At 37.5% G+C, this 125,697-nt stretch overlaps 1 protein-coding gene across 1 annotated transcript; it reads right to left on the reverse strand.

Moving 5' to 3' along the window:
* Positions 1–238: 238 nt before the first annotated feature.
* RERG (RAS like estrogen regulated growth inhibitor) lies at positions 239–94,299 on the reverse strand. The gene is made up of 5 exons (XM_019744796.3): positions 94,052–94,299; positions 90,476–90,639; positions 11,997–12,053; positions 3,526–3,599; positions 239–1,950 (listed from the first exon to the last, which is right to left on the reverse strand). Exons 2-5 carry the CDS (start codon positions 90,534–90,536, stop codon positions 1,543–1,545), a joined length of 600 nt encoding a protein of 199 aa, XP_019600355.1. The 5' UTR covers positions 90,537–90,639; positions 94,052–94,299; the 3' UTR covers positions 239–1,542.
* Between the last annotated feature and the right edge of the window lie 31,398 nt (positions 94,300–125,697).

Genomic DNA, 125,697 nt, shown 5'->3' on the forward strand with positions numbered 1-125,697 from the left:
ATAATACCATCTCTTGCATAAGGTTATTGTGAGGATTAGATGAGATAATACATCAAGTGCCTAAAACAGCACCTAAGCACTCCAAAATAGTAGCTGTTATTATAAAAGGGAGCTTATTTTTTTTTTATATCATGTTCACTGATTCATCAACTCTGCATTCCAATTGTCCCGTCAAGTCTCTCCTAAAATTACAAACATTTCATGTTATCACAAGAAAGACCACCCTAATGTCAGAGAATGTGAAAATTATGCTTTTTTATTATAGTCACATAAAATAGTTACACCAAGTTGTCCAAATGCATTGGTGAATTAAAGCCTCCAACTCTTACAAATTTTTATACATATATTTATGTATTTATAAATACACACATATGTAAAAGATATATATTTTCTTCTAAAATAAAGTGCCTAAGTCTTGATATATGGGGGATAATAAAGAAAAAAGAATCATAAAGTTTTATTAGTTATAGACTATATTTTCACAATATAAGAATCTATTTTATACACATTTATTCAGGTATAGTGAACTTTAATCACCTATTCTTTTCTGAATTCTAAGTGATTTCCAAAATATTAGAAGAAGTCATGTAACCAATTTAATGAATCAGAGGTTAATTTTTCTTACTGTGTCTGGCATAGAGCCTTGGCTCCCCAACAGAAGGATAGTTAAGCTTCATCCTAATTTTCCTTTCTTTTGGTCTGTCGTCTTTCTGCTAAGATGATAAGCAGAGAGAGAAATGAATCAGACATCTCTAACGATATACTCTGTTAGCATTCAATAAAGTCAGGGTTTGGTGAAAAGATTCCTAAGGTCTTTACATCACTCTGGGCTTGGTGAGAAAGAGGCTAGCAAGAACTGAATTGAAGGGCACTGCTGCCCCGATTATAATTAAATCTTGTTGGAGCTATGGAAGAAGAATTAGGGTGCTATGATCAATTGATCATTGAGAGAACCAATTGAAATGGAACTCTCTTACAGAATGGAAAACCTTGTGAAAACATGTTTAAGAACTAAATAAAGGTTAAAGAAAAACTAGATAATTTAAGATAGCTCAGAAAAAATCCTTGCTTCAAATAGAAACTAGGACTCCAATATTTCAGTTATTTTTTTCTGTGTTTTTACTGTATTTTCTATTATTTTAGACTTTTAAGGCAATCATTTGTAGTCTTTCACAAGAAATAGAATTTTAAAATGCCTTTGAAAAAAGCGTCAACCTACTGAAGCAAGGTGAAGATGCTTAAAAATAGCTTAATATGAACCCAGACATTTCAGAATCTCTGGTGATTACATGTTCAAACTGCAATAAAGTGTATCTTATTGAAGCAGGAAAAGGAGTAATTGTCAGCACTGAAATTGCATAAAACACTCTGTAACTTGTCAACATACAGGCGGCTGGGAACAAGAGGAAGCCCAGACATTTCCCAGAGTCAGAACAAAGAATGGAGTATTTTATTTTGGAGGATATAAAAGGGAAAAAGGGCAAGAAAGTGTTTCCAATTACCCGACCCACCTCAGCAGGGCCTTCACAAGAATGGAGCTGCCTAACTACTGATTTTGGTGAGCATCTTGTTAATGGCTTGCTTGACGTGTGTGGTGGAGCTGCGTCGCCTCGTCTTGCCCTGGACCATCCTCCGGCGACGAACCTCTCGACAAAGCTCATAGAATATTTCGGTGATGTTCCCTTCTCCGGTGCAGGCAGAACACTCATAAAAAGCACATGCCATCTCTGTGGCCAGCTTCTCCCCTTCTTCGGTACTAACCTGTCTGGAGTGGTCCAAGTCAGCTTTGTTTCCCACCAAGATGAGAGTCACATTCTTGGGCTTTTTGATCTCATCCAGGATGGTCTTCAGTGGCAGCACTTCCTCAAAACTTCCGCGGTCAGTAATGTCATAGACCAGCACGAAGCCTTCCCCCCACCGCACATGTCCTTCCCTCTGAATGGTGTCTTCCTGTTGGCAAGAAAACAAGGGCAGTCGGGAGACTTGGCAGTAGTCACAATATATAGATGCTGCTAATGCTGATAGTGGTCCCTTAATTACCATTCCTTATATTCAGTGTCATTCAAACTTCTCCATAATCTGCTTGTACAGCTTATCGCCTCAATCACCATGGAATGGAAGCGTTACTTACTCAGCGCAAGCTATTTCAGGGAACTAAACATTTTCTAACTGCATAGACCTTGACTTTCAGCTTTTAACTTTTTCTTGCCACACCCTGAGATCTTGAATCACAGGGACTGTAAAGAAATGATCATCTTCGTTGAGTACATTGCCTCTGAGTCTTTGCCTCACAATGAAATAATTAGCAAACAGGTAACAGACAAGTAGACCTTACTGCACCTTTTAGAGATCAGAATTACAGGCACAGTTTAGTGAAATGGTTTTGATTTTTTGGTTTTGTTTTCTTTTAATCTCCTCTCTTTTCAGATTATAGACCATCAGCCACTAGGAGCAGAAAAACAGTAGAAAATTATATAGAGAATCAAAATAAAAACCAGGGCCTTTTGGTTTTTCCCCTCTATCTCGATATTCCAAAACTATGGTACAGTACCAATAATGACAGGAACTCATTTGAAGTAATTTTCAAAGGGAGCAGTTATGCCTTCCTAGGAAGGTAGCATTTGTGATTAGAAAATGCATTGCTTTATGGGCTCAAATGACTTCTGTAGGCATGTATGTGTTTCTCTGATTCTCTGTAGAATCGGTTCTGGGTAGAAGGTGAGAGCATATATAGGAAAGAGGTGGTGATGAGAAAGAAAAGTGTATAATTAGTTATGAGAACATTTCTTGGATTAAATACTCGAATTCAAGTCTTCTTGGGGTCATAGGTCACTGAAAAGCACCATGGAATCCTTCAGTTTCCTAATTCTCATTCCTAGTGGCCATTCCTATCCTTGGGAACTAAACCTATCTATGAAGATGTTTGTAATCTCAGGACTGATTGAACTTAAAACAAATTTATATTAGTTTCCTTTTAATAAATTGTTATTGTTCAATGATATCGCTCCAAATTTCAATAGGCTGTGGTAAGGTCTGGAAAGAATATTACAGGAGAGATTCCTAAAATAAAATATTCTGAAAAAAGATACTGAGGTCCTATAAGTTTGGAATATAATATATACTAAACCCCGTAAGGATTAACCTTATACATAAGCATGTTAAAGGCTCTGAGAACTTTCCCAGTAAAGATACCTGCTCAGTTTTATCAGAGCATTTCAAAACATTTTTAAACATGAAAATCTACGAATATCTTGCAATCTCCAAAAATACAGGTGGGCAATTGTAATCTAGATGATATCATGTGAATGTTATGGTATTTTCACAACTTTCTTGAAGTACTGGGTAATTCACATAAAGATGCACATATGAGATGTTGCAAATATGTTAACGTATCAATACTTAGATGATTAAAGAGAAAAGTCTTTAGGCATCATGATTAATTGTAGGAAAGTGTCTTTTGTTCACATTATGCATGTCTCATTTTTATTTGATTCAGAAAATATTCTAGCTGCACTTCTTATTCACCTGACCAGCAGTGTCTAGTATCTCCATGGTGACAACTTCGTCATCGATAGATGCTTGGTGTCGGTAAGTTGATTCTGAGGGAATGAGCAAAAAAAAAAAAGATAAAAAGATAAATAAGTGCATGGTTTGATTTGATCCTTAGAGTTACAAATTAGTCACAGGAGTATGCCTGACTTTGTAGCATAAGGGAATGTGCACAGTAGGAAGGAAAGGATAGATTTGTAAAAATGTGCCATCTTTGTATTCTTAGAGCTCCTGGAAGGAACAGGTTCTAATATGAGAGCTGTAGACTTTCAGGGTATAGAATGGGATAGTCTCTTTGCTCATTTTATTCGCCTATGAATCCAGCTTCTTGGTGGGCTCTTCCTTCTAAAATGAGACTTCCACATCCCAAAATAAGAAAATAATTCCCACCGAATTCATTCTACCGTCATATTCCTAAAAAACCCATTTCTGGAAATCACTGTTAATTCCCGTTCTTGAGAAGATGACACATAAGCAGGAGTTGCTAATTTCTTTCCAGACCGCAACCCTGGAAATGTAACACACATTGGAAGGAGGTGGATGGCTATCCATGTAAAAAACTGACCATGTAAAGCTACAAGAAACACTCGTGGCAGTAGAAAGTGGTTGGACCCCAGTGCTTGGGTTTGGTGAGAAAAGTAGAGGAGGGCTGGACGGCATGGAGGAGAGATGGAACAAAGCAGAGTTCTTTTGCCCATGTTGCCTCTTCAAGGTAGAAAAATGATGATAGCTCAGTACCATCTGGAGACTGGCAGATAAATATCAGAATGGCCCCCAAGCTCTTCTGGGGTGAGAAGTTAGCAGATGCAACATGATTGGATGGCTCTGAGTGTGCCCCTCACCACAACAAATAGAAACCAGAGGTTAAAATAAAGACCAACTGGTGCTGTTCTACGTGAAAACTAGAGCAGGTGAAATAAAAAACACAACAATTGATTGACCGAGTTGATGAAGGTCAGGTTGAGGAACTCTCCCAGAAGGTATCAGTAAATAACAAGAAGGAAAATGTAAAAGTAAAATATAAGAGATATAGATAAAAGAAGTAGACATATTATCTCTTATGAAATGAGTCTCATAGAGAGAATAAGATAAAGGAGTGAAAACATTTGAAATTGTAATAACAGAATTTCCCAGGATAAGAGGCACTGAAAAATTTCAGATCAAAAGGACTAACAGGACAGGACACATGACGGTAAAAGTCCCGTATCTCAACCCATTACAGCAAAATGTAAGGATATCAATGGCAAAAGAGGAAAATTTAAGAGGATCTAGAGGGAAAAAACACCTCACCTTAAACAAAAGGACATGACTCAGATTAACACTGGACTTCTCACCAGCAAAACTGAACTGAAGATCCCAAAGGAGAGAAGCAAAGCAATAAAACTGTATCGAAAGTAATCCATAATTACAATTCTAGATAATACCAATACATCATGGAGGAACTGGGGGAAGAGACCAGAGGCAGGTTTTAATGTACTTACCTTATTCCGGAAGATGACATGATAGAAAGAATAGAATAAAGAGAGCTAATCATTCAACCCAACAAATTAGAAGAGGAAAACAGAATACATCCAAGCAGGTATGAGGACAGAAGTAAAGGAGAAACAAAGCAGAAAAATTAGATAGGGTTAACAAAACCAATACATGGTGCTTGAAAAGATTAAACTAAAGGTGGGGAAGAGGTAAAAATCTGGCAATACGAACTAGCAAATTAAGAGAAAAGGTGCGGTCAAACAAAATTTAGCACAAAAAGAGGAAATAATTACATATTCTGATGAAATAAAAATAAAATATTATGAACTATATACCAACAAATTTCAAGCTCTCATAAATTCTAGGAGAAAAAATGCACAGATTGGAGCAATAAGAAATAGAACACTTAACTAGATCATAGCCAGTAAATAAATTTAAACACTAATTGTAGATCTCTCATAATCATAAAAAGCAACTACATCCAATTGACTTTATAGGAGATCTCTAGTAAACATTAAACAAGTTCTAGAAAATAGAAAAAGGATAGCTACCTAATTCCTTTTATGGGACATTATGCTGACTCAAGAAGTATACAACAGTAATAAGAGAAAAAAAAAAAAGAAAGTTGTAGGCTTGTTTCATTCTTAAATATAGATTCAAAAATTCTAAATAAAATATTATCCAGTTGAATCCTAGAGCTATTATAAGAAAAGTATATCATGATCAAGTAGAGTTTATTTCAGGAATGCAAAGAGTGTTTAAAGTCTATCAATGCAATTTAACACATTAAAAGACTAAAGGGGAAAAAAATCACATGATTACCTCTACTGGTAGATCTACAGCAAGATAAAATTTATATAAATTTAAAATATATGCATATACAAAAAACCACTTTTCAAAAATATATGCTCGTATATTAGCTAGCACATGCTGCTTACCATTTGAACAAGATTGTTCTAAATGTTACTCATATTAACTCATTTTATTCTCACAAATATCTCATGAAGTACGTATTACCATTAGCTCCATTTTACATGAGGAAACTGAGGCACAATAGCATTAAATAACTTGCTGAAAGTCACACACTGGTAAGTGGTAGAGTTGAGATTGGAACCCAGAAAGACTGACTTTAGGAATTTTGGCTTTTAATGATTATGGTAAGTATCAAACACATTACATTATATGCCTATGGGAAAGAGGGCTATGGTATCAGAATAGGGGATGTGGGGAAAAGAAAATGAAATTAATGCTTCACATACACATGACATGGTACCAGGAACAGAGCAGCATGATTAACTTAAGCATTAACTCAATTATTTGCACCTAAACTACCCAAATCAGTAAGAAATTTCTCTCCCATCAAGGTAGCCACTAAGCCAGTGCTTATTTTATTTTTTCCTACCTAGCTCATGTTTCTGACTTTCATTTCTTTATCTCATCAGCTATTTTACCATTCTTTTCTGACCACAGTTTCATGTACTTTGCCGTAAATATAATCTACTCAAAATACTAATTGCAGAAAGGAGGCTTAACTAAGTAGCATGACCTAGCCTTCTACCCGTCATCAGCACTGTATAATGGTCATTGCTACAGGCATGACACATTGCTGAAGCATTTTATGAAAATGAAAATTAAAAAATGAGATTCTGTTCAATATATTTTAATAAGTGTAATTTACATTATTGTCTTTCTCCTAAATTATGTAATCCATACATGGTGTGTCCAATGTTTCTCAATTCTAGAACAGTCTATCTCTATGTTAAATGGGAGATTATTGTTGTGAGTGATTTAATGCTCTAAAATACCATTTACAGCAACGACTCATCTACAAGTATTCTCTCATCATTTATTTTCTTTTTCATCTTCAGAGTTCCAGCTTGAGGAGGAGAGGCCCAGAAGGCAGCACACATGCTGGAATCCATGCCCTTTTCGTTTCTCACTCCACTGTTCTACAATGACCTTTGTGCTGCCTTCCCTTTTAAAAGGACTGGCATCAGCTCTGGAGCCTGGAAAACAGAGTTCTGGGCTCTATTCCATCTCTTTGCACCAAACGTCTGACAGACAGGGACATTTCTCTCTATTGCTTCCATGATAAATAGGATATGTATTTCAACCACAGAAGACCGCAGTGGGGGAAATAGAATACAATGGAAATTGTATGAAGTTGTGTGATTCTTTGGCTATTTGTTAACTGAAACGAAAACGATGAAATGCAGGAAATGAGAGAATGTCTGCCACAGACATAGCCGCGGGTGGCAGCAGTAATTTCATCCAAGCTAAGTCCTGGTTTCATGCCATTTTGAGCATTTTTTTCTTTGAGTTTCTTCTCTCCCTCCTTAGGAACCCCTGACTACATATAAAAAAGTGGAAGTGTTACCTACAGAGGTAAAATGTTGTACATTCATATGCTATCTTTTCTAAAGATAATTCTAAAAATTGTAGTAAGTACCTCTTGGAACTAAACTCTGCTATTAATTTTAAAACATTAGAGAAAACATGCATGTGTTGGGAGGGTAGAAACACTTTTCATTTTGCTTGTCCTAACAGAAAATAGTCATTTTGAGTCTTTTTTTAATGAAGGGTAGGGGTATGATTATTTAAGAGGTACTTCTAAGTGAACCAAAATATTATATATTGTAAGACCAATATTAGCGTCAAGTTGGCATTAGGCATGTTGAAAATTATACCTGAATTTCACTGTATATGAGAACAACATAATTTTAAATCCACATTCAATAACATTTTTATAAACAGAAGTATATTTTGAATATTCTAAGAGAAGTTGATGCTCAAAGGGATGTTGTTTATGGTTAATCCTCTCACCAGTTTAGCTTTTTTTTCTTCCAAATTTTAACATATTAATATGGACATTTGGTCAATACAGTAACAACAGCAGTTAGTAATGTTGATTTGTGCTAGAGTGGAAATTGTACTGACTTGAGTTCTATTGCTGGTTTAACCACAAACTCGCCACATAATCATGGATAAACTTACTTTATTGGACTTGTTTTCATATTTGTCAAATAACGATCTCAAAGTTCTTTGCTGTGCCAACATTAAATAATTCTTTGAGTCGGTTAAACACTTTTGCTTCAGTATCTGGTTGAGAGAGTTTTTTCTGGGTGTGTCCCTTCCTTTGTCTGAGCCTTTCCAAGCAGAGGGAACTGTATACAATGCAGGTGGGAAGAACCAATCACAAAATAAAATCATCTTTGGGTCCAGTATGTCTCCCAGCTCCTACCCTCACTCTTGTCTGAGTCCTCACTAACAGACACCATGATCCATTTAAACACAGAGTAGGGTGCCTGCTATGTGGCAGGTGCTGAAATGTAGTCTCTTTCTTTCTGAATGCCCCCAACACACACACACACACACACACACACACACACACACACACACACACAATTGAATAAGATCTAAGTTTTTGTCTGTATTCTCGACCATGATCAGTATTTTCAGAGGGTAAATACGACTCTCAGAGAGATTCATTTCTCTTTTGGGATCTAATCAGAACATGGAACTTGTTCTGCAACCAGAACATTGCTGCCACCACCATTAAGAGGTTTGCCTGTTTACATGGTCTAAGTCCCAAATCTTACAGGCTGCATTGGTGATTTTCAAATGCCATTCATAGACCAGCTCTGGCCTCTGACAAAGATTTCACTGACAACGATTTCACAGTGAAATGAAACAACTTTAAGGAAAACTAAAATTGTTCAATGTAAATGATTGAACATTTTTCTTAGATGATATCCTTCAAAACTCTTGAATGTTAAAAACATTTCAATCTCTTAGGAAATACAAGTGCCTGTAGAGTGAATACATTTAGTTCTTCTTACCCTCTGCCCCTTGCTTAAATCCCTAATTGTAATCCTGTGATATTACCTCTCCATAAAACACACACACACACACACACACACACACACACACACACACACATGCGTGCGCACGCACAAATACCAAAACAGAAGCAAAAAAAAAATTTTAAAAATTGGGTCCTGAAATCTACAAGTTTGGGAATCACTTGCTGCTATAGTAGCAAACATTTCCTTCATAGAATTATTTCAAGCAGTAAATATTCCAATTTTGTTACTATGCTAAATGGTATTTATGGCCTTCAGGTTTTCATGGACCAATAATTCTGTTGCAGGTTAAAAAAACTGCCCCATGTTTCTAATGAAGGCACTGAATTCAGAATTCAAGACTACTTTTTGCAAATATTCAACTTTGTTTTTTAATATAGGTTTCCCTTTTGGTGGTGGATTTGAAACTCTATGGTAGTATGAAGTCCAGGAAATTCTGACTACTCTTGGATTAAATAGGTTGGGAACTGCTGTAGGCTAGAACATCAGTGATTTCTAGCATACGCGAGCATACACACAAACACACATGAATCCAGTTTTTATCGTGAGTTAATGAAACCCTCACCTGGGAGTGAGTCATATATCTGATATTTCTGAAGTCTGATCAACACTCTTGTTGCTTAGCAGCTGAAATCCTTTTTGAGCGGTACAGTACAAGGTCACACAGTAAAGTTTCATTATTCTTAGTGAAGGAAGCCTGCATTACAGATAACTGATGCAGGCAGAGTCTTATTAATAGCAGTTGCTTTTTTACAATGAATAAAACAAAATGGAAAATGGTTCACCTAAGACACTGTATACATTAGTTATTGGAACATATTTAGAGAGAGTTCAAAATTTTTATGAAATCATTTTTTATAAGCTTCATCTTTCATTGAAATGTACTGGTATAACAAAAATAAAATTAGTATTTTTCCACTGAACTCCCATAAATCATTAAGAGTCTCAGGAACTTTGTAAAGCTTTTATAAATAATAGAAAATATAAGAGGAGAGTAAGTATTTACTTAGGTGGAATAAACAATAGATAATGAATTTTTTTAAACCAAATATATTTTTACATCTAAATATATCATTTAAGATTAGAGTGTGGCTATATTAAAAACATATTCAAAATTATTGATGTTGAAAAACAATTTACTTAGAAGCAAAAACAGAGAAGTAAAGATTAATAGGTGTAGAGACACGCTGTTCTCTTAGATTAAAAGATTGGGTATCATAAAGATGTGAATCTTCTCAAAGTAATTTATAGTTCTAAAGCAATTCTAATAAAAATTATGTCATGTTATGATAGAGTTTTCAAAATTGACCTGGAAGAATAAACTGGAGATAGTAGCCAAGATGATTTTGTAAAAAGGTAAAGGAGGAAGGCTTTCTCTACTGGGTATCCATGTATTCTGAAGAGCATACTATGAGTATTATTAAAAGAGTATGGTACTGGTGTAGGATATGAAAAGGAAATCTAGAACTGCATCCTAGTGTAAACGAGCCAGTGTATAGTCGGCCCTTTGTACCTGCAGTTTCTGCATCCACAGACTCAATCAACTGCAGATCAAATATACGTGAAAAAAATGTTAACGTTGGTGCCGACATGTACTATGAAGTATAGTAGTATGAGTCTGTGCTACTGTACATGCACAGATTTTTTTCTTGTCATTATTCCCTAAACAATACATTATGACAACTATTTACATAGCATTTACATTGTGTTAGGTATTAGAAGTAATGTAGAGATGATTTAAAGTATAGGGGAGGGCGTGCGTAAGTTATATGCAAGTACTGTGTCATTTTATAAAAGAGAACCAATCCTCGTGGAAACCTAGGGAGGACTGTAGAAAAGGCAGTATTGGAAATAGTGGGGGCTATGTAATAAATAATAGGAGGATAATTGGTCAACTGTTTGGAAAAAATGTTGGGTCTTCACTTTATACTTCTTGCTAAAATAAGTTCCAGATAGATTAAAAAGTTAAGAATCAAACAAATAATAAAATCACGCTGTTTCCGTCTCTGTTCAGTTTTCCTTCAGAGTACTTATCACTATTTGACATATATTTATTGTTTATTGACTCTTCCATCTTTACTAGATTGTAAGCTCAAAAAAAAAAAAGCTATGGCTTTCTCTTTCTGCCTATAGATTTATCCTGAGCACCTAGAAGAATCTGACACATAGGAGTCATTTAACAAATATCTGTTGAATGAATAAGTAAAAGCAATGAAAGGAGGAACAAGGGAAAATAAAAAGTTCCCTTTAAACTAAACATAAGTAAAAAAACAAACAAACAAACAAGAAAAAAAAAAACCATCCAGGAATAATCTTTGCCAATTTCACCATTCTAAGTGAGGCCAGATGGGGGACACCGTGCCTCATAGTGAAATGATGTGTCTTTCTCTCTTCCTCTGGATTTCAAAGTAATTGCCCTTTATGAAACCAACTGGGTCCTGAAGCATAAACAAATACTCAAAGGCTTCATGCAGAGTAAAATCTGAAGCTTAATTTAGATTTTTAGTGTTATTTTGAAGATGATAACTAAATATATATCTAATACATGCTCTGTTTTGGACTATGAACAATACATGTAATAAACACTTCATACATCAACCTTATTGCTACTTTCAAGATGCACAGATATCTATTTTCTGCTTCTTCTTTTGTATTTTTAAACAGGCTTAAATCAGATTCACCAGAGAGAAGAGGGGAAGAAACACAGTTTATATATACATTTTCCCAAAATCATTATTTACAAGTTTAATTTTAATGATATACTCTCCTCAGCATGCTATTCTATCCCACATCAAACTAGTCATGCCCACTGTATCCTCGTTCTCCCATTAGAGTGATACTACATTTCCTAACAGAAGAGCATTAGGTGGTACCCACTTTCTTCTTGTCTCTGGTTGGACCTGATTTCTTCATCTCCACATTAAAATCCTTCCAGGTTCTGAGCACAGACATCATGCAACATGTCTAGCTTCCCAGAGAAATACTTTGCACGATTCAACAAAGCACTTTCAAAACATCTGCAAGGTGCTTAAAAATGTTGCAACAGAAAATGTCATTCTTTCTTATGGGGCATAAACTTTGGAAAGGAGGAGAAAACAAAATTTGACTTACCGAGGGTGGGATCATATTCCCAGATGAAACGTTTCGTCAGAAATCTCACTACAAGAGCTGTGGAAAAAAAGAGAAACATTTAAAACAAACTTGTTAATTTTCTCATAGTCCTTATACCTATAAGGAAAGACAAATTGCCCATAAAACTATATGTGTGTTATATTTCTTTTGCATATAAACCCAAAACATTTATTTATGATTATAAAAATACCTTTTCAATTTTATATTGTGGCCTAAAAAGTGGGGTAGGTTTATTGTGCATTGATCAACAGTTTAGACCTCTTTCTTTAGTCACATGGTTAAAAACAAATTTTAAAAAATCACAGTGTGAAAATACTCACATATAAAATTTTTAGCAAAACAATGAATTCAGACATGAAACATCACAAAATAGGTGTCTAAGTTTGAATTTTGATAATGATTGATAAAGTTGACTTACAAATGTGGTAATTTTTGCTGTAATGAAAAGACCACTAGATGGTTATTCATACTACAAAAAACACTCCACATTAAGGATTTTATTAGTAACTCATTAAAACTCATCAAAAGTAGTGCTGATAAAATACTTAAAGTCAGGTTCAGGATCTGGAACTGTGCTAAGGACTTTACATGATCTCAGCCCTCACTTCATCTCTAAGTGGCAGGTACAAGGATTGGTTCCATTTTTCAGATAAGGAAATTGAGGCTCTGAGGGGTTATATTATTTAACTGAGCTCACCTGGCTAGTTAGTGGCTGAATCAGGATTTGAACCCAAGCAGTCTGTTTCCAAAGCCTGTAATTTATCCATTACCCTAAACCAAATTCAAGGCCTAGGCCATCTGGATAACATTTAACTAGAAGATGGGTCGGAGAAAGAGAAGTGCTGAGATTTGTGGACTCTATTGTCCTTAAAAATGGATTGGAAACATGATGAACATTTTTTTATACTGTGTTATGGTTGAAAAACAGTGGTTTTAATATTAAAAACATTTTTTTTGGAGGGGAGTATCATAGATACTTTAAAAATGGAATGAAAGCTTTGGATCCTTTCCCTGGAACAATAGATGTACACAGAGTGGCATATAACTTCAGCAGGCTCATGAGCCCTCTGAAGACCTGGGATGGCCTTCCTGGGATCTCATCGACCCTAACCAAAGACTCAATGTCTGTTATATTTTATAGCTTACAAAATATTTATCATTAGGGTATTTTTAGTTTTACAGAAATACCTTGTATACAGAAGTCTAAAGATACTCCTTGAAGAAATAAGACTAGTTAGTTGAAAGTTACTGTCAGTCTCTCCCTGTGTTAGAATCAACTGGAGGTCTATACCCCCTACCACAGTGTCTTATATGAGAGATCACAGTGCAAATTGCAACCAGAACCTCATAAAACAGACCACAAGTATATGTGGCTTGGCTGGAGACTAAAAGTAGAGATGTTCTTTCTAATTACAGAGTGTAAGGCTGGATTTGAGCCAAAGTTTTTGCAGTGCCTAAAGTAGCAGGCCACTGACCTTACAATACTTCCCACAGTGAGCGAGCACACTGTGTTTTTATCTTCAATTTTCAGTCTGTCACTGTTCACTCTCTAGAGACTGAGTCTTTTTTTTTTTTTTGCATGTAAGAAATAGTAAGCACCAGACAGCAGTAAACTTAACTGCAATATTGAAAGAGTTTCATCTTTTCTCAGAATAGGAGTTTTAACTCTACAGATTGCAACCTTCATTTATCTGGCATCTTCAAGCAATGCACTATTAAAATTAACAACATTTTTTACATAACTATAGTTGGAAGTACCCCGATTGCAAGACCATTTAAACTTTAATCATTTCTCAAAGAAATCTTTCTAAGATGCACTAGACACTCCATCGTCATTCACAACTGAGCATATACCGAACATAATTCAAATCATTTTTAAGTGTCTAGATCCTAGTTTAAGAACCTTGATCAATGCCCCGTGCAGTTATGTGGCAGTACTTTTAGAAGTTGTAGTGTGGTTAAGGCAAAACAACTCTAGAGTGTTAGGGCTTTTAAGTATTTTCAGTTTTTGAATGTGTATATTAATATATTTTTCATGTACACACAAATAAAATACCTCTCTCAAATATCATGGCTTTCTCTTTTTTGCCACAGTCACTGAGATGTTCTCTAATAATCTATCTGTACATCTACTTCGGTACTTTTATTATTCTGAAGACTGATAAGCCATGTTAATAATGCTACCATGTTTGATTTTTGTCTAATACTGGAGTAAATTAGCTCTAGGGTTTGGTTCTAAGGAACTTGCTCGTTAATATAAGCATGATTCTGGTACACCTTTGAGACATAATGTTCGTTGTTGATAAGTGTTCTCTGCTGACTTGTGGGTTACTGGCTCCGTTTTAGAAAGCCTCCTTCCAGTGGGGTAGTGGTGCTGGCTTAATCCATGAAATTTGTATAAACATTTTCGATGTTCTTTTTTAAGAGACACACATCATTATTTGGTGGTTGTTTTAACAACTGAATCCCACATTTGTTTAAAAATTCAATCTACTTCAAATGCAATAAAAAACATCAAAAACCATTTTGAAAAACTGACATGTGATATGTTCATTCTTTGAAACTGTTGTTTTCATCTCTCTCTGTCAGATTATCCATGGAAAAGACAAATGCATTTTCTATTTTTAAGTTTCCAATCATATTTTAATGTAAATTATTAGTCTAAGGAATGAAAGTAATTTTCATTGTGTGGAAAGTAATTTTCATCTGTGGACGTGATAATCTGTTAAAGGCTCTATTGTTATTTAAATCGTGTATGAGATGCTTAGGTGACATTCACCATTTACTGAGGCAATTATAGAACTTCAATATTATTTAGCACCCAATTTTATTATAATTTCATTATGGCATACAGTTTTCATCACTACCACTCTCATCCCATGCTTTTACTTGTTAATGATAGTACAATCGCTTCCTCAGTGGTGTCCCTTCAACTGCACCCCGAAACCCTTTAAACCCCTCTCTTCTCAGCTGCCAATGACTTTGTTAAAACTTAAACTAACTCATGGTACATCCTCCCTGCTCTCTTCTCATTGGATAAATATTTATTGAGCACCTACTCTGTGCTAGTTCTGTTCTAGGTGTTTCGACTAATCCAGTAAACAATTCATATTAAGATCCCTGACCTTACAGATTTTATATTCAATAGAAGGAGACAGATAAAAAATAAAAATAATAAATTACATAGTAGACTGGAAGTGATGAGTGCTATGGCATAAAAGAAGTAGAGCAGGGAAAGGGGGATTCAGCATTGGGGGGATGAAGACCTTGAATTGTTATTTAAGAGGGTGACCAGGGTAATCCTTACTGAGAAGGCAATAAATGAAAGAGATGAGGGAAACTATCTGGGGAAATAGTGTTCCAACAAAAGGGAACAGCTATTGCAAAGGCCGTAAGGCAGGAATACATGTTTGATACGCTTCAGGAACATCAAGCTGGCCAGTGTGGCTAAAGCAGAATGAGTAATAGCAGTGTAGTATGAGATGAGATCATTTTGCTGCCAGGTTCCCAGTCAGGCCTTCCATAAATATACGATTACTACTACCACCACCACCACTAGTAATAATAATAATAATAATAAAAACAACTGAAACGCCTATATATTATCATTACGATTATTATTATAATTATTTTACTCGATTCCTTTTTTAGAATGTATATTCCATGAGGACATGAAATTTCTTTCATTCATCACTGTTTTCTAGTGTCTAGAAGAGTAGCTATTGGCACAGGGTAGGTTGAGTGCTGTGTGGGTGGAGCCATGTTGGGGGTAGGTGGTGAGGTTCTTCAGAGCCTAGACTCTGAAGGAGCTTATATACCACACTGAGGATGTGCATTTTATGCTGAAGTCTATGGGCACACAGGGGTTCTGAGTAAGGGGATGGCTCCATTTGATCTGTTTACCTATAAAAATTGTTTATTGGTTAGATGTAGAGAGTGAGGGAGAGGGATTAGTCAATATGGAATAAAGGTCTGGGTGTAGTACTATTCTCACAGGCAGAATATAGTGGGGAAATGAGTCAAAAACAAGTGAGGCTGGACTTGAACCTGTCGAACATCAGATATTAATGAAAATGTCCAGGTATAGAAATACTATCCATCTATCCATTCATCCATCCATCCATCCTCTATCTTTTCATTCATCTACCCATCTATCATACATTCAATATATATTTATTGAATATCTATCATGTCCCAGGCACTGCTTGAACTGTCCCATTGGCAGCTGATATAACAACTTGAAGACGAAGGAAGTGATCATTGCTCAAGTGACACTTTCTAGTGATTGGTAAGTGCACTGTGCATGGTTAAGATGTCCCTTGTGGATAGTTCACAGTAAGAGCAAAGGACTTGGCTTAGAACTCTATTTTCATACTCATGATGATCTCTATTGCTTTCTAAGTCCTCCTCCACCTCAACTCCTCCAACTTTCTAGCTGAACTAAGAAAATTAACAGATCAGCCATGGGAGAAGATTTGTTCATATAGCCGCAGTTTCTGAAGTAGACCCATCCCCCACCCTCAACCTCAACTGTACCCTTGTATTCTTGTGACAGTCAAAATAAATTGGTATAAAAAACCCTCAAGCCCCATAAAACAGAAATTTAGCAATTTAATGGAAATGTAAAATTAATGCAATGTAAAAGTGAACATTTTATAATGCCAGAAGTTAAAATAAGAAGTAAATTAGTTCCAGATGGGGGTCTAGGGATTGCTTTTAAATTATTGTGTTTGTTTAAGCCAGAAAATATTGACTTATCCTGTATTCTGACAAAAATATCACCTTGAGAAAGAGTTACAGAATAAATGTCACTGTTCTGTACAAAAAATTTTCTAAAGATAAATGGTATAATTTCCAATAATTATTAGGAAAGCATTCATGTCTCTGAAAAGTTAACCTGGTAGTCTAGCTTCAGTGCATTTCCAGTCCTGAAAATTGACTTATTTTGTTATGGAATGGTAAGGTAAGAGTTAATCTGATAGTGGCAACTGTGTTTTATAATGACAGATGAGAATGCAAAAAATAGCAGGACCATAATTTAAAATCCATAACATGTTTGATAGGGAGTAGAGTTATGGGAATGCTTATAAAGAATGTAAAATGAAGAAAAAAATTATTTTAAATTAAAAAGTTAACTTGTATGGTTGAATAACAGTAAGTCTTCTGGAGTTAAACTGAAAGTAGAGACAAGAAGAATTAAGTTTAGAATATGGTAATCAACACATTTGGTTTTGTCTTTTCATTTGTATCTTGAAGGTTAATAAATCAAAAGCTATGGATTCTGTGTCCAAGAATTCAAACCAGTTTTATATAAGTGGAAAACTATTCATTTTAATTATGAGTGATGCTTAAGAAATAAATTACTAACTTTGTCAAACTAGAAGTTTAAATTTAATAATTTACAATTTTTTATTTTTTATTAAAAATAATATTTTTTAACAAGGCATCATATTTAAATATAATTATTTCTATTAAGTATTTTTCTAAACTTTCAAGGGATTTGGATACTAAATTTGGATTTTTAACTTTTTTCTGGAAGAGAAAACACATGTGTTAATGTCTGAATTTTTTTCCCTATGCTTTTATTACTATAGCACTTAAGAAATTGGCAACTGAAAATATTTGGATTTTTGGGGGGCATAAAAGTGAGTCAGACAAAGATGCCAAAAAACATACAATGGAGAAAAGACAGCCTCTTCAACAAATGGTGCTGGGAGAATTGGAAAGCCACATGAAAAAGAGTGAAACTAGACTGCTGTCTGTCACATGTACCAAAATTAAGTCAAAATGGATCAAAGACCTAAACATAAGATCTGAAACAATAGAATGCATAGAAGAAAACATAGGTACTAAACTTATGGACATTGGATTCAAAGAGCATTTTATGAATTTGACTTCAAAGGCAAAGGAAGTAACAGCTGAGATAAATGAATGGGACTATATCAAACTAAAAAGCTTCTGTACAGCAAAAGAAACCATCAGCAAAATAAAGAGGCAAACAACTGAATGGGAGAAGAATTTTACAAACAACCCCTCCGATAAGGGGCTAATATCCAAAATATATAAGGAACTCATACAACTCAACAACAACAAAACAACAAACAATCCAATTAAAAAATGGGCAGAAGGCCTGAATAGGCATTTCACCAAAGAAGACATACAAATGGTCAATAGAAATATGAAGAAATGTTCAACATCACTAATCATCAGAGAAATGCAAATAAAAACCACAATGAGATATCACCTCACACAAGTTAGAATAGCTATCATCAACAAAACAAATAATAAGTGTTGGAGAGGCTGTGGAGAAAAAGGAACCCTCATACACTATTGGTAGGAATATAGATTGGTGAAGCCACTATGGAAGGCAATGTGGAGGTTCCTCAAAAAATTGGGAATAGAATTACCATATGACCCAGCAAACCCTCTCCTGGGTATCTACCCAAAAATCTGAAAACATTTATACATAATGACAAGTGTGCTCCAATGTTCATTGCAGTTTTATTTACAGTGGCCAAGACATGGAAACAACCAAAGTGTCCTTCAATAGATGATTGGATAAAGAAGTTGTGGTATATAAACACAATGGAATACTATTCTGCCATAAGAAACGATGAAATAGTGCCATTTGTAACAACATGGATGGATCTTGAGATTATTATGCTGAGTGAAATAAGTCAGACAGAAAAAGTCGAGAACCATATGATTTCACTGATATGTGGTATATAAAACTGAAAACAACAAAAGAACAAGACAAACAAATGAAGAAAAAACTCATAGACACAGACAATAGTTTAGTGGTTACCAGAGAGTAAGGGGCTGGTGGTGGTAGTAGATGAGGGTAAAGGGGATCCAATATATGGTGATGGAAAGAGAACTGATTCTGGGTGGTAAGCGCACAATTTGACATATAGATGATGTATTACAGAATTGTACATCTAAAATCTATATAACTTTATTAACAATTGTCACCCCAATAAACTTTAATTAAAAAATAAAAAAAGTGAGTCAAAGTGACTAAGTACCCCAGAGAAGCAGAGGAATATCTTATATAGCCCTACTACATGCCTTCTTTACTAAAGAACCAAGGATCTTACAAGTTACTCTGCTTACACATACCCTCTGCTCCAGACTCATTTTGCTTCCTACCTATATGGGCACATATAGGCTTAATAGGCTATGCCTATGACTCTAGTCTGGGGGGTGTAAGGGGTTACCCATAACAATATGATATCTCCATTTGTAGCCCCATAACTGTCCCTACTGCTATCTTCATAATCCTATTAAACCAAAAACAACAAAAAAACCCATAGAGACTTGAAAAGTCATTGTGTGTATGGAGAACCAGAGCCTAACAAAATAAGGATGTAAGTGAGAGGAACTGTGGGAGATTGGGTTGGAAAAGTTATGAAGAGCTTATAAACCAAGCTAAGGAATTTATAATTAGGCTTAAAATAATGAGAAGCCATTAGAGTATTATAAACACAAAGATGACATGATCATCTTTTTGCTTTATAAAGTTCACTGCTATATCAATGCCAAGATGAACTGGAGGATTACAGGTAAGGCTGAAGGCAGTACGAGCTATTAAGGAGCTATTCCAAAACTACAGAAAGCAAAAAAAAAAAAAGGAAGACAGAATGGTTCCTCCTTCACTTTTATCCATTAGTAAATGTGTCGAGTCACAATTTGAATTATGCAGTATGTGGTCTATTCAGTCTGACTTCTGTCACTTAGCATGTGCATTTAAGTTTCTTCCATGTCGTATTCTGGCTTGAGAGCTTATTTCTATTTATTACTGAATATTCCAATGTATGGGGATATGACAGTTTGTTTATCTAGTCACCAATTAAAGAACATCATTACTCCCCATTTTTGGCAATTATGTTTTGGCTATAAACATTCACCGGAAGGTATTTATGCAGACATAAGTTATCAGACTGGCTGGGTAAATATTTAGAAGCACAATTGCTGGATTATGGTCAGATTATGTTTAGCTTTATAAGAAACTGCCAAACTGTTTCCCAAAGTGCCTGTACCATTTTTCATTCCCACCAGAAATGAGTGAATTTTTGTTGTTTCACATCCTTGTCAGCAATTTCACAGTGTCAGTTTGTTTTGATTTTGGGGGGGTGGATTTTTGCCATTCTAATAGCTGCATATTGTTATGTTGTTGTTTTCTTGCAATTCTCTAATGACAAATGATGTTGGGAATATTTTCATATGATTATTTGCCATCCATATGTCTTCTTTGGAGAGCTGTCTATTCAGATCTTTAAAACATAGACTTCATTTTTTTAGAGTAGTTTTAAGTACACAGCAAAATGGAGCAGAAAGTACAGGGAATTCCCATATACCCCCTACTCCAACACTGCACCGCCGCCTTAGCTATACCAAAGTGGTACGTTTGTGATAATTGATGAACCTATATTAACACATCATTGTTACCCAAATTCCATGTTTACATTAGGTTCACTTTTGGGGTTGTACATTTTATGGGTTTTGCAAGTGAATAGTGACATATAATCACCATTATGTTATCATACAGAGTAGCTTCACCACTTTAAAATCTTGTCCTATTCATCCCTCTGTCCCTCACAACTCCTGGCAACCAATAATATTGTCTCCATAGTTTTTCCTTTTTCTAGAATGTCATACAGTTGGAATCATATAGTATGTAGCCTTTCCAGTTGGCATTATCCACTTAGTAATATGCATTTAAAGTTCCTCCATGTCTTTTCATGGCTTGATAGATCATTTCTTTTTAGTGCTGAATAATATTCCATTGTTTGGATATGACAGTTTATTCATCCATTCACCTACAACTTCTTAGTTGCTTCCAAGTTTTGTCAATTATGAATAAAGCTGCTATAAACATTCATATTCAGGTTTATGTGTGGATATACATATATATATATATATATATATATATATATATATATATATATATATATATATATATATATATGCAACTCCTTTGGGTAAATATCAAGGTATCAAGGAGCACAACTGCTGGGTTGTATGGTAAGAGTATATTTAGTTTTGAAAGAAACTGTCAAACTGTTTCCAAAGTGGCTGTACAGTTTTGCGTTCCCACCAGCAATGAATGAGAATTCACATCTTCACCAACATTTAGTGTCAGTGTTTTGATTTTGGCGGTTCTAATAGGTGTGTAGTGGTATCTCACTCTTTTTGTTTTCAATCCTGTGATGTGGAGCATCTTTTTATGTAGTTATTTGGCATCTGTATATCTTCTCTGGTGAGGTGTCTGATCAGATCTTTTGCCCATTTTTAATCAGATTGTTTGTTTTCTTCAGTTTGTGTTTTAAGGTTCTTTGCATATTCTAGATGACAGTCCTTTATTAAAATGTCTTTTGCAAATATTTTCTCCTAGTCTGTCACTTGTCTTCTCACTGTGGCGTGACAGTGTCGTTAACAAAGAAAACTTTAATTTTAAAGAGGTTCAGTTGTTAATTATTTCTTTCATGGATCATGCCTTTGGTGTTGTACTAAAAAGCCATTGTCATCCCCAAGATCTCCTAGATGTTCTCCTTTGTTATCCTCTAGGAGTTTTATAGTTTTGCATTTTACATTTAAGTCTATGATTCATTTTGAGTTAATTTTTGTGAAGCGTATAAGCTCGGTATCTAGATTCTTTTCTTTTTTCTTTGCTTGTAGATGTCCAGTTGTTTCAGCACCATTTGTCGAAAAGAATGTTTGCTCCATTGTATTGCCTTTACTCCTTTGTTAAAGATAGTTGACATTATTCATGTGGATCTATTTTTGGGTTTTCTACTCCATTCCATTGACCTATTTATCTATTCTTTCACAAATACTGCACTTTCTTGATTACTGTGGCTTATAGTAAATCTTGAAGTCAGGTAGTGTCAGTCCTCCAACTTAGTTTTTCTCTTTCAATATTGTGTTAGCCACTCTGGGTCTTTTGTTTCTTCATATAGGCTTTAGAATCAGTTTGTCTATATCCACAAAGTAACCTGCTTGGATTTTGATTGCAATTTCATTAAAGCTAGAGATTAAGTTGGAAAGAGTGTCATCTTGACACTACTGAGAATTCCTATCCATGAACGTGGAATTTATTTAGTTCTCTTTGATTTATTTTTATCAGAGTTTTGTAGTTTTCCTCATATACATCTTATGCCTATTTTGTTAGATTTGTACCTTAGTATTTCTTTTTGGGGCACTAATGAAAATGACACAGTGTTTTTAGTTTAATTGTTCATTGTTGGTATATAGAAAAGTGATTGACTTTTGTATACTAATCTTGTATCCTGTAACCTTGCTATAATCACTTATTCAATCCAGGAGCTTTCTTTAGTCTATTCTTTCAGATTCTTACAAATGTTTTCACCCTAATTGACACAAGCATATTTGCTTACTTGCAGTTTCTCTAAGGGTAAATTATCAGACAAAACCAAAATCTAACAGACAGAATTTTATGTTTCCATGCAGCTCACTGGAATATTTTATTAAAAAATTTAACTTTATACTTCATCTGTTTTATTCCCTTTGTTCTGAAATAAATTAATTTTAAAAGCTAACCTAACCATTGTCATGTTCATTTATTTCCTATATACATGATCCCAATACGGATGTATGATTGATAAGGCCAATGTGGTGTGATTTAAATGTCAATGATAGATTATTGGTGGTGATTTATTAATTAGTTTCTTTTTCTATTTTACTTTTCTGGCATTTTCTCTGGATAATAATATTTTAGGTCTTAAGGGGAGAAAAGAGGAGAAATAAAAAATGTAATACCAGTCTCTCTCATTAGATAAAATTGAACCTTCTAAAAAATCACAGGCATATCTTTGTACACATTTTCTGAAACTCTATCATCTGTTATGTTCTCTTTTTGAAATAAGTGGCACAGATTTTGATGCATGTATTGGCAAAAGCACACAACTTAACCAGCTCTCTTCTAGCTATTCCAAACTCATTCATTCTTCACAGTGTGGGGTATAAAAGCAATCTGCACCATAGCGGGGAGTACATTTGGATACAGAAAGAGTAGAGTGACCTCACAAAACCCTTAGTTCAAAAACAAGGGATATGGCTCTATGATCTTCTTTGGCACATGCTCTTCTGGTGGAGGGGGGCAGGGTGGAGGATGGATGGTATATTAAAGTGGTAGGTCATGTTGGTAGCTACTAACCAAATTCATTTACCCTGTATATATACTGGGCTTGTGCTTAAGCCCACTAAAAAAGAATTCAACAGTAATTAATGATTTCTTTCATAGACTATCTGAGAACAACCACAGAAAAGATAAATTAATTATATAAATATACATTATATATATGTATATATACGTATACATACATACATACATATATATATATATATATATATATATATATATATATATATATATATATATATAGTGAGTTTTAGAGTTTGAGACAAATGCTCATAGGTTTAACCCATTTCATTCATTCATGCAACAAGTCTTTACTAACAATTATAATGTGCATAACACTGAGCTGGTTGCTGAGTAACAGTACTACCCCTGAGTTTTCATTCATTCATTCATTCATTCATTCATTCAATATTTATTGAGCAACTATAAAGCACCAAGTTCTCTTAGAGAGGTAAACAAACAGACCAAAGTTTCATCCCTGAAGCTTTATGGTCTTTAGATTCCTATACAGGAAGAAAAATGTCAAATCAAAAACAAGTAAATAAATAATGTGTTATATGGTGATAAGTGCAATGGAGAAACATGAAGCAGAGAAAAGAAAGAGGAATGGAAGGATTGGAATGGTACACTATTTTAAGAACAGTGATCAAGGAAGTCTTCACTTGTAAGATATCATCTTGGTCGAGACCCATAGTGGGTAATGGAGTGAGCCATCTAAATATCAGGGGAAAGAACGTTCCAGGCAGAAGGAAGAGCAAATGCAAAAGCCCTGAGGCAGAAAGACACTTGCCATGTTTAAATAAAAGGAGGCAGCCATTGTGGCTGGAGTAGAGAGAACAAAGGAAAGAGTGGAGTGAGGTGAAGGGTGGGGAGGAGGTCATGCAGAGCCACAGAGATGAGTGTAAGGATGGTGACTGGAGGCAGAGCAACACCAGACCATCATGAGGAAAGAAGTGAGACAATCTGATTGCTGTGTGGAAATAGACTATGGGGGTAGCACAAGGGAAGAAGTAGGGAGGACAATTAGGAGGTTATTGTGATAACTGAGATCATGGCAGTCCAAGCAACAGTGGAGGTGGTGGGAAGTAGAGTGGCTTCTGGACTGGCTATGTAGTGTGAGAAGAAAAGAGTGAAGAATGACTCCAAGGTTTATGGCCTAAGAAATTCGATGACGTGCAATTTCCTGGGATGAGGAAAGATTGGGTAGAGAAGATTTTAGAAGAAAGATCAGGAGTCAATGTTGAACAAGATAAGTTTGTGATATCTTTTAGACATGTCAGGAAGATGCCAAGAGGCAGTGCGGTATAAGAGTCTGGAACTGAGGGCAGAGATCCAGGCTAGAGACATAAATTTATAAATGTCAGTATACAGATGGTATTTAAAGACCCAAGACCGAATGAGGTAACCTGGAGATGTATGAACCTAGGAACATCCTGAATTCTGGGGCACCTCTCACTTTTAGCAGTTGGGTTGATGAGATAAAAATCAGGGAAGGTGACTGGGAAAATGAAGTAGGAGAAAAGCTAGGAGCATTTAGAATTCCAGAAGCTATGAAAAAATTGGTTTTCGGGAAGAAAGGATTGATCAACTGCTTCAAATGTTGCAAATAATTAAGAGGAGGACTGAGAATTGAATTTAGCTGTGTGAAATCATTGACAGTGGACTAGTGTAGATGACAGCGTAATTAGAGTGGGCTCAAGGATTGTGGGGAAGAGGAAATGGAGAAGTATGTCTAAGCTTTTAAGCGATCATCAGAAGGTTCTAAATCACATAACAATGCATGGTGATGTACCCACCTTAAATATGTACTAGTCATCATTTTGTTTGAAGACACTATTGTGAATCACGCACATTTAGTGATACGGATATTCAGCAACTATTTAGTAGTGTAACAAATACAATTTAAATGTGCAATGTTATAGAAACAAGACTAAAACAAAATGACAGAAAGCTATAAAATGAGAGTGGAGGATAATGTGGTAAAGCATTTACTGAAGTGACTTTTTTTTTTAAGTAGGAAATTTTTTGGATTTTTCTGCCATTTTCTTTTACCTTTAAATCAGACCTTGACCTCCACTCCCCCCAAAGGAAGGTAAACCAGAGCACAAATACAAAGAGAAACCAGATATTTATTCCTGGATTTTAGCATCCCAAAGGCCAAGATCTTGGCATTAACAATGAGATTATAACCAGAACCATCTCCCTACTCCCAACCCCTAAACACCCCAATCCTCAGATGTCAGATAAATACTCTTTCTGGACTAGGAAGAGAGAGAAGAGAGAAAAGCAAGTGAGAGAAATTTTGATGTGGACCTATATGCCCTCCCTCCTAGGGTGAGGCAGTGATGTGGGTTTGGAGAAGAAGAAAGGGGCAAAGGAATCCCTACTTAGCTTTTGGACATTTAGAACACAGGGGACCCTCTCCCTACACAGCTTGTCTTGCCCTGAGATCCCCCACAGAATCCCCCATGGCTAAGGAGGAACAGCTAATGGTATGACCAGGCAGATAAATCTCAAATAGGGCCACAGAGCCCCTGGCCAAATAGGACCCAGGGCACATCCAAATACTGGCTCTATGACTCAGAAAGTGCCACAGATGTGCCTTCAAGAGCCAGCGGGCTTGAGCATATCCTACAGTCTGACGGGATTTCAACAGCAGATGCACTCAAGTTCATCAGCCGATGGAAGCACAGGGGAAAGGCCACCTGAATATCAATGTTAGCAGACACCTGCAGAGACAAGCGATGAAGAACTTCCAGTGCTTGGTGTAAGCCCATGTATGTTATACCTCACACCAGAGGGTAAAGAGATGGCAGCAAACCCCTGAAGTGGCTGAACTGACCATTATTAGTCCCCTAAGAAACACCTCAAGTTTCAGACTGAACTTACATCATCACATGGACTATTTTAAGTTTCATGTCAAAGCACAGAATAAGACTGAGATCAAAACTAGGTGTTTCAGAGAAATTTACGAGCCACATGAGACCACAATTGCATAGAAAATGTGTTTACAAGCGCTTTGGGGGAAACTGGGAAATTTATAGGGAAATATAAATAATACAATGTATTTGAAATGATAAAGGACTGGATTTGGATCCCAGCTATGTTACTTTCCCTCACATTTCAAGTAGGGTAATTATGCTTTCTAATCTCTAGTGTCCTTACTTATAAGAGCAAGACAAGTAAATATACCTTACAAGACTGTTGTGATTATCAAATGCCGTAATATATGTAAAAGTGTTTTGTAAACTCTAAATATTCCAAAATAAAAGGTAAAGGAACTGACACCAGGTACTACAATGTACCAGCCTCCTTGCATGATGGTAAATTTATGTGTATTTTATATATTAATAATATTTTTATATTTAATGTATACTATATAGTAACTATAATGTTATATATTATATTATATTACATTATATTATATTTATTATATTATAAAACCCAGGAATATAACTAATAAATATAATATATAACATAACATCATAACATAACATAATATAATATACTGCTATTATCTTGGGATAATTTTTAATGCACTTTTCATTCTCAAGAGAATTGTGTTTTGGATGATAAATTACATGGTCACCCTCTATATATTTTCTATACAATATCCTTGCAAGGTAAAGTAGGTATTTTTATTTTATTTTCCTAGGTGAGGTACCTAAAGCTTAAATGACTTCAGTAATTCACTGATGCTCTCTCACAGCTAGGTACGCTGCTTTATCAGAAATCAAATCTAGGTCCACTACCACGAAAGGTTTATCTGTTCTGTCGACTGTACCACAATAGAAAGTACAATATTACTCTTTTGATTAGCATTAGAATTATGTGTGTATAAAATGAAGCACTTTCTCTGAAGCGCAGAGCATGGGGCCCATTTAGACTGACAGCAACGAATCAAGAGCAGAGTGAAGGCTAATCCTCGCATTCCTGAGCAGGCGGCCTCCCAAATCCTGTTTACCTTCCATGACTTGGCATTTGCATTGGATTGGCAAGCAGGACAAAAGCATGCAGATGAGCTTTAAGCAAATCAACTTAGAAATGTTAAATTAATAATCCCTCTCTTCAGTTTTATTTTTATTTGTGTTTTATTCAAATATTCTTAAAAGAAAAATCCATATCTCCTTAAAATCTGCCTTTTTCTTGGCATTCTAAAGCTTTTAATTGTGTCCAGTTTATAAATCTAATTTAGTGAAATCTGAAAAAACAAAACAGAAAGAAAGGCTATGTTTGCTTCGGTTAAGCCTGGGGATCTCATTTTAACTAAATGAATTCACTATCCCCTGGTAAACACTGGATGAAAGTTATAATTATACTGGTGACCAGAAAGACTTTCTGGCTTTGGTTTACAGAATTACATGACCTTAAGTTAATCTTATATATCAAAAAGATTAAAACTTTGGTCTGAAAATGAACATTATTCCTATTGTAAAATTTTGCTTTAAGCAAAAAAAGCATTTCACAACATTCTTTAAGTAAAACTGGGTTTTTTACAAGCCAAATGAGATATATATTTGAGGGAATGGTCTTTAGTTAATTCAGGCTGAACTAAGCTGAATAAAGATGGAAGAAAAGTGGAATCACAACTGTAATTATGTAGAAATATTTATTATATATAGTGAAGGTGTAAGTTAGCTTCCTCTGATACTGATAAAAGATGTGGAAACTGAAACTTTGTTTTAAAATATATGTACACATAGACCCTTTATCTGAAATGATGCCCCCTGACCCAAAACACCTCTATTAAAATGTGATGAACTACTTAGGAACATTCAACTAAATAAGCATTACCCTAGAATGATTAAATGAAGACAAGCGTTGAATACATTAGAAGGTAGATTGTGAGCAATGTATGCACTGAGATGCTGAACAAGAAAGGAGAAACCACTGAACTGTTTTCTGCTTGGGAAAATGTATGTTTATAAAACTGGGGCTAATCCTTCTACAACTTCTATAGGATCAAACATGTGTCTCAGGGATCGAACAGCATGACTACGAGTCTTGATGTAGAATAGTAATAAAACATGTGAAATATAATATGTAAAGTACATCTGATTCCCTAAGAACAACATGGAGGAGTGTCCGGATCTGGGATCTGCGCTCACGGAGAGAGCGGTTAGGTAGATCCAAGACAACACTGTAGAAGTTGAAAGCAGACAGACATACAGCCCAGGAAGTGAGCCCAGTATATTCTTAGATAAAATGAACTGAGAGAAAAGAAGCCAGTGGGAGAAGTTTCTTTTGAAGACAAGTTCATAGGTACATTGAAAACAAATTATAAGTGAATTGTAGGTAATAAAGTTAAAGGATACCGAGAAGTCTAGGCAGACTGGCCTTCATGGGGACTTTGGGAATTTCCAAAAGGACCACTGCAAACGCTAACTGGAATAAAACAAGAGGGGATAAATAAAGAATGCAGAGCTGGGGAGGAGGTGTAAAAAAGTGACCTAAAAAACAAACAGCAAATGGAAGAAATGAGTGCTGAGTGCTGCAAGAATCAAACTTAAAGGCACTGCAAAAATATTTCCATTCATCGCAGCACAAGACACTTTGTTTGTAAGGAATAGTCTACATGTATCAATTACTAGGAATAAGTTTTAGGTGAGATGACGATAAATCAGCCACCAATGCCAAGGGTAGAGGCACTGAGGGGACATGAAGGGAATTAGAGGAGGTCACTTTTATTAAACCACTTATTCCATAAGCATTTAGAAATTTTAAAAAGTACTCAGATATTCCATCTCCAATATCAACATGTCTATTTAGCACTGAAATTTTGGTCTCTACATGAACATCAATCCTTTGGACATGGATCCCATTGAATTCATTAGCAGTCCTTTAACTGTCAATGTTGTCTCATAGTGACTGAGAAAAACAGGGCTGTTTTTTTGTCTTTTCTTAAAATCAAGAAAAATTTCACCTGTTTTTTTTTTTCTATTACTTCATCTCTGTCTTCCCTTATGTAAGCTGAATTCTGATGAATTCGTAGCATTTAAAAAATATATTAAAATGTGTCATTATACTTAAAGCAAAGAATACGTATCCATATCTACTATGTAAAAGGGAAACACCATGCATGGCCCTGTTGGCCAGGAAGGGGGATGAACTACAGAAGCAGAAGCCAGAACTCATCCTCTGTCTTCGCAGTTCCAATGGGAAGGCGGACGTTCACAAACAACAATAGAACACGGCATGATATGACCAGTGTTATACATTCAAGGGGCAGAGCATTACTCATTAGTAGAATACGGGAGATTTAACTCTAATGGAGGGAATTCCAACTTTAGTAATTTATCCCCAAATATCTACCGGACAAATGCAGAAAGGTACACATACCCGATGATTCCTATGTCAGTATTTAGGTTATCTGTACTGAACAATTAACCATCTGCTTGATTGTGCCAACCTGCCAATCACTCTGATACTGGATTTGGAGGAAATAGAAAATAAAATATTTAGAAGAAATATGTATAAATGATATCTGGGGCCAGCCTGCAGACTCTCGCTATGGCATTAGAATCGTTCCTTCCTGATACACTGTTCCTAAGAGCTGCTACTGACTGAGGCCACTGCGAGGAGTGCCTTTCATCACCAGGACGCAGGCACTCCTCCTTCTCACACCATGGCCTTGGTTCTGTGAAAGGGCTCCGCACCTGCTAGGAACAAAAAGGAAGGTAGGGTGGGTGGAGATCTGAGGTTTCTCACTTTTGCTTCTTTCACAACAGCACCTCTAGTTATCATTTTGCACTTCAGAGTAAGATTTCTTTGGGGCAATGGATTTGCTTCTAAGAAGTTAAAAACTGCTAAGACTTTCTAATGTGGGCCCTTTCTGTCTTTCTATAATCTCCCTAATTGATAAGGACAAGATCCCCAATCTTAAACAGCTTATCCTGTGTATATACACACAGGTCATGGGTGACTATAAAATAATGACTATATAATACACTTCCAAGCAAACAGCAAGCAAACTACTCTATTCATGAACCACTTCATCAGAAATACCACATCCTTAGTTTTGATTTTATCCATTTAAATTTAAATTTCATGATATTTCATTCATAGTATAGTATTTATGTTTTAAATGAATCATTTCTACTGTGTACGTAAATTTAAACTCAAGTGCTTTGCAGGAGCAAATAATTATTAACTGATTTTTATTTTTAAAATCCAAAAATTATTCAGATCAAACTATGCCTTTTGTTCTAATGTGTTCTAAAAATAAAAAGTGACCTGTAATTCTCTTATATAGGTTAAAAGTTAACTCTCTGCAGAGTATAAACTGATACAACCATTTTGGGAAATTACATGGCAAAATCTACTAAAGCTAAAAATATGCTTTCCCTGTGACCCAGAAATTCTGTTTTTATATTTAGCCAATGGAAGGGCATGATATACACATATTCACCAAAAGTCACATACAAACATTATCATAGCAGCGATATTTATAATAGTCCCAAACTGGAAATCTCACAAATGTCCAAGAGTAGAATGGATACATAGTGATATGCCAATTAGTAGAATACTATATACGAAGATTGGACAATTAAGTTTGCGAACTCATCCTAGAAAAAGTGCTACATACCTCATTGCTGAATATCACTATGGTCACCTTCAAAGTACTCCCCTTGGGAAGCTATGCATGAATGCCAGCGCCTAGTCCACCCTTCGAAGCAATTTTGGAACTTTTTTTCCAGAATGGCTACCAGAGCTGTCATCATATTACCCTTGATGTCCTGAATGTCATCAAAATGTCTTCCTTTCAATATTTCTTTATCTTCATGTAAAGAAAGAAATAATTGGGGGCCAGATCAGGTGAGTAGGGAGGGTGTTCCAATACAGTTATTTGTTTACTGGCTAAAAAGTCCCTCATAAACAGTGCCGTGTGAGCTGGTGCATTGCCGTGATGCAAAAGCCATGAATTATTGGCGAAAAGTTCAGGTCGTCTAACTTTTTCACACAGCCTTTTCACCACTTCCAAATAGTAAACGTGGTTAATTGTTTGCCCAGTTGGTACAAATTCATAATGAATAATCCCTCTGATATCAAAAAAGTTTAGCAACATTGTTGCAACAAGTTCGCAAACTTAATTGTCACACCTCGTAGTAACAAAAATGAACAACTTGGATAAATCTTACAAATATAAAATCTAGTGAAAGAACTTAGACACTGAAAAAGGTAATACTGTATACATCCATGTCTGTGGAGTTCAAAACCAGGCAAACCAATGTATGCATTGAGAGTGAACTCAGTGGTTACCGTTGGCGGCATTAGCAGCTGGATGCAGGCATGAGGGGACTTTTGAGGATCTGGACAGTCACAGTGATGATTTCTCACGTGCTTTTCTTATGTGGAAATTTGCACAGCTTCAAACTTATGATGTGTGCATTTTTCTGTATATATCTTATGCTTCAATAAAAATGAAATAAAGAAACAAACTAATAGTTAACCCTCCACATTGAAAAGGAGATGGTGAATTTGAGCTTTATAGCCCGTCCAAAATGAGCCAGGATTTACATGCTAAGGGGTAACTTGCCATGTGACTTGCACAAGTCACTGAGGCTCACTGTTTAATTTTCCTTATTTGAAACAGGGACAAAAATATCTAACTCATAGGATTTTATGAGGGTTAAATGCCATAATGGAGATGAAGAACTAGTATAATGTCTAATATGTCATCATAATATATTAATAATAACAGCTAACATTTACAGAGTGCGCCTCATGTTCCCAGCTCTGTTCTAGGGACTTAATTTTCTCCTTAAAACGCTGTGGGGCAGGGCCTTTATTTGACAAAGGAGGACACTGTAGCACAGACTTTAAATTACTCATCCAAGATCACACAGCGATTGGGGGAAGAGTCAGAATTCAAATACAATCAGGCTACATACTTAACCACTGTATTATCTTATGTAATAAGGACCTAATGAATGGTAGTTATTACTATTACAAGAACAAATGCTGGAAGAGACATGGGAGGTTATAGGGAAGAATTGAGTGTGGGCTAAATTGCTTTTCTGCAGGAGGTAAATGGCAACTCAAGGGATAGGCTTTGAAATTCTGTGCTGAATAAATGGCTGCTATTATTATTATTATTATTATGCAATTGCTGTGCCTAATTTGAGACAGAAAATGGAAGTACATAAATGCAATATTATCATCACACTTTATAAATAGAGAAAACAGTTGCGTGGAAGGTAAGTGACTTGCTCACTCTCAGTCCAATTAGAGCCTGCTCCCTTAAAATATTTTCCAGGAAAGGAGTCTACCTTGTGAGACTATATTTAAAATCAGTCTTGGCTTTGGGGGAACTATGGGTGATTTTTTCCCCCCTCTGTATTTCCAACATTTTCTATAATGAACATGTTTTATTTCACAGTGGAAAACCAACTTTAAAAATAAAATCAAGTGAAAACAAAAATCAATCTCTGTAAGGCAATAAGAACCATATGTCTTTTAAATGGAAAACACGCTTATTTCTCCTTTGTTTCTTGGAAGCAGCTTGTCAGACACACAATCCACAGCTTTGAACCATTTACATAAACACACCCCAGCCAAGCCTTTGCACGCAACAGTTAAATTGCGCCCAAACTGGCAAATGAATGACTTTGAAGAGTAATGGTAAAAACTGATATTCACTTCAGTTGCATTTACCTTAGATATTTAAACCACAAACAAGTGAGTTCGGTTTTAGACTGTAGCGTCCCAAGCCACTTTGAAGGCAAACCTTACTAATTCTGAGATGGGGGAAAATACTAAGTGGTAGCAAAAGATACATATACATATCTCTCAGGTGAAACGGAATGTCCAGGAATTGAGAGGTGCAAGAAAATTGCTACTAGCCACCAGAGGGCGCTACCAGTATATACAAAACTCAGGGAAAGTTGAACACCCCCTTTACCCGCCATTTCTAAGCGAGAAAGCTAATGTGATGAAGTCAAGAGAATTCCACTTTCACTGTGCTTGCTTTTTTTAAGTCAGGTAAGTTTTTCCTCGTTATGAAGGGATCCATATGTTACACTTACTGTTGTGACTGCCTTAAATTGGTTTAACCATTTGATTATAAAAATGTTATTTTACAATACATGTTGAGTGTTTCCCATGTGCTAAGTACTGAGCTTGTCACCACGATGGTATAAATTAATGACAAGACCACCTTCTTGCCTGTATGTTGGATATAAATAAAAGGCTCTGACCTAACTACAAGGCACATGAAATTACCTGGGAACTATAAGACATAGAAGGTTGATGCTATTTTGTTTTGCACTGATAGCTACTATTGGTCAGTGATGAGAATATTGGCCACAGTCATTGTGGAAAGCCACTGTGGAAGTCCCAGAAGGATGTGCCACTAGAATAGGCAGAAAGGAAAGCAGAAACCAGCATTAGCAAAGTCACAGAAGTAAAAATTTCATTACTAAGGAAAACAATGCCTCTCATTTAATATTTCTGGCTGTCCTATACCGATTTGGAAAACTTCTAAATATACCCATTCACCTGCTTGAGAGACCGAGTAATATTTCTGTCACGTCTACGGTAATAGGTAGGTTTTACATATTTTCTGCAGCTGTTGTCGTTAGTGGTGTTTTTTTTCTCTAACAGAATAGACCCAGAAGCAAGGGACTGTGTCTCCACCTCTGACAAGGTGAGACAGAGGTCCTCACCTTGTCCTGCCTGATCCTTGGTGTATGAGTGGTATGGGTTTGCTCTAAGACAGAGAACACATGGCACCGTCCCATTTGTATCACTCCTAGTTGCCCTAGGAGTGAAGCGGACAACTTGAACTGAGGAAACTGATCCAGCTGGAAGGTCTCCCTGTGGTTTTCCATGGACTAGGGATAGAAATTTGCTATGAACAAATAAATTTTTTAAAGTTAATTTTCGCGTAGTATTTGAAATTTAATAGAACTTTTTTGATTGGAACCAGATCTAGCACACATGTTCTTAGGTATTAAAGCCTAATATAATTACATTATTATTTGGGGGAAAAGATTATTTTGTCATAATAAGTTTCCTTCAAAAATAATACTGCTTTTTTACTTATGTTGAACGCTCTACTATTTTTAATGTGATGCTACTCAGGAAAATGTTGTTTTCTTGTTAAATTAATATGTGCAGACAAGCAGTTACTCACTACACAGCAACAGGACCTCCTCATAAGTCATCCCTCCTAATATTTATGGTCTAAGAATGAGCTAGTTTGGGTGAGTCACATATTTACACTTAGCCCAAAGATTAAGAAAAGAATTAACACCACAATTTCCCTTAAGTAATGGAAAAAATGTACTTGTTACACATTTGTTTTCTGGGTCAGTGTTTTTCCAGCCATTCCACAGAGCCCTACTGTCACCCAAGGTTTCTTTAGCATTTCTCGAAAGAAAGAATGGAGGAAGTTGTGACAGGTGTTTATTTTAAACTTGATAACAATTGTCTGCCACTTTAAGAGAACACAGCTAACCACTGTGAAGGTTACTGTTCTGGAAAGTGAAAAATATGAACCAGTGGTATAGACTTTGAATGTCTGAAACAAATGAAACTGAATTAAATTTCCCAAATAACAGAGCCCCAGACAAGCACTTTCCTTACAAAAGAAATCCTTTACCTCAATCTTTAGATATGTGCTTATCCAGCATAAAAGGGAAAGGGTCTAGTGTTTATAAATGAAGGAGAAGCAATGAAATTCAGAAAAATGCTAATAAGGTCTATGAGGAAATAATAGAGAACCATGGTCCCTGGAAAATGTAGGAACGGTTGAAAAGCATTTATAATTCACAGAAAAAGAATATTCATGGTACATTATTTTTGGCATCGTATCATCTAAATAAGACACATAGAATAAATAAATTCACTGAAGGCAAATTATGTGATTTACATAAATTTCACCAATAGTTACAAATCATCCTCTCTGGTGATTTTTCAAGATAGATATGGTAATGGATTAAATTGATACTGATATTGAAGTGTTAACCCTCAGTAACTATGACTGTGGCCTTATTTGGAAAGAGGGTCTTTGCAGATGAGCAAGTTAAGGTGAGGTCATTAGGATGGTTCCTAATCTAATATGACTACGTCCTTATAAAAAGGGGAAATTCGGACACAGAGACGGGCATGTACAGACAAAAGATGATGTGAAGACACAGGCAGAACACGTCATCAAGCCAAGAAATTCTTGACACTCCCAGAAGCTAGGAGAGAGCCTGGAATAGATTCTCCCTCTCTGCCCTCAGAGGAAACCAATGTGCTGCTGACACCTTGACTTCAGACTTCCAGCCTCCAGAGCTGTCAGACAATAAACGTCTGTTGTTTGAGGCATCCCATTTTGTGGCATTTTGTTATGGCAGCTGCAGAAAACAAAGACAGATATGTATTCCTGATACCTGTCTTTTGCCTCCCATTTAGCCACTAAGTGTCCCTGGCAATCAATGGAGCACAGAAGTTGTGTCCAGATTGCTCTCAGGTTCGACCTCCTGATCTGGTTCTGGACCACCTCACATTGTCATCCACATTAAGCACGTTCCTTTTAAAATCTGCCAGACCAACACAGTCAGGAGGGCAAATCTGTTCTAAACACTCACATATTGCATTGTGAAGCCAAACAAAGTCAAGCTTGGTTATTGCTCCTCACGAAAGAAGAAGTGGCCCCATTCGTCAGAAAGAACCAAGGGTTGATTGCAGTTCGTTTCCTTCCAGGTATATTTGGCCAAGTAGCTAGAGTAGGTTGATTAATGAGAATTTGCAAAATGTAAACATCACTGGAATTACAAGAAGTGACCATGGACATCCACTGATGGCCAAAGAACATAGCAAGTCTTCTGGTGCTTTCATTATGTGACAGCTCATTGGACCCCTGCCCAACAGAACAATCAATGTAGGCTAAAACTTGCTTCAGTCACTCTCAGCAATCATGTTTATAAACATTACCTCTGTGTATTATTTAGGTAAGATAAAGACTTAAAAACTATCATGCAAACAGAATTTTTAAAATTATAATTTTTAAAATATGTTAAACTTCAGAATGGACCTATCCTGATATTTAATGAAGGAGCTTTAGAGAAGTTAATTTAAATGGGATTATAGTACCACACGTTCTCATTTTTTGAAATGTAAGTTACACACGCTTAGGCATTTAAACACTGATACCACACGGTGTTGATCCTTGCTCCACAAGGAGACTTGGAAAAGAAATCTAATAGTAAAAGGTGTGATCAACAAATATGTTGAATGTTTAAATTAAAAAAAAATTTATTACAGTAAAAGACACATTACCATTAATCCCCCTTGAAATATTCCCCCTCACTTTGAACACACTTATCCCATCCTTCTTGCCACTTTCTGAAGCAGCTCTGGAAGTCCTCTTTTGTGAGTGTCTTTAGTTGTGCTGTCACAGCTGCCTCAATGTCCTCAATCAATTCAAAATGTTTACCTTTCAAGGTCATTTTGACTTTGGGGAAGAGCCAGTGCCATATCTAGTGAATAAGGTGGATGAGGAAAAACCATAATGTGTTTTTATTTGACAGAAATTGCCGCGCCGGAAGGGATGTGGGACACAGAGCCTTTCCATTGTGATCAAAAGATACAGTGAATGCTGCTGCCAAGTACCATGCAACAGAAAGGTGGGGAATCTTCTATATGGGAAGCGGCACGTCGAACCTTAGTAACAGTCTGTGACAAGTTTCAACTTGTTAGGTGCAGTCGGGTATGAGCTACGGTTGACAGAAGGTGTGTTTGAAAGTGTGACATACACCATCCTCCATCATGACAAGGCTCTGTGTCACACATCATTTCTGGTACGGCAATTTATGTCAAATAAAAACGTTACAGTGTGTCCTCATCCACCTTATTCACCGGATCTGGTACCACGTGATTTCTGGCTCTTCCCCAAAGTCAAAAAGATTCAGGATATTTAGGCAGCCACCCCAGCACAACTAAAGACACGCACAAAAGAGGACTTCCAGAATTGCTTCAGAAAGTAGCAAGAATGAAGGGATAAGTGTATTTGAAATACACTTTTAAATACTTCAAATAGGGGAAGTATTTTGAGGGGGATTAATGGCAATGTGTCTTTTACTGTAATACATTTTTTAAATTTAAACATTCACTGTATTGTTTGATCATGCCTCATATATGTATAAAATGATTGGCTATCATGAGAATCTCAGCTCAGAGATATTCAGACTGGGGGAAAAAAAAAAAAGACCCAACAAGAAAACCTAGATGAAGTATACAAAGCAAGCAATTAAAAATAAAGGGGAAAGGGCAGGCATAGTGTTAGAATATATAAAGTAATCTAACACCACTAAGTTTTTTCATCTTTCATTTTTCAGTAAGGATCTGTGATGCATTGTGACTATCAGAAAAATATGCACACACCTGGTGCCACCTGTGTAGGTGTGACCAGAATCTGCCTGTTGGAAAATAAAGGATTAAAAAAAAAGAAATCAGAGAAAATGACACATAAAAGGACAACTTAAGTTTCCAGCAAAGCAAATATATAGCTAAGTTGATCAACCCTCCAGCAAAGTCCTCCTGGGCTGTGTTTTCACAAGAAAATGAGGGTGGAGAGAATCACAAAAGTCTTGGCTGCAGTCCACCCCTGTGGCCTGCTAACACAGGCCCAACTCCCCAGAGCACTGGGGTCGCACTGGAGTTGCTGCCAGAGAGCTGCTTTCATTAAAATTGAGTGGGGAGGAGAACAGGCAGTGGGGTTGGGCAGAGTAACTGCCCAACCTTCTGGGACCTGGAAGAGGTTGGGGCTGGAGGGGGAGGGTAGCTTCCCTCTTCTGACTGAAAAGTGCTAGGTTGGAAGCCCTAGCAGTACCTAATAGTTATCTCATTCTAGCAGTTAGAGCCTTTCTCCATTCCTGGGGTCAATGCAACACCCCCACGGGACACTGAAAGCAGCCAGTTGTTAAACTAGGGTATTTCCTACTAGGCTGTGATGGGTTCATGCTACAGAGCAGAATTCTTAACCATTTTTGTGCCATATAGCGTTTTGGCATAACCTGTAAACCAATGACCTCAGAATAATATTTGAAAACATATAACATGAGAAACATATAATTACACATAAAACTAGCTAAGTTGAAATAGCACTGTTAAAATATTTAAAAATGCTGGTATACTGTTACAAAAGTTTGTTAAAAACCAAATTTGTGACATAGCAATTGCATGATTCTTTCTTACCATGTTAAATAAGATCTAGTCACAAGTTTAATAATTACCTAAAAGTTATAATTTCAAATTAATTATGAGCATAAATGACATTTTGAAATGCCGGCAACAACTGATATGATTGAAAAATCTGTGATTTCTATTGGTGAGAATGTCCTCGGTGTGACTTTCAATACTGTGATTTGTACTACATTCATCATGGGAGGCAGTGCTAAATTTCATTTACATAAAATGTAAAGGCTAGTGAAAGAGAAGATGAAATGTGTTCCCATCCAAGTTCACAGCCCCCTGAAATCTGTCTAAAGATTCCTTGGTGAGTCTGGACTGCATGTTAAGAACTCTCCCGTAGAGGTTCACCTGTCCTGAAACAGCAGTTTGCCACAAATACCACATCAGTTTTTAGCCATTGTGTTATAATTACCAACTTCAAAAGAGTTAATGTTTATCTTTCGATGATTCAGAAGTCAATTCAAAAGCTGTCAGTATGCCAAGAGGTAACACTGTACCAAATACTATTGTAGGTTGGACGAGGCTTGTTAATGAAATTTCTGGGTTCAGAAAACCTGTAATAATTGTTGGTATTTTCTTTCTAAACCAGAATATGCAACAAATTATGCGCGAGTGTGGAATCGCATCACCACTGCACCATGAGTCCTCAGGAGAAAGAAATAAGAGTGAGGTGATCGATATAGTTAATAAAACAGGATAAAGTTTCATGAGACTCTGATGTCAGGCAAAATTTTGTTCAAATTTCAACCCTGCCACTCACATTTGGCAAGTCAAGTCACTTTACTTCTCTAAACTTTAGTTCTATGATCTGTCAGATGGGGATAAAAATAGTGCCCATCTCAGAAATACTAAGGGAATAAAAGATAATGCATAATAAAATGCTAACCCTTTGCCTGTCATAAAGTATCCGTTGTCTATTGTGAAATAAGAAAATGAGGACAGGATACAGATCTGTCAGTCATCTCTCAGCCTGTCTTCTCTTTCAGCTTCTTTTCCTCAATCTTCTCTAGATTCTTCCCTTTAGTGGATACGCTCTGTTTTTCATTCTGGACTCTAGGTGTCTTCAGTACAAGAAGGCAGGAAAAGAATAGGAAAGGCTGCTTAGATTGCATGGAAGGCAGATACTCAATCATAGCAGAATAGCTGAAAACTATTTGTAGTCAGCAGATAAGAGTGTAGGTCTGGTATCAGCTCTAAAATATTTTGTAATTTGGGGAAATATTTTACAATCTAGCCACCCCCAGTTTTGCTTTGCCAAAATGTCATGAGGGACGTGCAAGAAGCTTGAGAACTAGCGAGTAATTTGTCAGATGAATTCCCACCAGTTGGAGCTGACTTGAAGGATGTAATTTATGGTCATTCTTGGGAAACAGCCATATTCCTGTTTCATGAAAATATTGTGCTAAAGCTGATCAACTGCTTCCTGTCCCTACATGGTACGGCTAAACTTACCATTTCTCCTCTTTTTTTTTGTTTTTTTGTTCTCACCTTATACTTAAAAATGCAAAAAACAAAAGCAAAACAAAACCAAAAAATTAAAACAGAACTCTAGCTCCAAAACACACAAAGGCACAAAGACAACGGATGACTAGGAAGTGAAAGCTTTGGCTGCTTATTTCGGGAAGCTGAGCTTTTCTTTCTTATCCTAGTGAAATGCAAATTATTGGGGAAATTTTGCTTTCCAGTATTTTTTTGGTCACTTTTTTGGAATGTAGTGTCAAACAGAAAAAACTATGAAAATAGAATAAAGAACTCTCATACGCTCTTTATCCAGATGCACCCATTATTAACATTTTGTCCCATTTGTTTTATCATTCTCTTTCTGTAGATTATTTTTTTTACATTTATATAGATATATATTTTTCTCACATTTTTCTGTAATATTAGAGAGTAAGTTGGAGACATTGTGCATCCTTACCTCTAAATATTTCAATATGTATTTTTAATAGTAAAAATATTTTGTAATATAATAACAGTACAATGATCAATATCAGAAAATTTGACATCTTTAGGGAATAATGTTTCTTACAAGCTGAGGCATGCTTGAATATTCAGGTCTATCCAGTATAAAGCAATTACCACACAGCAAAACCTCCATGTGTGGACTGTATCCCAAGGGAAACCTCAGAGTTGATGAAAGTGTATTCTTTGGAGCCCGTTCATTTTCTCTTTAAGTACTCTCCTATCTCCGGGGTGAAGTAGTTGCTGAAAGTCCTGCCACAGAGCACAGACCTTCTCTCCATATGCTCTGAATTTCCCTTCCACTTTCTTCCTATGTATATTTTGCCGGTTCAGGAGCTACCCAGACTCCCTTCACTTAGTGTGAATGACCTATGCACTCAGTTGCTTCTTCTAGAAGTACATGCATTTTAGGCCGAGATTATAGAGATTCATTCCTTCCTTCTTTCATTCACTCAATAGATATTTATGTAGCACCCATTCTGTATCAGGCCTTGTATTAGGAATTTGGACTCCAACCATGCCTAAGAGACACAGTCTCTATTTGCATGTAGTTAGAGTCTGTGACAGAGACAAATAAGTAAACAATCAATAATGTTAATGACAATCAATAATAATAACAAACAATATTGTTGAGCGCTTACTAATTTCCAGGCACTGTTCTAAGTGTTTTACATTAAAAAAAAAAAAACCCTCAAAAAATTCTTATTATTTCTATTTCACAAGTTTGAAAATTAAGTCTTGTGATGCTTAAGTAACTTTCACACAGTTACTATGTGGCAGGGGCAGAATTTAAACCCAGTCTGGTTCTGGTATCTATTCTCTGAGATGAAAAGTAGAGGAAATTGTAGAAACATACTCTAATCCATACTTGGGGTAGAAATAAAAAGCTTTCCTAAGAAAGTGCTGTCTAAGCCGAGACTTGAAAAATGAGAAACCGCCTTAATCAAAATGAGTCTCCTATGAATATGTCAGTTTTCTTACACAAGACAAAGGTAGGAGAATGGGAAGAGAAATGTTTGAGGGCAGAAGAACCCAAATCTCATTGTTGAAAACGCTGCCTTCTTTGGTTATGTGCAAAGTAGACCGAAGTCCATACAGGGCACTGCCACCAGGAGAAAGCATGGGATGAATCAATAAGAATAAAGAAAAAAAATCAGATCAAGTCTTCCAATGTATCAAATTCATACTCCAGATCAGAGAGGTGGGAGAGCTTGGGGATATTAATATTAACCACATAAATGAAAATCAAAAACCTCATGAGTCTTTTCTCCCATTCTTAGAGCCAAGTGCTAGAGCACTGCTTCTAGAGCAAAGGGATAATGAGGCATCTGGTTAATACTGGGGTGGGAGAAGCGAGGAGAGAAGGTTTTTCTTTCTCTGCTCATGAAGATTTCTTTTATTCTCAAGGAAGGAAAATAAAGCATGAAGAATAAAAATAATCATGACCAAATGTACTGCACAGTTATAACATTATATTTCTGGGCTCTTAGAGATTATATAGTCCAACTCTTTTCTTTTGCACATTGTGAAAATGGACCCAGAAAAAAGAAAGTCTTGCTTCTGGTCACACAGGTAATGACTGGCATAGTGAGGAATGGAACCCTGGCCTCCTTACAACATAACATCTGCCCTTGGAAGCCTATACTATATGTTTGTATTGTGAACAGTTTAAATTACTACTATTTGCAATAGCTTTACAGCGAGTTAGTCACATGAAGCCTAAGTTTTTGCTAAGACTTTTGACGCTTTGCTGAAGCGATGCAAGTATTATTTGCTCTTGAGTCCTTGGCTGTGTTAGTGAGGATCCCTGGCTTCGTGATGACATGGCATTCTGCCTTTTGTTGAAGTATGACAGATGCAGGTGGAAATCACGTGCACTTTTCTCTTGCTGTGAGCCAACAATTCCGGATGCAGTACGCAAACCTGAGCAGACACACTCTCTGCCAGGTGGCCTGACAAAATGAGAAAGGAATAACATACAAGGAAAAGTGGATGACTCAGTCTGGAGGGAAGAAGAAGGGATAAAAATTAACATTTATAATTTAATTTTGTGGCCCATAGAGCCATTTTTCCTAGATTATATCTCAAACAGTATCAGTTAATTTTAAGATGAAAATACAGATTTGAGACAAAAGGGACAATGATTCAAAAGAACTAAAATTCAACATGGATGTGAAGAATTGGGCTAGAAAGGGGAAATGTTTCTAGTAGACAATAGGTCATAAATCTGGAATAGAGGCAAGGAAGTAATTTAATAGTCAGATGGTCTCTGACACAATTCCAGATCTGTTCAGTGGGAGTGTATCATAGGGTCCAGGCAGGAAATCAGAAACCACTCTAGGTCTTTCAAGCAGAGGACTTTTAATAGAAGAAAAGTGGGAGAACTGAGAAGCTAGTTAGGAGATGGGGAGGCAACCGCAGAAAGCTGTAATCACAACTAGCACTGAAGGGACAAAAGGAGGAAGTTGGTAACCAAAGAATCTGGAACCTCCCAGAAGGAGCTGAGGTCAGTGGAGACTGCCTTGTGGGAGATGGAATCACTGAAGGAGAGGACTTTCTGAGGTAATTAGAACTCTAGAAGAGATGCAGTTGCTGCAGGAGACACCACAGGAAACAGAGAGAGAAAGAGGGAGAAATACTGTGGTTCCGCCTCCTACCCATCCTTCCATCTTCTGACACACGTTGGCCAAACATACTAGGAAGGCAAAGGCCAAGGGGGCCAAGGAAGTGTAGTTACCTTTGAAACAGAGAAGAGCAGAGAAAGGTTGGGAATGAACCAAAAATCACTCAGGTAGTTGACCAGCACACATCACCGATAATGAGGCCGGACCCCAGGAGATCCTGCTCCACTGATCTCTGAGCCAACCCTGACTGAAGCAAGCTTCACATCAGCACTTGCATTCCCAGGGAGCCTAGATTGGTTCATCCTCCTCCCTTGTGCTTCTGAAGTCAGCTCCAAACTTTATTTGCCAAACATTAGCGTTTCCCTAAACAACCAAAGTGTTTGGGCCAACATAAAGTTAACCTCCAGCTCACTACAAAAGCCTACTCTGAACCTGCTGGACTTTTCTAAGACCCTGACAGCCTCAGTAGTTCTTATTCATTCTTTCTTCTAAAGGATATGAGCAAGGCCTGAACCTTCAACTTTGGATCAGGCTGCTGATCCAAAATGGATTAATCATCTGGCGCCTCAGTACAGCCATCTATGAGATGTCCTTAATTACTACCAGTGAGTGTCCCCACTCACCAGATTGGACCTCCTTGATGTGGTCAACAGGAATTTCCCATGAGGCACCATGTCTTCATCTGTAGACTATCAGTTTGGGGAAACAGAACCACGAGTTATTTCCTTGCACTGGGATCACCCCTGGGACACTAAGCAACCACGTTGAGTTTTCCTCTTTAATTTCCCTCACTAATTTGCTGCCTATGAGATATGTGAATGAGCAGAAAATAGTGAGAGGTATATGAAAATAAGATAGAAATACAACCAAATTTCCTTTGGAAACTGGACTTTTGCCCCCGGAGAGAATCCAAAAAAGGGTGTTAATTGAAAGTTTTCCAGTGAAGTGCTCTCTTCACCAAAATGGGAGAGCAAATTGTACATAATCCTGTTGGCACTGAGGATTATGCTCTCTCTTCAAGGCTTCAAACCGCTTCTCTAGAGCAGATCGCAAGCTAAATGAAGAGGGGGCATGAAGTGTACCAAAACCCAAATGGCTTCTGTGGACACAGATGCTCGGCCATTTTTCCTTCTCCGTCCTCTTGCTGAGTCCTGGCAGCATTAGTCATAGCAGGGCGGCAGCCACTGGAAGACTGCAAATTACGGACTTCTGCCTCTGCATGTAAACTGTCACATTACAACTAAGGAGACGAGATCCGAACCCCATATACCAACCACTTCTTCTAGCCAACAATCTTTTAACTTCTGCCAAGACTTTTTTCATGAAAATAAAGTTGCTTGGGCTCCAAAAATAACATCTGTTGCTCAGAGTAACATTTTCAAACAACATAATAAACTGTACTTCCTGAAAATATACAGTCTTTGCTTCCCTAAGGGACCTCACGGAATGGATGATGTGGGATTCTTGGCTTCCTTCCTTCATGCCTGCCCTTGGGCAAATTATCTTGTTGTCATAGGTGATGGTAAGAATTACTAGAGGTACAAGATACCTCCACTTACAGGACGCAGTGACTGGAGTGGCTTTAAATTACAGCCCTCCCCAGATGTGCTGGGCAGGCTTTCATGAGCAGAATGCATTTGTAAAACTGGGGTCATGAGGCCCTGGAGTTGGTACTAGGGAGATCTAAGAAGGTTAAAAAATAATACTAGCAATAACCATAAGATTTCCAGCATGGTACATTTTTAGGGTCCCCTGAAACTCTGCTCAGGGATCACTTAACCCCTCACTCCAAACCCCCAGGATTACTCTGCAATTTGCTCATTTTAGAACCTTACCCTCTCCACCCTCGGTCTCAATCTTTTAGATAGAAGGATAAAGAAAGGAGGTGCTTGCACAACAGTCTGCTCCATGACTGCAATGAGCTCCCCCAATCATCTCCTAAGGGTAGGTCAGTAGTTATAAGAGAAGTGGAAAAGGACGCATAGGTGGTGTGGTGTCATTACCACTACTGGAGACCCGTCAATACACTCATTTCAGTATGTACAGGGTGAAGGAGGACTTAGCTCCATGAGAACCCATCATTTCTAATTTGGGCAAGAATTCCAAAAACAATTCTGTTGTTATCAACCTCTTAAAAGCATGAGACATTGCTCTGCTGTCATCCTGGGCAGGGATGTGTGGTGGAGGCAGTGAAGGAGAGTGGCTGCCAAGGGCAGAGGAGCAAGAGAACGTAGCTAGTGATCCCAAGGATGCTTATGGTCCAAAAGATATTGAAAGGAATATCCACTCTCATGGGCTTGCAAGGAGAATCATATTCATGCAATTCATCCAATTTAATCTAATTCCTTGATTCTATGGAGGTGTGACGCAAAGAGGATGGGAGAAATACGAATTTCAGCCTTGACTTTTCCATTTAACTTTGGAATTCTGGTAAAGTCATAGCCTCTCTGGGCTTCATCTTCCATATCATCATGACGATGATGATGATACTCACATTCCTTAATAAAGAGGTTACTTGAAAATCAAGTGAACACACAAAATTATAAAAGATATAGCACTTCACAGGTATTATTATTATTAATATTACTATTACTCAGAATGCTTTAATCAACCACGATACTGCCTGACAAAGGACTGGACCAGGTGGCTTTTAAGTACTCTCCTGACCCTAAGATTCTATTATCCTAAATGTCATGCTCTCTCTCATCACTTAAGGTCAAAACACCAATGAGAATATAATGTTTCACAAGCAAGACAAGTCTTATTAAGAGGACAATGCATAAACAAGCCTTGGATATCCCGTCTGCTAAGTGCGTGCCAAGAGGATGATTTTCTTACCTAGTAAAGGGCATGTGTAAAGATTCCAGAGGTATAGTCTGACTTTACTTTTCCAACTGGGCCCAGCTGGAGGCCCAAGCACACCAGAATTTTCCAGAGACAAGACCCAGCCTGGGTTGAATGTGACTCTCTGTCTACTTGCAGTGGGATGAGCCCAGCTTCTAGACTGGCTCTCCCTGTTTGTTCTATAGTGAAATCAGAAGGGAATTTAGGATCTGTGTTGGAAGAACCCCATCGCACACCTAGCTCAATGTCTGACTCGTTTAGAGCAGTGATTTTCAAAGTTCAGAATCACCTCGAGGGCTTGTAATGCACAGATTGCTGAACCCCAGCTTCAGAGTTTCTGACTAGGTAGGGTTGGTATGGGGCCTGAGAACTTGCATTTCCAAGATGCTGCTGCTGCTGGGGGTCTGAAGACCACATGTTGAGAATCATTGTTCTGGAGGAGACATCACATATGCTGGTATTTAAAATAATCCTGTAATCCTGTAAATGTGCCTCAAAAACGGTCTTGTGAGTTGGTTCTGATGGAATCTGCATAGAAACAGGTGCTTTTAAAAGAAGGTTGACGGGTATAAACTTTAAAAATAGATAACCTAGTTATATACGTTACATTTAAGCAAATATTCTTTTTTCATAGAAGATCCTACTTTTAAAATTTTTATAAAGGCACAAATCATTTGATATTTTGTTTGTTTGTTTTATCTTTTCCCCCTCTCTAGCTATAAAAGTAAAGTTTTAATTGATTCTTTTCCCAAATCAAGGCAAAAGGCTTTCAGATTGGCAACATGGATTCCAATTTGTCCTTTGAAACTTGAATAATAATTAGAAATTATGCCCCGCAAGAAGGTAGGGTCAATTTTAGACCTCAGTTTTCCCCTACATTATACTTGCAAGTCTGGTTTATGATTGCTTCTCATCTAATTAACCAATTAAACTCTTAGGCTTTTTGTTGTCACACTCAGAGCTCCAAGGCTCCACTTTAATAGAACATTCCATCATAATAAAATCTGTACAATTCCCTACTTTCCTAATAAGATTACATGTCACGAGATTTATGTGCTGTCTTCAGGTTTAATATTAATGACATGGAGGCATCTTCTGTAGCTTCAATCATCCACCACAAACCAGGAGTGAGGTGTAATCACGATCCAGCCACTGCCCTCACACACTCTGCTTGACTTGTTAGCAACAGAGCAACCCAGCAAGTGAGGGCATCCTATTCTGAGTCTGCAGACTCAGCCTCCATTCAACTTTAATGCTCATGATTCCAGAACCTCCAGGAAGCCCTTGACTTTTTCAATAGTAAAATGGAGCCAACAATCTGTGCCTGGACTACTTCAGAAGGTTGTATTGATGTTCAAAATAAGGAAGAAAGATTGGTGAGAGGTCTTTGGAAACTTGAGTGTTAAGAATGGCAAGTCTCCTTCTTTTGGTATCGTGTTATGGGCATAGCATATTCTCGCTGATGGACTGTTAGTTCACCCTGGTCTGTGCTCACAGGCTGTGCTTCTGCTTCCAGTGAGTGGTGTCTCAAACGTGTGCTACTGGTTCCTACTTGGAGACCGATGAGAGATGATGGCTCCACACCCACTCACCACCACATAACATTTTTCTGCTGCGGTATAGGTAATAAAGGTGCTTCCAAATACATGATCTCTCTCAAGCTTTAAATACCTGTACACTTAATACTATTTTCCCCAATTTATAGGTGAGAAAACAAAGATACAGATTCTTATTGTCTTCCCAAGTTCATAGTAAGGAGCAGAACCCAGCCCTGCCAAAAAGTCCATGGTCTTTCTATCCCTAAGATGCTTCTCTTTTGGGAAACTAAATTTAAATAAACAGACAATTAGGTAGGTAGATAGGCAGGTAGGTAGATAGATGATGGATGGATGGACAGACAGACAGCCAAACAAAAGATGTGTTCTGCTGATACACTAAAGGTGTCTTTTTTATATGAGAATATTATTTTTAATGACTTTTGAGGAGGAAAGTTCTGATTTACAAATCAAAGGCAGGGAAATAAAACAAGATAATGGGCATTCTCTCGTTTGCCAGTGAAATGAGCCATAAACCCAAACAAACCTACAGGGTTTGAAGTGGTGAGGTTTAAATGGTTTCAGCTCATAACAGGTTCTGCAAGAGGCAATGCATAAAGATAGATCTGTAGCGTTCCTTGTAGCTATAAAGGGTTCCCTCTCAAATGTGTAGAGTAATTTAGTTTTATATATTCTTAGCCAGGCATTCACATGACATCAATCCCTGGCCCTTTCACTGATTAACCCACACTTTATAGAGAGCAGGAGGTGGGAACATTAACAGAAGCCAGACACCACATAAGCAATGAAAGGGGGGGCACATATCTACACATCATCCACTTAAAAGTGTGTGTGTGTGTGTGTGTGTGTGTGTGTGTGTGTGTGTGTAATCTACAATGCAGGAATTCTGGGGAGATCAGAAGATAAGACCCAGCTTGCAAAGTGTTTTATATTTTTAATTGTTGTAAACCCCACCAAATTTAAAGTAAGTTAGAAATACATATATAGAAATGGCACTCATAACTGAATTCAACTACTCATATGGCTTAGGATCACTTTACTATACAGATAAAATTTTATTTAAATAAAATTAATGCTCTAAATTATTTACAAATAGATATTAAAAGAGTGAACCCTAATGTAAACTATAGACTCGGATGACAATGATGTGTCACTGTAGGTTGACTGATAGCAAAAAAAATGTACCACTCTGGTGTGGGAAGTTGATAGTGAGGGAAGAGGCAGAGGGCAGGAATTTACATGAGAACTCTCTGTACTTTCCACTCACTTTATCTCTGAACCTAAAACTGTTCTAAAAATAAAATATTCATATTTTTTTAATGGCACACTTTTTGGAACTGTAGTTTTCAGAATCATTGCTATCAAGTGCATTTTATAAACAAGCAGGGATCAATCGCTTCCAATCTCTGAAACAATATGTTGGTTTGGAGGCTAGACTCTAGTTTAATTTATGGTCACTGACCTTTGTTCTAGACGAACATGTTTTTTAGAACATATGATGGACAGCCACCTTATTAGGAAGTCTGAGGAATTCTGCAGTTTAAGGCACTTTGGGTCAAAATCTCAGCTACATGTATTAATAATTATTCTCTTTGATTTGTTTTTGGGGAAGTATCTTAATTTCTCCCTCTTTTTTGCTGGATATTGAGTTCTCACTTGACAATCTTTTTCTTTCACCACTTTGGATATGTCTTCCCATTACCTTCTGGTCTCTAAGATTTCTGAGAATTCAGTTGTTACTCATAATGAGGCTTCACTGCATATGACGGATAATTTTTCTTTTGCTCCTTTCTAGATTCTCTGTCTTTTGAAGGTGTTACTGTGATAAATATAGGTGTGGATCTCCTTGAGTTTATCCTAATGAAATTATTTTTTATCTTCCTGGATATTTAGATTAATGGGTGGTTTTTTTTTTTTTTTAAATCAAATTTGGGGAGTTTTTGGCCATTGTTTTGTAAAATAATCTTTCTGATTATTTCTTCTACTTTGAGATCCCCATTATACATATGTTGGAATTCTTAATGGTATCCCACAGTTCTCTAAGGTTCTGTTTTTCTTCCTTATTTTCATACTGGATAATCTCAATTGACTTATATTCAAGTTCACTGATTGTTTCTTCTGCCAGCCAGCTAAAATGTGCTGTTGGGCCTTGCTTGTGAATTTTTCATTTTAGTTCTCATAACTTTGAAACCAGAATTTCTATTTGGTTCTTTATTTATATTCCTGTCTCTTTTTTGATATATTCTATTTGGTAACTTTCATTGTCATACTTCCTTTTACTTGTTTTGACAGAATTTCCTTTAGTTCTTTGAACAAATTTAATAAGCTGATTTAAAGTCTTTGTCTAGTAAGTCCAAGATCTGGGATTCCTTCAGGGACAGTTTCTATTGACTGCTTGTTTTCCTGTGTATGGATGATACATTATTATTCTTTTGTGTGTCTCATAATTTTTTGTTGAAATTGAACATTTTAAATAATATAACATGGAAACTTTGGAAATTAGATCACACCCTCCCAACTGAGGTTTTGTGGTTGCTGTATTATTTTCTTGTTGTTGCAGCTGCTGTCTGTTTGTTTTGTAGCTTTCCTAGACCAATCCTGTAAAGTTTGTGTTCTTTTTAGTATGTAACTGCTCAAGTGTCTGTTCAGTTAACTTATTAATCAGCTAATGATTAGTCAAAGATTTCTTTAAATATCTTGAAAAAATACGTGCTCCACCTTTTACTTAATTTAATTTAATTTCCAAAATTTCATACATTATAAGTGAGTCGTCATCATTAGTTTCACCTACTTTATTTCAGTGATTACATATTTTAGTTCAAAATTTATGAATGTATGACATGTGGCAGAAACCTAAATTTTTCTACTTCTTTTCAGCCCCTTCTTCATATCACATAGTTCCTCATATTACATAGAAGATTCAGCTTCCTAAGTGACCCTCCTTTCTATTTCCCTTATTTCGGTTATGCCTTTCTTATCATTGGTACCCAGAACAGAACACAATATTCCTATGCAATCAGACCTTTGCAGAACATAGCAGGGCTTTTTCATTTTCCTTGTTATAGGTTTTATGCTTATATTGTCATTGTTCAATATGCACATCTGCTTGAGTATGTGAACCTAATATCAGCTTGAAGTAGGACACTGGATAAAATTGTAAAACAGATGCTGAATAGGTTAGTTTTTCGCTCTTAGAGATAAGGTACTTGGTTACATTGGAATTTGAAAATGGGTAGAATGCTAGTCTGATGAAACACATCTTAACAACTGCCTGCTATGATGCCTGTAAGTTCTTTATAAAATAATGCAAAGAAAAAAAAATCCATCCATCTTTCATGATTTTAAGGATCTAATTTAAAATACCAGAGTACACAAAATTTTAGTTGGTATTTTATTTTCTTATTCCTTAAATATATTTTAATATTTTTTTTAACTAGAATGATGTAAGATTTCTTGTTCCATTTGGAAATGCATTACCTTATAGCACCTTTCTAATATTTGCTCGTTCAATAAAAGAACTCACTCCCATTAATTAGCCGTATACACACACACACACACACACACACACACACACACACACACACCTTAAAAAAAACAAGAATTAAGAAGGGTAAACAAATTTACTTGGCCACAAAACCTGTCTGATATTTTATTAAAATGTTATCATAATGTGCGAAAACCATTGACCTCATTGAAAATTTCCCCACTCAATTTTTCTATATCTAAATGATATACAAGTGTGCAAATCCTTTGTTTACTTCCAAATAAATTTAAGAATATATTTTGGCATGATAGTTTCTAATTTCTTAAAAACTTTAAAACTCATACAGAAAAATTCTCACTCTATAATTTACCTGACTAACTTATGAGTTTCTTCTGAAATTCATACCATTGCTTAGTACTAGAACAACTCAAGGTATATTTCTTTCTGATAAGTTCGACGGCTCCATGTTTGAACAGGAAAAGCAGTAAAAATAATCACAGTATAATTTGAAAATCGAAGACACTTAATCTGTCAGCTTAAAGGGAAACATTTGTTATCAACCTCTATTTTATAAACACCTAGGCTACATCTAAAACACTACAGCAAAGACAAAAAACGTTTTTTGAATGATAGAGCCTGTGAAGGACATGAGGAATTAAAAATTTAGACCAAAATGAGAGACTGAAATTGTCACCTCTCTGACCCCATCTCTTTCTTTTTCATCTTGCATCACCTATTAAATGACTTTTGCTCCTTATAACCATGACATTACACTTACTATTTGTGGTACTAACCAGAAGCACAGAGCACATGGAACAAAGGGAGTTGAAAGCCTAAATTTAGACATTTAAATGCTACAATCTCCAAATAGCTCCTTCTTAGCTTTTTCCCCAAAAAGGTTGAAACCCTTCCCTAGATGGCTGAAGGAACACATTTCATATTATTATTGCTGAAATGCAGCAGGAAAGGGGAAAGATAATTGCTGTAAAGGAGGAACACTCTGCAATTCTCTCATTTTGACCATGTATAAAGAAGAACGTGATTCTATAATGAAATAAGTTTAAGAGTAGCTCTAAGCTCTCTAGAACGGGCTAACTATATTCTTCTTATTCATTTCAACCATTCTTCTGACTGAAATGTGCTACCTTTCCACCCCACTAAGAATGATATCATTATGTTTTCTGCAACGTTTACTATTATATATTTCTTCGAGTCTCTAGCAAAAATATGAATACTGGGACCTTGGCACTACTGAATGGACTTCATCTATGCTCTGCAAAATTAAAGTCTCAGAAATGATCGATATACTGTCAAAGAAGGCACCTAAGAGAATATCCGTTTTTTTCTTTTCATTAATTTTATAGACCATTGTTTTATTTGGGGAGAGAATACCCTTTGAATTCATGGAGTCCTAGATTTGAATTCCAGGTTCTTCTCTTACTGACTATGTGACCTTATGCAAGTTACTTATTATGTTTGAGCCTCAATGTCTTCATCTGCAAAAGGTGGATAATGAAACCTGTTGTGAGAGCCACATCATCAACATAAATTAAATGACTGTATTGAAAGGAAAGTTTGACTTCTACAAACCTCCAAGACATTCATCTAGGACACGTGCACAGCATTAGTCTCCAAGTTCCCCGGTTTACATGGAGATTCTGTGAAGGGATCATCCCGTTAGAAATGTAGGGTGGGCGGGGGTGGGAGAATCTGCTTCCCTAGAGAGTTTCCTTCTATCAGCACAAACCTGTTTTCTGGAGTTAAAGCTGTGTTAAAAATCAGCTATAAATCAGCTATAACTATTTTATCTCAGTTCCATGAAGGGAGTAACTACAGTAGGAGTTTTAATTAATTACTAAGAGTTCGTGTTGAAATTATAACTTACTATTTTCTGTGGCTGATGTGTTGCCTAAAACAATTGCTTCCCCTAGTTAAACAAAGATTTTGGACTTCAGAAATGTAGAAGTTAAAGAAAGAAAGGAAAGGAAGTGGTGGAACAAGAGAAAATGTGTGTTTAAGTAGGGGTGGGGAAGAGCGGGGGTAGGAATGTGTATGTATGTGTGTGGGGGGGTCAGGAGTGAGGGTGTCTATGCTTCTTAGCTATCCTGGGACCAAGTTAAAGCCCTCTATTGTCCTTTAGTTAATACAATTGCTTCTAGAGACAGCAGCGATTTTCTTCTTACGTGATTGGTCATAACTTTTTGCAATCTCAAAGGCAGTTTGCAACAAAAGGTCTCAAAAGCCAATGCAGTTTGGAGAAAGTCTGAAAGCTGGGGCTCTGCACTGCTTTTATGTGTCTAAATTGAACTGTAGAACCGCATTAAGATCTCTGCCATCAGTCACTGTTCAAGGCCAGGATGAGCGTTCCATACCTGCTCGAAAGCAATCTCCTGCCCCACAGTGCTGCAATGAAATGTGCAGATTTTCTGAATTTCCACCAAAAAATTTTTGAAATATCTGGCTTATTCCCCTGAATGTATTAGCTTCCATATTTAGGTTGCATCTTTCTCCAAAAAATTGTTAGGAAACATTTGCTTGCTGCTATGTAACATCCAAAAATATCAAGGCATTAAGAGACGTGTGAGAAAATGCCTACGGGTTTTCTTATTCCAATTGCCATCCCTGAAAGCCACAACAGAGTGATTCACGGCTTTTCCCCGAGAAAATTACCAATGAAAAGAGAAAGCAACATGAGACACTGCAGGCTATAGTGTGGGCAGCTCCAGTTATAGTCCTGCTTGAGTGCAGCTTATTCCCTAGCACAGCGGGAGCTTCCAAACATCATGTCTGGACGGTGCATGAAGTGCATGGAATAGTACTTCACAAGCTTGACCACAGATCACCAGGGACAGTGGCCAGGCCAAAGTTGTAATAAAAAGCAGGTGGGTTGAGCTTAGTAGTTTTCAGAAGAAGGAGGAAGAAGAGACGTGAAATTCACATATGTGAATCTGTCTGAGGAGGTTTCCAGGGAAGGAAAATGAAAGAAAAAAAAGATAGGATAACAGTATTCCTTACCTAGGACTTGACCTTTTTCCTAAACTGGAAAGTCAAGAAATAGAATGTAATGCCGTCCTTTCAAACTGAGAGAAATATTACTCTACAAGCCATTGAGACCTTGGAATTCTTCTGCAGAGGGCTGACAAGGAAGTGTACAACATTTTGAATTATAAAGTAAAATAAAAAGTAAAGATGTAGCCCTATTTCCAATGTGAGATGAACCCACACGGGACATCTACTGTGGGCCCCGGGAGCCCCTGCCCTGGGCCATTCTGTTGCCCAGAAGCCTTCTTCAAACCGGTCCTTATCCTGGAGGGAGCGGAGGGAGATCTGGGGGCTTTGTGCTTGAGCTACCGCCTATGGCTCTGGCATAAGGGGAGCCCTGTCTCTCTGCACAGGCCCGGCAGCCAAGCTTCCTGCAAGCAGTAGCTCCGAAGACTGTGGCCAAGAATGTTCAAATGCAAAACCCCACACCCTTCAGGCAAATCCCATTAATCATCCACAGCACCCTCTAACCGGAGGCGCAGGCTTTGAGACTGAAGTCACACGGGCTGAAGTCAGTAGGGATGATGTGGAGCCTCGTGTCTGCTAAGCACTAGGTGATGCTGACCCTCCATCCATCCATCCTTTGCACTGCTGACAAAGAAATCTCTGAGGTGGATCTGTCAGCCTCACTCCTAGGACAGAAACCTCTCACTCTACTCCATGGGGATGTATCTTCCCATTCTGATGTGGTAAGGGGTGAGAGGAGGGGCTCCCAGCTCTATGAGTGGAAAGCAGAATTTTCCAGTATTCTTCATCGAAACTGGGGAATAGGACCACACAGCTAGGTTGCTTCTGGTTGTTAGGCAGACCATGATATATAAAGATATTTCATATGTTCTCAGTCTCAATTCTTCTAACATGTATAAATGATTAATAGTGACAATTTTATTGCATCCAGACATTCGCTTTTTCCACTGATTTCCTTTTTCTTGGGAAACATCTTTTAGCCAGGAAGAAACCAAACATAAACATCAATAGCTTTTAAAATCTGGTTTTGGTTCACCTTCTGCATATGAGACTCTGGTTTCATTTAGAAGACATTATAGCAGTTCAAATAAAGCCTCCACCCTCCCAGGACAGAGGAGGCCCTGAACGAGTCCCATAATGACTGAGTCATGTGGATTTAACCCAGGAACCCAACAGCCAACAAGCTAGTCATCTTCCTTCTGAAAAATCTTAATAATCCAAACAATATGTGAAATATTGAGCTAGAACACTTTTATGAAATTCCACATCCAATTCAAAAGCTGGCAGGGAATTGTTTCCTTGTTTGTGTTCACAGACACCCCATTCATCAAGATTGCTAATAGCGGGGCTTTGCAGACTTAGAGAGTGAGCAGTGAGTTATTGTCAGGAGACAGTATAGGGTATTGGCAGCCAGGGCTGTGAGGTTTCAAACGCTGGCTGTGCCACTTACTTAACCTCTTCTCTTCAAGTTCCCCCACTGTAAGCAGGAATAATGTTAGCTATTGCATAGGGTTAACAAATTAATTCATATATGTACAATGTTTAGAACAATTGCTGGCGTATCAGAAGATTTTATTATTTTGTTATTATGTCTGGGTGAACCTTCTCTCCATCCCACATTGGAAGAAAGGAAATGATGAAAGTCTGCTGCAGTGGCCCTCTACGTTTATGTCAGTGAAGAGAGAGTGGAGAAAAGGTCATAGGTGATGTCACACATACAGGCAGGTGGAAAATGCCCTGTGTGGCCAAATGGCTTTGCTATTCACAGGGTAAACTCTGGAAGAATGTCATTATGGCCACTTACAGAGCCATCTGGAAATCCAGTTATTTTCTCTTTCATACTTTGAAGAATTAAATTACAGTTCACGACACAATTTTATCTCAGAAGAAGAAAACAACTGACAGGTTAAGCTTGGAAAGGGTCTCCTGGCTTCTTGCTAAAAGAATTATCCATCCACATCAGGTAATTCTTCCCGGGTCTTAAACATAACAGGACTGAAGGATAACTTATGGGCTAATAAGAGTTTCAGGGTTTAAAAATAATCAAATATTGACTCATAGATATAAGATCACATCATAAAGTACATGTCTTCTTTTCTCCTCATCTGAAGTCTTTAAAAACATATATATAATTCTAGGAGAGACAAGCCAATTGCTAAATTGCAAACTATATTCTTACTACATATACATGTTGATTCCAAAATGACATCAACAAATTATTGATATAACAATTCATGTTCACATTCTGACTTAACAATAATGATGTTTCACTTCCTGATGACCTCAAATTATTTTACAGACATTATCTCATTAAGAAAGAATTAATGGGAGATTCCTGTCCAAACATTATGAAAAAGCAGGATGGAAGATGTGTGGAATAGAAGACCTAAATTGCGATGAATGTAAAAATAATAACTTGATATATAATAATAATACAATATTATGTAATAATACATAACATAACAATAACTCATTGTCTATCATTTAATGGTTTAGAAAATGTCCGTTCAGTCACAATAGCCTTTAAATTTTAACATAAACCTATGAGACAGACAGAACATATAATTATGATCAAGAAAGTACTAGAGTATTAAAATTGAGTAATCAACGTGGTTTAGAATTTTGAAAAGTAAATGCCAAATAAAAATAATTTTGTCTATAAATGTAAATGTGTAATGGCATACTCATTCTACACCATTTTGAAACTCAAAACTTTGTGTCTTCTTCCTAAAAGATATACTGATAAAGACTTTTTTTGGTCAGCCAAAAAATAGAGGAATCTATAGATTTTTAGGGAGAGGAAAAAAATCAGTGAAGGCATGAAATAATGGTATTTGATCCAAATGTCTAGTTCAGGTGCATAATTTCTAACTCAGGAAGAATGTTTTCCCTGATGCTATGTAAAGTTTTATGCCTACAGCATGTTTATTTTACAATCTGTCATTCTGAGATGTCAAAGAATTAGAAAGCTATTCGAATATTTTCTTCTCTTTAAATAACTGGCCTTCATGCACTGTTTTAGGAAAAATATTTTATTGTCGTTTATCCTAAATTCATAAAAAAGCATTGCTCTTACATAGGCCCAGGAATAGTGTGGAAAGCAAAGGCTTATGCTGATTAAGCCTAAACTAACACATTTCAGGGTTAGCCTGACATGAATCCAGCTGGGAACAATGCCCCATTTTATCAAAACTATGGTTCTCTTCATCTTCTATGAAGAGTATAATGAGGAGACTGTAAGCAAACACTTAGTATGTCTGACTGCCTATCAAATTTCTGTAGGAAGCCTAGGAGCTTCTAAAAGTAAAATCTGTGATGTGAATTTATGGAACCCACTCTACATCGCTGTCACTCTGCGGCTCCTGCAACCAACAGACACACATGTCAAACCCAGTGCCACTGATGTGTGAGAACGCAAGGGTGAGCACAAATAGGAGAAGGGAAGAAATGGGGGGCTCACTTACCACCTTTCAGTCTGTTCCTCATCCCTATCAGTTGTCTCCAAAGGGGGTTAGGAAGCAAACAAACTTCTGTTTCTATTAATGTGAATCTCAAATTAAAAAAAATTCTACATTGTATAGTTTTTTAATAATGTGAATAATATATTAGTACAGTAGTGACAGGTAGTTAATCCAAATGGGCCTAGTCCAAACAAAAGGAAAAGATGTCCCTTTGTATATAGGACTCATTGTACAGGGAAGAAGGTCTTATTTATCCTCAAATAGATGTCATTGGCTTTTTGAAACTTCTGGCTTCCTTCTAAAAAAAAAGGAAAGAAAGAAAAGGAAAGAAAGAAAAAAGAAAGAAAGAAAGAAAGAAAGAAAGAAAGAAAGAAAGAAAGAAAGAAAGAAAGAAAGGTGACCTACAAACATTTTTTCCTCAAGAAGATACAATAAACCAGAATGTCTGAAATTTTTTAATCCAGTAAACCTTCTTCCCCATGCATGCTACGTGATCATATGGACCTAATTTATCAGGAATGCACCAAGATTCAAATCGTTATTACAAGCTGTAAACCTGGGAACAGAGTGTGTTTGAACTGATGAATTTAATAGCATCTAACGACAGCAAATCATAATGACAGAGGGTGTGTCACAAAAGCAGTCAGAGGCGAATTGTGAAAAATGCATAGCACCAAGTCACTTTGGGGGCGACTATGTGATTTTCCTGTACTTCTTACTGCTTAAGAGGCCCAACCTTCAGGAGTTCTTTCAGAATGTGAACTGAGGTACTTACAAAGTCCCTCTTAGATGGAATGATTTGAAATACCACAAAAAAAAAAAAAGTGTGGGGGCAGGAACAAAGAAAGACATTCTGTTTTAGATGTAATTTCATTTTCCCTCAACCTAATATAACACCTGATGGAAAGTGACAGAAAAGCAGCTCCAGCAATTTGTCAAACACAAACTAAGCACTGCACAAATAGCCTCCATGTGATTTCCCCAACATTTACTTCATTCCTAAGCAGACAAGGTCCCACCCTTTTTCTGATGGCTATCTTTATATAATATTCAGTTCCCCCAAATAGTTAGATCTCATGTTGATTGCCATAATTGCCAGAATATACATAAGCTGAACCCAAATTCTGTAATGTTTCAACAACTGGACTATAGAACACAAAATATTTAGTTTCTTTGCTCCTGAAATATGGTCCCTCTTCCTAAAATAGTGTTCTTGAGCAACCAAAACCTCAAACGCATTCCCTAAAAAGGAACAGTATGAGCTGGGATGAAATTCTTTGACCTGCAGCTTGATATTCTAAGACCTTCATTATCTCTCCGTATTCAAAAAGTGTCTCTTCCATCTTTTTTGTAGGGAGGGAAAAAGCTTATGGTAATGAAGTTACCTCTATTTGCCTGATTATGTTTCCCTCTATATAATCTGGCCCTGGAGGATTCAACTGGAGGCTGACCCCACATATAGGAATTCATGCTTGCAAGAGAAAATAGTTAGAAAGCACTGTTTCCAGAGAAGCTGCTAAAATTTCAGAAATGGAGTTAAAGGAAGAAGGATTTAATCTTGGTGACTTGATCTTGGGCTTAAAGGACACAAACATACTAAAATAATCTCTGCTGATAACTTTTTAATGGAAACTAAGATTCATTGAACAATTTACAGAAACTTTCAAATACATGTGTAATTTTATATTTACAGCTCTATAGAGTAGATGTCCGTTATTCCCATTTTACTGGAAATAAAACTGAGTCTCAATGTTTAACTAGCTAGTCAAAGGCCATGGAACTATATAATCCCAGAGCACAATAATCCCAGTACATTTTCTTTTACTCCACACAATACCACTTTTACAAATTTAGTTCTTTTAAATTAACAACTTTAGTGAAATGCCTGCTTAGAATATTGTGGTGAATACAGACTCTAGGGTCTCAGCAACCAGTCACAACTTTGTGTACACCTCCCCTCACACCCCTTTTTGAGTGTGGAATCTGTGACTGGCTTCTAACCAACAGAACATGGCAAAGGTGATGGGGTATCACTCTCCAAATTATGTTATCTAATACAAGACTGGAAATGAGAAAGATTCCCTTGATGGCTTTGAAGAAGTAAGCTGCCATGTTGTGAGAAGGCCACATGGCAATGAACAGTAGGCACCTCTAGAGCTGAGAGACGTCCCTGGCTGACAGTCAGCAAGAAAATGGGGACGTCAGGCATACAAGTGTAAAGAAAGAAATTCTGTCAAAATCCTAAATGAGCTTGGAAGCAGATTTTTCCCTAGTCAAGCCTCTGGATGAGAAATGTACTCCAGCCAACACTTAGACTGAGACACTTTGCAAGGAACCTACGTAAGATGCTCCTGGACTCCAGCCCATGAAAACTGTGAGATAATAAGTGGGTGTTTTGTTAAGTCACTAAATGTGTGGTAATATGTTATGCAGCAATAGAAAACAAATGCAAAATACCAGCTATCTTTATAATAGATGAGTCTTAGGCACATGGGGTACAAGGTACTACATTAAACATCTGTGAAGATTAAAGAGTTAAACTGTTTCTTCTATGGCCATGCTCTTCTGAACAATTAGAAGTCAATCTGCTTAATGACACACATCTGTGCCAATCTATAAGCAACATCCTTTCCACCCCCTCAAGGAATGCTGATGAAAGATGAGCTTTTAAAAGTTTCTCTCTATGGCATGCCAGTGTTCCAGAAACAATCAGCAGCGTATTGGCATTGCACGTTTCAACATGAATCCATAGGCTCTAAAGCAGGGATGTCCAAACTTTTTTCAACGTTTTTCACCAAGGGCCATATGCAGTAAAATACACAAATAGCCGGGCTACTCACTCGAGGTGAAGTACGTATTGCCTCACCTGGTTTATTTAAGTAAACTAAATATATTTTTGGAATTTGCTGCGGGCCAATTAACAATGGATCATGGGCCGCAGTTGGCCCGCGGGCCGCAGTTTGGACACCCCTGCTCTAAAGCTTGGTTGGAAATTACATTTTTTTTTTTTTTACTTCCAAGATGGTAAGGCCAGTCAGAGTTAAAAATGGTCTTTCTCCTCATCTCCTCTATTCTTTCACCCATTGTCCCCAAATATGCAATAAACATTCTCTCACTTCTTGGAGTGCAGGGTGTCTTGATCCTCATGGATTCTTCCCTTTCCCATATGATGCTGTGCAATTCTGCACTGACATCAACAGTTGAGTTCAGAGCAACAGTGTGGGGGAATGCCTAGCAGTCTTTGTGTGCTGAACGGACCAATGTCTGCAGGGGAGAATCATTTGCTTGCTTTGATGATAAGATACCTGAATGGACCATTGGCAGCAAAAGGCCTCAGCACTCTAGTTCCCTCCCTGGAACAGCATTTCCTGCCACAATAGTTTCAGACTTGTCTTACCGCTCTAAGAACATAATATATTAGTTTGACAGCAAAAATGAGCATACCGTGAAAACCCAGTAATAACAAAGACTCATTCCCTGAAGCTACAAATTAGTTGCTCCTGGCTGTTTTAAAGACTTGTGCTGATTAAAATTCAGTATTTGGAAAAAACATTGCTATTTGCTTTCATTCTCAGCTAAGATGAGGGAGTCAGGCAATGAGTGAAAGTTTCGGTTACGCAATTAGAAAACAGATTTTTAAGACTCTATTGTGGGCAAGGAACTAAACCAGGTTCTGGGCTGGGCAAAGGCTCTCAATCTTGGCTTCTCACTGAAATCACTAGGGAAACTTTAAAAAATGTCGATGCCTGGTCTAGGATATTGCCTATAATTGTTTAAAAGCTTCCAGGTAATTCCAATATGCAACCACAGGCTGAGAGTCAGTGGACACAGGAAACAATATGGATATGGAAGATCCTCAGGAAGTTTGCAATTGAATTCAATTGAATGAATTAAATTTGAACTCTCAATAAGCAACCAAAACACTGTTCTTTGAGAGGCTAATGGCATCTGACCATCCTCTTTCCATCTTCCAAGTTTCTTTTCTCTGACTACCAGCTCATCTCTACCATTGGAGGACTAGCTCTCAGTGTCTTCCTCTCCTTTCTGACTCCTGATAGTGTTCTGGGCAAACTCCAAACTTTCTGTGAAGGAGCTATTAAAAGAACTCATTTGTTCAGTCATTCAAAAAAGTGTTTATTGAGCACCTACTCTGTTCTCGGTATTGTGCTAGGCACTGGGATACAAAACAAAAGGATTTAGTTCCTGACCTAACAACTGGAATCTAACGGGAAAAATAGCTGGGACTTCAAACTATTAGCATGATTTTTACCCTTACAAGGTAGGTACAAAGTTCAGAAGGAAAGTTACCTAAGGAGTACTAGGTCTGGTTAAGTAAGTTGAAGAACGCTTCACAGGTAGAAGCTGAGCTAAGCCTTGAAGGATAAACATTACTTGGACAAGTAAACTGTCAAAAGGGATAGCTTCTTGTGGTTAGAATGAAAAACATGTACAAAACAATTGATTCATGAAAGAGAATTGTTAGTGATGGACCATATACTGTGGAAGAGAAATGAGGTGTGGAGAAGCATCATGCTAAACACCTTAATGAGACCACAGGTCATCCATATCGGGTTCTTAGGCAGTGCCCACCTTATCGGCATACTTCATTAGTGTTTTCCTATTGAAACTTCATGGCAAACATACAGACTAGGTGTAATTATTCCCATTTACAAATAAGAGAACTGAGGCTCCGTGAGGTCAACAGTGTTCCTCCAGCTTTGGAGGCAGGGGGGCCAGTTCTTACCGAGGGCTGACTCCAGAGCCCAAGGATTGCCTGTTCCACTACACTGCTTCCCTTGAAGGAGAAAATGAAATACCAAGGCAGGTGCCAAATTTATAACTGTGTAAAAACCTGGCCTCAAGAGGAACTGTTTAGCCACTTCTCATTGTTTTCTTCTTCGGAGTTACTGAATTAACGCTCTCTCTCCATCAAGATCCCCTCTCACATATTGTTCTTGGGGGTGACCTACACATCAGGATTTTCAAATCTTCCCCACCTAATTCTAATGTGCACCCAAAGGCTAAGAATCAATGGACAGGAGATGCAAAAATGGGTAGGGAAGCTCCTTGGGGACCTTGTAATTCAATTCCGTGACCATCTGCCCCTAGAACTCCTCACTCCCCCAGATCTCCTGGGATCACAGTACCATCCCCTAGGGGACAATGCCTCATTTAGTGGTAAGAAATCTCTCTAACATGTGAAAGCAATGGTATCATTTGTAAACAATAATAGGATATCTTAAAGGAAAATGCTGAGGGCTGACTCTTGGAGAAACATGATGATTTTAAAATACCTTTCTGTATTATCAGGGTGTGGTAATTATGTAATTCCTTGACAACATCAAGAAGTGAAATTGCTTTTTCTTTTTCTTGTTCAGCTTTTATAGTAACCCATATTGTCTGGATGTTTGCTGGACCATTCGCTCAAGCCAAAGATTTACATTTATGGGAAAAAAAATTTTTAAAGTGATGCTCATTTGCCTTTCGGCCAAGACCACCATCTTCCAGTAATTCGTTAAAATGACCAACACAAAGGGAAAGAGGAAAGGCACCTGCTGTATATGCTCTAGGTCTTTTAGAAAACATGGAGTTGTTCCTTTGGCCACATACATGCAGATCTACAAGAAAGGTGATATTGTACACATCAAAGGAATGGGCCCTGTACAAAAAGGAATGCCCCGCAAATGCCACTATGGAAGGGGCTATAATGTTACCCACAATGCAATGGGCATTATTGTAAACAAACAAGTTAAGGGAGAGATTCTTGCCAAGAGAACTAACTTACGTATTGAGCATATTAAGCACACTAAAAGCCAAGATAGCTTCCTGAAACGGGTGAAAGAAAATGATCAAAAAACGAAGGAAGTCAAAGAGAAAGGTACCTGGGTTTGTAGCCTGCCTCACCCAGAGAAGACACTTGTGAGAACCAATGAAAAGGAGCCTGAGCTCCCTATGAATTCTTGGCATGAAAAGTGTAAAACAAAACCAAAAAAAAACCCCAAAAAACAAAAAAAAGCCACCTTTGTACTGCAAAAAGTATTTCTCTTAATTGAGTAGAAGTGTGGTGTCCTCTCCCCCAAAGAAATATTTAAAGAAAAAAATAAAATAAAATAAAAGCAATGCACATTTAATTCTTAAATTTTAAATCTTCAAGAGGAAGAGGTTAAAATGAATATAAAATAAATGATTCATCTGATATGGTTATTTAGAGAATCTGGCTTTGAGTCAGAGAGATGGGGAAGAAGAAAGGGAGCAGAAGTAGGAGCAAAGGAGAGGGGAAGGAAGAAGAGAAGGAGGATGAGGGGGAAACTGCTTGATTCAGAAGGAGAAGAACAAGAAATAAAAAGGAGGAAAGGTTAGAAAGCTGCTTCTTCACAGCCATATGGCATAAGTGCCAAAGAACAGGCCCTGCTATTACTGAAAACAAGCAGCCAAAGTAGAGGACCATGCAGAAAACAACAAAGTATTTAATTATATAGTGATAGTTGCAGTGCTGGGGATTTCCCCGAGATTAATGGAGCAGCTGGGAATAGTCGATGGCCCTGGGGACAGCCCAAATGATCCCAGTCAATGAATAATCCTCAGGAAAAGCCTCTTGCTAACTTTGCTATTAAGCAGAAAATGGAAGAGGACATGGGTGCTTGTTTTGTTTTCTTCTTTTTCTTCCTATTAAAAAAAAATTAACAGAGGGGGTAGATTGGTTTCAAGTAAGATTCCCACAGAGATAATTAGATGTCTAGCTCATCTCTCACTATTCAAATCTCTTAACTGGATAAATCTCTTCCCTTACCCTAAGATAAACTGGGAGTTATGACTAAGATAATTTTGAAGGAGGTGGGAATGGAAGAAGAATAGACTTTATAAAAATTGACCTTTCTAGAGGTAATATAACCAGCATTCAAGTCAACAAGTAGGATTAAGGCGCAATGATGAAATCTAAGTAAAAGACACTACTTTTTTTGAAGAGCAAAGCTTACAATGTACCTGAGAATAAATGCAGTATTTAGCACAACCAAATGCTAAATATTAACATATTAATACAAAATTTAAATGTGATTTGACTGGCAGCCAGAAAGTTCTTTAGCACTATTATTAATTTGCTCATATTTCAGTGACCAGCCATAACTGTTAGCCCTTAAGTTTAAGAACAAATGTGAATTAAGGCCATACATATTTACCCCTTCTTGGTCATTTGGCTGTTTTTAATTGCAAAGCTATATACGTTAAGATCTTTTTTTTTTAAATTGTACTAGGAGAATTACATTGAAGTAAGACTTTACTATAATATCATGTGGCTACATATTGTTTTCCTCTGCATTACTAGGGAATAATCCAATATTGGAGGTGCAAAGAAACAAATACCAAAGGACCTAGAAAATTTCTTCCCATGAGAGCAAATAAGAGAGAACACCTTGCTGGGTTATAGAGAATACCCAGAGCAAGAATGGTCTCTTAAACAGGCAGCAGTCTTATTTTAAGGATGTAGAACAGATATCCGGAGAGATGGATTACTTACTTGCCACAGGTCATAAGGCTAATTAGTGGCAAAGTCAAGCCCATAACTTCTGTCCCTTACCCCCACCCAATTCAATGTTCATGTATTCCCACCAGTGTGTTCTTTTTTCTCACATGGCCAGCTTTAATGCCTCCTTGATGAAAAGATGTTTATCTTTCATGCTGTAATAGAATATGCTTTGACAAAGGGTAAGAAAGCACACTCTGCTCAAAGTTCCAAGCTTGGTTAACCACTATTACATGGAGAATGTCACAGTGTCCCTACAGATACATTCAAGTTACACAAACACATATCCAAAGATTTCTAATCTATTAACATTCTTCTTTGATCATCATGCATGAAGAAATGCCCAGAAAAGCGGCAGTGTAACTTTTGTCAATGAAAAGGGGATGGTCTTTGGAATCCAGTTTTGCTCCAACACTAGCTCCTATCCTGAGCATGTCATTTATCTTTTCTCAACTTTGGCTTCACCAATAAATTGACATATATTTTACACACTCAGTGTAAAGATAAAAATGAGATAACACTTAAATTGTATTTAGCACATAATGGGTGGACGCAATTTGTGCTAATGCTAATATCACATTAAAATTGTAATAAGATTTTATATGCTCTTCTTTAAAAGGGCTTTTCCAGCCAAAATCAAAAGTTTTAGAGAAAAATAAATGTTCTACTTGAGAGGAGGAGGAATCCATTATTGCTTCCACAGCTTTTCATTCTCCATTGGCAGGAGTTAAGAGAACACCCCAACCCCGCACCCCCACCCCATGCCCTCTAAAGAGAGAGATCCCTTGATCTCTTGACATCAGTCAGCAAAGGAAGCCATGGGATCCCACATTGTACTTCCTCCCAACATGTCAAATAGAAATTTCTGTGATGATAGAAATATTTCATATTTGCACCGTCCTAGCTGGATTACTGAAATAGCCTCATAACTTGTCTCTCTGTTCCTATCCTTGTTTTCAATCCCTCCTCCTCAAACACAAACCATATTCCACTCTTAGCATAGAAATTAGAGTAGTACTATTAAAACATAAGCCATATCATGTCATTCTTTTGCTTAAAATATTCCAATAGCTTTCATTCTAGTAAAAGTCAAAGTCTTACAGTGATCCATAAGAACCTATATGGTTTCACCACCCCCAAGAATGCCTCTGACCTCTTTCCCTTACTCCATTCCACTCCAGTCTATTCCTCTTCTCTTCAATTACACTGGACTTCTTCCTTGGTGTCCTTGCATATATAGGATTTTTGCACTTGCTGGTCCCTTTGCTTGGAACACCCTTTATTCAGATAACCACATGATGCACTCCCTCACTTTCTTCCGATGTTTACTTAAATGCAATCTTCTCATTGAAATCTTCTCTGACCTCTGTTTAAAATAGCAGCCCTCAATACTGGTTCTATTCCCATTTTTTCCCCTATTATAGCTATCATCATTTGACATAATATACATTGTAGATATTTGTTTTCTTATTATAACTCTTCCCTTTAGAATGCAAATTCTATTGTTTTTAACTATTTTGTTCATTACTATATTCCTAGAGCGTTGGATTGAAGCTAGCATATTGTAGGTGGTAAACAAACATTGGTTGAATAAATACTTCTATAGCTAGAGAATTATAAAGAAAGAGCTTCTAGGAAAGGAACTTGCATGACCTTCACTAAAAGTGAGGGCTCAGAAGTAGAGAGCATGGTGAACCCCATCCTCAAAACTTCCCAGAAAAGTCAGAAAGCCACAGCCTCCTAATTAGCACATATTTCAGCAAGAATACAAAATATCAAGAAACTGTGTGATTTTTTAGACTATGAACATCCCAAATATGCTATTTTCATAATCATCGATCTATTTCCTAGTAGCATTCTAAAATGTTACTTTTCTTAGTAAAACAGGGAGGAGTTGAGGATACACTATATAGAGTCCATTTTAGGGATGAGATTAGGGGGGCTTCAAAGAACTGTAAGAATTAAAGCAGATGGTGATAGCTTAAATAAAGCCTGAAAGCACCTTATGTCCACCAGACCCACTGTAAGGGACTCAGAACACAGGAAGCCTGCTTGGGTCTACAGTAGGTCCTCAGGGCTTAAACAGTAGGAAGACCTTTGGGCGCTCCAACACCTTAAAGCAAATGTCATTGGTAATGGGTTATGGCCACATCATAGTTCTATGTTTGTCCAAAGATGGTAAGATATTCCTTAATTTGTAAGTTAACCCAGTTCTGGTACTAGAGCCAAAGAGAGTTTTTAATACTTGTAATATCCAAGTTGAACAGCTGAAAACTTAAGGATAGATAAAAGCAAGAAGAAAGATCCCTGGTTTAAGACCCTAATAATGGACAGAGCTAAAGACAGGAAATTCAAAAGAGGGAATGAAGGCATCTGGAACAAGTGTATTCATTTTCTGTGGTTGCATAACACATCGCGACACTTTACTGGCTCAAAACACCCTTATTATCTCATAGTTTCTTGGGTCTGAAGTCTAACTACGCTGCTCAGGGTCTCACTGAAGTCAAGTTGTCAGTTGAGACTGTGGTCTCATCAGAAGCTTGATTTGGGAAAGGTCAACTTTCAAGCCTCTTCAGGTCGTAGGTAGAATTCAGCTCCTTATAGATGTAGAAGTAAGGTTCTTTTCTTTTTCTTTTTGGCTGGCTGCTTTTTGGCTGGTTGTTTTCTCAGCTCCTAGAAGTTACCCATAATTCCTTGCCATGTAGCCCTCTTACAACATGGCACCTTATTTCTTCAAAGTCAGCAAGGGGGTCTCTCTCACTCCAGCCTGCTAAGAAAGACCTTCATATAATGTAACTTAATCACAGAAGTGACATCCCATCATTCTTGACATTTTCTATTGGTTAGAAGCAAGTTACAGTTTCTGCCTGAACTCAAGGGGCAGGGACATGACTCATCACGGGTCCTGTTAGTGTGTGCCTGTCTCACCCACGTAAGCATCATCACAGATCTCAAAATAATCATATTGAGTCACAGTCCATTGCCATACATGATAGTATGGATCTATGTGCAGACTAAGAAATGACTTACAGATTCTAGATGTGGAAATGAATATTCTAAACAGTATATCTTCCCTCTCCTTCACCACCCTCATACAATCAAAGCAGTAACTTCTATTGATTATACCTTCTTAAAACCTCTTAAATCCGTCCATTTTCTCTTTAAAGCACTCACCATTGTGTCAAGGCCATTGCCATCCCTTGCTGGGGACTCCTGCAATTAGTCTGCTAATTGGTCTTTCTACCCCTCTGCTTCTGCCCCACCCCCCTGTATAAACTATTCCTCACACAGAAGCCAGGGAAATTTTTTAAAAATATAAATCTGATAACATCACTCCATGATTAGAGCTCTTTACTAGCAACCCCTCAAGTTTAGGCAAAGTTATAAACTTCTTAACATGACTTTATTTCTGCTCACCTTTCTAGCTCTCCTTGACCTCCGTGATCCAGCCAAGCTAACTGTTTATTGGATTTTCAAAAGTTCTATGTTTTCTCCTGCCTCCACTCTTGCTATGCTGTTTCTTCTGCCTGAAACACATCACGATTGCCCCACCGTCCACCCCGCACCCACTCTCCCCCAGCCAATCCGGACTTGGCTAATTCATATTCATCTTCAGCTTTGTGATCTCTGATGCCCCCAACCTAAGTTAAGTGTTGCTTCTGTGTTTTCCCATAGAACCGTACACTACCTTTATTCTGGCCCTTACTGCTTTGGTAGGATTTGTGTGCCTTGTTAGCTGCTAAATCCCTGAGACAGTGATTCAATCTAGTGGCTGCTGAGTATTTATTGAATGAATAAATGCCAAGTTTTATTATAAGCCGCTATCTTGCCACTGTCCCAGACACCTTACACACCGTTCATTTTCCAGAATTGCAAAGTGTGGAGAGATAACTATCACCCATCCAATAACTTTTTATTTTGAGATAATTTTAGACTGACAAGAGTTGTAAACATAGTACAGAGCATTCTGTATACCCTTCACTCACATTCATGTGCTGTTAACATCTTGCATAACCATCGTGCAATGTAAGGAACTAAGAAATTAATATTGGCACAATACTATTAACTAAACTACAGATTGTATTCGGATTTCACCAGTTTTTCTGTTAATGTCCTCCCCCCATCCCCTTCCAGGATATAATCCAGGATCCCATGTTGTATTTGGCTATCATGTCTCCTAGTCTCCTCCAATCTGTGACAGGTTCTTAGTTTCTCCTTGTCTTTCTAGACCTTGACCATTTCAAGCAACATTTCAGACACTATATTTTTTGTAGAATGTCCCTTAATTTGGGTTTTTCTGCTTTTCATGCGTGATTAGACTGAGGTTACGCACTACTGAAAAGAATGCCAGTGGCTAAGTGCCCTCCTCAGTGCCTCGCATCACCATGTCGATACACCTCTTTCTTAGTGATGCTGACCTCCACTCTTTGAAAGTGGTATCTGCCAGGCTAATTACAACGGGAAAAATTATTTTTCTTCCCGTTGTAATTAATAAGTGTTTATTTTAAGGAGAGATACTTTGAGATTATGCAAATATCCTGTTTCTGCTCAAACTTTTACCCACTAACTCCATCAATGGTTGTCTGCAGCAATTATGACTGTGATTGTTCTAAAGTTCTATTTCCCTCATTCATTCTGCATTTACTAACTGGAATTGTTTTATAAGGAAACTTGTCATTTCTTCCTCTTTTATTTATTTATTCAGTTACTTGTTTACATCAGTACGGACTCAAGGATGTCCATTTTATCCTTTGGGTTATAATCAATACAATTATTGGATATATGTTTGGTTTGCTCACATTGTTCCATCTCTGGCTATTAGCAGCCCCTCGGGTTGATAGACATGCCTCTTATTTTTCAGCACTTCCTTAATTTCTGGCACCACAAGATGTTTCATGCTCATTTTTCATTGGCCTGCCCCAGCCCTGGAATTGACCATTTAGTTAAGATTTCTGGTTGGACAATTATACCTGCCTCTCTGAACACTGTGATAGTCTTAACTCTACGCCCATTCCCATGCTCCCCACACTGGAGTCCTCTCTTCTGCTTCCCTCAAATTAAGACATAATGACAGTTTTAGAAACCTCTATGGGTTCATGACATAATAGTGGACATATGACAATACAATATGGCAGAAAGAGTACTGAATTTAGAGCTGGGAGACAATCCTGATTATCTGGCATTTGGACTCTGGGTCTGGTTTGGATAGAAAAGATACTACTGTGTTTCCTCGAAAATAAGAACTAGCTGGACAATCAGCTCTAATGCATCTTTTGGAGCAAAAATTAATATAAGACTCATCTTATTTTACTACTCTTGTTTTCAGGGAAACAGGGTATAAGTAAGAGAATTACAAATATCATTGCAAACGAGAGAAATCTGCCTAAGAACACTTGGCTGTTAGTTCCCCTGCATGCATTTTCATGTTCCCAAATTTCAATGGGAGGCAAATGATTCAGGTTATTATACTATAAAAAGATTTGCTTCCTTTTTATACTCTACTTTCCCATCCCTCCCCCCACAAGGATTTGAATGTGAGATTTCACTTTGCCAGGAGGAAGAAAAAGTAAGTACCTTTACAAGAACAATCAAAACAATGACTCACAAACTCGGTGCAAGGATTTAAGATGATTTCCCTGTTTTGAGAACCTTCAGGGGATTATGCTAAATCATATGCTGAAGGGGGAAAAGGAGAGAGTATGCAGCTGGAGGACATCTACACTTTCTTGACACACATTCACAGGAGCCAGGCTGGACTCTAAATAACAAACAGTGACTTCCTCCAACAGCACATTCCAGGCCTGCTGTTAGGGAACAAAGGCAAAGACATGAAGTGTGATCACAATTGATCATTCAGCAGTCACTAGAAACTGATCTCCTGACACTCTTCTCCTACTCTCTCACATATTCTGCGGCTCGCCAGTTCCCAAAATATTTAAGTTCTTCCCTTAGAACCTATGATTTTGAACATAGGTTTTATTAGACTGAATGTTTTTCATTAAAAAGAAAAAGAAAAGCCAGATCTCCTGAAAAAAGTTGCTGTTCAGTGAAATCTGTACTAGGAACGCTTCGCTCTTTTACTAGCATTCCATTACCTCAGATTCACACACTATATATACAGTCTTGGTGTTGTTTCAAAGCCTGGAGCCCATCTCTTCCAGGAATGCTTAACATGATGTCCAGTGCACAGATGCCAAGAAAGATGTTCTCTTTTGCCTTATTGGTTAATAGCAGTTCTGTTGACAATAGCAGGATCTCTTGCTATGTCCACTTTTCACCCTCTGGCTGCTGTAGGATATGTGTTGTTTGACCACTGAGAACTTGATGAAATCCATAGAGAAACTCTTACTGGTGGTGTTAGATTCTCCAAATACGATTTCTACAGCCATCTCAATATCCACTATCTCTGCAAGACCAATTTCTGGGGTGCCAGGGGGCATATGATAACTTATATCAAGGATTCACCCTTCACATCCATCAGAAATGGAGAGTTTTTGTTTTGTTTTGTTTTGTCTTGAAAATATCTATGTGTATTATCTTCCAGCACACACTTTGTGGAAAAGTTCAGTGTACTAGCCAGAAAGCTAGAGAGTTTATCAAATGAATGTTTGCAAAGGGACTTGCGTAAAGCGCTTCTGAACATCATTATAGTCATGGCTAGTGAACAAATCACTGCTAAAATGGAAAGATTCTACGTAGCCATCTAGATATGCTGGCAGAATTGAGGAGATTCCCACAATGCCTCTGGGAGCGTTGCTTTGGGTAAGGTCCAGTAGGACTGAGGATGAGCCTAAGGTGGCAGAAATAGTATGTGGTGCAAACTTCATAGGACCACCTCCCCTCCCCTTCCTGCCTCCTACACAGGTAGCATTGCCTTGAATGCCACGGTTGCCTAATTAGGAAATAAAGAGTTGGATCAACAGTGAGAGGTCATTGTTAATCTCTCAGTCTTCTCTGCCCACCCATTTTCTTCCTGCTAACTAGGTGGCCTTCACCATGTTCCACGAATAATCATGTATCCTGGTTCTGTAAACACCCATAAAAAATCTCCACTTACTTTGTTAATGCACAGCAAGCTTGGCTGTGATTTTGTTTTGTTTTGTTTTTCCCCTGTTGGTTTGGTTAATTACCTAAGTCCATTAGCATTGATTTGTCTTAAATTGAACTGAGGTAAAAAAAAAAAAAAATCAGTTCAGGAAGGTGGGAGGAAAAGAGTGCTGGCTGCCATATGGCACCAACTGAGGCAAGCAGGTACCTAGAAGTTGCATCACTAATGATAAATATACTGTGAATATCTCATCCTCCTCCCCAGACGGCTCACAGCTTCAGTTGTCATCCTACGCTCCTGTCCCTGAATCATGGTTTAAATCGGATGTATGACAAACTTAAGGGGAAGAGCCACTCAAGCAGATGGCTTTCTATTTTGTGTATCTTGCAACACTATACAAGCTGAATGGACCAGCATGTGGGAGGGACATAGCCAGCCATCCCAATGCTCATTGGGCTACATACAGGTCTCACCCAGAAAGACATCCCCAAAGCGGATTGTGTGACCTCTGCCTACGTGATGATCATGATCCAATAACTTCCCTTCTCCTTTCATGACATTAAAATCTGGAAAAGTTTCGGCACACCCTCCACAAGTTTACATGACTGAGCCCTCTCCAGTCAACAATTTGTTGAACAGGATTCATCTTAAGTCAAATGAGAAAGCAGCCCGGTAGTAGAGATATGTGGGAATGAGCATGTCGCCCATCCCAGTGAAATGGTGTGGGTGCACAGCTTTTATTTATTTATGGGGGGAAAAAAAGAACATTTGTTTTACCTAGGCACAGCTTTTCTGACTGAAGAGATGACCCTGGGTCCTTGGACAGAGATAACTAATATTACCAGGTCAGTATCAGGCTGGCAGAAACATGCTAGAAAGTGACACCTTGTCTTATTCTTTTCCCCTGAAGAAGTATTTCTCAAGCAGATGCGATCCCAAGCATGGGCTTCATATTAGCGACTGTGTTCAAGTTTAAAGTCCTGGTGTAAAGGTCAATTGGGATTCCTCTGCTTCTAAGACTGTGGACCTCGCACCAAAAATATGCGAACAGTTGACTTAAGTAAATGCATGAATGCAGGAAAAGCTTTTGATCACTGGTGAACATTTAGTTTACACTGAAAACAAAACCCATGCCACTTCTCTGAGGTGAGAAATTGTGTTTAAAGACCTTTAGAAGTGTCAATTACTATCTGTAATTCATTCAGAGAAAGGTATTTTATACATAATTATACTAGAGAGGAAAGACTATTCTTAAGCATTCAAAGTACAGTTTATATTTTATAAATACTGTGTAATCCTTAATTGCTGCCACTGAAACGAAACAGTCCTAGGTGAGAATGAGAGGAGAAATGAGAAAGGCCAAAAATGAGGGAGAATGGTTCTAATCATAAAACAATCAAACCTCCTCACCTTTGGCATCTCCAGGGACCACAGGCCTCTTCAATCACAGATCAAGGGCTTCAATCTCATGTATAAAACAATCACTAACATGAAGCATTTATTGGTTGTCAGGCAGTGTTCTAAGTACGTTCATAGATTATTCCACATAATACTTACAATGACAACTGAGGCAGTCTTTTACTTTCTAAATATTTACTGAGCACCTAAAATGTATCAAACGCTAGTCTGGATGCTGGGGCTACTGCACTGATCAAAACACATAAAAATGTCTGCATTCTGTAGGTTACGTTCTAGTGTATCCAGGAAGCACTATAGCAGCATTTGAATCCAAGAATTCTGGCTACTGGGCTACAAAGTTGTTATAGTTATTAGCAGGTATCACGAAATGCAGTCTCTTCTAGATATTAATGAGAATCTCATGAATTACAAACAGTTAAATGTGAAACAATTGGGAGACATTTGTGTTTTTTGGTTGCTACCTGAGTGCTGCGATTGAGTTATTAATCTTGTTTGGTACAGTATGAGCAGGGCCAGAAACTGGAAAGAGGTAGGATTGGAGTTAGAACAGCTGGGTTCAAGTACTGGCTTTGCTATTTATTGCAATGTATGCTTTGGGCAAGTTGTTAAACCTCTCTGAGCCTCAATTTCTTTATTTGTAAGAGAAAAATTATAATAAGACCTAATTTATTGTGTCAAGGTGAGCTATTTACATAAGATACGATAAATAAAATACTTTGCAAAGTGCCTAGTGTTATAAACTATTTTTATTACTTGCTGTGTATGGGCCATCAAACCTAGAGAACAGAATATCAGAAGCTAATTTAAGTTACCTTAGGAATGTGAGGCCTCTGCTTTATAAATTCCTGACTACGCAGATTGAAGCAGAACAGACGTCTGTAGCCACCTATCTTCAGTGTGTGCGTGCACAGGTTAGACAGTGCAGAGAGAAAGAAGAGCAGACTGCTCTGTACTGCCTAGGGGCACCAATTAGCCTGTCGCAGATACTACGCTCCCTTCATCAACGAGCCTGAGTCTTTCACCCTGTGTCGCCAGCTTTGCTTCCTTTAGGTCTGTCCCCTCAGAATGGCCAGGTGAGCCAAGGACCACAGAAAGCAAAGATGCCTAAAGATCGCACACTACTTTGTCCACGAGGATGTCACTTGGCCTGGCTGCTCCACATCTGGTGCCTCCGTTCTCGTTAGTTCACAAAATCTGGCTTTGTTTTCTTTGATCTCCATTTTCCTATCCTCTCTCTTAGTGAGAATGTGTCTGTCCACTGACAAGTCCGTATGGTTTGATCTACTGTTAGTAGCCTCCTCTCCTACGTGCATGGTTCTCAAAGGCACCTTCTTTGCCCAAAGAGGTGCAGGATTCAAGTCCACTCCGGCCACGTCTGACTCAAGGGATCACTCAGTGTGACCAACTAGACTTGGAAACTGACTAGCTATGACTCTTCAGGATGTGGGTTATCCCCATTCATTTGGTCTTCCCCAAGTCTGATTTGGACTCCATTCCTGAGTTTTCACAGGCTATTTTGAAATTCATGGGAAGAGGGAAAAAATGTATGCATAGATTCAGAGACCTTATTCTGTGAAAGAGCATATTGATTCTCAGCAGTCTCTTACTATATGAAATCAAAGCTTCTGGGAGCTACACTCAATTTTCATGCATAAGAATCCAAATTATCACAAATCTGGTGCCCTAAAACAACACAAGTTTACCACTAACACGTCTGTAGGTAAGAAGTCTGACACAGGTCGTCAGGGCCTCTTGGGAGGCTCTAGAGGAGAATCCATTTTCCTGCCTCTTCCACCTTCAAGAATCCACTCACGATTCCTGGTTAATGTTTCCTCCTGTATCCTCAAAGCTAACAAAATTACATCTCTGTGACCATTCCTTCTTGTCGCATCTCCCTCTGACCTCAGACTCTGACCTCCCCTGGAAAGGTCCTTTACTGTTAGGGAATGAGGTGGTTAGGTTGGGCTCACCTGGATAATCTAGGAAAATCTCCCGTCTCAAGGTTCCTACCTTCAATGAAACCTGCAAAGTCTCTTTTGTCATGTAAGGTAACATATTCACAGGTTCTGGAGATTAGCACATGAACATATTTGGAGCAGTTTATTCTGCCCCTCCCATTCCTCTCTCTGGCTACCAAAGGGGATTCCACATGCAAATACACTCATGCCAACCTAAGGTCCTCAGTATTCTCAACCCATGACAGAATCTACTCAAAGTGCAAAATCTCTCTAGACCTCCTCAGCTCAAAACTCCTGAATCTCATTATCTACCTTACCTAAATCAGGTATGAGTAAAGTCTTGGGTGGCAACATAAGGTAGGATTATTCCACTGCAAATGTTTAGAAATAATGCAACTGCTGTTGCTTCCATAGTGAACACATTTTAACCAAATGTTTCCTTTTGGTGATGGCATTCTGAGGCATGTTTTATTGAAAAGACCCTAAGTGCTTTTTTTTTTTTTCTGCCTGCCCCAACATTATCTACTAGGTCCCATTTCAATCTTCTCATTCTCACTGCAATTCTCGACTCTTAGTCACATGTTTTTCTTATATTCCTATATTCTAGATTAGTGTTTGCCACATATGGAGAAAAAGCTAAACATGAGTCTATACAGAAACTAACTAGTAAGCCCATTAATATCACAACATTTTCCACAGGTTTAAACTACAGAAGACACTACTATTCATAGTTGGCATAGGTTCTGATTTTCTGGAGTAGCACTCAGCCAGCATGCACACATGCACGCACGTACATTCATCGAATAACAGTGGAGATTTGAAAAGTATCTAATTTAATCCAATGGCTTGTCCCATATCTTTAAAATGTGAGCTTGAGAAATTCAATTTGTTTCTCCTTTTATCTTCATAGAAAAAGCATTCCAAAATGAACTCGATATTTCCTGGCAATTTCTTTCTTTTTGTTTGCATTTGTGCCTCAATAAAATGAAAGCCTTTCACTGTAATAAAATTACTTTACAGTAAATTTTGGGTCATTCAAACCCAGACATGTTAGAAATAAAACCTACCAATAGTGTGAATGACACTGGAACTCGGCACAAGGTGTACAGGACCTACAACAAACTTGGCTGAGCAGACAGACAACGGTATTTTGTAGACTATAATGAATATACTGTAAGTGACCAGGTAAGATAAAAGTGTTTACTTACTAACTATGGCAATGCTACATTGCATAAATTATAGATTATTTAAAACTCTTATTTCATGATACCTTCAATTAAACACTTTTACAAAGGCTCATGTTTCCTCGTGATGGTTGGTTTGAGGGATTTCTTAATTTGTATGGAACAAAAACCTTTTTACTGAATCTGAAAAAATGACATGAAAAAAGTACATGTAAAGTTTCCATTTTGCCATAAAGTCTGTTTATGACAATTATTTGTCTAAAATGGCACCACTATAATGTAATTTTGAATATTGAATTATGGAATCAAAAGCAGTCATCAACTAAGATGACAGTGGCCCCTTGCATTTATGAGAAGTATCGTAGGCTTTAACAATATTTATTGACCTAGAAGTCTCCAGCAATAATTAATCATGAATTATTCATGGCAGATAAAAGATCTCTACTTATCTGATGGGATCCAATCCTACCCAATCTGCTCTCATAACATGTTTGAAGCCTTCTGGCATTTTGCCCTATGTAGAAGCCTGATTCTTTGGTTCACCAGAACATCTTGTATTTCAGTAAAGAAAAAAACACCCTCCTATTATAATAAATAATGAAGGAAATTTCTGTAATCCAATATTTTTAACACATATCATCATTTAAAATTTTTGACTTGACTATATATTTTCCTAAATGTTGACATGCTAAGATGTTCCTATTTTTAAAAGCTTCTGAGTTTTGCTTTTGGGCCTCTTCCAGGTCAAATTATCAATGTATTCTCCCTTTCCGCTGAGGATGTTTAACACACTTCACATTTTTCACATATTAAATGTTAAGTTCTTCCATCTTTCTTTATAATTCCCAGCCTCCTCCCTTACAACCTCCTTCACATACTACTGGGACTCAAATGCCAAATAAGAGTTTTTAGAATGAAATCATAGGCGGAATTTGGAATAGAAATATTATTTTAAAACTGAATTGAATAAAAGTGTAATATGAGGCTATAAGATCTCTTCGTAGTTTAATTGCAGTTTCCTCTGGCTCCTCACTTTTCTCTAGTAATGGTTCGAGTGAAGTAAAGTACTTTTCATAGTTACTGATTAAGCTAAATGAGTGTCCCTAAGTAACAAGAAAGAGAAGACAAGAGAGGGAGAGGGGAAGAAAACATTTGTTGAGCACCTACAGTTGTGCATGGGATTTTGTTAGAAATTTTCTGAGTACTGTGGATAAAAACACAGACACCAGAGGCAAACTGCCTGGGTTTCAACCCTAGCTCTGCCAGAATCCCATCACTACCTGTCAGACTCTGGGCAAGTTACTTCCTTCCTCCTCTGGACCTCAACTACTCATCTGTAAAGAAGGGATAATAATACAGCCAGATTTATTGGTTGTGATGATTATATGAATTCGTACGTGTCAAGTCCTGTAAGAGTTGTTGGCTTACAGTCAATGATATAAGCATTAGCTATTTATTTTGATTGCTGGTCATATTATACATCATTTGGTTTTGGTGCACAAAAGCCCTAGTGTAAGCTGGCTATTATCATCTGCATTCTACTGAAGAGGAAGCTGTAGTGCACTGAAGTTAAGTGAGCTGGCCATGCACACAGTTAATTAAATGGTCTGTCAGACTGGACTCCAAACCCACGCAACCTGCCACCGAAGGAAAATGAGGACTGATGAGCTAACTCTGGGAAGCTTTAAAAGGGCCTTTGCTGTGAATGAATCAGCAAGATCCTGAAAGCTCGCCTCCCGTCCTAACCATCATTTACTTCTTATTCCTCGCTTTTGTCACTTTGTTGTCCTTTCTCCCATTCTAATTCCAACAGTAATGACAGATGTGAATTGGTATGAAGAAAATGTCAGAATTTTGAAAGATAAAAAATAAGAGGGAAAGTTGTTCTGCTTCTCACCATAACAATCCCACTGAACTTACAGTATGTTAGTTTCACTGTCTTTTTCAAGGCCTCCCCAAATATTTCCCACTGCTTTGTCTTCCTCTCATCAATTCCTATAGCCTTTAAGGCCTGAACGACTGCTAGAACATTGTCTGATGTACGATCTAAAATGCTAAATTGCACATACCTCAACATAGAAATTACCAATAATGAGTAGCTTATTAGATTTCAGCTTTTGAAAACTCGTGATAAGCTCTATCCTTCCTTGAAGACTAGCCTTCTGTATCCCTCCCCCAAATATCTTTTCAAATGGGCCCTGGGCCTGAATTGAATAACAAATGAATCATTCTGAGATCTGCAGCTTAGTTGCATTCGTGCCATATAATTGTCGTTGTGTCCATGTGAATTTCCTGGTTTTGATAATGTATTGTGATTATGTAAGATGTTGTCATTGGGGGAAGCTAGGTGAAGGGTATGAAAGGACTCTCTGTACTGTTCTCACAACTCTGACAATTTAAAAAAAATATTTCAAGATAAAAATTCGTAAAAATCAACCATTCTACTGGAACAAAAACTATCACTACCTAATTTCTAAGTCATACATGCCTGACAAAATATTATAAGGTCCCTGAAAACAAGAACAATCATATAGATCTCTGGACTTCTCCCACAAATATCGACATTGTGTTGGGCCTTTGATGGGAGGATGGAGACGGTGGAAGAGTTGGGAACATGCGGGGAATTTCATAATTAGTGAAATTTGTAAATTAATAAGTGGGAGACATAACAACTAATGGGTTAAATTTGGGGACTCAAGGATTTAAATGCATAGTGACTGTGTTCCTGATTTCACCTCTTTTGGAACACTGCTAGAAAAACAGATTCAAGATATAAAATATTTGAATGGAAAAATAGTCCCAGGCATTGGAACAGATAACCATTACTCATGCTACCATGTGTAGCTGAATCTTCCTTTAAAACATCTAACTCAACATGTATTGCCAAATGACTAGGAGGCTGGCTCAGCTGTTAGGCTCAGTCATAATGTATGGGGTTTACAATGAAAAAAGAAGTGAAATACTTTTCAGATGGGTACATAGTCACAATATTTTATTCTTACTTGTTTTATTTTGACTTCACCTCTTCAACTACTGCCCAATGGCATACAACAAAAGAGAACATTTAAAAATACTTTTTAAAAGAAAGGGAAATGCGTCTTTGAGAGAAAGATGTTATCTTTCTACCCCAAACAGTGGAAACTTACGAACTTTTCTTAATATTGCAGTTCTGTCTACACACCATTGCATAAGTTTTATAGATGACACTGTCAAAGAGCAATTTAAAATCATGTTTTCCAAATGTTGGAGAAAGAACAACTATCCTAGTTTAATTTGGTTCTACGTTAGCCTTAACTGGCCAGAGCTTGATGTTATTAAGCTGAAGGTTATGGGTGCAGTTCCTATGTGGGTTACTTAGCTTCTCTCAGTAGAAAATTTGGTACAATGGTCTTGGAGTATATGTTTAACCTTCAGACACTTAACACTGCTGTTTAGCCCAACTCACCCTCACTATTGCCAAATAGCTCAAAGTATCATCTTAAAACCAGTGCTGAGCATGTCACAGTTGTTGAGGCTTACACCTTTTTTTTTTGTTTTAAACAAAACTTACCCTACTATGATGTGAATGAAAAATTCTAGTCTTATGGAACCACAGAAAAGCCTCCCATTTGCTCTGCCCCACAGAATTAGTTTTGGCTCATTTAGCCTACTCCCACAAGAATCTTAGCTTCATGGAGGTAGAGAGCTTGTCTGTTTTGTTTTCCACTCATCGCCAATACCCATGACCGTGCCTAGTACTCAATGTCTATTACATGAGGCTCACAAAAAGTTATATGTTTTTCAAAGCCAAAACCACTTAATTTCCAGTGGAAATTGAGTAGTTAGCAGAGTTAACACAAGGGTTCCCAAAATGTGGTTCATCAGCATCGTCTGGGAACTTGTTAGAAATACAAATTCTCTGGTCCTTGTACAGGCCCACAGAATCAGAACCTCTGGGGATCAGGTCCTGACAGATACAGTTTAACAAGCCTTCCATGTGATTCTGAGGCAGGCAAAAAGTTGGATATCTAACAGTATAAACCAGTGAAGAAAACCCTTTCCTGCACTCAGCTCTGATTTGCAGCAACAGTTCCAAATCACATAAATTCAGCCACTTTAATACAGAAGTGTACATACATGTCTTGCAATGAGTCTCTGGAAAATGACTTTCGGAACACAATAGATATTCGGACCAACAAACGCTGACCACTATTATACACTTTATATAGCAATGTACCTTGAGCCCTAAGACAAGAATCTGAGACAGCAACAACAAATGTTAAATAAAATATTAAACAAGGGATTATAACTGCGAGCCTTCCTCCCGGATGACCCTTTTCATGGAAAATCTAAACAGAACGTGTTTAATGAACATGGAAGTAATGTGATAGGATGTGACTGACCCCACACCAAGAGCCAAAGACCCTTGTTTTTCTTTACTAACTTTTTATTATGCAAAAAAACTCACTGGAATTCTTCATCATTTCAGTGAGCTAAATAATACCAACGTGGAATATTCTATGATTCAATAAGAGCATTAAGGGCCTGTCATTTTCCCAAACTCACATATTTCTAGATGACAGGAAGTAGGGAAGGGACCTGTGCTGGATCCAAGAGGCTCCTGACAGGCCAAAAGGATAGAGGAAATCTAAGAGGCTGAAAATAAACTTCTGCACGTGGGTTAAACATACACATATTCCGGTACAAATTTGGGAAGATTTGACTCAGCAACAGCACATATTTTTTTAAAAAAAGACTTGATTTGCAGTAAACTCCCCAGCAACCAACACTGCATCATCCACTGTCACCCTGAAAGCAACAGTGACCTTAGGTTGTCTTAGCAGAGGCACAGCCTCCAATAGCCAAACCACAGCTGTGCGCTAACCTGGTCTGTTCCCACATCGGAAATGTCTGCATTCATTTCCACACCCCATACTGGAGTGGGGTGTGGAAATAAATGCAGACATTTCTGGAGTGCATGAGCAGAATGAACAGAAGGGATGCTGCTGTGACTAGAAACCATGGTCTCTGCAGGGCAAATTAAGTGACTATGGTTAACTAGACTATGGAAGCAGAAACTCAGGCATGGGTTGAGGCATGTTAGTTAGCTAGCTTCAAATATGTTAAGGGCTGTCATAAGAAAGAGAAATTTAAAGTGCTCTATGTAACTCTAAGGGGTTAAACTTAAAGTCAACGAGTAGAAACTAATGAACAGCTTTTGGTTCCAACGAAGGTAAAGCAACAAACAGAAAGAGTTGTTGCAATGGTTTTATGAGCCAATTTGGCTGGGCTATAGTACCCAGTCATTTAATCACACATTAATGTAGGGGTTACTATGAAGGTAAAGGTATTTTGTAAATGTGGTTAACATCTACAATCAGTTGACATTAAGTAAAGGAGATTAGCCTTAATAATGTGGGTGGAACTCATCCAATTACTGGAAGGCCTTTAGTATAAAAACTGAAGTTTCCCAGAGTGAAAGAAATTCTGCCGTAAGATTGCAACATTAACTCCTGCCTAAGTTTCCAGTCTGCCAGCCAGCTCTACAGATTTCGGTCTTGCCAGCCTAGATAGATAGGTAGATGGGTACCATGTTTCCCCCCAAATAAGACCTAGCTGGACAATCAGCTCTAATGAGTCTTTTGGAGCAAAAATTAATATAAGACCCAGTCTAATATAATATAATACCAGGTCTTATATTAATTTTTGCTCCAAAAGAAGCATTAGAGCTGATTGTCCAGCTAGGTCTTATTTTCGGGGAAACATGGTAGCTAGGTAGGTAGGTAGGTAGGTAGGTAGGTAGATAGATGATAGATGATAGATAGATAGATAGATAGATAGATAGATAGATAGATAGATAGATAGAACACGTGTGTGTCCTATTGATTCTGTTTCCCTGGAGGACTGTGACTCATACAGGGATGGATCTATTCCAGTCATGGTGAGTTCCTGTCACTGCAGATATTCAGGTGCAGGCCAGGAAACCACTTTGGTTATAATAGGGAGTCCATTTAAAATATATGCCTCTTAATGAAATTATAGAGCATGTATAGGCCACATAGTCTAACAAAGTATTTGTTTTATTGAGGACCCAGTCTGTGTCAAATACTGTGTGAGGCTCCAGAGATCTAACAGGACATAGTATATCATATTCTTTTTTGATTACAACAAGAAATGGATTCTTAAGCAGAAAATGATCCAGCCGCCACTGCTCTGCCTTTTTGGAATGTACGTGAATTCTGTACCACGTGCAAACTATTCTAGACCATCACGTTGGTGCTCAACAGATACTTGTCCAATGAATAATTAAGAACATATTTTAAGATGATAGGGAAATAAATATACAGATACGTGTATTATTTGAGAAATTTTTCTATTGAAAATATCTAAGTGTTTAAATTATTATTTTTTTAAATAAAGGTAAGATTCAATTATTAAAAAATTGTGTAACATGTCATACTTCCTTCTCCAATAAGGCAGAAGACTAAATTATTTTTCTCAACTCACCTCCCCTCTTACCTACTGATCTTAAAAAAAAAAAGAAGAAGAAAAGAAAAGAAAAGAAAAAACCCAACTCAATAGCTATTCATTTCCCATGTTTGAAAGGGCACATTACAAAGCATAGAAACAAAAACCTCCGTGAAGTCTGCAATGTGATGTACTTGGGGGAGGAACGCTACCAGCAACTGCTGGACTGAGCGTGTCGCTCTGGCCTCCAGCAATGCACAGCCAGAGAACCCCCCACACTGCTTTTCCAAACAGACATGTTAAGGAACACAAGGGAAAACTGCATGGATTTCAATAACAAGAACATCATAGTATTAAGACCACATTTGTATCACTCTTGTAATTTTTCAAAGTACCTTCAAAGCCTATCCTATCAGCACCAGTGTAAATAAATGAATAAATAAACAAGCAAATGAGTGTATCATTTGGCAGATGAATACAAAGAGTCCTGATTGGGATGAGGCTTAAGTTTTAACCCCAAATCTTCCAGTCACTACAATGGGTACATTTTTTAAATGGTCCCATCATATTGACAGGACATCGTATAGCATATTCTTTTTGATTACAACAAGTAATGGTTTCTTAAGCAGAAAATGATTCAGCAGCTTCCTTACACTTGATCCAAACCTATAAGAAATGGAATACTACATTGCAGGAGCACTTTCTTATATGTACAGGTTGCTGAGACTCTTAGCTGTTGAACAGCAACATACCAAGTACTGCTAAGAAACTGTTTATTTATTGATTACGGGAAATTTTTTTTATAAAAACAATATTCATCAGTTTTATAAGGTTCAAATAAAATTCTAATTCTCATTTCCTAATGTAAGGTGTTTGAAAGAATGTGGAAAAGAATGGAATGATACAAAGTGAAAACATTTAGGAGTAGAGTTGCAAGCACCTTCACAGTCACAAACCAAGACTCCAGACTTGGCTGTGACATGACGACGCTGGTAAGGATTTCTCTTATATATGTGTGTGTATATTAGCTTAACATATTTGCTAATTCCATGCTGAAATTACCTGCTTCAGATTGCCTTTTCTTTATCATATAACTACTTTCATTTTTAATGGGATGGAAGGAATTATGGCTGTTTTTCTGAAACCACATCAATTTTCAAAGGCAGCTGTAGCAACAGAGATGCGTTTGTACTGGAATTTTGGCTTCAAGGCCAGTACCACCTTGAAAATTTGGCTGATTTCCCCAAACCCATAAGTTGGAGAAATACCAGGAATAAAAAGGGGAATTACAAGGATGATTTACAATTTGCTTTCTTCTCTCAATGTTAGTCTTTGTCAGTTGCCAAGAAAACAAGTCAAAATCAAAATGGAACTGAATGACAACTGATAACTACAGGAAAATATTTCAATGAATAAATTAGTCATCAGTTAACAATAAAGGGCAACTGAATTTTAATAATATATTCCAATAGAAAAAAGCAGAGACAGAGATATGTTATTTTGGCTTTGAAAATAGTTTGTGAGTTTGTTTTGTTTTATTTTCCAGTATTGTTTCCTCCCTAATTATATTTTTCTTGAGAACAGCCTAAGAATTGTTCATTGCCAACCTACAAAATGTTTATCCACCAATGAACAACTGATTTTGATGATTTTAATTTTTTCTTTTCCTTCCTTTCCTTTTCTTTTCCTAAGCCCACATAAGCACCATTCCTCCCCTTTGATTTGCTTCCTGGGCATGCAAGAAAGGTCAGTGTAACTTAGGCTTTGCACTGAGGTCTGACTTTTACACGTCGATAGGTATATACCTGTAATTGGAAAATTCTCTTTTATTCTTTTGGGGTGGAAGAAACAATGAAAATCAACTCACCTATGCTGTTTGTCTATTTTTGTTTTTCTATTTTTACAGGTTAAGAAAGGTATAAATGCTCGAAAGCCACAGGTAACCATATCACCATACTTTATGACAACAGAATGGCTAGTTTTCTAGCCCCATCCAAACTTGTTTCAATGCCACCTTCCTCCTTCGGCCCAATCTTTTAGAAAATAATTATCCCTCTAACCATCAACTATACAAGGAACTAAAGGGCCTCATTTCTGGCAATCCTTCAATTTCAACAAGCACCTAGGAAAGGCTTCTTCATAAACATACACACACACACACACACACATTTTCAGGAGCTGTGGAAATTCTGCCCCCACCTGAAATACAGTCTGCCCCTTTTCTTACCTAGACAGTTTATTATTTGTTTTTAATTTAGCATTAGGATCATATAATCTTAGAACAAGGATGACCAAGCACTTGATTGGACCATAGGCAGTAAAAGCACAGGGACTGCTGCCAGTTCTCACATGCAGGTGAGGCTGTTTCCTGGGCTTGTGGTCCCCAAACTGGACTTGAAGCCCAGGTGTTACTGAAACTACAGACCAACTTGCACCTTTTCCTGAAGAGTGCATTTTAGTCCCTGGTTTGGGGGAAAATAGTTTTTATATTCAAACAAACACAGATATATTATGCATTGACATTAAATTTTGCATACATTTTATATAATTAATAAAGGATGCAAAATAACTACACGATTGTAATGAGATGCTTACATGCCCCAATTACCTTAGATCTTTCTCCTCTTCTTTTAGAAGTCCCTTGAAAACAATGTCCAAGAAGTATCATACTACACCACTAAGTTTAAGTGAAGGGAACAAACTGGTTTATAGCTACTTAAGTAGCGGAAAAATTCTAAAATACAAAGCTTAGTTTTATAACGTAAGGAAACTAATTTATCTAAGAGGTTATTGATATTGTTTTTATTTAATATATATGAGAATACATGAGCTCTCATAAACATACCCCAGCCATAAAATACACGTATATGTTAAAGCAGCATTTGATGTTCATTGGAAAAGTCATATTGAAAATCAAAATTGTCCCTGTTTTATTTGAAAATAAGATGAAATCATTTTAAAACCTTTTTATGAGAGAGAGAGAGAGAGAGAGAGAGAGAGAGAGCGCGAGAGCGAGAGAGGAAGCGAGTGAGCAGGTAAGGACAAAAAAGGGAGGAAAAGGTAAATCACTTCTCTTTGTGTGAAGGGAAAAAGTATCACGACTTGTTTGTGTTTGGCACCTAATTTCTAGCTAGGCAATCTGAATCTATGAACTTAAGCCTTCATGGATGACTGCATCAATTGGCTTTTGAATTAGAGGATAGCATTACTCAATTAACTTTGAGAAAGGCTAGCCCTTTCAAGAAATGTATTTCACTATGGCACACAATATTTCAGTTCTAAAATGACAATGTCAATTGTGAAACTAAATTTAAAATTTCAGTTGTTTTTCTCTCAGCCCCTCCTACACTCACTATAAATCTTAATAATATGAATACAGGAAGCATTTAAATAAATGTGGTGTGCGTTCTAGGTTTTATTGCAGGTTTTATTGCTTTAATTACTTGGAGCCTATCAAAGAGTAGCTGACACACACAAGTAAGGAAATCTACGTCCTACATGCCATGTGATTAGGACTTTCTCTTAGTCAGCGAAGGGAAGTGTTTGCCGTGCTGGGGCAAGAGAAGATGGAATGGGCTGGGAAACGGTTGTTCTGTGCTTTGCAGCAGCATACCCACCAGACCAAACCAGAAAGTTCCCTAAGCCAACAAGCAAGCTAAGTGTAAGACGGAATTGCAAGGTAAAATTAGACAGAAGGAAAAAGAATCTTCCCAATACAAAAGACCATCTAAATTCTGCCATGTGTGTGCTCAGGCACGCACACGGTCACACGCCCACATACACACACACGCCTCACATGTTTTATCAGTGTTTCTTAGTAATAGACACATTACTCAATTTTGCCTGCAATGCCACTTCTGTGGTCAACCCATCAAACAAAAAGTGCTGGTTAACGTTAAATTCTGTTTTAAATATAGAGGAACTATCTATTACCTGGGCTTAGGAAGCTGTCTACTACTTACCAGAAGCACTTTAAATTTAAGGGTGTTAATTTACTGATGCCACTAACATATTTCTGGCTGTTTTCCAAGATTTTCAAGATATAAGCCACGAAAAGTTTTATGATCATTAGTGGTCAAGTTGTAATTGACATTAACCAGATGATTTAAGAGAGAAAAACAGAGAAAGTGTGTGTGTGTGTGTGTGTGTGTGTGTGTGTGTGTGTGTGTGTATTTTGGGTGTGCTGAGTAGCAAGAGAATTTTTGTCTTATAAACTTTCTGAATTTTACTAAAAACCAAAACACCCATGTGAATGTAAATATATATTTGATTAATAACTTATAAATAAATAACTTATCAGTTAAAATGAGCATAAGTCAAAAAAATTATAACATAATCTAATTCTGAAGCACATACTATGTACCAGGTGCTGTTCTAGTAAACTTGCATGCAATGACTTATTCAATCCTAACAACAACTCTTTGAGACGGGCACTATTATGTCCTTCTTATGGTTGAAGAAATGAGAAGTTAAATAACTTGCCAAATTCACACAGCTAATAAGTGTAGATTTGGGAGTCAAATCAAACAGCTTATTCTTTCAACTCTAGGCTCTACTGCTTTCTGTTAGCAAATGGACAATATAGTCTTATCTACCCCAAATTCCAATTTGGTATTGAGTGTGGACAAAGTGGATGAGTCAGGTAAGACTTAAGACCTCTAATGCAATTCACATGGACCCAAGTTAAATCAGAGACACTCGGCTTCTGTCACTCCAAGATCTCAATCTGGCTTCCCGAGGAATACTTTGAATGCTGGGTATTTGGAGAGAAACAGATTAAGTCCGTGCAAAGATCATGTCCATTTTGGGGGAGGCGTATAAGTAAGCGAGGAGTTGCAGTTACATTCCAGCAGGTTTAATTTCTTGCAGACTTAAAAAAACAAAAGTTACTAATATGATTTATCTGTGCAATAAGTGTACATGTGGTACAATGACTAGGCAGAGACATCATATATCCACATTAACAAACAATTAGAATAAACATGAATTCAGTCTTGCTACAGTCTGGTTTCAAAGTTGATAGATATGAAGTACTCTGTGGTTGTCTTTACTGAACTATGGGGACAGGTCTCAGAATTGTCTGTCTCCCATGGGTAAATCAAACTGGTAGTCAGACTTTTAAATGTGAGGTGTGGTTACAAGGTCTCAGGAGAATAGTCTAATGTTGAAATAGGAAAACACGATCTGTGTATACATGACGGACAAAAGGCAATTGTTTAAAGGCGTGTAATCTGTCATTGTCATTTCACCTAAATGAAAATAAATACAAATGGTAGGATGGATAAAAGGTAGTTAGAAAAATCAGTCCAAAGAATTCCAAGTCTGTATGAATCAAGACTCAGAATTTTAGAGTTAGCAAGGACCTTAGTGAACAAGTTCAGCTTTTGCATTTTACATAAAATAAAACCAAGGTCAGCAGAATTTGTACTCGTGGGCAGGTGTTCTTTTCAGCCCCAGGGAGAGCATATGGAGTAAGGAGACAAGAGGACGGTATGTAGATCCTTGGGAGTCCCAGGGTTTGAGAGGTAGTCTCATGGAGAGGAACCCATGAAGGTTGCTGGTGAGGGACAATGGGGAGGAAGCAGGAAAGCAAAGAAGTGGGATGTCCTTGGATCCTGGGAAGGAAGGAATTGTAGAATAAGTGGTTGTGTTGAACGGTAACAAGAGGCCTAAGACCAGAACTTGGAAAAGTTCATTATGTTTGTTGGTTATTGATCAGTGATGACCTTCACAAAAGCAGTTTTTGTAACATGATTGCAATGGAAGATTTTAAGCAATGAATGGGAGGTTAAAAATAAAAAGTTAAGACAGTAAGGGTAGAGCCTCCATTCAATATGCTTGGAAAAAAGGAAAAAGATGGAGCAGTGGACAAAGAAATGCTTAAGGAAAACTGGTCAGTAAAGAATGAGAAGAAGTATTGAAACAATAATTGAAACAATTTGGGGGAAGACAAAGGAAACTGGGGACAAAGCTCATGCTGATGGGTCAACCTTGACAGAAAGTACACAGTTTGCCCTGAGAGAGTATAGACGGGAGAGATGGATATACACACAGCAAAGTGGTTCTCTCAATTGAATTTTTAACTTTTCAAACCATGTGGAATTTGTTGTGGTAAATGATTTGAGGTTAAAAATGCCCTTCCCTTATTGCCTATGGTAAGTTTTGAATGAATGAATAAATGAATAATAAACAGTCAGCTCCAGGCCTAGAGCCTTCACTCACGAAAGACGTAGATGAGCCCATGTTGGCAGCCCAGGCCTTCCCACACACTCCCTCCCGTGCCTTCATCCTGCACTCACTGGAACAGTTTCCTCATTCTCCAGATCCTTCCACCAGCTACAGAAATTAGGTTCTCACGCTATCAGGAAACACTGAGGAGATTAATGGGGAGGAGTTTAACTATCTTCAATCTCTTGTAGGCTGGCAGTATCTTAGCCTTGCCGACTATTTTCTTTGCTTGGCTTCTGCTAGAGGCAAGAGCCAGCAGCAAGCAGAAGAAAAGGGTGATGGCAGAAAAAAGCACTCTTGACAGAATTGAAAGAAAAAAGAGAGAAAGATTTAGAATAGAAAAGATTTACTGCTGCAATTAAAGCAGAGAGCAGGTCAGGAAAGAGAGGTTGATCACAGAATTAAAATCTGCTCATGTGAGTTCATTGAAGAGTATGTGGATTACCTGTTGTATGGGGTGATCCCACAGGCTTCCCTCTGCACACACACACACACACACCTACTAGATAGCTGTTTGAGTCATTTCCTAAGAACCAAAAGCTCCACGTGCAAAGTCAATTACAGGCCTCTCCTCCGGTAAGAGATTAAGGCCCCATTATCTGAAAAGCCATGCTGCCCTGACATTTCAGCAATATCGACTTTAGTATTCTTTAATTTTGAGATATACTTTTCAAATTGGATTAGATACATCTTCACTTCCACCATTTCACCCTTAATTTTAAAGGTCTGCAATCCTTTCCTTAGGTGGGGAATAAAAAAGCCTTTTTTACTTAGCGAGAATTACAAATGTGAGCCAGATTTTGATCATTAAATTCACCCCAGAGGCCCTGGCAATAGTTGTGTAGCTCGGTCACTCAGTTTTCACCAGTCCTTCCCAATTTTAGAAGTGTTGGACAATAATGCAATTCTGTTTCTTGTAAAGATATATTCATTCAACAAGTATTTACTAAACACCCGACGCATGCTTGATCTTAGCTGGTTGCTGAGACTATCAAGATGAATGAGATATAAAATTGGCCCTTTAGGATCTCATATATAGAAAAAAAGAGCAAATATATTTTTAATTTCCGTAATCTGATTTCTTTGGAGGTTTGTTTAATATCTTTCCTTAGAATACAAAGATCTATGATGTATCCATTGCCTTGTATATATCAACAGAGATACTTTATCATAAATAAGCAAGAATACATAAAACTTGGTTATGCCAAATAAAAGCTCTACATAAAGAGAAAGAAACTTCATCTAAAAGAACAACACATGAGAATATGAGAAATGTCAACCACCCTTCTGCCCAATCCCAGGAGGCAGTAACAAACACACACACACACACACACGCCACACACACACTCAAACAACCATAACACAACTTACCTGACTTGCCCACGCCTGCTCTTCCAAATATTGCCAGTTTGACCTCTGCACTTTTAGCCATGCTGGATGTTAGAAGACAATTCACTATTGTTCAAATTAAAGAGCTGAGAAAATTGTTTTGGTTCCGGCCTTTGGGTTCACCATATCATTGTAAATCTGCAATCCTAAAACAAAGGAAATTTGGCAATTCATAGGTGTCTGGAAAAGGAATTAATATTTATTAAGCATCTTCTGTATGCCAGCCATCATTCAACTTTACCAACATTTTCCATTTTGATCTTCTCTACAATTCTGTGAGACGGCTATTAGTAATTTATTGCAAACTGTTCAGCTAATTAAATGACAGATCCAGGACTTGAACTTAGATCTGTTTTGATTCTAAAACATATTTTCACATACCATAGCATTTTCTAAAGTACTTCCTGAAAGAGATTTTTTATGAAAGCATTGTTTTTGGTCAGTAATTGATAAATATTTGAAGTATATGAATACATGTATTTACCCTGTGTCTGTAAACATCCGATATACAAACATGTGATGGGGAATCACATTTGGAATTCTTTATTTCCCTTTGGGCTGAATAACATACATCATATTAGTTAACCCCAATGCAATACAATTGAATTTGTATTTCAAGGTTTAAATTTGATCTCAGTTCACATTACATCACATGATCAATTCATGTGACAGATATGCACAACCCAGCAATTGATATATAATATCTAGATCATTGTGTTTTTCTGGGCACAATGCCCTGGTACACAAAAGATAAATGATTCCTTTTTTGTGACAACCCCAAACAAATTAGTTTATTGGATTTTCCTAACATTTTCAGAAATTATATACAGTGTAAACACATTTTATATAGGTGGGTGTTTTAGGATTGACACCAACATGGAGATGTACAGCTGGAAGGAGGCTTGGGGTCAACCAAGGAAATCCTCCAGCTGTCGCAGGAATCCTTCCTTATGATCAGACAACCATCCAACAAGCATCCTGTGTCTAATTTACCACTTTCCGGTATAGAGGAGGGAGGGGGAAGCATTAAGTCAGCTTTTTCTTTTCTTTCACTCAGAACCCTTCAAGTTAGCCTAGCTGCTCTGAGGACCCTTTGCCCCAGCCCAGGCTCTACTTTCTAGGCAAATAAGGGCTGGCATCTTCCGTTGTTCCTCACAGGATGTGTGGTCTTGTTTATGGTTTTTGACCTTCACCTTCCTTCTTCACCATATGTAACTCTCTACACTGGCACTTGCCATTTTAATCACTCTAAAAACACGGCACCCACTGCATTCACCACTTGGGGTTTGAGCTGACAAAATGACCCAGCCAAAGTTCACTGAGGTTTTCTCTATTCTTTATCTGGGCACTGTGGTTATATTACAGCATGACCACTCATATGAAGGCTCACATCCTCCACGTGAACTGCAGACCCCCCTTTCTGAACTTCTGCAATCAGTGTTTTAAACCTAAGTACAAGACTTCACTTTTATCCTTATTAAACTTAATCATATCAATCTTCATTTCATCCATTTTTCCAGACTGTAAAGATAATTTTGAGACACAAATCTGTTATCTTAACATGTAAACTGCTCCTGCCATCATTTTGTCATCTACAAATTTTCAAAAACAGCATCTCGAGTGAAAGATAAAAGTAAAAATCCTTCTGAAAAAGTATTTCTACAAAGACATTAACACATAATTGTTTTCTTCATTATGCATCTAAGCCACCAATCTGTACCTAAGAAATTTTGTATTTGCTGATTTCTAAAGTGCCAGACCATCCTCTGAAAGATGTAAAGGTCAACACTAACATTAGCTATTGTTTACTTCATCCCCAATAATGAAAAAAGCTTCTTAGTAATCATTAATAGTACAAAAACCAGAAGCTGTAACATCTGTAATATGTCCAATCCCACATTTTGGCTAAAGATAAAAGGACTTTCTTATTTGTCATTTTATATGCATTTAGTAAGAAAAGGCTTCTATGTTTAGTGCTTCATCACAGAAGCTTCACAGAAACATAATATATGGAGATATATTAACTATACAAATTCTAAATAATAACGGCAAGCATTTCTTTGAAACATTATCCATGAAAGTGTCTGGAGAGTGTATAAACAACAATTTGTTATTTCATGCAAAACTGTCTATTCCCATGCACATAAAATCTAAGTAATTATCTGATTGATGCTTCGTGAAAGTAGCATCAAAAGTGATTTTAAAAACAAAAACACATTTGTTAGGTCAAATATTTCAGTGACTCCCAAATGGCCTCAGAGGCATAGGAATTTCACATAAGAAAGTAAAATTGTTTGGGGTTTTTTTTCATTTATAATCTAATAAAGATAAAGTTGGTTATTGTCATTCTTATGTCATGCTTAGAAAGATTACTGAGAGGAATATACAAACTGACTTACATCCTTCAACATTTTATTTCTCACATGAAAAAGACAAAAAAAAAAGATAGATGTGCAAATTTTTTAATAAGTGACCTGTTGCCAAATTTCTGATCCTCAAAATAATTCATAAACCAAGGCCTTCCATAACATGGATCTTTAAAAAATACATTTGGTTTAATTTTGTTGTGCAGAAATATTCTGTCTAGAAGTTGCCGTTCACTTTGTATGTGGACAATGCTTTATTGGCACAAAAACTTCTGAGTCCCTGTCACTCCTACAGCTAAAATCACACTGAGATATTTAAATGGTGATTTATTTTTTTCTAAACACAAAGGAACTAAAAGAACACTTAGAAACAAGAAAAAAAAAAGAAGTTAGCCTCCAAATCTTATGTTATTACTAATGCATTAATTGATTCATTCCACATTTATGCCAAGTGCATACAAAGTGGCTACCTTCCAGGACTTTATAATGTGTTAGATCTGTGACATTTAGGTCACTACTAGTAACCTGGTTTTTAAATTTTATTTAAAGAAAGGTTTTATTCATAACAAATCATTCCAAAGACTGTACTTATCAAGGACCATGCTTTCCACTTCCTCTTGGGGGAAAAAAAAAAGCAAGCATCTTTATAAGGTAATAGTTTTGTTTTTGTTTTTTAACTTCTGTATTTATCATTAAAGTGAAGTGCAGCTGTTTAGGGAAGCAAAGAATCTAGTCTGGTCGTGGGAATGAGATTCTCTCCCGGCCGCTCCTTCTTTAGCTCTGAAATCAAGTTTTCCTGGTCTCATTACCAGAAATTCTCCCTCATTTTACAATGCACCACCCACAGCGACGCGGATAATTGTTCAAGACTCCTGGCTATGACGTTGCTCCCAAAGCAACAGGTATCCTGGAATGATAAACAAGCCCACTGAGGACTGACTACAGGTCACTTGCTCTCAACCTAGAGGACAAATGCAGCCTAAGTCAAAAGGGCATTCTCGGTTTCAGCTCCGAGGGAGCTGTCAAACTCTGGGCGCCAGCACTTACGTCTCCCTCTGAACGAACCTCAAAGCCAACCTGGAGGGATCCAGTGACCAGGAAGACCAACCCAGAAGCCAAGGGTTCAGAGGCACAGAAGGCTCTACAGAAAGTCGTCCCGAAAGAGCCACCTGGGCACGTGCGTGACACTCACCTGTTCACACTCTCCAGGCCCAGGAAAGCCGCGGTTTCCTGCAAGTTCAGAATCGGTCTCTGGGACCGCGAAACCCTCCCACGCTGCACAGCCCAGGGTGCAGGTTGCGTTTCCTGCTGCGATCGCGGGTGGGAGCGGCGGCAGCAGCTGCAAGTATGGGCGGACGGACAGGGGTGTCCTCCCTCTCGCTCGCTCCCACTAGCGGCGGAGGGACTGCGGCAGGGCGCGAGCTTAGCCCGGCGGAAGCCACGGCGCTCCGCTGCCAGGATGCTGCAGTGCGGCGCTTCGGCGACCCCTACTGGGGCCAGGAGCCCGCTCTTCCCGCCGAACTGCCTCCCACCGGAGAACGTGGAATATCCTCCTCTGTGCTGCACCCAAGTCCCTTTTCCCTTGCTCAGTTCCCCGCCTCTGGGTTCTCACCCAAGGACCTCTTTCCTCAGTTAAAATGTTGCGTGTGAAAGCATCACTACGTAGTATTTTCTATTCCCGACTTCAAATGAGCTTCACAACATCCCTTTGAGGTACATTTAATTATCTCCATGATAACCAAGAGGAAACTGAAAGAGGATAAATAACTTGTCCAAGGCTAGTATCTTGGAATGAAGACTAGGCCGGATTGGAAACAGAGATGCTAGAAGGGTCATAAATACTGCATTCAATTGAAATTTATAGTTATATATTTGAGAAAATTCCAAAAGCTTCACGTCCTCCTTACAAGATCAGCATTATAATATTTGAATCAAAGTCATACTCCCATGCTCAAAACTTTACAAAGATGGTTAATATTCGTTATATGTTAGACCTGCTTTCACCTCTCATCTCATTTTATATGTACACCCTCCCGTGAGGTAAGCACTAGTATTGTAATTACTAGCCTTTCACAGATGAAGAGGTGAGTTTCCAAGAAGTTAAACGATTTACCAAAGACTATCAAAAGAGCAGAAACACCTAGGCTGTCTTTTTCTCTTAAGAAGCTGGATGTTCTTACCAAGATACCAGGTGGCCTCTAATATTGAGCAAACAGGGGCCTAAGGCTAAGTGAACAACATGCTATGTGTCCTTGGTGGAAGAGACGTAACCAGGGAGGCAGTTTCCAGGGCCAGTGCTGACCTGGAGATACACCACAGCCACTAGTTTGGTCCAGGCTGAATGGAATAGCTAGATGTGTGGCAGATGTTGGAATTGCCTAGCTGTCCGGGAATTGTCCTGCTAATTCTTTGAGAAAGCTCAAATTTTATCCTGTATGACTTTCCAGATCACTAAGCTATCTCCCTCCCCCCACGACACACACCTGAATCAGATGGCCCGATTCTATGTCTCAGAGCACCCTGTTATCTACCATTGTGCCTGCATTGTGCTTATGTTTAGTTCCCAGTCTTCTCCACTAAAACTGAATCACCTGAACATAGGGATATATAGTGTGTATCTCTGTATTTCCAGCCTCTACCATCGTGCCTGACACATAGTGGGTATTCAAAAAACAGTAGAATGAAGAGAAAGAACAAATTGTGACCGCGGAAGTTTGACTTTTCTACATGCTGAATTGGGGATACAATAACCAGTAAGAAGTTGAACATATGGGTCTGAAGTTCAGAAAAGAAACCTGGAAAAGAGATTTCATGTCTCAGCATGCAGGAAGTCTTTGAAGCCGAGTATATTAAAAGAATTGCCCAGGATGTTTATGTAGAATTTTATAGAAATCCAATTACATAGAATTTTGTGGCATTAAGATGTTCAGGTCTCACATGTTACCTTCTTTCCCTAACAACTCATGTATGCATGGAAAGATTTAACACAAAATATCTATGAATAGATAGATAGATATGTAGATAGATATAGATAGATAGATAGATAGATAGATAGATAGATAGATAGATAGATAGATAGATATATCTCCTATTTACAGAGACTTAAGCTGAAATTCTGACTTTGCCATGCTTATCTAATTAGAATTATTGAAGAAAGCTCAAGCCAGTCCCCTTTTGTAGCAGTTCTTTGGAACCTTGTCTATAGAACCTGTTTCTCTCCATTTTCCTTCTGAGCCCATCTAGCCCAGCACTCCTCTCTCTACTAGGGAAGTATTTGCATTGACAGCCTGCAGTTCCTGGTGGGTATACCAAGAGAGATGAGTAACTATATTGGAGCCTGATACTCAGTGCTATATCTTCAGTACGTGTCCTACATTCAATGGTAGTATTTCCTTTGTCTCTGAAGCAGCAAAAAGCAACCACTCTCCCTTATACTGCCTACTTCATGGATCGGTAAGAAGCACAGAGAACATTTTGCACTTAGCGCTTCACAATATCTGCTCACTTGGCAGGAATTCCCCTGGCGAGAGGTCTTGTCGTCCTCCAGTCTCTTAGCCCGGCTTTAGGCTTAAGCTAAAGCTTCTAACACAAACTTGTAGATGAAGAGTCAGTACAACCCTAGAAAATTAAAAACTAGAATTGTGTGTGTATCTGTAGTTATTAATCATGTTCACTGTAAATAATTCAAGTAGTAGAAAAAATGCAAAGAAGTAGAAAATCAGCCCCCAAATCAGTATTCAGAAATAACCTTTTTCCCCCCAGAAATAACCATTGTTATCATGAGAGAACAATCATTCCAGAATCTGTAGAACATAGAAGAATCGATAGATATATTAAATGGTATATGGCTATGCTAAGTGCTATGATACCATTTTAAGTAAATAAATGCTATTTTAAATTTAAAAATACACTTAATTAAGCAGAAGATAAAGAAATCAAAGTGAACCTTAAAAGATGACTGAACTTTGCAGCTGCTAATGATTATGTGAAGACTTTAGGTGTTTATTTACTTTATGAGGTATTTTACCCTAAAGATTCCTCTACAGTTAAATTTATTACATAAACTCAGATCTGAATACATTATGTTTAACCATATATTTGTTTATATTTACATGGTTATATATATATATGTGTGTGTGTGTATATATATATATATGCACATAAATATATTCATATGGTTTGTATTTAGCCATATATTTGTTTTAGTCAATATCACTTGACTTCTTACTATTTAAAAAGAAATTACGTCTCATCTTATGCCTCTCACTCCCCCTTCCTTCCTCCTATACTTTTACTTCTGTATTATTTATTCTTCATCAAGATTTATAATATTTACATTTGTTTTGTAGTTCGAATTCCCAGTGGTCTAAACTTAGTTCTATATTTAAGTGGGATAAATTCATTCAATTATTTTACTGTAGTTTTTCTATTACTGATTCTTTATTTTGATTAATCCCTTTATTTCTTCATTAGGTAATATTTCATGGTCTTATAGGTGCTGTATTGTATAACTGAGAATACTCATCTCTTCTTTTCCTTGTTGTTTTTAATTTATTTTGTCTTTATCTTACTTTTGCTTACTATGAGTCCTCCTTTTTCCTACATAGTTTGTATTTATTATATTGGTTATTTTCTAATCAGATATATTTTCAGTCATGCATAATAAGTGAATTCTACTTGACTCTGCTCCTACCTTACTGAGACCTGTTTGTTTTGTCTATGAAGCAAGGATTTGAGGGCTGAGCATTTTGCTCTGTGTATCTCCTGAGATGAGAAGATAAAGCAAAGAGGAGAGATCATCTGAGTCTCTGTGTGGCCTCTGTTAAAGGTTACATGATCTGCTTTTCTCTGAGGTTTTATTAAAGACCCTGTGCCAGGATCTAGTGTAGAAAGTCAGGATCAGACAACATTTCCAAAGAAAAGATTCTCTCAGGCTTGAGATGGCTCCCCCCATTCATTCTTGGAACCCTAAGCCATTTTCATTATAACTACTTCCTCTGTTCCCTCTTGCTGCCACAAAAGGATAAAGATAGTTGCTCAGTTTATTTCACTCCAAATTTGGAGGTATTCATTACTGGTGAGAAAGAATACTCAGGATTTGATGACTCATTAATTCTGCTTCTAGAAGACACAGCAGTCTATACCATGATCTTTTATTTGTTTAGAAGTTTCATTTTGAAGTTTTATGGCAAGAAATCGTACTCCTTTCCTTGTTTTGTAGCTGCTAATGATTATGTTTTGACTTGAGGTGTGTGTGTGCTGCTGTTATTGTTTAGTTAGTTCAATATTAGGAAAGGAGAAGTCTGATTTGGACCATGATTGGACTGTCCCTCTGACAGGGAACAACTATTAAAGCTAACTAAAATATACAAAATAGCTGTTTGGAAGTCTTGGAAAAAAACCAAGGCAGGGCTGTAATCCCTGACAGAGGGAATGCACTTGAGTTTAGTCCCGCATTCACCCATGTTTTCTCCTTGGGGACATTTTAAGAGCCCTGGTCTATGAAAGTTGAGCCCGCACAGCAGTAAGAGACTCAAGTTCAGGGCTACTAATGCAACTGGGTTCAGAAAGTTAAAGTATCCCAGAGGCTATCCACAGAGACATCTCCAGATATTTGCCTAGAAATGCCCCTAGGACCTTGGCTATTTCTTGGGTTGCACATTGCCTGATGAGTCTCTGGGAGACCTAGTAAAAGAGCAGCTTCCTAGGATCTGAAAGATAAGTGGAGATTCCAGAGATCTCTGAGTCCTGGGAAGACAATGGACTTGAGCCTAGCCAGGGTTCAGAGAAGTTTGTGAACAGCCTGGACGTTCAAATGAGACCTCAGAAAAATCTTATTCTAGGAGTGAGGACCATGTATTTTAAGAATATGAGTAAGGGCTATTATCGAGGAATAACTTGAATCTGAAATACACCCTATCCCCCAAACAAAGACTAAAATGAAGCCTTGACAGGAACAAGTTAATCCATGGGTAAATTAATGCCTGCCAAAACAAAACTCAACACTCCTGAAAAAAGATAACATAATCCAAAGTCACTATAACTATCACCTATAATGTCAAGCATACTATATTAGTTAGATTGGGCTGCCATAAATGACTGGGTAACTTAAATGACAGATTTATTTTTTACTGTTCTGGAAGCTGAGAATTCCAAGATCAAGGTTCTGGCAAGTTAGGTTTTATTCTGAGGACTCTTTTTGGCTTGCAGGAAGCTGCCATTTTGCTGGGTGCTCACATGCCCTCTTATTTGTATATTCGGAGAGATAAAGCAAACTGTCTGGTATCTCTTTTTATGAAGACACTAATCGTATCAGATTAGGGCCCCACCCTTACAGCCTCATTTAACCTGAGCTACTTATGTAAAGGTCCTATCTCCCAGTACAATCACATTAGGGGTTAGGGCTTCAACATGAATTTTGGAAGGATACTAATATTCCATCCATAACACATAGAATAAAAATTACTAGACAGGAAAGAAACATGAAAAACAACAACAACAACAATAAAGAGATAAAAGTCAATAGAAATAGACTAATAGATGATATAGACATTGCAGTAAGTAGAGAAGGACTTCAAAATTTCTAGGATTATTGTGTGAAGACAATAGAGGAAATTTAGACAAAAGTAGATAAAATACTACATATTTATTCCATTTTTATCCATTTGAGTATTTCAACAGAGAAATAGACCTATGAAAATCATCCAAAAAATTTTAGAACTATATAATGTAAAAACTCATTTAATGGGTTTAACAGAAGATGAAAAGATCAGAAGACAGGATTATGGAATGCAAAGATATGCCATTAGAAAACATCCAAAATAAACTACAGAGGGAAAAAATAAAAAGAGCTAAACAGCACAAAAAATGAAGAACATGGTCAAAAAGTCTAACACAGATGCATTTGGAGTTCTAGAAAGAAAGGAAACAAATGAGAGAGAAGCAATAGGTGAAGAGATAATGGCTGAAAAAATTGCAAATCTGATGAAAGACAGTAATCCTCTAATTCAAGAAGCTCTTTGAATGCCAAGCAAGATAAATAAAAAGAAAATGACACCTAGGCACATGACGGTCAACTTACCAGAAACCAGAGTACAGAAATCATATTTAGGACAGCCAGGAAAACAAAGAAGACACACTATTTTTAAGGAAAAAAAAAAAACAATAAAAATGAGTAATAACCTCTCAATGCAAACTACCAAAGACATAAGTCAATGGAATAACATGTTTAAAGTGCCAAACTAGAATTCTGTATTTACTGAAATAAATCATTCTCAGATAAACAGAATTTGAGAGCACTTATTGACAGAACAATAAAAAAAAGGAAAGTTATTTAAGATGGAAATAAAAGAATTTAAGTAGTGATCAGCAACTTCAGATAAGGTAAATATATGGGTAAAAATAAATGAATATTGACTATTAAAATACACAAGCATTAAAAAAAATCCACAAGCATTAAAGTGTCTTATGAAGTAAAATAATATCCAGAAGTAAAATATATGACAATAGGAGACAAGGTGGGAAAGCATAAAGTTTCTTCCATAGTTTGGGCTGTGGCAAAATTACTAATTTAAGATACACTAATAATTTAAAAATGCATTTGCCATTTCTAGGAAAACACTAAAAGGATCCCAAAATATAATAATAGAGAAGATTAAATGAAATAAAAATCATTAATAAAAATGAAGGCAAAGAAAGAGGAATAAAGAAACTGATGGCACAAATTGACAGCAAATAATAAAGATAGTAGATTTAAATTCTAACTATATCAGTAATTACATTAAATGTAAATGTACTAAAAGCACTAATTAAATGACAAAATGTACCCAATTAAATGATACAAATATATATATGTGTGTATATATATATGTGTGTGTGTGTGTGTGTGTGTGTGTGTTTGTGTGTGTGTATTTTACAGAAACACACCTTAAATATAAAGACACAGATAGACTGGGAGTAAAAAATGGAAAATGTTATGCCATGAAAACAGTAATCAAAAGGAAAGGGCAGTTCTGCAATTGAGCTTTCCCCCGTACCACTACATACGTGAGAGTCAGCCTAAAACCCATGTCCTCAATCATTATGCTCTAGTACTTTTATAATGTTGCTGAGTTCATCTCCTTTTGTAAGATTTCCTTGATGTGGCCAAGGTTGATTTCCTCCATTCTCTCTTCCATTCTCAGTTCCCTAGCTTGTGTTGTTCTGAGCATGACAACAAAAATACTAGGAATGAGGATGCTTAGAGGAAAGTAAGCTATGGCCAAAATTCTGCATCACTTTTGCATAGGTTCCTCAGTCTAAATCACCCTCCCTGCCATGACGGGCAGGATTATTGTAATGATATCCCCCTTTATTAGGAAATGGAAAATGCAGTGAATGACCATATGTGGCTACAAAAGCAAATTTCTAGTTGAGCAGATTTTTGAACCATAATCCCTGAACCAAATTTAGCTCTCAGCAGTCCATCTCTATTTAAACTATTTTTCGAGACCAGGAGATTAAATTGTCCTAATAAAATGGAAAATTTTCTTGAATTCTTTCACTTTTGTCTTTACTTATTTCTGAGTGGGCAGTAGAACAGTTTTAAGATTATTTGTGTGTATGCAGGTTAATAGTGAAAGAAAAACTGAGAGACAGAGAGACAGAGAGAGATTATCTGTTCACAGTGAATGTACTTTAGTAGCTACAATAGTTATATATGCTGGACTTGAAGAAATTATTAAATTCAAATGAAATAGCAGAAGATTTTATTGGATATTAATACTGCTCAGATGATATAAGATGATCTTTAACTAATAAACAGGCAGGAAACTAGAAACACATTCTCAAAATTCTGACAATTTGAGGCACCCTGAAATAACATTTTAATAATGAAAACTGGCCTACCATAGTCAATGTAAAAAGCTAAATTAAGAAAGTCCCCGGGTTTTCCACTTTTTCACTTTACCTTGATACAGAAAAACAATTCTGAACTGGAACATTTTTAAAACCTCACAAAATAGAATGAAATAACCAGACATGTGGTCTGTGGTTAAGAAAAGGTTAAGAAACCATATGCACTGCGGTCATTTTCCTAGCTGTTCTGTTTTATATTGGGTTGAAAGAAGAAACTATTCTTAAATGAAATAATAATTTTATGAATATAGTTGATATTATGGCCGTGGACTAGAATGAGAAAATAGTGAAATAGGAAAATGAGTGAGTAGGGGTTAAAGGCTAAAAATATTTCACCAGCTACTAGAAATTTTAAAATTTAATAACAGCCACCACCTGATTAAGATAAACAGCTAACTTAGGGAAAACTATAGAAGGTTTTCTATAGAAAAATATTACAACTTTATTCACCATTTATCCACAGCTTAATGTAGTGCCTGGCACTGAAATGGAACTCAATTCATTTTCATTGTTGTTGATCAAAATAAATAGAATGAAGAAAGTATATGTATAATCTATGGATAATTAAGCATATTATAAATATATAGTAATTTCTGGTTTAATGTATTTTATCTGATTAGCTGTCCTTAGCTAAGTGTCTCCAAAATTCCAACTAAAATAAGACAGTCATAAAAATGAAAGCTCACACCAACACCAAAATCTAAAGCCAACAGCAAAATAAAACCAACCACTTAATAGTTTAGGATGTATCCTTTCATCCTTTTTTAACGTAGTCACATATGAATACACATACATCAAAATATACATTTTTTAAAAAAAATTTTACCTACTGGATCCTAATCTACAAATTGGTTTTTTTTCCCACTGTTTTAGAGACCTTTTCAGGTCTTACCTATGCATGTGCCTCACTGATTGCAACCTTGTCATGGTTTTAAGGAGCTATGTACTAAGCACAAATTATTTAGTTTATTTAACCATCTAAAGAATATATTTTAAAATTAGAACTATTACCCATCATCTTTTAAAAATGCAATAAATCCATATATACTGACATAAAAATATTTCCAACACAAAACAAGATGCAATATATAAAATACGGTATCCTTTGTGTAAAAAACAACAATCTATGTTAATTGCTATATGGACATATACACATATACACATGACTTCATAGAAAATATAGGAAGGATATAAAGCAAAAACATGAAAGCAGTTACCCCTGGGAGACATCTAAGGTTGGTGCTGGTAAATAAAAAGGTGTTAAGCTTATCTGTAATATTTTAGTTTGTTTTATTTAGTTTACCATATCATGAAGATATATGTGCTAGTTAGAAAATAAAAATTACATTTTTATTTAAAAAATAAAGAAAATATGAGCTCTAAAGTTGATACATGTATTCTGGAGATAGTTGGAAAAGCTTGTCAAGGAAAATTGGTCCATCTGCAGCAAAATCATCAGTGTAAAAATGAATAAATGGTTGGATTTTGCAGAGTCTTATCTCTTACACGAACGCTGCCAAGAGCCCTCATACACTTTTCTTTGGTGGTTGTGAATAACATTGTAACCAGCTTGCTCATGAAGGGTGATGATGGGAAGGCATGAAAGTAAATTGAAAGAAGCTGTCATTCATGTCAGACTCTGGGACTGGGAGCGAGAGCCATGCTGTCAGTCCTGCTGGTCCACGGCGTATTAGTGCTACCCCGGGGCTGACTGCACAAAGGGCTCACTTTTGTAAAAGCCTGATTCTGGTGCAGTCACCTTTAGTTTTCTACATTTCACACATAACTTGCCTTTCCCCCTTTTTTTCCTGTTAGCTAGGAAGGTACTATCAGGAGGTAGTATTGCTGGAGCCTATTGGAAAGCAAACCCCCACATTTACAATTTACTTTTTAATATGCACAGAGCTCAGCGTTTCAGAGGTGGGCAAAACAGACCAACAAGTTATTTCTAAGTGTTTACCAGAAACATTGGAAGAAAGCAATTTTTTTCACATTTTAGTACCTTAAAGATCTGTAATGAAAGTGAACTTTTAACTGTACAAGAACTGAGAATTCTTTAGTTCCGATACAAAGAAGTGATTGTCAGCTAAGAATGGAACAGTAATAACTTAATACTGGCAGAAGAATCTGGATTATGTAATAAATTGGGAACCAAGGAAGGAGAGCTGGTTCTCCTGGCCAAGCTGCCACTAAAACTTGAACTAGTTCCCTAGCAGGAATAAATTGGAAAGTAATGTCAGAAGACTATTGCGTAATATATGCAAATGTATGTGATTATTCATAAATTTACAACATAAGTCATTCTCAGATTACGTATTTTTGTTTTCATCATAAAGTCTCAAGTTAAAGAACCTCCTTAGAAGATCTAGACTAGGTAAAATCCCACTAGCCCTTTTGTTAAATTCCTGCAAATCAAGTAAACAGATCTCTCATCTGTTTACTATTTTTTGAAAAATGTTTAAACATTTAAAAAAAATGTTTGTGTGATTTTGCATCCTATACTCTGATGAATGCACAGCAAGAGAGGCAAATTGTATGTTCAGAGGCTTTCTAGTGTGCGGATCCCGGCTGGTAGATGAGAAGAGGCGGGCATATCTGAGAAGCCCTTGTATTATAGCACGTATCTATTCTTACAGCATTCGACAGAAAGCTAGGGAAACATTCACCTAATGTGAACTGATTTGCCAGCCCAACCAGAGAACCTTGGCAGGGATTAGGGTTGCGTAGAGTGGGTAGGACAAGACAAGGTGAAAATATGCAGATATTGAGGCCTGGGGAGTTGTCAAATCAAAGGGGGACAGAGAGGCACGTTTTATTAAAGTCAAAATACAGAAGCAAAAATCTGTGACCCAGAGATAAGCAAAAGTGAAAGCTGGTAGGCGCTAAATACTCTGTTTGACAGTTGTTTATTTTCGGAATCCTCTTTTCCATTTCCTCCCAGATGCCCAAGTCCACGTGTTCTCAACTACAATATAACTTGAGTCTGTTCTCTGAGTAGAACACCTGCGTGGCTCATTGCCAATTGTCCTCCTTTCCTCACTTATACCTCTATCAAATGTACCTGTCTGATGTCTCAATTTCTTATCTCCTGGCTCAGTGACAGAGCATTTTGATAAATTAATTCCTGCCAGGTGTTAATTGGGACAATAGCGTCATGCATAAGATGTGGAACAGCGTAAGCTGGAATCTAGGCTTTGCCACTTAGCTGTCTGTCTGGGCTATAGGTTGTTATGCCTGTTAAATGAGGACAATAATACTTGTTTTATAAGATTCTTGTGAGGATTGCATTAGATAAGTTATGAAATGGATTTCTGGATGTTGATCAAAATTCAATTATTTCTTGGAGGGAGAGAAGCTGAAGCTAACAATTAAAGTTGCTAAAGTTTTCTGTGGCGACATCAGTGGGGCCGATTCCTTCTGTTCTAGGAAGAACTACTTAAGAAGTCTTTTGGATTATAAGGCGTTGATTTAGGGAAAAGAATTTAAAGGGAGGAGTTAGTTTGTTTATTGTAAGTTTGCTTATTTTTACTTGCCAAGAGGCTGAGTTTTGGATCATAAAGTTTGTCTCCCCTGCAGATCTCTTTGCCTCCATGAATTTAAAATAGAGGTAAATGGAGCCTTCAGGGGAGAACGGCATTATGAATTAGACCTCATTTCTTTTGCAGTTCAAAGTTACTGATCCTGACTGATGAACGTGGGTGAGCTCAAAGAGGCCACTAGCTGTAAAGGCAAGGAAGGATCACCAGGCTCTTCAGAGAAAAAACCATGAGGAATGGGAACATCTGGACTGACCGCCTGAACGCAAAACTGGTTGTGAGACAGAGGCACTGCTTAGGCACCGTGTGTACAAAATTCCAATGGATTGGGAACTGGGCAAGAATTGAGAAATCTCAGTTGATTAAGGCACCGTTCCCAACCTTGAGAAGCTGGCAGTAGGCGGGCAAAGCCGTGGAATTAGGCAGGGATGGTTAGAGCTGGCTTTACATTAGTCAATATTTCACGGGCAGAATTTGAATGTAAACTGGAAGCCATTTCTCCTCATCTAGCTCTTTACAGACCATAGAGAAGTTGGGACTATTTCCCAACCCAGGTTCTTCTAGGAAAGAGAAGAGAGCAAGAGTCTTAGTTCACTTTGGTGAATTATCTATGACGTCGATCATTTGCGTCAGGTATATGGTGCATGTAATAGAAGCTGAATACCACTCAAATGTTTATAAAGGTAAAAAAAAAGCAATAATAAAAGTGGGAGGCAATGAGATTGGGATGTTATCAAAATTACTCTAGTTATCAGTTTAGGAAGTGGCCTCTAAGAGTAGCATTATCTTTAGACTTTACAATAAAACATGGTCTAATTCTCAGACTTCAGTTCTCAGAATTGATTGAACTCAGCTGACTCACATTACTTGAAACTTATAAAATATAGACACACATACGTTGGGCTGACTATTAAATTTTAATGGTGCACATCAATTTCTTGTGACCAGAAAGTTTGAGTTCCCCATTCAGGTCACTCTCTTTCTTGTGTATCTAGAGAGCAAAACAATATTCACTAGGATTCCAAATAATATAAAATTGGCACAAGGGAACATTTCATCTGGAGTAGACCATGGCACATTGTACTTCATTCTTTTTCATTTTTAGTTATGTTTTTATGTTATTTTCTTATTAAATTGAGAAATATGTACCAGTTGTGTTTATGCAGTAGGAGAGATTTCTTTGTATATTTAAAATGTACCATATACCCAGAAAAGAGAACCCAGCCTTTTTTTTTTTTATCTTTACTCTCTTCTGTTCTCTTTCCCTGGAGAGGATATGATAAATTTGATTAGGCAGTTTGCTATTAAGTTACAATCAAATTCTATCCCCAGTTCAGAGGTAAAATACTTTTCAAAATCCTCTCATCATCCAATTATAGACAATCTATTGGTTTCTTCTCACATCTATTATTTACTATTGCCAATTTCACTACTGTAACTCACAAAAGGCAAATTTATTTCCCACATTCTCAAGCTTTCCATGGGACAGCTCAGTGCTGCTTGCAATACGTATGAGCCTTGTTATGGTCACTCCATGACATAAAGGCTGGGATATCAACTTTTGTATTGTTCTTCTGTGGGAATTATTTCACTAAGCATCTTTTCTTACGAGGAAGCATTACAACATAAGATCGACTTATATAAAAAAATACTGGAACATATGAAATAATCAAATCTATAAGCAGTATGAGAGTTGTGTATACTGAAGATACAGTGTTTAGAGTACCCATCTTTCTCCCTGTGCCGGGGTCAGGGATTCTGGTGCTGCTGGCCCCTGTTCAAAGTTTCAGCCTAGCACAGTGCCTAAAAAAAAAAGACTACAGGCCCAAAATTGAGTCACTTATGCTAAGCCCGACATCACCAAACTGAGATTTAAAGCCTAATTTAATTACAATTTCAGCCTCCCCCAGGAATACACTCTTAAACTTGTCAATCTGGCATTACTTGGTCAGTACTAGTTAGGTAATAATCTGCCTGAGAGACCCCTGCCATCTCCTAAAGGAAGTTGACTTTGCCACAAACCATCCCCTTTTTGCTAGTATAACTTCCTTGTTCCTGCTCCCTTCTGCCTATGAAAGCCTTCCATTTCGTACAACTCCTCAGAGCTCCTTTCTATTTGCTAGATGGGGGGGGGGGGGGGGGGTGTCTGATTCATGAACCTTTGAATAAAGCCAATAAGTTCTTTAAATTTTACTCTGTTGAATTTTGTTTTTTAACAGCAGTTTTCAAGAAACTTTTGAAATTTGACTTCCATCATTATCCATTATCTTGAAACATTCCGTAAGAAATGACCTTTAGTCTTAGGAGACTAGGGTGTTCCTTTTTCCATGAAGCTTTCATAGTTATGAGGAGGGAGATTTTCCATTGTCCTCTCCATTGCTGTGGTAAGGGACGCTATTCAGGGATGTAAAATTCTCTAGCAACTTTGGTGGAATAAAAAGAGTTTGGGATTTGAGTGCTTCCTGGAAGACATTGCCCGTTACTAATCTAAATCTTCACCTAATAATGAAATGACCTTCATTTTAGAGCTACTTACTAGTTATGGAAGTATCCTGAGGTTTACCCTATACGGATAAAAACCATTACAAGGTTTTGCTTTTCATATGTTGTGACAATACACTTAAGTTTCTTTTAGTTCAGGAAATAGTTTATTTATGAACATAACGAGGATTTATTAACAGCAAGAACAGAATACGGAACTATTTAATTTCGAGTTTTCATCTCTGCATTAAATAAACTTCATAAAGTTTTTAACAGTTGTTTCTACATTTTGATATAAAACAGCAGGCTTAAAATCTAAAACACAGATAACAGATTAAAAGAATTGCTTGTTTCTTTTAACCACAGACACATTCTTGCTCCAGGACAAGAAAAATCTTAGGATAGATGAACTGATACACATCCTTGAATTAATACATGTAACCTAACAGGGAAGCAGATAAGCAGCATCCTTATTTTAAAGGTAAGGAATGCCTCTTGTGCCCAGCATCTCAGGGGCAGCAAGTCGGGAGATGAGCTCCTATAAAGTTGTCACTGAGACACATTATTTTTATTATAATACAACAAACTTCCAGGTGATTAATATCCTCAGACTGTAACAACCAGATTATCAACCTCGTATTGCCAATATGAGAAAAAACAATAGGCTCTGACATTCAGATAGCACTTTACTGATGTTGCAATTTCTTTCACTCTACCGTTAGCTTTATTTTAGAAATAAAGAAGGTGAGACTCAAGAGTATCTTGTCTAAATATACAAAGTTAGTAATGCTAAAAAAAAGAAAGCAACAGGCCAAAATGGAGTCACTTTTGCTAAGCTACATCACCAAGCTAAAACTTAATAACTAACTTCATAGGAGCTTCAGCCTCTCCCAGGAGTGGAATTTTAAACTAATCAGTCTGGAATTCCCTGATTGGGGACTAGTGAGGTAATTTGCCAGATAAAACCCCTGGCATTCCTTTGCCCCCAAAGATGACCTGGTCTAAAAATAATCCTTTCTTTTCTTTTGCTAACAACTCCCCTACCACACCCTTTTGCCTATAAAAACCTTCCATTTTGTACAACCCCTCAAAGTCTCTTCTAGTTGCAAAATGGGATGTTTCCTGATTCATGAATGACTTAATAAAACCAATTAGATCTTCAAATTTTGTTCTTTAATAGTAATTATTGGATACTACTTAGCTATATTTTCTTAAATATGGAATATGGATTTGGCTTTGCAAAATACTATATGTTTGACCATGTCATCTTTTACTTCTAGGTTATCTATATCATTTATGTATTTAACAAATATTGAGGGCCTGATATATCCAAAGTACTGGGCTAGATTCTTAGGAGACTTCAGGAAATAATTCAAAGTTCATCTCCTAAGGGATTTTACAGTATGTTGGGGGAAGACAGTTACTGAACATGTTTCCATTCTTCCAAAACACTTTCAAGGAGTTTTCTTCACACTTGCACCCTGGTTAGTCACAGAGATTGTCTGTATCTTTCCACCTTCCTTTGGTGCACCACAACCTATTGGTAGACCCAGATTCATTGGATATTAGGATGGTAACTTCTGGAAGAACAAAGTCATCAGCTACTCGTAAACAGGGCTGTGGTGTTCAGGGTTCCAGGGATTGAAATCAAGTGTCCCAGAGGTTCAGTGAAATGGAAAGTCTCTGAAGCTGAGTTCCAATGCAGAGGCCTAGAGAAGGGGACATGAGCAAGAATACAAAGGTGGAATTGCCCAAGATAGGACAGGGAGGAGGAGTATGTCATTGGGACCAAATTCAGCATATGCAGGGGCAGAGTCCATAGAGTACATTCCATAGAGAAGGGTGAAGGGTTGCCAAGAAAGGGTCAGAAGCAAAAGCCGTGGTGAATCTCACAAGGACAGTTGTAGCTGGCTGACAGTTGTTGCCTTTAATGGGATAACTCAAGGATTCCCTTGAGAGCTTTCTCTGGGCCTGTTGATTCTAGTCTAAAAGAGGAGAGTATTTCCTAATCTCCGGAATGCAATTAGTCAAATGAGACACCTCTTTATAATTCCAGTTGGGAGTAAGAGAAATGAATCTTATTTTCCTTAGCATAAAAAGTTCCTTCTAGGTAAAGACTCACTTTTGTTGGATGAATATTTTAATAATATAATTAAATAAAAGCTGAGACTCTCAAAAGGCAAGTTGAGTAACAATGTATTGCTGATAAATTGCCTTTTATGGAGGGCAGGTCCAATTACCCTGAGTAGTTCTTTAAGTGAGGTCATGTAAGTTTTAGGTGGAATCTGAATTTGTTGGGCCACTAGTGAATAATTCAGAAATTTATAGGAAAAACATCAAGAAAGAAAGACTATTGACTAGTATACCTATTATACCTATTGGCTAAAGAATCACTCTTGGAGAAAGAACGTCTAATGGAGATTATTAATAAATTGATTGCTATGAGGTATGCAATGTAAATTCACTCCTTTGTTTCTTCAATTAAAATCTGCATTGCTCCTTAATGCTTCTCTGAAGTGCACTCAACTTTGGAGCACCTGATCAAGTATTGTGTCCTTATTAAAGCCGGTACAGGAAAAACTATGTATTATTCATATGGAGAGCCATAGGGTTATAATATAAATAATAGATGCTACTTAGCACTAATATGCCTTAATGCTTTCCTTATGTTATTTTATTGAATTTAATTTTTACCCCAATGATATGCTTTAGTATGTAGTTACAGTTCTAATTGCTTTGAATTGATAGGTATTACTACTTCTTATCTCCCATTGGCAAAACTTAGTTCCATGGTAACACTAGGTCTAACAGGAGCTGGGAAATGCAGTCTCTGACTAGACAGCTTCTTTCCAGAAATGACTTTGTACTTTGAAAGACAGAGCACACATTGGATAGAGAGCCAGTCATACTGGCCACATCATCTAGGTAGATAGCAGATCTATTCTTATAGTATCTCTATTATTATTATACCTCTAATACATAGGTGAGAAACTACAGTTTAGAGAAATTAAATAACTTCCTTAATGTCACACAAATAGAAGCAGAAGAGCCTGCTCCATGCCAGATATTTTCCTAGGTGCTTAATCCACCTGATTTTATTTAAACATAAGGCAAAGACTCTGTAAGTGAAATGAGTTAGATAAAATAAAGTTAAGCTGAGCCCTAATTAATAGAATGAAAAGACAGCAGAAGTCATTAAAAGGAATAAATCACCTCTTTATGCACTGATAAAGAATGAACTCCAAGATATGTCGTTGAATGAAAAGAAAGAGCAAAATGACACAATTTGTATATTTTACTGTCTTTATGCACGTGTACAAGATTACTCACACAGGCATAGACCATTTCTGGAAGGGGGATACACAAGCTACTGTTACAGTGGTCTCTTCTGGGGCAGGGTGCTGACGGCTTGGAGAAGTACTTACCTTTCATTATATACCCATCTATACATTTCGAGTATTTTAATTTGCACATGTAATTACTTGTAAACATATAAAAACTTAAATAAAACTACAAAAAGTGACCAGTAGATCCCATAGCCCTTTGAGAATTGCTGCTCTACCTACACTCTTGGCTGTTTGTAGCCTGTGAGTGTGGTATCCCTGACTCCCTGTGACTTGACACTGGAGTGACTCCTAGCAACCATAGGGGACACTGACCCTGGTTCCGTTGCTAATAAACAACACTGTGACATGGTTCTGCTTCCTCATTTTCTGGCAACTGAACCATCCAGGTGGACTAAGCACTGACCAGAACCCCCTCCAATATGCTGCTTGTGCCTGGATCTTCTCTTGCGAGACGAAAAGTCGAGCCACGCTTTCTGGATGACTGGCTCCAGTGCAGCACATGTGTACAGAATCTGCAGAAGTAAACTGAGCTGTCCCACTGGCAAATGAGTGGCTTGAGAACAAAGGATAATGACGTTTTAAATGTGAATTCCTACGATGAAGTTTAAAGAAAACAGGAATCACTTTTTTTTTTTCTGTTCACATTTATCAGAGCAAGCCATTAGTGATTTTTATTAACTAATCTATCTAGTTAGATCTATCTAGTTAGATCCAGCTTCACTGTGGCCAGGACTGATTATCACAAACATGAAAGCAGGTGCAAACAACTTAAAAATAGCCTTGAATGAAAATAATTACTACGTTATATGATTAAGAAGGCATATCTTTCTGCCAGAAAACCCCTTTTCTACTTGGCAAAGTTCTTATTACCACTGCTCAGAAAAAGAGTTGATATAGTTAAAATTTCTAGGTTCCAAGGTATAAAGTTGTTTACCAGAGTTTAGAAAATAGCAAAAAAATTATATTTTAGTCCAAAATAACTTCACAGACAATTGTTGTTCCAGTAATGTATAAAATATCATTCAAGTCCTTTTGTCTTACTTTTGAGTCTTTATAAAATTATTTTAGGGAAAGACTAAAACTAAACAAATCTAAAAATTAATTCTTAACCCTAACAGCTAAACCTCCCTTTAAAATTATATACACAATTGTTGTCTCCACCAGAAGTTAAAATAATTTGAACTACAAAGTCAAAACAAAATTTACAATTAAAAGCTTTTTAGAGCATAGATTATATTAGGATAAGTTATAGCACATTCCTTACCTAAAACATGATGCCTTGTTTGGAAAGCAGGTGGAGAAATATTAACTTGACTTTCCATACATTCTCAAATTTTCATGCTATTTGGGGGATGGTACTGAGGATGAAAAAGGGGCACTGTAATAAATCTAAACGAAGGTAAGTAACCTCACAGGGTGAGCTGATCATAAATTCCTAACCAGGCAGGTCATGGTGGGTAGCCATTCCCCAGGCCTATAGCTTCTTTAGAAAAAGGTTTATCTTTGCCTTAAGCAAGCCCTATCCATTCTTTCTGTGCATCTAGGTTAACACAAAGCCTCTTTTTCAGACCTCTCAGAGGTTTAACCACACTCAAGAGAGCACATAATCTTGTTAACTGTCCTGTAATCCAATCCCCATCTTGGTTTCTCCCACCTTCATGTAATCTTCCTTACATTTCCTCCTTAATTTAAGATGCATAAAAGAAACTGCAAACAGTCATTCTGGGAAGCGATTTTTTTCAGTCTGTTGAAATCTTGCTTATAGGTGTAACCTCTGTTTGGCTCAAATAAACGAATAAATTCGTATAAAATTTTTCTACAGGTTTGGATGCTCTTAAATCAACAATACATTATTACATATGTTTTTAATTCATTTATATATTTACTCATGCCAAATATTTTTAAGATTACTCCTTTGAAATGTATTTGAACAGTAAAAATGTCAGTGTACAATATGATTATTCTGCTTCAGCCTAGAAATGGATGTCTCAGCTCAAATGTCAACTTCTTAAAACCAAATAAAAGAATCAGCTATTATGTTCTAGTATTTAGATATGAGACTAAAAATGAATACTGGCTGCTTTCCCAATTTTTTTTTTTTTTTTTTTTTGGTAGATTGGTAGATTGATGGGTTTTCTGTTTTTATTTTAATTTTTGCATTCTTATTTAAATTCTCCTTCTTGCCCCACAAAACTTTAAAACTAAAATATGCTCACTAGTACTTTCCATTGGTTAGACTTTGTTATTGATCAAATTAACTAAAAGCAATTTATTTAAAAGGTCATTTTATGATATTTGGTTCACCAATGCTTTTAATCCTATTATAAATTATAGTACATCCCAACATTGACTAGTGTATTTACATCTGTCAAGGAACAACAGCAAAAGCAAACTTCATCTCCGGTAGAGAAAAATCTAGATAGGAACTCTACCTTTTACTCCTTAAAATAATGTGATATTATCTATTTTTCCTCTCGTCTCTGTCTTCATCCCCTCCCAAACCCCTCTGCAGTTTCCTCCTCAACCTTACTCCTGAATATTGGTGCTCCTTAGAGCGTTAGATGGGCCCCTCATTTTCTCTGTCTCTCTTTCTAAATTTTCTCAGGCAGTCCTAGTTTAAATGCTATCTCTGTGCAGATGATGCCTGCGTCTACATAAACTATGAGAACTGTAAAGTTCCCCAGCCCCAGAAGCTGAGAACAACACAATTCTTTGCAAGGACCTCCATAGCCTAGAGAAGAGACTAAATCACTTGGGGAAGTCATGCTGGGGGACTGTAAAACCAGCACTACTAGCATTAGCCCATTGCCTGCCTTCAGAATCTACAAAGGAAGGCAGTAGATCCATGGGAATTTGCAGCAGCCAGTAGTATAGGGTTTCTTTGGAGGAAATTGTCACTATGCTAGAGATTTCCTTCATGTTCTCCACTCAGCCATTAGGGTTGGTGGGTACTCCCCTCTTATCTGTGGGAACCATTTAGTGAAAAAACTAACTAAACATTTAGCTGAACAACTTTTGAAACACATAAGGACTAGTATTAGACTCCCTCCAAGGACACATAAAGAGCTCTAGAGATAGAGAAAAGAAGGTGGCAGTGGGATGGATTGCAAACTCTCAAACTCGGGGTAAAGATGTATGTTTTCCAGCTGTCAAATGTGCACTTCATGAGCCGTCCTGAAACAGGCCCTTCTCAGGAAGACTCCTTGCCAGGAATGAAGTGACTCCTGCAGGAATTGGCTCGGTGGATAGCTGCTGTTCACTTCCACCCTCCCCAGAGGGCACCGATGCTGCATTTCAGTCATACCAGTTATTTCTCATCTATGACTAAAGCTCCTTGGAGTCCTGCAGAGGCCCAGAACAATCATAATCATTGAAGGCAGACCCTACTGTAAGGCTCAGAGTCCGAATATGGGACAGATAGGAGGGAGCAGGGATTTCACATTGGATGAGTATCTGGAACTTTAATAGCTTGGAAAATACAATGAATTTTTATGTAGCCTGATACTAATCTGGGAAAAAAAATATACATATACATATGAGATTTCTCCATTCAAGTGGAGGGAAAGAACAATTTAACAGAAAGGAGTTAAAAAGACAGGTTAAGGAAACTGTATAAACTGCTTCCTACTTTTATCTAACTGGGTGCAGATCCTTCCAAATAATGGTTTGCACTTTTATGATACACCTAGAGGTGAAGACTTTAGAGGTGATACACCTAGAAGCTCTAGATTTTAATGTTTAGCTGAATACTTGACATCTACATTTAGGTGTTTTGTAGACATCTCTGTCTTAGCAGGTCCCAAACTTGACTGTAGCCCTTCAACATTGATGAAATTCTTCCTCCAGCCTTTCGCATCTTCTTACCAGGCTTTATTATCATCCATCCCCTCTCCCAAGCCAAAAAAGCCAAGAGGGATTCTTTCCTCTTCCCACCATAAAAATCTAATATTTTAGCAAGTCCTGTCGATTCTATCTGCAAAGTACATCCTCATGGTACCCGTAACTACTGTTGAAAGCCTTGTCTGGGGCACAATTACCCTTCACACAGATCATTCTAAAATAGTGCCCTAACTGGCCTCTCCACATCTATGGTGGCCCTTTCTTAATCTTTCAACGTAGCAGCCACAGTGATTAATTATGTAACCATTTTATTAACGCGTCTCAACGCTTACGGTGTAAACACAAACAGGTTTTTCCTTTCCCAATAGTTGCTAAGCCACTGTTTCCTGCTAGGTTGCATTTTCCCGGGCAATATCTCAGCCTAATTCCCTAAGTTTTCAGTCACATGTTATCACTTTGTCTCATTCAGCTTCTAAGACTCCATGCTATTTATTGGAATGCTTTCACCTGTACCCAGTGCAGCTGTCCTCCCCACCCCACCAGCCCACGTGGCATTTGCAGTTCCCCATGGTTCTGAGTGGAGGGAGGGCCTCTGGCTTTTCTTGACTCTGTCCTCTCTGGATCTGGGTAAGGACAAGAGACGAGGGTGGCAGAGTGCTCTCCTTTGTGACTGCCTCTGCAAGACCATCTCCTTGTTCGCTTGGTAGCTAACGTTCTAGCTCATTGTCCATGCCGTGCAGGGCACAGGTGCTAGCACTCTCCTGGACGCTGACAGTCCCCTGTCACAGTCAGCCATATCTCCTGGCTGTCACCCGGCTGCAGCAGCCCCACTGCATGTCCTTATGGCACACACGCCCAACGTTCCACACCAACCCCCTGACAAGCCTACAGTCCCATGTTTTCTCCAAAACTCTGGCACCTCTACACGGAACTGTGAGATCCAAGTTCCTCACATCTCAGAAACTGAGAACCTAGAGTGGGGTGAAGGCTCTCAACATGCACTTCCCTCTAAATCATGATACCCCTTATTTCCAGCACAGGGCTACTCCAACACTGGGGAAGTTTCCATTTATCCAAGTCCAGGTGCTCTTCCTGCACCTGCTTCCTCTCCCCCAATACATTCAGAAGCTTGTGGATAAAGGAGAAGGAAAAGAAAATAGAGGTTATGTGATAACCACATCGCTGGGTTCCAAGAATCTCTGAAATCAGTAATAACCATGGTCTTCCTAGGACTTACATAAATTAACGCCTTTCCAACTGAAATCAGTTTAGTTAAGTTTCCAACATTTACAAACCAGAAAATAGTGACTACTACTGCATATAAAGCACAGGGATTTATATAAATGCAAATGGAGTAAAAAACCAAGTACAATTCAGCAGGGGCACATCCTATTCTAATATGTGTCTTTCTGGGGGCTGTGAGTTATTGCTTGTCTGTCAGCTTCATTTTATTTGTTTTAATTTATATTTGAGTGGTACAGTGCTACTAAAAGCATGGTCCGTGGCAGAATCAGTGCAGAAATTGAGAGTAAGCACTTAAAATTGAGAGCAATTTGGTATCACCATAACATCTAGGCATATAGTTAGTGAACTCAACCGGCTGAAAAAGGAAGACGCTGGTTTCGGTGTTTTCTTTATATTTCATTTTTCTGGTAATTCATTCTTATTGTTTTTTTCAAAAGTAGAAGTCTGTGTTGGTGTGGGAAAGAGGTGGGGGAGGGAGGGAAGAAGGAGGGACAGAAGATGGGGAGAGGAGTGAGGGGGAGGGGTGGGGAAGGGAGTAAGAAAGAGAAAGAAAGCTGTCTCTTTACCACAAACAATTTAAGAATCACTGTGCTAGTACATTATTATATATTCTCTGTAAATGGCCTGAAATCTCTTACATAAAGTGGTAGAGGCTAAAATAAGCCTATAAGCACTCAACTCCACAATTTGGATTCTCTGAGCTGATAATGTGTCTCCTTCCCACTGATGTTCTCTTTCCCACACCATCCAACTATATGCACCTACTCTTTCCCCACCTACCTGGCCAATTTCCTCATCACCATACTGCCAACCACTGTAGGTTTCTTCAATTGTGTTGCTTGAAATGCTATTTTAACTAAAATGAACATATACTGTGGTTCTTAAATAAAAATGCTCTTGTGTCCCAGAATAGATCATGATCTCAAAAATTTTTATGACCGATTGACTTGTATCTAAATTTCTTTACAGTTCATAGTAAAATTGCATCCCCACCTTCTTATGCCGAACATTTCCCAGATTATATAAGACCTCTTTCTTTAAAGCATTATTTAGAAAGATTAGTGAATCAGCTTGCAATAGGAAAAACAAATATTAAGAGAAACAAGGAATAAAATGTTTACATAGTGACGTTACACATTTTTCTGAGCACGAGCTGGTGGGAACGCTCCTTGTCATTAAAAAACAAAGATAAGCAAGTTAAAATCAGTCAGGTTTATCTCAGTTTGATTGTAGTGGTTCAATACACAGGAATAAGAAAATGCTTTGTTCGAGATCAACTGAAGGATTGCCTCCCTCAACCGCATTTGGCTTTTGGTCAATGTTAGTTTGGAGTTAGTTTTCTCTTCCACATGAAGAAAGTATGCAATTTGTCTGTCTACAAGCTAATAAAACAAGATCCAGACACATTTGGGTCCTTATATTTGGATTTCTCATCCACTTGGTTGAAGATTTGATTAAAACCAAAGCATAGAAAAATAGAGAAGGTATTTAGAATTCTACAAATTAAGAATTTGTTTTTTATTATTCATTTTAGTGTTCAGAAATATATTACAGTAAAACTATGACTACTTAGTACAGTTGAAAGATTCTAGAAATCAGGGAAGATAGAGATAGATAGCAGTGCGACAGGGAGGACACGAGCAAAGAGAGATTGTGTGTGTGTGTGTGTGTGTGTGTGTGTGTGTGTGTGTAGCGAAAGAAAGAGGAGAAAGAGAAGTGAGATGACAAAAAGGAAGGCTACAGAGAGACAACTCACAGCAGCATTTTTCCCCCCAAAAGATTCAGAGAGGTTAGAATATTCTTTACCTCCTCCTTCTCTAATTTTGTAACATTTTTCATTTTCTCTATTTCCCCTTTGGCTCTAATCATTTATCACCCGAAAATGCATTGCAAAAGGAAGAAATGCAAGTGAGCTTTCCAACTCACACTTCTATAGCACAGCATTCTAGGATTTCAGTAGCAAGTAACTAGACACAAAAACTCTCTGTGACCGTCCCATTCCCTCTCCCATGCTCACATTCTATCTCCTTGGAATCCTTCTTTTGCTTCTCCCCATGCCCCACAACCTCAAAAAAATAAAAAATAAAAAAAATAAAGACACTTAAAAGGGAGCCATAGTAAAGTTATTGTGAGGGGATTAACAAAAATACACAGCCTTTGAGTCAAATATTATTGCCATAGAAAGCTCAGAACTAATCTATAGGATATTCCTTTCATCTCATAATCTCACCAAGCATTCCTAGAAAATCTAATATACTGGATTCACAATGTTCATCCTCGCTCTACCATGCAGTTTATGGCAGTTTATTTTGCCCTGCCTCCAAGCAGATAGTTTGTAATCAAACTGGTAGATTGTAGAAACTGTATGAACCCAATCAATCTTGTGCTTTAGAAAAGCCTACACTCATCAAAGACATATCCTTCCAGAATGTGGAGGGGAGAAGGATCTTTGTAAGAAGAGAGCAAGAGTGAGAAGAAAGAACCCAGTGTCTCCCAAGATAGAAAGAGGATGGAGCCTAGTAAGCAAGAGGAATGGGAACGCGCTGCTTTCTGGTGGTGCCCTGGGGTTGTCGTCACTAGCAGTACCTGCCACGACCCCATGCTGCAGCCTGTAAAGGAGCATCAGGGCTCTGGACTTCAAAGGACCAAGACGGCTGATAAACAATGGGCATCTGAGCGGGAACCAGTGTAGATGCCATACTGGATCCAGTGTGGATCCCAGTGTGGATCTCAAATATCTGCTTTGCATAAAACCCCAGGACCTCTGCACAATCCTGGAGGACTATTTAGGATGTAGTGAGAGAGGCTGGTGGCCTAGGAGCTTAGAATTAGAACTTAAATTAATCAAGCAAAGAAAAAATTTAACAGTTCTTGCCCAGGAAACTCACACTCCCTCTACAAAGACTGTGAATATAAAGAGCTACACATAGAAAACAACACGTAATCATAGGATGTATGTTTACATATGTATAGATGATTATAGAATCCACATAAACATGATATTTGTGAATTGCATATGGATATTGACATTCTTTCAAGCAAACATCTGTCTCCCTTTTAAGTGTCATGAACATCACTAGTGGTCAGGAATTCTTCCCGAACCTGTGTGCTTGCAGACTTCTAATACCCACCCTCCTCGTTCTCCAGCTATTTAGAAGATGAGGAGAGCTCTTTGATTTCAGCTCTCTGACCCCACTCATAGTGCAATTCTACTGAAATATTTCTACCGTGGTTCTCTGAGGTAGACTACAAGCCTCTATAACGTTGTGAGGTCCAAGTACTCATATCTTAGCACCTGGGAACCCATAGGGTTGTGGCAGGGCCTCATGTATTTCTCTCCAATTCTTTATGGGGATAATTCTATTTATTTTTCAATACCGTTATCATTTATCATTTTAAAACATTTTCCCAGTATCACTGAGCCCTTCATTCCAGGAATATATATATGGCTTCTTCTCTCTGTGCTGGAGTACAGCAACATAAAAACTTAGCCAGAATTTCACTTGGTGGTCTGATGGACTCTCATAAACGCCTTGTTTGTAACATAAGGACATAAATGCATATTTACACATATCTCTGGAAAACATCCCATCCATATCTGATGGCCATTAATTTGGACTTAACTAGTTTCCTGTAAAAATAAATTGCATGGGGCCACGGAAGAATATTATGTGTTTGAATAACTTCCTCTCCCAGCTATAAACATTACATTAAATTTATGTGCTAGTTATGACAATAATGGCCCTTTGGATGATTCTACACTACAAGCATCAACTGAAATGAGGTCCCCAGCTGTCACTGAGAAAATAAAAAGGATCTCAGTTTGAGGAGTAAATATGTGATTCTAGTGATTATGTGTGAATTGTGATTATATCCTTCAATAAAGAAAACATGCTGGGATTTACAACTCTCCTCTGAGAATCAATCAATGAATTAACACGTATTGAACATGCACAGGGTTCCTGGAGCTGAACAAACAAATTACTTCATCAACTTGTGAAACATCAGCTAGTGGACTAAGATGTACAATGAGCCCAGCTGCGCATGGCCTCAAGCAGAACCATTAAGCAGGCGGGATTTATTGTCACCATGGATGGCATATGTGCTGTGCGTTCTAGAACAGTTTGGCCTAGAAGTCTGAACTGGATTCTGTTTCCAGCTCTGTCACCTGCAAGCTGCATAATAATGTTCAAGACACTTCACCCTCCTAAGATTTAATTTCCTAATTGTGAAATGGAAAATCATTTCCCTGTCTTATGCAGAGTTTCAACGGAAACAAGAAATGAGAAATTACTTTGAAGATTGTTAAATACTCTATAACCACAAAACATTATTTCTCTGCTTCATTTTTTTTTTTCCCCAAGACTTCCACAAGGCGTTGTTTGTTCTCATGATCTCTATTTCCTCTCTTCCCTTTTCTTCTAAATCCTCTCTCCAATGACCTCCATATTGCTAACTCAAAACAATGGTCAATTCTCAGCATAATTAACCTACCAGCAGCAATGGATACTATGCACAGACCATCTTCCTTGAAACTCTTTCTTCATTTGGCTTCCAGAACATACATACATTCTTGTTTTTGTCCCTAAAGCACTGGTCATATTTTCTCTGGTGGGTCTACTTCTTCTCCCTAATTTTTATACTTAGAGCACCCAAGGGCTTAAGTTCTTAGACTTTTTCTCTTTTCTACATCTGTTCTCTTCTTTGCACACTCATCAGTTTCATGACTTTAAATGTTACCTCTATTCTGATTATTCCCACAGCAGTTCAGACCTCCCTTACAGACTCTAGACTTTTATATTCTACTTATAGCTTTACTGGGATAGCTTATATGTTTTTTCATTAAAATGTAGTCAAAAACTAATTGCTCATCTTCATTACATCTACTCTACCCACAATCTTCTCTATCTCATTTAGTGGCAACTCTGTCTTTCAGCTTGCACCAGACAAAATTCTAGTCATTCTTGACATTTTTCTCCTATGCACCATTGCCATCTCTTCTCTTCCAGACTCCACAGCAAATGCTGTTGGCACTGCCTTCAAACTCTATCTACTGATAATCCCTTCCATCGCCATCAATCTGGTATAAACCACCACCATCTCCCTCCCTAAATTGTTTCCCTAGCCTCCTAACCACTCCCTCTGACCCTGCAGTTTACTCTCAATAAAGCAGTCAGAGCAATCTCTTTAAAATGTACCTCAGATCATGTCACTCCTTTATCAAAACCCTCCAATGGCTCTTCATCTAGATAGGGTAAAATCTAAGACCCTTACAATAAACTACAAGGCCTTACAAGATCTAACACACACACACCCACACACACACACACTCACCTTGGGATACAGCAATACCAAAACATACACACATTCATTTCTTTAAAGAGCAAATTTTCTAATGTGTAGATACTGAATTTAAAAAAGCGATTACCAAACATATTAAGTGATATATTAAAAAAATAAAACACGAAAGAGGGAATCAGGAGTAAGGTAGTTTGCAATTTATAAAGAGTTAGGGAATGTCACACTGAGAAAATGAAATTTGAGTAAGTACTTGAAATAGCTGAAGTGAGTCATGTCTATATCGGGAAATAGTATCCGAAGCAATGAGAACAATGCCTGGCAGAAAATGGGCAGACAGTGAATTTTTAAATGAAATTTAAATGAATGAATAAATAAATGAGTTTTGTTATTACTGAATCTCTGTATAAAATTAACCCTAATAATTTCCCAATCTATGACAAAAAGGCATTTTAAGATAAATGACTCACTCCTATCGTAGATGATTTTACACCAATCGGAAAGTAGTTTGATTATTGGTGCCTAGACTTATTTATTAAGCTGAATTCAGCTGGCATATCAGTTTGGAATAACTGGAGGACTCAGACAAAGGAAAAATCCATGAACATATGCTAGGTCTTTTCCACGGCCCTCTGCTGAGAGGAAGATTAAGGGAAAGAGAAGAAATGGGAGCAAACTCCCCTGCTTAGTGGTGCTGTCATTTAGGAGGTGACTGGTTGTGTCTGGGATCAAGCACAAATCATCACCCACTTCTCTGAAATCTTCTCTCCTGTGAAGCAAAAGATCTAAGCATCTGGGGCAGGTAGACAACCCTTTCATCCCTGGCACAGGAAGAGATTCTTGCATTCTTATGTAATTGATTTAACATGGTCATGTTTCAAAAGGCAAAAGCTACATTTCTAGGAATCTTTTATGCCAGTTTGCTTTTCATGAAAATTATTCTTTGGAGCTCCATGGATACATTTTTAAATTTCGGTCTTAACCTTCCTCTCAAAGCAAGAAATCAGACAAAGATTTGCCGGTGAACTACCCGTAGAGTCATGGAGCACATTCTCCCTCACAGCCCTCAGAAGGAACCCACCCACCCTTGCTGATTCTTGATTTCAGACTTTTAGCCTCCAAACCACGAGACAATCAATTTGTCTTTCAGTCATCCAGTTTGTGGAACTTTGTCACAGCAGTCCTAGCAAACTAATATATGGTCAACAAACCAAAGAAAACCTGATCAAACTAATAATTAGAAAAATTAAAATAGTAATGATCTATTGCTACACACCAATGAGACTGGCAATAGTGCAACACTACCAATTAATGGTGAGAATGTAGAACAATAGGAACTATCATACAGTATGCTGACAAACACTTTCAAACAGTTTGGACCAACAACTTGATATCATCTAGTAAAGTTAAATGTATCCGTAAGTCCTTAATCCAGCAATTCCACTCTTAAGTATATAATATTTTAGTTAATCAATGCATCTAATGATTTCTATACACTAGGTTTTACATAAATAGAGTGTGTAATAAGAAGCAAAATGAGAAACAAAGTAGACATAGGCAAATAAACAGGTCAGGGTATATTCATACAATGGAACACCTTGCAACAATGAAAAGAAATGGACAAAAGTGGCATAAAAACCTCAGGGATGACATAGATAGATGCCTGATCACTGCACTGTACACCTGAAGCTGAAGCTGAACAATAATGAATGTTAACTACAATTTTATATATATATGTAGTTACAAGAAGTGGAGTACAGCATTAGGAATAGAGACAGTGGAAATGTAATGGCTCTGTGCGATATCAGAGGGGTAGTGGATGGGGGAGGAGGGTTGTCACTGTGTGAGGGATATAAATGATAAATGTCTAACTATTACATTATTTTGTGTACCTGAAACTAATAAAAAAATGTTAAAGAAAAAAAAAAGAGTTAGTGACAAGAAAATAAACAAACAAACAAAAAACATGGATGACTATTCCAAACAGAAATTTTAAATGTGATAGGTATGGTTACCCAGGGGCTTGCTTTATAATTATTTATTAAACTGAATGTACACATTATGTGTTTTCTGTATTTAATGACATTTTATAATAAAAATACCTAATTTTGGGGGGGTTTTGGGGGTTTCACTCAATGGCTTCAATCTTTAGTCAGAAATGAGTCACGTGGCCACCCCTAGTTGAGTCTGAGAGGGTAAAATAAAACAACAATGACAACAATGTGATTTTGTTTAAGGAGAAAGAAGAAAACAGGTATTTGGGAAGGAGTTAGTAGTGTCTGCTACACGTGTGCTATCCATCATTTGAAATACTAGAGTGCCATTATAGTCTTAAAGTTATATATTTTTCTTCATATAACAATGTGCATAACTGAAAGCCAACTATTTCATCTGGTGGTAAACCAAATATAAAGCTTGGTTCCAAAACTTGAAGTAGAAATTTGCTACGTTGAACTTACTGAGAATTAATATGTCAGTGGTTAACTTGATTCATTTCTAAAGGCGCTTCAAGAGAAAATATGCCTACTTTAACACTAATCCTTGGGAGACAGATGCAGCTGATCCCTCTTTGTGGATTTAGCTTTTTCCCCAACTTGGCATAGCACTCTGGAGCATGGCAGGCCCTGAAGTATTTCCTGACTCTGCTGAAATCCTGAAGCTATAACGGGCTTATACTTTTCAGGATTTGTCATTGAGCTTTCATCCCTTGTCTACTCTTTCTCTAAGTCCCAGAGGTTTTTTGGTGATTCATCTTCAGTGAGTTATTTCAGCCAACAGTTATCCACAGTCCTCTTCCCCTAGTATCATTCTGTCTAAGGATGACTTCATGGGAATGGAGAAAGACAAAGAGAAAGTCTGCTGCCTGGGGCTCCTTGGAAAACTGCTTTCTTGATACAATGGGACCTTCTCCTTGTATGGGGTATGGTACAGATGCTGGCAGTTGTAGCTTTCCACTCTGAAGCTAGAAGCATGAGGACTAAAGCAAACACTACAGATTGTGGAGCAAAAATCTGGACCAAACCCTGGTCCTACCAGCAAGACTGCATTAGCTTGGGACCACCTACCTCTGGTTTCCTGACATCGCATACCTTCAATTGCAGTGGCTACCCCCCTAAAATCAAGTATTTCCAAAATATTGGCTCTCAAAAATTATTTTTCACTCTGTCTAGAAGGAGAGAAACAGAAATCATGATTGTAGGGCTTCATCTAGAACCTGTGTCATATAAATCGCTGACCAACAGTCATTTGAGATTTAACTTAAAATCAGTAATATATCCAGATAAAAGATGATAATTTCAAAAGCAATTTTGAAATAAACTCTTACTGAACAATAAAATTCTAATGTCTCACATATTTTTTAAAAAGCAGGCGAAACACTAGAACTAAACAAAAATGCTAACAATGAAGAGGCCTTCCGATGCCAAAGAAATAACACTGGTTTGGGAGCAGATGTTTCTGAAATTCATTTCTGATTTTATGTTTCACCTTAAGAAAGTTACTTAACATTTTAGTCTCAGTTACCTCAGATGTTTAATTAGTTAATAATACCTTCTGTAAAATATATTTTTTTAATACATGAAAACAGCAATTCCAGTTCTGGTGCATGGTACTTATTCTAAAAATAGTAGCTATCATAGAAGTCCATAAAATAAAGTCATTTTCTAAGGTCACTAGTTATGTGCGCTAGAGGTTATTGATTTCTCTTCCATAAAATAAGTGGATCAGATAAAATGACTCCCTGAATCTTATAACTACATAAGACACAGGTTGCCCCCATCAGAAACACACATCACATTCAATGGAGCTTCAGAGGAAGAGAATGACCCCTGGGTACTAGCTCAGCTCTGTCCTTGTCCAGCTAATTGACCTTGGTCAAGTCAACAGAGGAACCTCAGCATTCCTTCTATGTAAAACTATGGCATCGAGTGACTATGATCTCTGACAGTGTCTGATACTTTGGGTTCAGATAAAATTCTCTGATTCATTTGGTCATGGTGGGCAAATAGACAATATGAAAATGAAAGCAGAGGTGAGTTGAAAAGAAGAGGAATTCATCTGACTGTCACTATATTCCATAACCTAAGAGCTAAGACTGTATGTCTGGCATAATTTTGATCAAAGGCTCAAAACTGCATATCTTGACTCCAGTGTCTGGTGTCAGGAACTCAGTGTGAGACAAAGGTACTTTCTTGCTA

Source organism: Rhinolophus sinicus, chromosome 1 (genome assembly GCF_057876585.1).
Source record: "Rhinolophus sinicus isolate RSI-liver-muscle chromosome 1, RSI-T2T, whole genome shotgun sequence".
NCBI lineage: Eukaryota > Metazoa > Chordata > Mammalia > Chiroptera > Rhinolophidae > Rhinolophus > Rhinolophus sinicus.

Bases quoted from the DNA above. Each gene is read 5' to 3' on its own strand.
- RERG (XM_019744796.3), bottom strand. From the start codon at position 90,536: ATGGCTAAAAGTGCAGAGGTCAAACTGGCAATATTTGGAAGAGCAGGC. The intron at 12,054-90,475 runs GTAAGTTGTGTT...TTTTTTCCACAG, and splicing joins AGCAGGCGTGGGCAAGTCAG to CTCTTGTAGTGAGATTTCTG. The intron at 1,951-3,525 runs GTGAATAAGAAG...TCTTGCCAACAG, and splicing joins TACTAGACACTGCTGGTCAG to GAAGACACCATTCAGAGGGA.